The sequence below is a fragment of the Microcaecilia unicolor genome, chromosome 6, assembly GCF_901765095.1.
Source record: "Microcaecilia unicolor chromosome 6, aMicUni1.1, whole genome shotgun sequence".
NCBI classification, from domain to species: domain Eukaryota; kingdom Metazoa; phylum Chordata; class Amphibia; order Gymnophiona; family Siphonopidae; genus Microcaecilia; species Microcaecilia unicolor.
This window is the reverse complement of record NC_044036.1, coordinates 126619518-126763696: the sequence shown is the minus strand read 5'-3', so window position 1 is coordinate 126763696 and position 144179 is coordinate 126619518.

Here is a 144179-nt window from a genome sequence, read left to right as displayed (position 1 = left end):
TTTAAAACATCACGCTTTCTATTAACGCATTCCATTTTCTATAGAAGGCAATATAGGCGTAGTAATCTGCAATCATTTCCTAATCCACATTTAACAAAAGGTATTCTATTCCCTCAGGTAATTTACAATTTTTTTTCTGCTAACAAAACTCCTTCTTAAAAATACCCCTTCAAAATACAAGCTACCCCTCCTCCTTTCTTCCCTTCCCTTGCTAGATCTAAAATATTAAACTGAGGGGTGGGGGGGGGGGGGGCACAACAACCATCTTTGCTGGACCTTCCTTCTCTGTCAACCTTGTTTCAGTCAAAAACAGAACATCCTAAATTAAATCTTGATTCAAAAGCCATTTGTTACCCACTAAACTAACTTTAAGCAATGCACAGTTCCAAAGTTTCACAATCTTTTTGACTGAAAGGGGCAAAGCATCCCCTTTTATCTGTTGTATATATTGTATCTTTCTACATCTTTGTGATTTAAAAGCATGGTATCCCAAATTCTCATGTCTACCCATCCCTATTATTACTGTAATATGTTCACCAGTCTGATCATTCTCCAAATTCTACCCCAGTTAATGAACCACCACTAAAAACAAATCCTAGACTTACCTCTTAACTGTCACAAATGTACATCTCTAATTAGTATCTCTTTACAAAATGGAATCATTAACTCCTAAATCATTAAAACAATCAAATATTAAATCATTAAAAACAAACAAAAAAAGGCCTCCTCACACACATAGAAGGGCTCACAAAGGGACAGAACATGCCTCTTTACTATGTCCCTTTGTCATTGTGCTTGTGCCATGGTGCTTGCATCGGCATGCCACAAAGTGGCATACTGCTAGAAAGAACTGGGATGCCAGGCATCATCTGATGATGTCACGTTGCTGAATGGAGCAAGCTGCTACACCCCTAAAATTTCCCAATGTGAGTTTCATTGACTCACTCAGTGGTACATGACTGCTTTGAGAGTGGAGACATCACCGGCAGCTGGTTACTAGGTAAGACCTGCATCTGCCCACACACATATGCCTGCTGCTACCAGGCTTGAATGCAATGTGGCATCACACAGCTCACAACACTTATTCAGAAGCAACTGTGCACGTACCCTACAACACTTCCCTTAGCCCTCTCTTATTCCATGTCTATTCTTCCTCTTTTTCCATCCCAAACAGGTGATAGGGGCTAACTACAGAGGAGGTGTCTGATGTCCCTCATCATCACACTACACAATCAAGCTGAGAAGCAGTATAATAGCATTCATCACCTAACCAGGGTCATCATAGACCTGCTGAAGACTCGGTTCCACTGAATTGATAGATCAGGAGGTGAACTGCTATACAACCCTGAAAATATTGTCAAATCTTTATGGCCTGCTGTATTCTCCACACTTAATCACAGGGTTCTACTGCTAAAGGGCCTGGACCTGTAGGATGTGGAGACAGAGGAAGATATACCAACAGATGGAAGGCAGGAGGTGGAGGACACAAGTGAGGAAGAGGAGCAGAAAGAGACAGAAGAAGACGAGGAGGAAAAAGTATGGGAGAAGGCAAGCATTGCAACACCCCCAGACCTCTGACAACTTGAGCCAATGCCCCTGGAGGAAGGAGGAACAGCACAGCCTCTACCCCTTGAGGATGTTCTGCCCATGGAAAAATAGAAGGAAGGAAGAGTTTATGGATTTGTCATTGGTGGTGAAGGTAGAAGTGTTAAGTAACTGCATGGTACTGAATACACCCTCCCTACCCTAGAGGAGCCATCTGGCTTGGTGCCACATCACCCATTCCTGCTGCTATCTCCACAGCATGGGAATGTCCCCATGGCGGCACTCCATGTGGGTGAACATGAAGCCCAGCAAACAGCCATGCTCCATGATGTCCATCAGCAGTTTCAGACCCTCACATAGAATCTGATGCCATCCTTTATGAACATACAGCAGTGTACAGACCTCATATTCACACACTTGAAGGGCATTAGGGCAGATCTATGAGGCATCCTAGGATACGTAGCTCTGGTTTTCCAAAGGACCTGCAGTCATAAAGGGCACGTGAACAATGGTAAACAAATTAATGTACAACAATGTAACATAGTAACATAGTAACATAGTAGATGACGGCAGAAAAAGACCTACACGGTCCATCCAGTTTGCCCAAGATAAACTCATATGTGTATACCCTACCCTGATCTGCACCTGTCCCCCTCAGGGCACAGACCGCACAAGTCTGCCCAGCAGTACTCCCCGCCTCCCAACCACCAGTCCAGTCCCCCATCACCAGCTCTGACACAGACCGCACAAGTCCGCCCTCCACTATCCACACCTCCCAACCACCAACCCCTCTTCCTCCCACCTGCTCTGCCACCCAATTTTAGCTAAGGTTCTGAGGATCCATTCCTTCTGCACAGGATTCCTTTATGCATATCCCACGCATGTTTGAATTCCGCTACCGTTTTCATCTCCACCACCTCCCGCGGGAGGTGATAAATATATGTTATTATATACATGTATGCATATCTACATCTATATAAACATATCTATATTTATATGTACATATATCTATACTTGTTATGTAGCCACTAAGATTATGCCTTTCATTAATACTCTCAGGCTTAGCTGTTTAAACTTAGGTGACTAGCATTGACTATTTAAGGAAAACGTTTCAACATCTTCACTGTCTAAATATACCCCTGAATGTCTACTTTTAAAGGCACCTAGTGAAAATAGGGGGTCGTCATTTAGCTAATCTGTGGGAAGGAGAAAGATTTCCAGATTGATCTAGCCATCTGGATTCGTTTTAAAAACAGACACTTTCATATCCACTACCAGACCTAGAATGGTGAGCTAGATGTTTGCTTCTGTATAGCAGTTCTTATATATTTTTGTAAATTTAATGTATTAAGTATATCGTCTTGCAGAGTACAAAGCAACAGCATATATATCCAGTGGATCATATTGATCCCATTGTCCTAAAAAGCTTATCTTCCAAAATATTGACTCTTAAGTAGTTAGAAAATGGCAAAAAAACCAATACTTACATGTAAAAATCTTACTTCTTCAAATTGCAGAAAGCATTTTTGCCTTCCTTTCATAAAACCTAGCCTTGAATTTAATTGTAGATCATAATTGCACATCTTTCTATCTGAAATTGCTAAATTATTCCAGTAATTCCCTTTGTATTTCTCCTTCATTCTGAGTGAAAGCACTCATCGCAAACTCATTATTACTGATTCTGCAATTACAAGAGAATTTTGTTGTTGTTGCTTCTGCTTGTAAATTGCTAAATAGTCTGTGCTGTGTTTAGCTTTTTTCTTTGGTCTCTAAGACAGATAGAGATTGCTGTAAAAGATTTTTAATGATGGCAGCACCGAGTTTCTTCCATATGGAAAGTGCATTGTGATGATAATGTACCTTATGCAATAGCTGATGATTCAAGTGAAGGTTAATGGTTAGTAACACAGACATATAAGCGTATGGGCTATAATGACGAGGGCCTGATGGAAGCTCCTACTAACATATAAACAGAAAACATCTGCATGTTTACAGCAATGACTCTCTCTCTCTCTCTCTTCCATTTTAGAATTCTTAATAGTATGTTTATCATAGAATCTTAACTTCTCATTAAACCTCAAGCTATTTGGAAAAAATACGCTTCTGTTGCTGTTAAGTAAACAGAGGGCATTTGCTTTCTGATTGCCAGCTCATATGTTTCTAACCTGCAATCTGTTTCACAAACTGCAGTGATAAAGAAGAAAGAAAATTATACGTTCACTGTGGTCTGTTCTTTTTATGTTAAGTGGGCTGAGAGCCACTGAATGTATGAAGACTGGTTCTTAGAGTCAAATTCAACAACAAGAACAAATGCTCAAGATTAACATTGAAAGACAAAACTCACCTGCTTTCAAGAGGTTGATGTTCAGCAGCTTTAATAGTCCTGTTGAAAAATGGACATTTTGTGTAGGGTGTGCATTTACATTCCACCCATTCCCTTCTCTTCAGTGACTCAGAGACCATGAACTTCCTTATGGAAGGATTCATTCTGATGAATGTAACTAGACATTTCTGGTATTATATTATCTACCTATTCAGGAACTGATCTAATAACAACTGTGTCCTCCACTACAATCTCTTCAAGCTGATTAGATGTCCTCTGATTGCTCCCCCACTATGTCCTCCTCATTTTTTACTTCCTCCTCGGTTGATGGTGTTGCCTTGGGCCAGTTGTCCAATGATGTACCTTCTTTGCCCACTTCAGATTGATTGTCCTCTTTAGGCTCCGCTACAGGACCCTCCTGATTCCTCCTGACCAGGGACATCAAGTTGCACTTATATTCTTCATTAACCCCTGGTCTTTGGGACATTGAAAGGAGCAGCCTATTGTTCCCTGCTACCCTTCCCCTACTATATAATGACCCATCACAGCATGTCTAGGATGAACAATCAACTATTTAGCTGTGGAGTAAACAGAGAATTTGCTAAGGTATATGGATTCATGGATGCTTAAGAACAGGCAGGAGATGTGCACTATATGAGCTGGTAAATGACTCTTGTTTATCAGCTCATAGACTGTGTAAACTGGTAGAATAGACTTTAGCTATAGAATGTAAGACTCTGGACATACGACACCCTTGTCCCAAAGGAAGCTGGTGCAGAGGTCAGGAAATTGGAACCATGTATGTGGACATTAGGCATTTGTCTTGTATTTATGGTACACAGACAGTATTTGTGGCCATTTAGCTAATAATAATACCTTTGTCAGATAAAGTTAGGGGGAACAGGGAACATAGAGGGCTAGCAAGACAGAATCCCAGTGTGTAAAAAAGGTGACTCTACAGCATGTAATTGCAGATGTACAAAATGGTTTCTAATGAGATCTGTTTTTGTAGTAACAGGTATGTCTAAAGTATAGAAGAATCATAAATATTGAATGAAGTTCTAACATGTGTGCTCCCTTAATCCCAGTTGTCTTCATCTTTTAGAAAGATAATATTAAAACATTGGCATTAGCTTGAATTGTTGCAAGGTGTTTTTATTCTGACAAACCCATTTTTTTCTTTACAACATGGCAAGAATTGGGGGGAGTATGTTACTAATTAGAAAGGAATTGGAAATAGAATGGTTAGGGGAATGTATACCAACCCCTGGATTCTATAAAGGGTACGGATCCCAGATTGGCTCCTAAAATAATTAGTTGTTTAGTGGAGTTAACCAGCACTTAATTGACACTAATTATAATTTGGGTGCTGATATGACTGTGCACTATTCTGTAACAATAGGCTCTTAAATTGAATCACGTGCAACTCAAAAGGGAGCATGGCCTTGGGAGGAGAATGAGCGAGTCAGAGACATTCACAAAAGATGAATGCAGTGTTACAGAATAGTGGGAATGTGCACCCGACTTGTGCACCAGGATTCAGCTGGCATAAGTCCTTGTATCCAAAGCTGAGAACGGAATTTGTCATTCAACACTATTCTGTAATGAATGTCTTCTATAGAATAATGCTGAGCACCAATTTTAATCAGCGACTAATTTTTGGTGCCATTTATACAATTCCCTCCCCCCCAATGTGATCATTACCAATGGTGTAAGCAGTGGCATAGCTAGGGTAGTTGACACCCGGGGCTGGTCATTTTTTAACACCCCCTCCAAAATCCAGTACTAGGCATACCGAGAATACAAAACACTAAGGATCTCTAGAACAATTTTACCATACCATAAGCAGTAATTTCTACAAGTCACATAAGGAAAAGGAAAGCATCTTAAACACTACAGTGAGCACTAGAACATCAATTCACCTATTGTAAAATGTAACCAGACAGAATAGTACAGATCGTCGATCCTGCACAGTCAATGCCAACTGAAAGCCGTGTCTTTTTCACAAACACAGATAAACCCTAAACCACTATAGAATAAGTAATCAAACTTTCTATTTAGACAAAAATTAAACTGAACCCCCAAGAGGCCAGACTGAGCATATAATGCAACACAACAGAAACAGAAAATAAAATACCACCATTTTATTGGACTAATACATTTAGCTTTCAGAGACCAAAACCTCCTTCCTCAGATCAGATCAGTACAGTACAGTGATTTTACAATATCCTATCCTGGCCTGAGGAAGGTGGTTTTGTTCTCCGAAAGTTAGTCAAAATATATTAAAATTAGTCCAATAAAGATTACCTTATTTCCATGTTCTATTTATTAACACAGCTACAATACTACTTTATCCTAAAGCAAAAAAATAAAAATATATATTTTACTTGCAGTTTGTTGTCTCTGGTTTCTGCTTTCCTCATCTTCTTTTCACTGTCTTCCTTCCATCCAGCATCTGCCTTCTCTCTCTCTCCCTGCCATCCAGTGTCTGCCCTCTCTCTCCTGTCCCCTCCATCCAAAGTCTGCCCTCTCTCCCTGCCCCTTCCATCTAGGATCTGCCCTCTCTCCATGTGCATCTCCTTCCTTTGTCTTTCCTTCCCTCCATCCTTGTCCAACATTTCTCCTCTGTTCTCTCTTCCATCCATGTGCATTTCCTTCCTGACTTTCCTACCCTCCATCCATGTCCAACAACTCTCCATTCTCCCCCTGCACTCTTCTCCATCCATCCATCCATATCAAGCAAATTTCCTCTCTACCCTGCCCCCATTCATCCATCCATATCCAGCAATTCTCCATCTATGTCCAGGAACTCTCCATTCTCTCCTGCCATCTTCTCCATCCATCCATATGCAGCAAATTTCCTCTCTCTCCTGCCCCCTCCATCCATCCACCAGCAATTCTCCTCTCTCCCCTGCCCTCCCCTTCAGTGATCTTTTCTCTCCCCATGCCCTCCCCTCCCATCCATGTCCAGTGATTGTCCCTGCCCTCCCTCAGCTCCCCCACAGCCCTCCTCTCCGTTCCTTCCTGCCCTCCCCTCCATTCATCCACCCACGTCCAGCAATTCTCCTCCCCTGCCCTCCCCTCCAGCAATCTCTTCTCTCCCCCATGCCCTCCCCTCCAGCGACCTCTTCTCTCCCCCATGCCCTCCCCGTCTCTCCCCCCATGTCCAGCAATCTGTTCTCTCCCCCTGCTCTCACCTCCCATCCATGTCCAGCATTCTCCTCTCTCCCCTCCTCTCCGTTCCTTCCTTCTCGCTCACGGCAGCCCTCCTCCTCCTCCTCCTCTCTGCCTCCCCCATATCATAACCTTTTACTTCCCGTGGTGGCAGCGGCATCAGTTCCGTTATGAAGAAGGCATTGCAGGCACCCCTCCGGCTTCAGCTTCTCCCTTCGCTCTTCACACAGTGAGTGTCCCACCTTCGCGGAAACAGGAAATGCATCATCACGAAGGCAGGACACTCACTGTGTGAAGAGCGAAGGGAGAAGCTGAAGCCGGAGGGGAGACTGCAGTCTTCTTCATAAGTAACTGACGTCGCTGCCACTACGGGAAGTAAAAGGTTATGATACGGAGGGGGGGCGGGGAGGAGGAGGAGGGCTGCCGAGGGCGGGAAGGAAGGAGGAGGAGGGTTCTATAAGGCGCCCATGGGGGGGGGGGCGGATTTTGGGTGCGGGGGGTGCCTGGAAGCAGCGGGAGCGGCGGAGCGCCACCCCCCTTGTGCTGACACCCGGGGCGTACCGCCCCCTCCACCCCCCCCTTGCTACGCCACTGGGTGTAAGAATACTATGGAGGGCAATGAATGCTAATATTATACTCAGATAGATGCCTCATGTAATACAACATATGTGATATACTTAATAAAATGTCAATTTGATTTATATTATATGAGTCATATGAAGAGATCAGTTAAACTTCAGATACATGAACTTAATCAAGACTAATCAATGGTAATATGTCTGTCCCATTAATTCCCCTATTCTTCATATTTCCTCCTGCCTCACTTCTCTCTCTCATCCCTCTTCAAGCCACTTTGATTCTATATACTTTATATCCTCTATCTTATTGTATATTTTAGTTTCATGTTAGCCACATTGAAACAACACTGGTTGAAAATGTGGGATAGAAATGCTGTAAATAAATAAATAAATACATACATATATTGCTGAATTACAATGGCTTATTATAGATACAGTTTAACAAAGGTGGAGGAGGATGCTAATTATGATCAGTATTTGAATTATAAGGACCAGAGATGGATATATACCTTGAACACTGCAGTCCATCAAGGATTAAATGAAGAATTTGATTGGATGGAGAAACTCAAATCCTCACAAACATATGCAAAACCAACCACAGGGAGTGAGGATTTGCATGTAAAATGCTAACAGCTTGCTGACTGATGGTGCTGCATGGCACAGCTGAGTTTGATAGTAATAATATTGTTTGTCAAGGCTCCTGACGAAGGCACACCAGCCAATACATGGTCATGTTGAGTCCTTCGACAATATACTTGCAGTACTCTGGAAGCAATAAAGACTTATCTACACTATTGTTTCCAAGTCTGGTCCAGGAATACCCCTTGCCAGTCATGTTTTCAGGATATCCACAATGAATATGCAAGAACTTGATTTGCATACATTGCCTCCATTATATGCAAATCTCTTTCATGCATATCCATTGTGGATATCCTGAAAACATGACTGGCAAGGGGTACTCTAGGACTGGACTTGGGAAACACTGATGTACACCACCCTGCTTTGGCTGCCACATTTTCTGTTTCCTTGCTCCCTGTTGTTGAATTTGATTGGATGAGATTCGTTTGATAGAGACTAGAGGAAAGGGATTATCTGACCAGAAAAATTGATCGATCTCTGGTCAGATAATCCTTTTCCTCCAGTCTCAATCAAAATAGATAGATAGATAGATAGATAGATAGATAGATAGATAGATAGATAGATAGATAGATAGATAGATAGGTAGGTAAAAACACCACTGCCATTTTTTACAAAACATAGATGTGAACTGTACCAGAAGTTTGTCATCGATTTTTGAAGTTCCAAGTTATGAAGTATGTTGGATATCAACCAATGATTTTGTACTTATCAGGAACCTCACTGTGATTCAGCAGAGCACAACATGACATCATGTTGGGAGTGTAACAACTTGGACAAAGTAACATGAGTAAAGATACTGGGCCTGATACTCAGCCAGTGGCACTCAGCATTTTAACTTTATTGCTGGACCATCTGGACTTCAGCATTTAGGGGCCTTTTTACTGAGTGGTGGTAAGCCCAACGCAGGCTTACCACTCATGCCTCTGGGACTACCACCGGTCCAATGCAGCTGATGGCAGTAGTCCCACCCTGAGCATGTGCCATTTCCAGGAGGGAACCCCCAGAAATGGCTTGTATGGCAGTAACCTGTCAGCAATCAGGAATCACTGTGCGCTGCCTGGTTACTGCTGGGTTAGCGTGGGAGCTCTTATCGCCACCTCATTTGGTGGCTGTAAGGGTTTTCTGTTACATGGCCATGTGGTAAGAGTTCTTTTACCGCATGGCCATGTGTACCTAGGGTCTTTTTACCCACTGTAGTGAAAAGGGCCCTGGCACATGGGAAAAACAGCCCCTGCCAGTAGCATAGAGCCCTTTTTCCCACAGCTTGGTAAAAGGACCCTTGAGTTTCCAGGTTTGCAGAGCCAGCTAATGCACAATTGGTAAGTTGCAAAATTCAGCGCTTAACCAACTATGGGGCACCAAATAAAGATAGGACTGACCCTCATGCGGTCCTATTTCTGCAGTTTTCTTGACTGGTTAAGTGCTGAATATCAGCATTTAACTGGCCAAGTGCCACCTCCACCTCTGGAATGCTACTAAAACAACCGGTGTTGGCATAGGTACTAACTGGACATTTTCAATAGCATGAACCAGTTAAGTACGCTGAAAATTACTGTTTAACCCCAAACAGGTGATTTAACTGGCTAGAGCCATTTCTGACTGGTTAAATTGCTTTGAATATTGACCTGATTATATACAAGTGGGTTATGAACAAAGAATTTAAAACAAGGAAACAAGACTTTTAAAATAGAACATAAAAGGATCAATGAGGAAGCATTGTAATTTAGCTGTGCTTAAGGAATAATCCAGTTTTTTCTTCGGCTGATCTGACACAAAAGTATGTGAAAATTTTATATAACAGTTGGTTTGTTGAGTGACAATTTTGATAATATAACAACAGTAAAAAGACCAAATATAAGCATAAATTCAATCAGTGAGTTACCTTTTGAGATGGCAAATTGCATGCTAATAATAGGGATCAGTGTAGTGCATCACTAGCTACTAGGTCCCCAAAATATAATACAAAGAGGTGGGTTATTGTTGGATTATTTGTAGTAAATAATTAGCAGATTTTATACACACAGCTTCAGCTTTAGAAATGTTAATTTCTTTTCTTCATCTCTCTCACATACACCCCAGAATAATTCACTGCTGAGTCACTTTAAAGTTGAAGTAACAAAACATCTGTTTACTCACAGTTTGTAGTTAGATTATATTCAGACAGGCTTATATAAACATAATACTATTGTAACGGGGGGTTAGGAATTAAAAGGAAAAACTACTTATCTGAGCTTCGTTGTGAGGGCTCCGGGGTCTTGTTGGGGCCGGTGCGAGGTTTAGGTGGCTGGTGGGGGTCAGGGTGTCTGCGGGAGCGCTGCTGGAGGTGGCGATTTTGTTTTTTTCCCCGGGAAGTTTCGGGGCCAGAGCAGGGGCTGATTCGGGTGTGGGGCCTGGTTGGAGGACGCTGCGGGAGTTGGATTCGCCGGGGATGTTGGGGGGGGGCCGCGCTGGAGACGCTGCTGAGACAGCGTTGAAGTTTTTTTTACTCCCGGGCGATGGAGCGCGTCCCCGAGTGGGTGGACCGGAAGAGATGAGGTCGGGTTCGGTGGTGGGCGCAGAGGCGCCGAAGAAGCGGGCGAGGCCTGTTTTTAGGCCTGGAGTCGGGAGCGGAGAAGACGTCGAGGGAGCGGAACAGCGTGTGCATGAGGCGGCGCGCGCCTCATGCACGAATCGCGAACTAGCGTCTTCGCGAGTAGGCCGAAGCCGGGGCCTAAATTTTGGGCCGGCTTCGGAGCTTTTTTATTTTTGGCTACGATTTGGCCCCAGGACGTCCGGGACCGGAACCAGCGGGGGTCTTCGCGAAAGAGGAAATTCTTCTTTCAGGTAAGGGGTCGTTTGACCCGAAATTTTAATTTTTTGAATTTAAAATGTGGAAATAGTGTTTTTTATTTTTTAAAAATCGGGGTTTTGAGTTTTTTAAATTTGGTTTTCAGTTTTGGGGTCGGGGAATTTTTGGGGATTTTTGTGGCGGGTTAGATTTTGAATTTGCATATTTTAAGTGGGAGTTTTTGATAGGGTGCTGTTTAAAGGGGTTCTGAAAGGGTTAATTTTTTTTATTCGACGGGGTAGGTTTAGAGGGGGGAGTTTGAATTTTTGGGATATTTTTTGAATTTTTTGGGGATTTTTAAAAGGGGATTTGGGGGGAAAATAGTGAGGTATGGTTTAGAAAGGGTTAAATTTAAATTTTGAAATTACAGCTAGATAGGGAATAAAAGGGTTATTGGGGATGGGAATTTTGGGGTATATTGGAAGATGTTTAGTTGGGTTTTTATTTTAATTATTGATTTCCCCATTATTTTCTATGGGAAATCAGTAATTAAAATGGGGATTTAGCACTGCTGGCCAAAATTCCGCCGGTCAGCAGTGAAGCTTGGAATGTTGAGGGAGAGGGCTGATTGGTTGGGAAGGGCTTGGAATGTCACCGAAAGCTCCGTATCCTTGGATACGGAGTCGTTGGCGGTTGGCAGAAGGAGTTGGGATCTGGTGAGGAGAGGGTGTGTTTTGGAGTGGCTGGTGGAGATAGGTGATTTGAGGGTGAGTGGTGTTGATTTGAGTTGGAAGAAGGGAGTGAGTGGTCAGGAGGAAAGTGAATAAAGAAGGATTGGGTGTTAAAGGGTGAATTAATGCTGGTGGGCTGATTTGTATATATTGGGAGTTGAATGTGAATGTTAGGGTTACTGGGGGGGGGAAAGAGTGATTGTGGGGTGTTGTGTTGGGTTCCGGTTGATCACCTGATCGCTCCTTTATTAGTTTAGGGTCCATAATAAAATAAGGTTAGGTTTTTTTAGACTAGGGAATTATAATTATATTTGTTTAAAAGTTAAATAGAACCCAAGTTTTGATAGTGTAATAAAGTAGTGTCATTAAGTGGGGTTATCTGCAAGGGAGAGAGAGGGTCTTGCCTCCTTTTTGGTTTTTAAGGGTGAGGTTAGGGCGAAGACGCGCCGGAGGAGTGAAGCTGAGAACGGGCCCCCACGCAAGAAAGACTAGCGACCAGCTAAAAGGAGCGTAAGGAAAAGACTGCATTGCTGCATCCGTTTAGGAAGACGGGACTTTTGGAAAGGGAAAAACAAGGGGGAATAGGATATAATATAAAGAGTAATACTTACCTGGGGAAGGTTGGTCCGGTAATCCTGTAAAAGAGAAAAATCACACAAAGGATCAAAATCCTTATATAATAAAACAATTCTGGAAAAGAAATTGAATAATTTTCATGGATATTGTAAAGTATAGGAATAGAGGTTAAAGATAAGGATACTTATCTGAGGCTGGGTGGTGTGGAGAGAAAACCTATGAAAGGAATAGAGAAATAAAATTACATACTTGATTGACAATATAAATTTTATTAAATGTTATGCAAAATGTTACATCTGTTCAAAATAAATTCATAATCGTTACAATTTTATATGGTGAGTTGGTGATTTGTACTCTCAAGGTGGGAAAATCTTGAAATTAGTTTCCATTCCTCCCTTGCTTCAGAAGCAAGGGACGAGGTTAGTGACTGTTGTCTGCTCCTCACTCCTGGGATCTGGTTCCTGAAGAGCCGTCACGACTACTTCCATCAGGCTTACCAGGGTCCAGTTTATTTACACCATCCCGGGCGTGAGGGCCGACTAACATTTGGCGTAGTCGGCAGGATTTTCCCGTTGTTGAGGGTAACAAACGGGGACATTGGTAACCTCAGAAGTGTATATTGTGCTCTGAGAAATTTGGGGAAAATTGTATTAACAAATCTTCTCTTCAGGGTTTCCAGGGATACGGGAGAGCTGTGCTAATAATGATATTGAAAAAAAAAAAAGTGGTTTGGGTTTTTGTCTCCCGGGATCTCTGTCTCGAAAGCAGGCCCAGTCTCCTGGAAGAAGAGAGAAGATGGAAGGAGAAGCCGCAATGGGAAGCCGAGTTCCACAAATTGTGACCCACACGGTGGTGATTCCACAAGACCGAACTGTGCCGGATTTCCATGGGTTCCCGAAAGGGCCGGACGACCTTCAAGTTGAAGAGTGGATAGATAAAATGAAATCCAGATTGAGGATTCTGAGAGTTCCGGTGGAGGACCAGGTGGAGGTGGTACGGGATCACCTGAGAGGGATAGCACTCGACACCATCAAATACTCCCTACCTAGAGATTGCTCTGTGGATGCCATTTTTGATGTACTTCGACAGGTATATGGAGACAAAGTGGCCCTTGGACTTCGAATTCAGGGTGAACGTGAATTTATCCGAGTGTTCGCCTATAAGTTACAAGAAAAGATGGAAATCATCATGAAGCGTGACAGAAGGAGGATGGGCAACGCCGAAGAGTCATTGAAAGAGCAATTTATCATTGGGTTAAGAGATGAAGCGTTGAAAAGGGAAATTTCGAAGCGGAGTGAGGACAACCCGAACATGCCTTTCTCCGATCTGATGCAGGCTGCCATCCGGTGGGCAGGAGAGGAAAGAGGGTTGATGTCATGGGAGCAGACGCCGAAGAGAATTTTACAGCGGAACAGAGAGGAGGCCGGAGATTTTTGTCGTGCTGGGGAATCAGCCACGGTTGCCATGATGCAGCAAATGACATCTATGTTTACAAAAATGTGCGAGCGGCAGGAGCAGGAGTGGGATCGCCAAAGAAAGGAAAGGAACGAATGGAGGTATGCAAATCCCCCAAGAGAGCGTGCGGGCCCTAGCCAGAGCTGGGGGCAGTCTAGAACACAGACTGGGGAGATCATTTGTTTTAGGTGTCGGGAGCCAGGTCATATGGCCAGGAATTGTCAGAGTGAACGGCTCAGTAGACCCTACTCTGGGCCCAACCGGGAAGATCCAGCAGTACCAAGTACGAGCGGGAGTGCACCCAGAACCAGTGGTGTCCGTGGTGAAACTTCAGAATCACCAAAAGGGAGTGATCCTCGGGCGGCTGTCAGAATGCAGAGGAACTTGAGCACGGAGGCTAAAGAGGACAAATTGTTTGGAGAGAGAGCTATTGGAGCGAGCCCGGTGCTGAAAGTGAAAATCAATGGAGTGGAAACAGTGTGCACAGTAGACACCGGGTTGAGTGTTTCCACCATTCTCGCAAGTTTTTTTTATAAAAATTTTAAGAATACGGAGAATCTTCAGGATGCGAGTGAGCTGACACTGGTAGCGGTAAACGGGACTGATCTACCAGTGTTAGGGTACATCGATGCGGATGTGCAGTGTTTGGGGCAGTTGGTACCCGAGAGGTGCATCTTTATTGTAAAGGACAATTTTCAGAATGGGCAAGTGGACAACACCTCCACTCAGGGTATTGTGGGAATGAACGTTCTTCAACACCTGGAAGGGTTATTTAAGGACCTATCCTGCTTTACCCTGGAACCGGTAAAGATAGCAAGAATACTATCAAAAATCTCCCAGAAAAAGTCCAATTCCAGAGAGAATGAAGGTTGGGTGAAGTTGCAGGGGAGTTCGGGTGAAGTAATCCCAGCTATGTCAGAGAAGATCATCATGGGAAAATGTCAACAGGTCCGGAAGACCTCTGGAGTTCTGATGGTGTCAGCATCAAGGAGAGTGAATTTACCGGATAAGATTATGGTGGCCAACACCCTGGTAAAGCAGTGTAGAGGGAATGTTCCGGTCCGGATGATAAATATTGGAAGCAGAGATATCAGGATACCGGGAAGAGCTCAAATCGCTGAGGTGAATTCAGCTGAGTTGGTCACACCTGAGCCAGAGCTGGATTCAGCTGAGGCGGTGATGGAAGATTGGGAAGAGTTACTCCCTAATGTCAAGGTGGAGTGGGAAAAGCTGACTACAGAGCAAGCGCAAATGTTGAAGGAGCTTTTATGGGAACACAGAGGTGTGTTTTCTGTAAATGACACTGATATTGGGTATACTGACGTGATTACTCATAAAATAAATACGGGGAACGTACATCCGATCAAGCAACCCTTCCGGAGAGTATCTCCTCACCTGTTCGACCAATTCAAGACACACGTTCAGGATTTGGTGCAACAGGGTATTCTGCAAAGAAGTTTTAGTCCGTGGGCATCACCCGCGGTTGTAATAAGAAAGAAGGATGGAAGTCTTCGCTTTTGTTGCGATTACCGCAAACTTAATGCAGTAACAGTACGAGATGCGTACCCTCTACCGCGCATCGATGAATCATTGGACGCCTTGGGGGCTTCTCGCTGGTTCTCTTCATTGGATATGACCTCTGGCTATTTTCAGCTGGGAATGTCTCGGGATGACATAGAGAAAACTGCCGTTACCACTCCCTTCGGTTTGTTCGAGTGGACTAGGATGCCTTTCGGCTTGTGCAACGCGCCAGCGAGTTTTCAGCGTCTTATGGAAACAGTCTTGAGTGATTACGTGTTTCAAATCCTTCTGCTGTATTTGGACGACATTCTGGTTTACGCTTCTAGCTTTGAAGAACATCTGAGAAGGCTGAATATGGTTTTCCAGCGAATGAAAGAAGTGGGCTTAAAGCTGAAGCCTTCCAAATGCAAAATTGTTTGCCAGGAGGTTCGGTTCTTGGGGTATGTGGTATCTAGTCAAGGAGTGTCAGCTGATCTTGACAAAGTGAAGGCCCTGAAGGAGTGGAAAATTCCCACAACGAAGACAGAAGTGCGTAGTTTCATGGGGTTTGCCAGTTTTTATAGGCGGTTTGTCCAAAATTTCGCTCAAGTGGCAGCCCCATTGCATGCTTTAACTGGGAAATCAGCACCTGAAGGGGCAGTGATTGTGTGGAATGAAGAGTGTCAGTCAGCATTCGAGACACTTAAGGAGAAACTTTCAACCGCTCCTATACTGGCGTATCCAATCTTCACGGAACCATTTATTTTAACGACGGATGCGAGCTGTAAAGGCTTGGGGGCGATTTTGAGCCAAGTTCAAGAAGGTTGCGAGAAGGTTATCGCTTTTGCCAGCAGGGGGTTGAGAAAATCTGAGAGAAACTCCAGCAACTACTCTGCGTTTAAACTGGAGCTCCTTGCGCTGAAGTGGGCAGCTACAGAAAAATTTAGAGAATATCTGTTGTACCGAAGGTTCATAGTAAGAACGGATCACAATCCTCTCAAATACCTGGAGACAGCTAAAATTCAGGCAGTGGAACAACGTTGGCTTGCGCAGCTGGCCGAACTGGATTTTATAGTCGAGTATAAGCCTGGAAGAAATAATTTAGCGGCGGATGTATTGTCCCGACTGCCGGAGAGAGAGGAGGCGGAACTAAGTGAAGAGGAGTCTGGGAAAGATTTTTTGAAGATGACATGCTCGGCAATTACAGTGAAGGCGAAGAGGAGAAAAGCTCCAAAAAGAAAATGTGATGGAATTTTGACTGAGGCTCAGGAGACAGAAATTGAGAAATTGCAAAAAGAAGATGAAACACTATCTAAGGTCATGTTTTGGCTGGAATCTAAACATGTTCCCGTATCAGAGGAGTTGACTTCTTCGGAAGTGAAGGCACTGTGGAAAATGAGATCCAGATTATGTGTGAGAAAAGGAATTTTGTATAGAATATTTGAAGATTGTCGACATGGAGGAGAGGTATACCAAGTGGTGGCTCCGGAGGCAGTGCGAAAGGAACTTCTGGAGATGTTTCACGATCGGAGAGGACATTTCGCGGCAGAGACTACCTTCAAGAATCTAAGGAGGAGTTACTTTTGGTTGAATATGAAGGCCGATGTGGAGAGATGGATACAAAGTTGCAGGAGATGCTGCTATTCCAAGGAGTTGTTTCCAAAGGAAAGAGCCAGAATGTCGTGCTTTAATGTGACAAAGCCTCATGAAGTGTTGGCTGTGGATTTCACAGTTCTGGAAAAAGACAGCAGGGGATTTGAACATGTGATTGTGATGACGGATATGTTTTCTAGATTTACAATTGCTGTGCCGACAAGGAACCAGACCGCTAGAACGGTCGCAAGGGAGTTGGTGAATAGGTGGTTTTCTGTATATGGAATCCCGGAGAGATTACATTCCGACCAGGGGTCTAATTTTGAATCTTCCATCATCAAAGAATTGTGCAACTGGTACGGCATTAAGAAAACCAGGACAACACCGTACCATCCCCAAGGCAATGGAAGATGTGAAAGGTTCAATCGAACTTTTCACCAGATTATGCGCACCTTTCCTGAAGATAAAAAGAAAAGCTGGTCCAAATATCTCCCGGAAGTGAATCAGATCTATAATAGTTCTTTACATCATGCCACCGGCTATACACCGGCATCCCTGTTCTTGGGAAAGGAGAGTTTGATGCCACAACGAAAGTTCGTGGAGGAGTGGGAGGAAGAGGTAACTGGAAGGAATTTGGATGAGTGGGTGCAGAATCACAAGGAGAGATTGGAATGGGCTCAACAATTAGCCCGGGAAGCGGATGAACAGCAAAATGAAAAAATGAGAAAATATCATGACCGGAAATATGATGTAAAACCTCTTCAAACAGGAGATTGGGTTTTGTTGAAGAGGCAGAGATTTCCGGGACGGCATAAAATTCAAGATATTTGGGAACATCAACCGTATCAGGTCATGGAAATTCTTGGGAATACTGACAATGTATTGAAAATTAAGAATGACCTATGTGGGGAGAAAGTAATCCATAGGGATTTGGTGAAAAAATATGTCTTTGATGATATTATGTCTGGGGATGGGCAAATACAAAATGTTGCTGTAGAACTCAGAAAAGATATGGGTACAGTTCCTTTATTGAAATCAAAAAAATGTGGTTGGTACACTATTTGTACGGAGGTAATGATCACTCCTGCTGAGTCAGATTGTGGAAAACTGGGAAATGTAAGAAGTTCAAGTAGGCCTAACAAGGGAATATGTTCTTCATACTTAAGTGAGCATTTTGTGTTAAAATAAAGGAGCAATCCGGGAATGAATGGGGTTATGGAGGCGTTGACTGATGATGAGAGTTTGAATGTGTGGGAGGAGAGAAAGTTATGATAATGGTAAGAATGTTTGGGTTGTGAGTTTGTGGAAGGAATATTGGGGACAATATTTATTTTAAGGCCGGCCGAATGTAACGGGGGGTTAGGAATTAAAAGGAAAAACTACTTATCTGAGCTTCGTTGTGAGGGCTCCGGGGTCTTGTTGGGGCCGGTGCGAGGTTTAGGTGGCTGGTGGGGGTCAGGGTGTCTGCGGGAGCGCTGCTGGAGGTGGCGATTTTGTTTTTTTCCCCGGGAAGTTTCGGGGCCAGAGCAGGGGCTGATTCGGGTGTGGGGCCTGGTTGGAGGACGCTGCGGGAGTTGGATTCGCCGGGGATGTTGGGGGGGGGGCCGCGCTGGAGACGCTGCTGAGACAGCGTTGAAGTTTTTTTTACTCCCGGGCGATGGAGCGCGTCCCCGAGTGGGTGGACCGGAAGAGATGAGGTCGGGTTCGGTGGTGGGCGCAGAGGCGCCGAAGAAGCGGGCGAGGCCTGTTTTTAGGCCTGGAGTCGGGAGCGGAGAAGACGTCGAGGGAGCGGAACAGCGTGTGCATGAGGCGGCACGCGCCTCATGCACGAATCGCGAACGAGCGTCTTCGCGAGTAGGCCGAAGCCAGGGCCTAAATTTTGGGCCGGCTTCGGAGCTTTTTTATTTTTGGCTCCGATTTGGCCCCAGGACGTCCGGGACCGGAACCAGCGGGGATCTTCGCGAAAGAGGAAATTCTTCTTTCAGGTAAGGGGTCGTTTGACCCGAAATTTTAATTTTTTGAATTTTAAAATGTGGAAATAGCGTTTTTTATTTTTAAAAAATCGGGGTTTTGAGTTTTTTAAATTTGGTTTTCAGTTTTGGGGTCGGGGAATTTTTGGGGATTTTTGTGGCGGGTTAGATTTTGAATTTGCATATTTTAAGTGGGAGTTTTTGATAGGGTGCTGTTTAAAGGGGTTCTGAAAGGGTTAATTTTTTTTATTCGACGGGGTAGGTTTAGAGGGGGGAGTTTGAATTTTTGGGATATTTTTTGAATTTTTTGGGGATTTTTAAAAGGGGATTTGGGGGGAAAATAGTGAGGTATGGTTTAGAAAGGGTTAAATTTAAATTTTGAAATTACAGCTAGATAGGGAATAAAAGGGTTATTGGGGATGGGAATTTTGGGGTATATTGGAAGATGTTTAGTTGGGTTTTTATTTTAATTATTGATTTCCCCATTATTTTCTATGGGAAATCAGTAATTAAAATGGGGATTTAGCACTGCTGGCCAAAATTCCGCCGGTCAGCAGTGAAGCTTGGAATGTTGAGGGAGAGGGCTGATTGGTTGGGAAGGGCTTGGAATGTCACCGAAAGCTCCGTATCCTTGGATACGGAGTCGTTGGCGGTTGGCAGAAGGAGTTGGGATCTGGTGAGGAGAGGGTGTGTTTTGGAGTGGCTGGTGGAGATAGGTGATTTGAGGGTGAGTGGTGTTGATTTGAGTTGGAAGAAGGGAGTGAGTGGTCAGGAGGAAAGTGAATAAAGAAGGATTGGGTGTTAAAGGGTGAATTAATGCTGGTGGGCTGATTTGTATTTATTGGGAGTTGAATGTGAATGTTAGGGTTACTGGGGGGGGGGGGGAAAGAGTGATTGTGGGGTGTTGTGTTGGGTTCCGGTTGATCACCTGATCGCTCCTTTATTAGTTTAGGGTCCATAATAAAATAAGGTTAGGTTTTTTTAGACTAGGGAATTATAATTATATTTGTTTAAAAGTTAAATAGAACCCAAGTTTTGATAGTGTAATAAAGTAGTGTCATTAAGTGGGGTTATCTGCAAGGGAGAGAGAGGGTCTTGCCTCCTTTTTGGTTTTTAAGGGTGAGGTTAGGGCGAAGACGCGCCGGAGGAGTGAAGCTGAGAACGGGCCCCCACGCAAGAAAGACTAGCGACCAGCTAAAAGGAGCGTAAGGAAAAGACTGCATTGCTGCATCCGTTTAGGAAGACGGGACTTTTGGAAAGGGAAAAACAAGGGGGAATAGGATATAATATAAAGAGTAATACTTACCTGGGGAAGGTTGGTCCGGTAATCCTGTAAAAGAGAAAAATCACACAAAGGATCAAAATCCTTATATAATAAAACAATTCTGGAAAAGAAATTGAATAATTTTCATGGATATTGTAAAGTATAGGAATAGAGGTTAAAGATAAGGATACTTATCTGAGGCTGGGTGGTGTGGAGAGAAAACCTATGAAAGGAATAGAGAAATAAAATTACATACTTGATTGACAATATAAATTTTATTAAATGTTATGCAAAATGTTACATCTGTTCAAAATAAATTCATAATCGTTACAATTTTATATGGTGAGTTGGTGATTTGTACTCTCAAGGTGGGAAAATCTTGAAATTAGTTTCCATTCCTCCCTTGCTTCAGAAGCAAGGGACGAGGTTAGTGACTGTTGTCTGCTCCTCACTCCTGGGATCTGGTTCCTGAAGAGCCGTCACGACTACTTCCATCAGGCTTACCAGGGTCCAGTTTATTTACACCATCCCGGGCGTGAGGGCCGACTAACACTATACATTTGGATTATCAGCTCTTTCCATGTGCTTAGATGGTAATGGATGCTCACACCATAGATCCTCAGCTTAGGAGAGACCATGAGCTCCATGTGCTAACCCCCACAGGAAGTTGCATGGGTGTGACCTCTCAGAACAATTCACATCAGAGGTCACAGAGTAATCACAGTGATGAAGAATTGCTGACAGGCAATGCATGTAAAATACAATACATTATTCCAACAGTTATAAGGTTAACTTTTAATTTCTTAAGGAATGGTCCTGCTTGTAATGAGAGAAGGAGAGTACTTCAGAGCTGAGGGGAAGAGCAATAAAAAGCACAATGGTACATGTAATCAATCCTCACCTTTGAAAAGCTAGAATAGAGCTAATATTTATATAGTGAATGCAGGGAGTGTGCTGGCATATAAGGGGTAATTAATGATGATAAATATGAAGATACCCCCATGTGCAGTACCTTATATACCAAGGATAGGATCTTTGAATTTGGAACCTGATGGGAATCCAATGGCAAAATAATAAAGGTGTAATGTGGTCAAATTTGTTAGTGTGACTGATAGCAGCATTTTGGCCTGTCTAGTGATGTTTGAGGAGATAAATATTGATACTTGCATAGAGTATATTGCAATAATCTAACCCGGAAGCATAGAGCAGAGTCAATTAGGACAGTTCGTTGAAATATGGGTGCTTTGCACAGAGCCCTGTCGTAGTGCCCAGAACCCTTCTGTATTGCCCAGAACTCTATCTTTACCAATGCAAAGACTTGGTGTTCAAAGGAACGCATCACTTTTAAGGTATGCACACTAGTCCACAAGATCATTCACGGCGAAGCCCCAGCCTACATGTCCGAGTTGATTGACTTACCACCCAGAAATGCTAGAAGATCTTCCCAAACATTCCTCAACCTCCATTTCCCTACTTGCAAGAGCGTGAAATACAAGACGCTACACGCGTCAACCTTTTCTCACACGAGCACGCAGCTTTGGAACACACTTCCGCGCAACCTAAGAGCGATCCACGAACAAGCATCCTTCCGCAGATTACTGAAGACCCATCTATTTGAATCAATTTACGGAAAGAACCAAAACACATAGAGTCCACACTCACTGTTCATCAATGCATCATACATCCATCTATGATCTCCCATCCCCCATAATTCCACATTACTCATACATTTACTCACAGAAATATGTACACCATATGCCTTTGTGTCTTAACACTGCCCTTAAGCTTCCCATTGTCTCCTCCCAATGTCTCAATGTTGATGTCCCATTGTGATTTTCCTAATGATAATTCGATTATCTTGCATAACTTGTACAATATAATCCATAACCAAGTTGCAACAAATGTATTTTCATTATTCTTATCTTATTGTAAGCCACACTGAGCCCGCAAAGAGGTGGGAAAATGTGGGATACAAATGCAAACAATAAATAAATAAGAATTGTTGATCTAAAAGCATCCCTAGATATCTGATGTGATCAACGAAGACAATGGAATTGCCACATAGAACAGGGGAATCCTGGACTTGTATAGACCATCTAGTAAGCAAGAATGCTACAGATACAAAGGACTGAGAATAAGATGGTGATCATGCAACCAAACTGAAATAGCATCCAGATAAAATGGGAAGCAAGTTGCCTGTTTTGTTAGGATCAGTGTAATAGAGTAACATTGGCATAATAAAATGCACTTATACCAAAGTCTTGTATAATCATGGCCAGTGGGTTGAGGCAAATGTTGAACAAAAATGGAGCCAGAATTTAACCCTGAGGGACTGCCTGGAAAAAATGAAATGGTAAGGCAGTAGACCCAGAGAGTGCAACAAAAATCTCACAGGCAGTAAGGAAGGATGAAAACTAATAGAGAATTATAACACAGATTTCAGTGTCAACCAGTCATGTTAGAAGTACATTTTGATCGGTCAGATTCAATGCCACTGACAAATCAAAGAGAGATGGCCAATGCAACCTTTCCACCATCAAAAGCGCAATGCAGCTCACTCACAAATACTGCTGGGATGGTCTCTGTGCTGTGACCTGGCTGAAATCAGATTAATGTGGATGTACAATGTTGGATTGCTCCACAGGTTGAGAAAGCTGTTGCAAAACTGTCATCTCAGCTTAGATATAAAGCTCTTTGGAAATTGGGCAATAGCTAGATGGTTCAGATGTGTTCAGGATGGACTTCTTCAGAACAGATAGAATGATAGCCCACTTCCAAATGGAAGGATCTTGACACAAGATAATCTACTGCAAATGTTTAGAAGGGGGATTTGTTCTAACAAAACTGAACTCCCAAAACACATGCATTTTTAAGGAGTGAAAATTAAGTTGTTTTAACAATGATTTATTATACAAGACTTTGCTATATAGAAAAGGAGCATTGTAGTGTATTGTGGGAACTTTGAGACATTTTTCTCTAAATTTCCAAAAGCTATTGACTACCTGAATAAAACTAGATAACAATTTTCTATAATTTCCAAAGACCTGCTTGGTATTTATATTAAGCTTTTCTAGAAATGCTTTGCAGACATTGTTTTTAGACTTGCAAAAATCTAATGGGAGAGGATATCTCCTACTGTGTCAAGGAACTCAGCATGCTAAGGCTTATTTTACATGACCACTTATCTTTTTATCTTTTATGCAGAGGTTGATTTAAATATTTATGTTGATATTTTAGGAATGCAGCTGTGATTTGTTTTCTGTGAGCATTTTTGTGTTAGGTGTGGGTTACTCTGCCTACTTAACTGATTAATACGTGGGAACAAGTAGAAAATTACATCAATATAGGTAAAACCAACTTAGAGTAGGCAAAGCATTTTTGAGTTATTTGGAACAAATAACACATTATGCTGCTAATAGACTGACATTTAAATTGTTTCTTAAAAGTTGGAGTCCTGCTGTTTGACTCAGTGCTACAGAAATAGGCTAAACACTGTTGAATTATTAAATATGTTCCCTATTTAAAATGTTACAAACGCTCTCTCTGAATATATATATATATATATATATATATATATATATATATTAGTTCATGCTCATACCCTTGGTTACATGAGACTGAGACAAGTTTGAATCTGTTTGTCTGCGTGCGTCTGACGTCCTGTGTGCAGGACGTCAGACACACGCAGAAAAACAGATTGCAACTTGATCAGATCATTCATCCATGCCACACGGCCGAGAAGAGGACTTCGGCTGGCGGGGGTTGGGGTCCCCCACCAGCACAGGTACGCGACGGCGGCGGGGGAGGGTTGGCAGCGGGAAGGGGGGCTCGAGAGGGTCACGGCAGGGGGATCCAGGGGTCAGGAACTCGGAGGAGGGGTCTGGAAATCGGAGGGAGGGAGGCAGGAAGGTGGGGTCTGAAACTCGGGGGGGGAGGGAGGGAGGGAGAGAGGGATGGAGGAGCCTGGAACTCAGGGGAGAGAGGGAGGGGGTGTCTGGAACTTGGTGGAGGAGAGGGGTTTGGAACTCGGGGGAGGGGACAAGATGGGAGAAGGGGGGAATGCACCACCTGTACAAAAACTAGAAAAAAAAAGCGGGGGATGACCCTGGAACTCGGAGGGAGGGAGGGGTGACGACGACCCTGGAACAAGGAGGAAGGGGTGACACTGGGACTGGGAGGGGGAGGCCCCTGGCACACACACACTCTCTCTCTCACAGACACACTCGCACCCAGTCTCAATCTCTCTCTGTCACACACACACTCGCACATTCACTCTCTCTCTCACACAGTCACACTCACACACACTCTCTCAAACATACACACTCCGAGGAAAACCTTGCTAGCGCCCGTTACCTTTGTGTCAGAAATGGGCCTTTTTTTCCTAGTAATAACATAAAGTTAACGTAGAAACCATCATAAATGCAATGCAAAAATTAAGAATTTAAAGTACAGTTTCCCACTTCCCCTCATCTTATATATCCTAACCCTTAAAATAGCTCTCAGAAACAAATAGCATGAGATTAGTGCACACATTACCACAAACTGCCAGATTCTATATAGCACTCCTAGATATCCGTGCCGAAATCCAGGCATATTCTATAACAATGTGTGTAACTTAATTGACTTAACTAGCCAATCTGTGTATTTAACAGCACTTAACAAGTATAATAGGATAAGACCCTGGGAACTCCCCTTGAAGCCAATGGAGCCAGAACTACCATACCCAGAATCCAGTAGGGGAGGGGGTGGAAATTAAACCCCGGGTTGGATTCCCCTTCCAGGAGCCGGCAAAGATTGTAAGCTCCTTGAGCAGGGACTGTCCTTCTTTGTTAAACTGTACAGTGCTGCGTAACCCTAGTAGCGCTCTAGAAATGTTAAGTAGTAGTAGTAGTAGTAGTAGTAGTAGTAGCAGCAGTGAGGGGAATGGAGAGGCAGTAGTTACCAGAAGGGGGCGCATGAACCAGGGAAATCAGTTCCCCTGGTTTAAGAATCAATACATAATTCCTGCCACCTGTGAGAAAGAGATGGCGGCTTTTCTGGAGTCTTTGAAGAGAAGGGAGAGAGAGGAGAGGAAGGACATGGAATGGGAAGTGAGTGAGACAGATCTACCTGCTGTTACACACAGTGGGGAGCAGTGGCGTTCCTGGGGGGGCTGGCACCCGGGGCGGATCGCTGATGCGCCCTGCCCCCCAGGGGCAGCGCCCCCCCCGATGCAGCGTGGACCCCCCCCCGGCGAAAGGACACTCCCGCGAAGGAAACCCCCCCCCCCCCGCCGGGTGCATGCCGCTGGGGGGGTGCTGCGCGCGCCTGTCCTCCGTTGTTCCATGCTTCTTCTCTGCCCCGGAACAGAAAGTAACCTGTTCCGGGGCAGAGAAGAAGCATGGAACAACGGAGGACAGATGCGCGCGGCACCCCCCCAGCGGCGTGCACCCGGGGCGGACCGCACCCACCGCCCCCCCTAGGAACGCCACTGGTGGGGAGGAACGTATGGAAGTGGAGGAGTTCAGATAAGTGACTTTTGGCATAAAGAAAAGGGCAGTGTGTGGGAGGCCACAGGGTTGTTTGTTGCTGTGCAGAGGGAGGAACACTGCTCTGGCAGGGAACCTCAAGGACTAAGGTTCCTGGCTGAGCTGCTATTGCAGAGGACTAAAGACTGATATAACTGGATGTAAAAGTGTTTATTTTGGAAGAAAGAGGAGAAGCCTATCCATTCCTTACGGGTGGGCAGAGGACTCTTAAAGTACTGGGACTGCTTTCCCAGGTTTTGAGACTGTGGGTGGGGGTGTACCTAAACTTGCTCATGAACTGTGAATGTGGACTGCAATAAAAGGGATTTTTTTTCCCCTCAACTGGCCTTGTGGAGGTGTTTACTTGCTGTGGCTGAGAGTGGAGTGTTGAGCCTGGGAAGGTGACCAGGCCCTGCTGAGGAAGGAGGCAGTTTATACAAGCAACAATGAGCAATAATTGGCAATAGTTAGAATTTATGCACATAACACGCTAAGCAGATTTTGTAAATAACTGTTCCTAAATTCTAAAGCTTGCACTTCCAAAGATGAATGGCTATGGGCGGGAAAATGGGTGTTTTTTCAGGTGTTCTTAAAATTTACACATATTGTTATAGAATATGGCCCAGTGTGAGTAAAACTATATGCAGAGATTTATGCCATATTTTCATTGGTGTAAAACACATGACCCCCCTTTAATTCTCCAGTGGTCACTGATGCTATCCCACCACCCCACCCCCAAAGGAGTGACAGTAGATACCAGGCTCTATGACAGCTCCAGATTTATGGCATTCCTAAGAAAGCAGCAAGCAAGTGGATGGAGTAGTCTAATAGTCAGTGCAGTGGACAGTGAACAATGCTACCCAAGTTCAATTCCCACTTTAACTCTTTCATTTCAGTACAAATATGTGAGCCCTCCTGGAACATAGAAATACCTCCTATACCTAAATATATAAATAACCTGCAAGCCTGGGGGCTATTGTAGTGATTTACCTTTAGGTACTGTACGTTTTCTCTGTTCCTAGAGGGCTCACAATACAATATGAAGGGATTTAGATGGGATTTATACCTGGGTCCCTTTATGTGAAGTCTACTGCACTGACCACTATGCTGTCCTTCTGTACTTCTGGAGTGTCTGTGTGGCCAGTTTCTAGGAATGTTGCCAGACAGATATCCCTATGACTTATGTGGTGAAATATGGCTGAAGGAATTATTTGACCACACACAAAAAAAGCTCTTGGCATAAAGCTGTCTTGAGCTTATTGGCAACAGCCAGACAAAGGGAATGATAAAATAGCACAAAATCATATTGAAAACAATACTGTTTTCACCATTGTGAAATGTAATTAAAAAATTTCTGTAGCTACAGTATAATTTTAATGTAGAATACCTCACAGTCCATGAGCAACAATGTTTTGAAATATGGTAATCAATTTATATAAAGTGCCTGATGGATGAAGCAGAAAGTCCTTTAATGGTGTCTAATTTAAAAGTGAATAGCAGCAACAGGAAATGAATTAGCCTGAAAATTACTGTGCAAAAGTTGATGTTATTTTCAAGCCTGATGGGTTAGGCTGGTAGTGTGTGAAGTAAATATGCAGGTACAGCCCAGAGCAAAGAATCTATGGGAGCCTGGTTCATCAGCCATATCCACTACTCAACATGGGTATAAATTATAAAACATTTTCTACGTGTAAAGCATGTTTTGAGTGTGGAAAGGGCTCTTATTTATGTGCATTTGGCTACAGAGTTTTATAAATATGTGGCAGCACGATGACATGTACTGATACACATGCTACATGTAGCTGTTTCTTGGGAAATGTTCAAATATATTTTATAAAATATATTACGGGCAGACTGGATGGATCATGGTGGTGTTTATCTGCCATAATTTACTATATTACTATGGTACTGTACATGAGTGCACGCATAAGACCAAATTCTATAAATACCACTGAAAAATTGTTACTGAAAAAATAAAATGCTAAGTGTGATTCTTTAAACTGCGCTGAAAGCTGGGTGGTCCATCCAGTCTGCCCAACAAGACAACTCATGTGTGCTACTTTTTGTATATACCCTACTTTGATTTGTACCTGTGCTCTTCAGGGCACTTTTATAGAATTTATAAATTATTAAAAAAAAAAAAAGAATTTATAAAAAAGCACATTTATAGAATATGCTTCGCGCAGGGATTGGCACCTAGCCTTAGACGCAAGAATTTACACCAAGTAAGCCTTGGTGTTAATTCCTGTCTCTAAATTAGGCATGGATTCCCCTTATTCTATATCAGTGTATATAAATTGTAGGCCCCTCCCTTGGCTGCACCCCCTTTTTGGAGCCGCTTGCAAAATTTAAGCATAGATCTCCATGACTAAAAATGTGCATGCAAATTTCAATTAATGCCAATTAGTGCTAATAATTGATTATTAGCTCATAATTATTGTCGCAAATTGACTCATTCAATTGATTCATGCACAAATAGGGTGTGCTCCAAAATTTGTGAATGCAGTTTTAAGCACCATTTATAGAACATTCCACCTTCTGCAGAACAGATGCAAATCTGTGTGAGAGCATTTGCATAATATCTGGGATAGTACTGGGAATCTATTTTGAAACAGCACATAGGTGCCTATCCTGCTTATTTTCGAAGGAGAAGGGTGCCCATCTTCAAACACAAATCAGGAGATGGGCGTCCTTCTCCTAAGGTCGCCCAAATTGGCATAATCAAAAGCCATTTTTGGGCGTCCTCAACTGCTTTCCGTCGCAGGGATGATCAAAGTTCAAGGGGGCGTGTTGGCAGTGTACAGAAGGTAGGACGGGGGTGTGGTTAATAGATGGGCGTCCTCAGCCGATAATGGAAAAAAGAAGGGCGTCCCTGATGAGCATTTGGCTGACTTTACTTGGTCCATTTTTTTTCATGAGCAAGCATCAAAAAGGTGCCCGAACTGACCAGATGACCACTGGAGGGAATCAGGGATGACCTCCCCTGACTTCCCCAGTGGTCACTAACCACCTCCCACTCCCCAAAAAAAGCAACTTCAAAAACTTTTGTCTTTTTTTTTTTAGAGTATGTCCTTTGCTATGCCTCCAATAGCAGTTGAGGATGCCCAAAATGTGGCTATTTCTGTGAGGACATCCATGCCTTTGCTATGCCTCTGGCACCCTTTTTATTTATGTATTTGGATTTTGGATCACAAGTAGCAGCAGTGGGATTTGAACTGGTCACCTCTGGATTGCAACACCAGTGCTCTAACCTTTAGGCCACTTTAAAACTCCCCCATGCCACGCCACTCCCTTGAAATTTGTCCATCCCTGTGGGGGGAGGGGGTAGTATGCAGGTCCGGGGGGGGGGGGGGTATGCGTGTGTCAGCGGAGGCATAATGAAGGCGTGGACATCCTTCTTTCAAACATTTTGGACGTCCTCAACTGCCCCTCACAGGAATGGCCAAATTTCAAGAGAGTGGAGGAGTGGCAGAGTGGCCTAGTGGTTGGAGCACTGGTCTTGCAATCTAGAGATGGCCAGTTCAAATCCCACTGCTGCTACTTGTAATCCAAAGTCAAAATAAATAAATAAATGAAGAGGGAGTTGGAGGCATAGCAAAGGCATGGATGTCCTTCTCACAGAAACATCCACATTTTGGACATCCTCAACTGCCGTCACTTCCCCTCCTTAGGAAGGAAATCGTGTGCAAATGTGCTAACAGCAAGCAGCTCATCTGCATGCAATTTCCTTCATGAATGCTCATTCCTTTCCGGATCGGGAAGGGCTTTTTCCATTCAGTTAGTGGGACCAGTGCACTACGAATGCTGGCTCCTCCCACAACCAAACAGGGGCGTATCTGGACTCTGGCGGTAGGGGGGGCAGAGGGAGGGGGCACATTTTAGCCCCCCCCCCCCGCCATTTCTGGACCCCCCCGCCACTGCCAGACCCCCCTCGCCACGCCACCAATGACACTCTCCACCCCCTCCCGCCGCCGCCAACCCTCCCCCACTGCTGTCCCTTACCTTTGCTGGCGGGGGACCCCAACCCCCCGCCAGCCGAGGTCCTCTCTTCCATGCAGGCTGCAAGTTGCAATGCTTCCTGTTCTTCTGAGTCTGACGTCCTGCACGTACAACGCGCAGGACGTCAGACTGAGTTCCAAATTCTGAGTCTGACGTCCTGCACGTTGTACGTGCAGGACGTCAGACTCAGAAGAACAGGAAGCCTTGCAACTTGCATCCTGCACGGAAGAGAGGACTTCGGCTGGCGGGGGCTTGGGGTCCCCCGCCAGCAAAGATCGGCGATGGGTTGGTGGCGGGCGTGCAGGAGGGAGGGAGGGAGGGGGAGGTGGAGAGGGTCGATGGTAGGGGGGTCCAGGGTGAAATCTGCAGGGGCCCAGGCCCCTGTGGCCCCAAGCAGATATGCCCCTGCAACCAAATAGCTTGGATTTGGTCATTTCTGAGATGGGCAGCCTCGCTTTCCATTACCGCCGAAAACTGGGGATGACCATCTCTAAGGTCGACCTAAATTTCATGATGTGGGCGTCCTCGACCGTATTATCGAAATGAAAGATGGACGTCCATCTTGTTTCGATAATATGGGCTTCCCCACCCCTTTACAGGGCCGTCCTTAGAGATGGGCGTCCTTAGAGATGGGCACCCCCGTTTGATTATCCCCCCTTATATTGCCTTTATAAAACAATCATACAAGAGTAATCTTTTAGGGCATGTCACATGGGCATCGTACTATAAAACTGCCTCCCACATGAGCAATCTTGGAAGTCAGTCACACTAACATTATATATACTTTTTAATAGCATTTGAATTTCTGGAAGTGCTGATAATGCTATCAATTATTATCTTGTTAGTAAAATTAAAGGTTTTGTTGATAAATTAAACTGTAAGCACATGCAGCTATCCCTCAGGCATAGAGTAAGAAGAAAGCAATGAAAGGGCTAAATGGCATTAACCCTAATTACTGTTTAAGCAAATATGGTTTCAGAATTGTGAAAGGGTTTGAAGGACACAGATTCTCCATTTAGCTGAAAAGGGCGGGGGGGGGGGGGGTATACTTATATCTTCAGCAATCAAAAACTGAAGTCTAATCAGTAGTTCATTTACCATGATATATTATTGATATCTTCCATTCCAGATTTCTATTTCTAAATTAATACTATATAATAAAATCCTTCAATATATTTATGTACACTGTGTGATAAAGGGAAACAATTTGATAAGCCTCAAATACTCTGGGGTCCTTTTACTAAGCTGCCATAAAAGTGAACCCCCAGTGCTGTCGGTGTGTGTGTTTGCTATGCACCAAGGCTCCCTTTTACTGCAACTGTTAAAAGATTTTTTTTTTTTCAAATGAGAAGTAAATGGATGTGTGCTAAGTCAGCACGTTGGTTTGTGGCCATTTATTCCTGGCTCCCCTGGCGCTAGAAAAAAAAGTGTTCCTAGTATTGGAAATGGCACGCAGTGTGCAAGCCCGGCGGTAGGGCCAATTTGCCGTGCACCAATTTCATGGTAATCCTACCACATTTTGATAAAAGGGCCCCTCTATGCGATAAATGTTATGTCATCTTAACTCATAAAACACTGATTTGTGTGCATAAATAAGCTCTTATAAAATTAGATTACACTAAACACATGAGGTATAAGTCAGCATGTTCTGCACAGTAGGCATTCTCTGGGGTTGAGTTTCAGCAGAGTGTGGGTGAAGTGACGATTGACAAGTGCATTTTATAAAATGTGATTGCTCATTTTGGGCCAAATTCTATAAATGGTGCCTGAAAAATCAACGCTGAAAAACCATGCTCACAGCATGATACTATAAACTAGGCCTAAAGTTAGGAATACTTTATAGAATATGCGCATGTGCCATTCTTGCACTAAAATTTAGGCACAATCATTTAGGCCACCTAAAACCAGGCCTAAATACCTGCTCCTAACTTAGGCACAGACCGGGTGTATTCCATAATAGTGCACCTAGTTTTTTTTGAAATGCCCACAACCTGCCCATTCCACAATCATGGCCATGACACCTTTTGGCTATGTGCATTAGAATTTATGCGCACCTCGTTATAGAATACGCCTAGAAGTTGTGCAATATGAGCCAAGACTTTTAATAAGCAATTATTGGCACTAATTAGATTTAATTGGGACTAATATGTATAAATTTAGGCATAAGATCCACAACTAAAATGTATCTGTGGCCTGAAAAAGCGGGTGTGGAATTGGGAGGGTCATGAGTGTTTCAGGGTGTGGCTTTGAGTTAGATGTATAATTATAGCATATGGGTGCTATGTGTATAAATTTAAGCACAGGAATTTACACCACATTTTCGTTGGTGCAAATGGTGATGCCTAAATTTATACATGACCTCTCTGCTTACGCATTATGCTATAAACTGTGCCAAATTTTAAGTGTGGCTTATAGAATACTTCTTAAACATTTTTTTCAGCATTGATTTTTTTAGGCACCATTTATAGAATCTAGCCCTATACTGGCAGTTTCACACATGACTGCTGCATTGATGCATGAGTAGTTATACCTGCCATAGAGCAGGTATAAGTGGTCATGCCTATGCCTAGGTAGCAATCTATAACTGCTTTGGATATAATTTGGTTTTCATAGAATACTGACTCACTCTGCATTCGGTGATAAGATTAGATTGTTACTGTTTTTTTTTTAACTTGTATGCTTTTGTTTTAGTTGTAGTTTTGGTGGTATTGGGTAGTGCCGCTGTAGCGTGTGCGCCTAGTGGTAATTATGAAGTTGATGTATGCTGGTTCCCATGGTAATTGGCAGTGTGCCCACATTGGCATGTGCTGCATGATTAATGCACGAGTATGAGTGAGCCCATACTGCTAGGTCAATGGTTGGCGGTAAGGACTCAGGCAGTAAATAGTCACTTGTTACCTTTCATTTTAGTTCAAGGCCATTTACTTCCCTATTGAAAAATTTATTTTTTCTTAGTTGTGGTAAAAAATGGTCCAGTGTGCACCAAAACCACACATCCACACTACCGCAGGCCAGTTTTTACCACAGTTTTGTAAAAGGACCGCATACTGTACTATCTATCTAGTGCTTTCAGGCCTTCCAGCAAATCCAGGTGTTGTATTGATCTTTCTTTGGTGTTTTCAACCTATCTTGCTGCTGTGTTCATCCTCTTTGCCTGTTTGGCGGCCTTACAGTTTATCTTTCTGCTGTGTTAGCACTCCTCTGGTATTTTAGGGTCTTCCAGACTATCTAGGTGCTGTGCTGTCCTTCTTTATGTTTTTAAGGTCTTTTAGCCTATCTAAGCATTTTGTTAATCCTCTTTGAGAATCAATTTCTGACCGTCTAGCCTATCTTACTGTTGCATTAGTCCCCTTCGTGTATTTAGCTTATCCTTTTCCCAATACCTTAGTCTCCCTGCCACTGCTTTACCTTCTTCCATTGCTTTGGTGTGTTCCAGTGTTGGTGGTGCTTTGACCTCTTCCAGTATCTTGGTGTCTTCATTCTACTGTTTGTGTTGTTTTGTCTTTTTGATGATAGCTTGGATATGTAAAGTCTGCTGAAAGTACAGATTTATAGACAACATTTTTATAGTTCAGAATGCGGAGTCTAAAGTAGTCACTAGCTCCAATCTGGGGCCAAGCCATGTAAAATTTGAAAGATGAAAGCACAGAGCTTGACTGAAACCCTGGCTTTGATGGGGAGCCAGTGCAGTTTAGTTAATAAAGGTGAAGTTTGTACAAAGCGCAAGACTTTGTCGATAAATCAGGTTGCTGTATTTTAAGCAGTTTGAAGTCTTTACAGAATCCGTTCCATGCAACCTGCATAGACAGCATTTCAATAATCCATTGGTGCTGAGGACTCTATGTGCTGCTCATAAAGGGTAATTCCATTACAGTATGCCTATACTTAAGAACACACGGAGGGGCATAATCGAAAGGGGTGCCCAAGTTTTCCTGAAGACGTCCTTGCAGGATGTCCCATCGAAGGGGCAGGGAAACCCGTATTATCAAAACAAGATGGGTGTCCACCTTTCGTTTCAATAATACAGTCAGGGATGCCCAAATCGTGAAATTTAGGTCGACCTTAGAGATGGTCGTCCTTAGAAATGGTCGTTCCCGATTTTCGGCGATAATGGAAACTGAGGACGCCCATCTCAGAAAGGACCAAATCCAAGCCATTTGGTCATGGGAGGAGCCAGCATTCGTAGTGCACTGGTCCACCTGACATGCCAAGACACCAACCGGGCACCCTAGGGGGCACTGCAGTGGACTTCATAAATTGTTAAAATCCAAAATATAGAACAGGAAAAGTTCTCTACGATGACGAATCACAGAAGGCAAAAGTAGAGGGCAGTGACATAAGAGACGGGAGGAGCCTGCAGAGCCAGCAGCCAATGCTTCGAGGCTGCCTGCGGTGCCGCATTTTTTTTTAAACATTTTTTCTCGTTGAGTGAGTCATAGTTTGCGTTGGCGCTCAGCTCAGTCAGCTGAGCGCTTCTTCTTTTTGTAGCGCCGGCCCTGCTGCTCATCAGGAAAAGCAGCAGTGGCCGGCAATGGGAGCTGGGGCTGGTGGGCCTGAATCGGGAGAGGGAAAATGGATGGCAGGATGGGGAGAAAGAGGGAAAATGGAAGGATGGGGAGAGAAAGAGGGAAAACAGATGGGAGGATGGCAGAGAAAGAGGGAAAATGGAGGATGGGGAGAGAAGAGGGGAAAAACAGATGGGAGGATGGCAGAGAAAGAGGGAAAATGGAAGGATGGGCAGAGAAAGAGGGAAAATGGAAGGATGGGGAGAGAAAGAGGGAAAACAGATGGGAGGATGGCAGAGAAAGAGGGAAAACGGAGGATGGGGAGAGAAAGAGGGAAAACAGATGGGAGGATGGCAGAGAAAGAGGGAAAATGGAAGGATGGGCAGAGAAAGAGGGAAAATGGAAGGATGGGGAGAGAAAGAGGGAAACAGATGGGAGGATGGCAGAGAAAGAGGGGAAAATGGAAGGATGGGGAGAGAAAGAGGGAAAACAGATGGGAGGATGGCAGAGAAAGAGGGGAGATGGATGGAAGGATGCAGAGAAAAAGGGGAGAGACTGGAAGGATGTGGAGAGGAAGGGACACTGAACAGAAAAGGGTAGAGAGATAGACACTGGTTAGAAGGAGGGAGAGAGACATTAGATGGAAGGATCAGGAGAGAGGGTAGATGGGTGGAAGGATGGGGAGAGAAAGAGGGAAGACACTGGATGGAAGGGTAGGGAGAAAGAGGTGACACGATGGAAGGATGCAGAAAGAAAGAGGGGAGACTATTGGAAGGATGGGGAGACAGAGGGGAGAGACTGGAAGGATGGGGAGAGAAAGAGGAGAGCTGCTGCATGGAAAAGGGGAGTAGTGAAAGATTGGAGAATAAGAGGAAGGGGCATGGGGAGAACAAGGGTGAAAAAAAGATGAAAAGCCATGAGTAGATGAAGGAAATTAAAGAATGGGTAGTAAGAATGAATTAAATCTGGACACAGAGAGAGGCAGAAAAATATTGAAGAAAGCAAAGAAAAAGGAGAGAAAAATTACAAATGGCCAGGAAACCCTGGCAGAAGAGTTAAGCGAAAATGAAGGAAAGCAGAATCTAGAGACTGGGAGCAACACAATGAGAAAAAATAAATGGCCATACAACAAAGGTAAAGAAAATAATTTTATTTTTAATTTAGGATAAAGTAATATGGTGTTAATAAAGTTTCAGAGACCAATACTTCCTTCCTTAGGTCAGGAGAGGATACCGTAACAGCATTATACTGACCTGAGGCAGGAGGTTTTGGCCTCTGAAAGCTCACTGAAAAGGATTAGGCTATAAAAATAAATTGTCTGAAATCTGATGCACTGAAAAGCAGCACTTTACCCTGTGTGACAAATGCATCTGAGAATGACTAATTTTTGCTGGGGGGGGGGGGGGGGGGGGGGGGGGGGTAGAGAGAAACTTTTGTGCCCACCCACTTTGGGTTCAGGCCCACCCAAAATTGGCAGTCTGGCTACGCCACTGGTCTGTATTGCCTTCCAAATAGAATCCAAAGTTACCACCTCGAGAACTTTTAGTTCAACTTTGTTTAATTCTCCCAGAAGGCTGTTAAATCGTGCATTGTTTTTAAGGCCTTTGGTAATGCATTCCACAGTTGCGTGCTGATGTAGGAGAAGCTAGATGCATATATTGATTTTTTTTTAAGTCCTTTGCAACTGGGGTAGTGGAGGTTCAAGAATGTGAGTGCTGATCTTTTTGTGTTCCTGGTTGGTAAGCCTATGAGGTCTGACATATATATCGGGGCCTCACCATGAATGATTTTATGAACCAAGATACAGATTTTGAATGCAATTCGTTCTTTCAGTGGGAGCCAGTCTAAGTTTTCTCTTAGGGGTTTGGCGCTTTCGTATTTCGCTTTTCCAAATATGAGTCTGGCTGCAGTGTTTTGGACAGTTTGGAGTTTCTTAATGAGTTGTTCTTTGCATCTGGCGTAGATGGCATTACAGTAATCCAAGTGGCTTAACACCATTGATTGTACCAGGCTGCGGAAAATTTCCCTTGGGAAGAAAGGTTTAACTCTTTTGAGTTTCCACATTTCATGGAACATTTTCTTTGTTATATTTTTCACGTGGCTTTCTAGTGGCCAATTGTAACTCCCAAAAGTTTCAGGCTGTCCGAGACAAGAAGGGTATAGTCTGGGGTGTTTATAGTGATTTGTTTGACCGTGTTATATTGTAATGAGAGGATAAGACATATACACAACTGCACTTTGGTTCAAGCACTTATACTAGTCATAGATCTTGTATAAATGTGTTTGCACCTATGTACTAGTGATATATGTGTAACTTATACTATTCTATAACTTATGTGCATAAATGTGAACCCTGCCCATGCTCCACCCAAAGTCTACTGAAGTGCATGTCTGATTCTGGCCTCATAAAGCATGCACATGCATTATTTATCCAGACAGTTAAACCAGCAGCCCTGACATTCAAAGAAGATTCTGTTTTCCAAATTTCAACTGTTTATTGCAAGAAAAATGTATGTATAGTATGTAGAAACTGAAACTAGATGTCTTATTGCCCCAGGGCAACATTTTTTTAAACTGACTGTTCACTGTTACTGACCGGTGGGTATTGAGATTCTAAAGAATGAGTTGATTTTTTTTGCATAGATGAAGATATTCAGTAGATACTAAAAGGAATGAAAGTCAGGCTAAAAGGAAGTTTGCTGAGTTTTAAGGAAAGCTTATTGTGGAAGCTTGGAGCTGCAAAGGTGAAAGGAGAGGTCACTTTCAGAATGAGGAGAGGGAAGGCAACTGCATGATTAGCAACATGATAGAGAACTACAGCATTGTAAAAAACAAAGGGTACAAAGAAGCACGCTCAATAGGCTTGAAAACAAGGAAGGAGATCAATAGGGTTAGTGCCTGAGATAAGAGCACAGAGAATGTCACTAAAGATCACTGAGGGCAGCAGTTGATTGGAGAGAGAGGGTCACATGGAGGCTGACCAATCACAGCATAGATTGTAAGAGCAATCATGAAGTGATAGTGGAGTGATGAAAGATCCAACACTTTGCTGAGAGAGAACAGGAGGTCACATGCAAAGGAATGACAACTATACTAGGAGTAAAATTGCACTGTAAGCTGAACTATAATACACACAATGCACTGTAAATATTAGCACCTACTTTATAGAATTAGCCCTGTGAATGTCTTGCTTCTATTACAGATACTTGCCAGCAAGTTTCAAGATTTCATTCCATGTGGATAGAAAGTGCCTTTTTACAAGATTGCTTGCTCTGAAGACCTCAATGAGGACAAAGGAGACAAATGCACAAATGATTTTGTGCACAATTATAAACCACGTAAGTTCTGAAACCAAATATGAATTGAACTGATTATTTTTGCCATGTACATCCTGATAAAATATGGACCTAAACATGCATGTTCTGACCTAGATGACTTGCATAAAATTGGGCTTCATATAATAACGTGTTTACAAGTAACTGCATTTCTGGACTGCTGGGGTTTAGTATAAATAGGTGGACATCCCACTTCTAGAGACAGTTTCTTTTGTTTGTTGTTTGTTACAGAAACCTTAGTTATTAACATTTGCAAAGAAATTTATGGCATGCTTCCAAGCTCTGCTAATCCCAGCAAAACTAGGGCACTGTAAATGAACAGATTAATCTGGTAATTAGCAGCTTACAAACAGAATGCAAAGTATATAATCGCTGCAGATTTTTATTGTGCTCCTTCAAACACTGATGCAATTTTCTGTTAATATTTGTATTTCAAGGCTCCAGTCATTTGCACAGAGTGGCCATAACATATTCCCATGATAAAAATAATGAAACCTTAAATTACTCCATTTAAACATTCACTGATAGCTTCATTGCAGTCAGGATCAATTTAGTGTCACTTATTTCCAGAACTGAATGTTTTTCAAAAAATATTTTCTTTTCTTTTGTATTTGGTATTTCTCTTTCAACTGAGTTTGCATAGCTATAATGGGATTTTATTTCTAATGAAGACCTGGGCCAAAGAATGTAGTACCTGTAGTTATCACTGATTAAAGCAAGATTATGGGATAGCCACTAATGAAAACATGAATACCTTAATAACTGATGCTGACATAACATACTGAGGATGGGTCTACTGAGTGATCCAAAGATTTAGAAAAAATATAAAGTAAGTATTTACAAGGAAAATAGTGATTTCTTTCCCCTCAGAATACAAAATATATTTTTCTTAGCATGCAGAGCTCTTCACTGTTGTATGCCATTTGTTACATGATTTTAAGTAGTGGATCAATATGATGCAACTTCAGAACAAGATTTTGCTGATAACTTTCAAGCACAGATTCATGTACTGCCAGCTTCTGATAGTGATGACTTAGGATAGTAATGAACGTCCCAGCAGACTTTCTAGTTTGATGGGAATATTTTGTTCTGGCTGACCCTGAAACCATGAGGACTCCTTACTAAAGTGAGATGAAGTTTTGCAGTTAACATGTGTTAGTAGAAATAATTGGTACAAAGTAACTTCAAAACTTGTACAGTAACTATTATGGGCATGGCCAGCCTGTACCCTGGAATTAGGTTCCATGACACATGCTTATCATAAGGTAGATGTGTCAGAGGACAGCACAGTACATAGATCCACTCTGTCAATGTAATTAACATAGCCTTGCATTAAAAAAAATCACTCACAATCATCATCCGGAACTCTTCCTATACCCCAACGTGGCTCTAGATCCCATCCAATGTTCCCAATGTGGATCCAGATACTTCCCCCCCCCCCCCCCCCCCCCCCATCAAAGAGGACATTACCAGACGTTTTCCTGTTGGGTTAGTGGCAGGACAGAAGCAATTCACAATCTTGCCCCATTGCTGCCCTGAGTTCAAAAGTGTGACTCTGACCTCTGGTGGTAGTCTTGCAAAACTTTTGCTAGGCATCAAGCTGACAAATAAGGATGCAATAATTTAATATTTGTAGATGTGAAAATGTGATTTCTATGGTTAACAGTGCCTTGTGGTGTTTGGTAGATTGAAGTTGGATACTGTTATGATTAAGGTGGACATCTCTCTAGTTATCATTTATATGACAGTACTGTATATCATCATAATTTAGGCATTTGCATGTCCCTCCCCTTAGTCCACCTCTAAAAATCCAGAGAAAAATAAATATAAATTTACATATGACAGAATCTAGCTGCAGCTTTATAGCGATATTTGAACATAACACTTCAGCATCTTTGATTTTAGCAAACTATCTCCCATTTGTTTTGAACTTCAAGAATATAATCATCTTATTCATATCAAACATCACTCAATTGACCATACATGGCTAGTCAGTAATGAACAAGCTTAAGTCTCTTCAATAGACTTTTTGTACATAATCCTTAAGACAAGGGTACTGAAAGAACTCAAACATGAAATTGCTGATCTGCTGTTAATAATCTATAACCTGTTGTTAAAATTATCTGAAGACTGGAGGGTGGCAAATGTAACACCAATTTTTTAAAAGGGTTTCAGGTGTGATGCGGGAAATTACAGACCAATAAACCTGATGTTAGTGCCAAGTAAAGTAGTGGAAACTATTATAAAGAATAAAATTATGGAACACATAGACAAGCATGGTTTAATGAGACAAAGTCAGTATGGGTTCACCAACGGAAGTCTTGCCTTGCCAATTTGCTTCATTTTTTGAAGGCGTGAATAAAAATGTGGATAAAGGTGAGTCGGTTGATGTAGGTATCTAGATTTTCAGAAAGCTTTTGACAAAGTTCTATATGAGATACTCTTGAGAAAACTTTTTTTAAAAAAATCATGGGATAGGAGGCAATGTTGTGTTGTGGATTAGGAATTGGATATTGGACAGAAAACAGAAGGTAGGGTTAAATGGCTATTTCTCTCAATGGAGGAGTGTGAACAGTGGAGTGCTACAGGGAGCTGTACTGGGAGTGGTGCTATTTAACATATTTATAAATGATCTAGAAATTGGAATGACAAGTGAAGTGATTATATTTGCAGATGACACAAAACTATTCAAGGTTGTTAAAACATATACGTACTGTGAAAAATTGCAGAAAGACATTAGGAGATTGGAAAACTGGGAATCAAAACTGTAGATAAAATTTAATGTGGACAAATGCAAAGTGATGTACATTGGGAAGAACAATCCAAATCATAGTTACCCGATGCTAGGGTCCACCCTGGGGGTCAACACCTAAAAAAAAAAGATCTAGATTTTGTTGTAGATAATACTCTCAAATCTTCTGCCCCAGTGTGCGGCGGAGGCCAAAAAAGTAAACAGGATGCTAGGAATAATTAGGAAAGGGATACAATAATGCCTCTGCATGGTGTGACCTCACCTAGAGTATCACAGAAAACAACAAGGCAGACAATCTGCAAACTCAAACGTGGAAATAAAAAGAGCAAATCAATGGTAGGTACACACAAACATTATTCATTGAGTAACAAACACTGTGTGTTGCTCAATGAATAAAGTCTTTGTGTACCTATCATTGATCTTCTCTTTTTATTCTCACCTGGAGTATTACATTTAGTTCTGGTCACCATATTTAAAAAAAAGATATAAGGGAAAAAGAAAAGGTTCAAAGAAGAGAGACCAAAAAATTAAAGGGGATGGAACTCCTCTCATGAAGAAAGGATAAAGAGGTTAGGGTTCTTCAGCTTAGAAAAGAGAAGGCAGAAGAGGGATATGATAGAGGTCTACAAAAACCTAAGGGGGGAGGAGGGAGGGCTTGATTTATTGAAAAGATATTTCGATATAGCTTATGTTTCTATTGATACAATGAAATAAAGTTCTTTCAATCTGATCCCTACTCTGGGGCTGGAATATTTGGTAACAGCACTGTCTGCATATACTGTTTTGGTTCCTTGTGCCTTTATTTGGCAGCTTGACTTCTAGTGGTAGTATTTTGAAATTACCAGTAGGGATCAGAGGCACCATTTTAATCCATGGTGGTGGCTATTGCGAAGTGGCTATTCTTTGCTATACACCAGGGACATCCAGTAAGAGCTGGCAAGGGTGTGAAAGTTGAGAGCGTCCAGGTGGTAGGGGCACTTTCCCCCCTTTGTAATAGTAACCTCACTGGTAGCTTGAATTTTCCAGCTCATCACCTTCAAGGTGCTCTCTCTGAATTCCAACAATTGTTGATGGAAAACTTCTGGGTCACCCTGGCTTTCCCCAAATACAGTTAAACCCCCTTTTTCTGGAGTATTTGAGAGTCCCCTTTAAAGTCCCTGCCCCTACCAGTACTGCCTCTGTGTTATCAGCTGACTCTACAAAAGTAAAACTTTTTTCCTCCCAACATAGAAAAACCTCCCTGTCAGTTCTCTTTTTCCTATCCTTCTCCCTGCTCACTCCAAGCCAGGTAACCAGAATCAGATGACATCATCTGTCCCTTCTGAGCCAATCAAACTCTCCAGCACTTAAGTTACAGTTTGTGCTGAGAACATGGAATCTGAATTTTCCTGGTGTCAGCTCCATTTTAAAACCACAAGTCCCATAGACTTTAATGGGAAAATCACATTTTCTAAATATTTTGACATCCACTCATGTCACACCCCTCCCGCTCGCTGAGCAGGTGTAGCACATCTTTCCCAGTACCCTGATAATTTTAGAATTTAAAAATACATATTCCACCGACCGCACCGCGTTTTCCCCCCAAAAAACCAATAAAATAATTCATAAAATTCTCTGATCACCGTCTAATAATTTCCCTTACATCCCCCTCCATCCTATATAACCATTGGAATTTCAAAACGCACCCCCAAAGATGTGCAGCCCCCTAAAACTGTGTATCTCCCTAATGACAACTTAAAAACAATATTCATTTTGGTCAGATTCCCCTTTTGCTCCCAACTAGGACCCCAAATGCCCTTACTAATTAATTAATCCTAGCCAAAGCCCTGTTCAGGCCCTGATTTCAGGCCGACTTAAAACCTTAGAGTCTCACTGAGCTTGTGCAGAACTTGCCATTACCCAGTAATGCTCTCTGTCTCTACTTCACTTAAAGCCAGCAGCAGGACTGGTCACAAACATCTCCTACCCCTAAAAATGTCCCAAAATGAGCCTGAAACCCCATGGACTTCCAGAAGGAGCTCCCAATTAGACAAAGACCCAAAAGGATCTGAACTGGTCTCTGCTCTCCTCCAGAATACATCTCAGAATGAGTCATTAACCTTTGCAGCCCTGAGGACTCTCCCACACTCCCATAGAAAAAGGTAAAACTTTTGTATTCTTTTTTTTTTTTAACCATATTACACTAGCATACACTAACTGTGTTTTATTAGAAAGGCCCCAAAGTTTTAAATGCTGCCTGTGAATCAGTGTAAGATACATGAGAGGAGCAGAGATGGCAGAATGTGTTCCAGGTCAAGTGGGCTAGAGAGGCTGCAAAGTGTGTCCATATGGGCAGGCATTTGAAAAACTAAGCTTGACTGCCTGGAAGCTGGGAGATAGAACTTGATTGAAACACTTGGGTCAATTTTCAATGGGACTTATACATTAATTTGCTGATGCTAAACATGCAAATTCTCTATCCTTAGTTTTTACTCTCAGTTCTCAAGGGCCATTAACAGGTAAAATTTTCAGGATAACCTTAATGAATACACATGAAAAAGATTTGCAAACAGTGGATGTAGTGGGCGTGCAAATCTGTTCATACATATTCATTAGGGATTTCCTGAAAACCTGACCTACTTGTAGCCCCTGAGGACTAGAAGTGAGCACCACTAAATTACATAAATATTGCTGCCCAAATTCCCTCTCAGTGCCCTCACTTTCTGATGGTACCAGGTGGAGCCAATTCATTCTGCCTAGCTGAATGTAGAACAGTAATATTCGGTCACTATCCATACAACTAAGCAGTTTAATTTAGGCCTGGAAAAAAAAGCAGTCCTAACAAACTACTTAACTACATATGTATAACTGCTGAATTTCTCTGTTATATGTATAGCTTCTAAGGGTGATCATATATCACTGTATATATATATTCAGTGCATCTACCTAACCAGATTGTGGCACTGAGGAGCCCTTTTACTAAAGGGTTGCCAAGTGACAACAGGCCTGCCGCTCAGCAACCCGGGACTATCGCCAGCTCAAAACAGGTGCCAGTGGTAGTTCCACCCCCAGCACATGCCATTTCTGGCGCTACAGAAAATCAGGACTGATTATCTAGCGCAGGGGTTACCCGACAGTAATCGGGCAGTGCCACACGCTGCCTGGTTACCACCGGGTTAGTGTGGGAGCCTCAATGGGTGGCAGTATTTGCTCCCTCCCAAATGGCCACACAGCAAGTGTGACCTTACCACATGGCCATTTCTTTCTTTCTTTTTTTTTAAATCTTTTCACCCGCTGCAGTAAAAGGGGACCTGGCATGCAGCAAAAACAGCTGCTAGCGCAGAGTCCCTTTTATCGCTGCTTAGTAAAAGGGACCCTAAATTTATTCATTTATTTTTAAAAGCTGTAACCTGAGTTAAAACATACATATTCACAAAGCTGGGTCACTAGATTGACCCGCTTGTGTGTTAGGATCCTTCCCTTGAAATAGAAGGTACTGTTTTGGTTCGTTTGTATTGCCTTTCAAACTTTGCAGCTTCAAATTGTGTAAAGCCACCTCTCCACAGCAAAGTTTCAGCAGACTGTGGCTGATAAATACTAACAAAAAAAGAGGTGTGGTAGCCCTGTTAGTCCACTTTTAAAGGTAATCAATAGAAATAAAATAAAACATGGAAAAGAAAATAAGATGATACCTTTTTTATTGGACATAACTTTACATTTCTTGATTAGCTTTCGAAGGTTGCCCTTCTTCGTCAGATCAGAAATAAGCAAATGTTGGTAGGTGACAGAATATATAAGTGAAACATCAAAGCATTTCAGTGAGAGTCTAACAGGATGAGGGTGGATAGGTGAGAGATAGGAAGAGTTGGGTGGATGAGGGACAGGGAGATAAAACAATACAGGAACGTAAGATCTTTGAAGTCAGAATGATTAAATATTTTGACACCCACCAGACAGGACTTAACAAAGATCTTGGTTTTCTAGCCCATTATAAACCATAAAATTGTACTGCTTTGTCACCCTCCCATCTCCATGCATATCTCCCTGTCCCTCATCCACCCGACTCTTCATATTTCTCACCTATCCATCCTCATCCTGTTAGACTGTCACTGAAATGCTTTGATGTTTCACTTATATATACTATCACCTACCAACATTTGCTTATTTCCGATCTGACGAAGAAGGGCAACCTTCAAAAGCTAATCAAGAAATGTATTAAGTTATGTGCAATAAAAAAGGTCATCTTATTTTCTTTTCCATGTTTTATTTTGTTTTATTTATATTGATTACCTAACAAAAAAAAAAAGAGAATTTATGGTCTATTTGGCATATGCCAGAGAGACTGTGAGAGCGGGAAAGTCTCATGAACTGTTTTTTCTCAGAGACATGAAATCTAAAGTTAAAGACTTGTGACCTGAATTTGGTTCCCCTAGGACAGATTTAAGAGAGAAACATGTGCAATGCAAAGACTGTGCTTATTTTAATGTGTTCTCTGAAAGAAAGAAACTTTTGTCTTTGAAAAGCTACCTTGCTATCCAAAGAATTTACAGCATCCCAGCTTTATGTCAACTTCCCAGCTGTCAGACTTAACAATCTACAGCTCTATTTCAGAACAGTTTCTTTTTATTTTTTAAAAGACAATGATGAAATGAGACTTCAGCATGACACTTGTCTGTTCAAAAACAGCTTTGTTAAACCCTATCTAAAACATAAGCATCTCCATAAACTATCCACTCATTTACATGGTAATAGGATGCTGTGACTGGGGACAAGAGAGTGGTGGAGAGCTGGCAGCTTATGAGCATATACAGTGCTCTCCTCAGTGCATATGTCTTTCTCACAAGTTCCATCAGAGTTATACATTGTCTGCACCTGTCCATGAATATCTATTCACTAATAATTCATGCACATATATCACTGAGACTAGGAAAATAAAACAGGAAAGATAACAAAGGTCATCCATGAAAACAAAATGTTGAGGCCTCAATATTCAGCGGGTATTATCTGGAAAGTGTTCATGGGGACCTACCTACCTTGGAAATATTCAGGTAGTGCCAGGGAGGTCATTATTGGAATAATGTCACTAAAACTGAACTGTTCTCTGACTGCCTCAGAATTATCCGGATAGTGCCAGGGAGGCCCAGGGGAGAAGTCAAGATGGAACAGGAAATTATCCAGGTATCACCAATATTCAGCATGGTACTAAGATAATTATCTGGGTAAGTTAGGACAGCAAAATAGTTGTCCTAATTTACCCTGACAGTTATTTGAGTACCTGTGTTGAATATCAGCAATACCCAGATAACTTCTGTAGGTCAGTCTACACACAGATAGTCAGTAGCAATATCTGGGTATGGGAGAGTGCAATATATTCAGTTTTATTTATTTATTTATTTATTTTTTTGCATTTGTATCCCATATTTTCCCACCTTTTTGCGGGCTCAGTGTGGCTTACAATACATTATGAATGATGGAAATACATTTTGTTACAATTCAGTTATGGATTACATTGTGAAGAGTTATACTTGACAAAATCAAAGTATCGTTAAGGAATATATCAATGGAAAAGAACGTTGAAACATTGGAAGGAAACAACGAGAAGCTAAAGGGCAATATATCATAACAAAAAACATATGGTATACATTTTTTTTTTCTGTGAGTAAAGGTATGAGTGTGGTGAGATTTCAGGATTGAGAATTCATAAGTGGATGTGTTGATGTATTAATGAAACAGTGCGTGTGGATTTTATGTGTTTTGGTTCTTTCCGTAAATTTTCTCAAAAAGATGTGTTTTCAATAATTTGCGGAAGTTGGTTTGTTCGCAACATTGGAAATGATGACAAATAATGATCTTATACCAAATCCAGTCCCGTAGATATCCTAAGTGCAAGCCCTAGGTTTTTCCTAAATTCAGTAGTCTTCGTCTTCACCACCTCCACCAGGAGACCAATCCACATATCCACCACCCTTTCCATAAAATGTCCTTAGATTACTCCTGAGTCTATCTTCTTTCATCTTCATCCTATGCTCCCTCTTCCTTTCTGTTGAAAGACGACTTGCCTCCTGTTCATTTACATCAAATTATCTCTGCTGAATATTGCCACTTAGCACCTAGCGTAGAACCAGCTATATTGCATGCCTTATCCAATTAGGCCTCTTTGTTTACTGCCTAACTGGATAAGTTTAGCAGTCAAATAGGACTGCATAAATAGCTTTCCTATCTTTAACCACTAAAAAGGTAACTGGTTGGGAGCCATTTATAGAATAGCAGCTAGCACAAAGATCTATGTGTAACTTTTAGGTGTGAGGATGTACACCAACTAAAACCTGGTGTAAATACCCATGTCTAAATCAGGCACAGATTTAGTGTATTCTATAACAGTGCATGCAATTTCTTGGAACTCACATGACCTGCCCATGCCCCATCCCATGGCTGCACCCCCTTTTTAGATATATGCACTAGAATTGAACCAAAATAGTACCTTTCAAGGGAAGGATCCTAACCATAATTTCTTTGCAATCTAATGGAAGATGGTAAAGTCATTCCAGACCATTGGTATGGAAGATGATAATAATGTCTTATATTTAATTTTACAAACTGTTACATATAGTAAATGCAGCTGTTCACATAGACAGATAATTGTATGGTGCTTGCCATATAGAATTTTAAATATTAACATGCATAGTTTGAAAATTACCCTAGCCTCAGTTGGTAACCAGTGAAGTTTAAGGAAAAGTAAGGTAACTCTCAAACATTTGCACTGAGAAAATAAATCTATTAGAGGCAGTGATATGACTAAATAAAATCAGAATATTTCATAATTGCTCTGAATTTTCTCAATAACATGAATGAAGATTTCACTATATTGTTAATTTGCAAGTCCATCACCAACTGATTTATCTACTTGTACTCCTAAAATCTGGGCAGATGTGTCAAATTTAAATAATGTATTGTCAATGCAATATTTTCTGAGACACCTAATAATAAAAATGTAGTTTTCTCTCTATTTAGTTTTAATCTGTGCATTGTCATCCAACTGTTTAACAGATTCAAACACATTTTTATCCTGTGCAAGACAGCATCCCTGTCTTCTGTCTTGTGTTATAGCAAACACTAGTAAAAAAGGCCCATTTCTGACACAAATGAAACGGGTGCTAGCAAGGTTTTCCTCGGAGTGTGTATGTTTGAGAGAGTGTGTGTGAGTGACTGTGTGAGAGAGAGTGAATGTGCGAGTGTGTGTGTGGGTGTGTGTGACAGAGAGAGAGTGAGACTGGGTGCGAGTGTGTCTGTGAGAGAGAGAGAGTGTGTGTGTGTGAGCATGAGAGTTTGTGCCATGCCCCCCCCCCCCCGTCCCAGTTCAAGGGTCCCCCCTCCCTCCCTCCCTCCAAGTTCCAGGGTTGTCCCCCCTCCCTTCGAGTTCCAGGGTCGTCCCCCCTCCCTCCCTGCCTCTGAGTTCCAGGGTCATCTCCTCCCTGTCTCTGAGTTCCAAGGTCGTCCCCTTCCTGCCTCCCTCCGAGTTTCAGGGTCCCCTCCCTCCCCTACATTATGCTTTCTCCCCTGCATTCATCCATATGCAGGCAATGTCCTCTGTGCCCTGCCCCCTCCATCCATCCATGTGCATCATCTCTCCCCTGCCCCCTCCACCTCCCTCCGAGTTCCAGGCCCCCTTCCCTCCCTCTCTCTCCTCTCCGAGTTCCAGTGTCCCCCTCCCTCCCTCCCATTTCCAGGGTCCCCCTCCCTCTGTCCCTCCCTCCCAGTTCCAGGATCCCATGGAGAACGTTGGAGGAGTGACGTCAGCAGGTGGTTCAAATCCCAGTGACACACATTGGAAAGTTGGAGGAGTGATGTCAGCAGGTGATTACGATCTCAGTGACACACATTAGAATGTTGGAGGAGCAAATTATTATATTAGATAACTGTGATGTCATCAGTATAAACAAATGAAGGAGCATGCAATCTAGCTGTGCACCCAAGGATTATATCTTCATGTTGAATAAAATAAGGGAAAGTGGGAATCCCTGTGGAACCCCACTTTGAGTCTGCCAAGCCTCGGACAGAACTCTTTACATCTTCACCTTATGTGATCTTCTTGATAACAATCTCTGAAACCAACTCAGAACATTGACTATTATTCCAAATTCACTAAGGGCCCTGTTTGCTAAGGTGCGCTAGCATTTTTAGCATGCACTAAAACTTAGCATGCTCTAATGCTAGAGACACCCATTTAATCCTATGGGTGACTCTAATGTTAGTGCGCATTAATTTTTAGCACATACTAAACATGCTAGTGCACCTATAGCGTGGCTTAGTAAACAGAGCCCTAAGAGATCATGATCGACAAGATCAAATGCACTAGATAGATAGATCAAATTGCATTATTAGTGTTTTTCCCTTGCTCAATAAAGATTTATCTCGATAAATGAGTATGTAAGTGCTGTTTCTGTACTGAATTCTTTCTCAAATCCCAATTCACAGGGATGCAAAGTATATATCTCTAATTGTTTGACTACCTAACCCTCCATGATTTTAGCAAAAAGAAGGCTGGAAGCCACTGGCCTATAATTTGACACTTTCTTCATCTCACTCTTAATATTAGGTATAGGAGCAAATATTATATGACTACAGGAATTAAGAAAATTTCCTGATTGAAATTCACAATTTAGCCTACATTTCAATGCAGTTACAAAAGATGGACTCATATTTTTCATCAAGTAAGAGGGCAGGAGTCTAAACTATAAGTAGATTTTGAATATTTTCCTAATAAGGGCTCAACAGACAAGGGAGTAATGGTGAGATGTGAACCTGGGAGCATTTATTTGAAGTTCACTGCAGTGCTCTCTAGGGTGCCCCATTGCTCTCCTGGGATGTCTGTGTGGCCAGTCTACTAAGAATGTTGGTTTTTCCTACATCCCAATGGCTTGAATTTGTGTGGGGTTTTCACTTGGAAGGTTTTTTTTTAATGGACCAAAAATATAAATGCACAGAGCCCAAAAACATCTAGGAAATAGCCATTTTTGGGGAAAAAAAAGAAATATGTTTTTCTGTTTTGAAAATGGCTATATTTCCCACTTGATTTTTTGACATTTTTAGCAAAATGTTCAAAGTTGGCTTAATGTCATATCGAAAATGCCCATCTTTTTCTAATAAATATTTATCAGAGCAGGACTTCTTGCCAAGTCTTGGACCCAAACATTTTTATGCTATGACTGGAGAAAGCTATCAAGTCTAAAATGTGTCCTTTTTCATTGGTTCTTTGAATACTAAAGCAAAAGAGACTAAGAGGAGAATTCATCAAGGACTGTTATGGCCTTAATGCACCTTAACCCATTTAAAGGAAATTAGCACATGCTAAATACTAAAACTACTACTATTACTACTATTTAACATTTCTAGAGCGCTACAAAGTGTACGCAGCGCTGTACAAACACAGAAGAAAGACAGTCCCTGCTCAAAGAGCTTACAATCTAATAGACAAAAAGTAAAGCATTTAAATTTAAAATATTTAAGCAGTCAAGCACAAGAGAACAGTCACAGAAGGACAGAAGATGTTGAAGGGTGGTCAGTGTGATTAGGTGTAACTCTGGTTGGAGTAGTGGGAGAAGGTGATAGGAGATATACTATAGGATGTCATTCTGAGGCCAGGCTAAGTCTAAAGCAGGAGAAGGTATTCTCTGCAGCCTATCTGTGAGATGGAAAATGCTCTCTGAAGCTGCTGCTATAAGTTGTTAGTTTTCTCTCCCTGAAAGAGATCCAAGCCACACCCACGAAGTTCAAACTGTCAGTGGGGAGGGTGAGGGGAGGAAATGGCAGTGCTTGATGAAAAAGAGAGCTCAGTTTGATAGGAGATATACTATAGGATGTCATTCTGAGGCCAGGCTAAGTCTAAAGCAGGAGAAGGTATTCTCTGCAGCCTATCTGTGAGATGGAAAATGCTCTCTGAAGCTGCTGCTATAAGTTGTTAGTTTTCTCTCCCATAAGTATAGAATGGGCTTTGGCATTTTGCACATTAAAGGCCATAATGCCCCTTGATGAATCCCCCCCCCCCCCTTAGTGAAGTAAAAAATCCCAGAAAATCATTTGTCTTTGAGTCAGAGTTGATTTCTAGGAAGTGTCAAACTAGCTGTGTGAAGTTCCTAGCACTCAAGGTCCACAGTGACACAAAGCCCAGAAAAACCAATATCACTTCAAATTCCTTTTTCAAAATATTTAACCCCACTTGACTCCATCTCACCCCCCCCCCCCCCCCCTCCCGGCCGTACCTTGCTAAGGATATAAAAAAAATAAAGCAGTGCAAAGAAAAGCTACGAGAATGGTATGGAATTTGCGTTCCAAGACGTATGAGGAGAGACTTGCTGACCTGAACATGTATACCCTGGAGGAAAGGAGGAACAGGGGTGATATGATACAGATGTTCAAATATTTGAAAGGTATTAATCCGCAAACGAATCTTTTCCGGAGATGGGAAGGTGGTAGGACGAGAGATCATGAAATGAGATTGAAGGGGGGCAGGCTCAAAAAAGATGTCAGGAAGTGGTGGATGCTTGGAATGCCCTCCCGCGGGGAGGTGGTGGAGAAGAAAACGGTAACGGAATTCAAACATGTGTGGGATATACATAAAGGAATCCTGTGCAGAAGGAATGCATCCTCAGAAGCTTAGCCAAAATTTGGTGGTGGAGCCGGTGGGGGGAAGAGGGGTTGGTGGTTAGGAGGTGAAGATAGTGGTGGGCAGACTTATACGGTCTGCGACAGATCCGGTGGTGGGAGGTGAGACTGGTGGTTGGGAGGCGGGGAATAGTGCTTGGAAGACTTATACGGTCTGTGCCAGAGCCGGTGGTGGGAGGCGGGGCTGGTGGTTGGGAGGAGGGGATAGTGCTGGGCAGACTTATACGGTCTGTGCCCTGAAAAAGACAGGTACAAATCAAGGTAAGGTACATGAGTTTATCCTGTTGGGCAGACTGGATGGACCATGCAGGTCTTTTTCTGCCGTCATCTACTATGTTACTATGTTACTGCCTCAAGTGGTGACAGCTCACTGCATGTCACCGCTCCCCCCCCCCCAAAAAAAAAAAACCCTGCAGCTCTGGTGCCACTACAAAAATCTTGCAACAAGTCTTGAAAGATACTGAGAAAGATATCTAAGCCAATGTTAGATAAATGCACCCCATCCGATCTATAATGGCAAGGACAATTTGCAGCCAAAAGTTCATGCAGAATCACCATGCCCTGCAAAGCTAGGACAAACTTAGTCATTTCACCATTAACTCTAAGATGTAAGCACTCAATAGTTTGGGGGCTCTTAGTTTCTCTCCAGACCAAACGGGAAATCACACAGGACTACATTAATCTAGCATAAGGGAAGTAACATGCTGCTGAGAACAAATCGCATTTCATTGATCTATTTAGATCCACACCTTTCACCAGGCAAATCGTTACCCCCCCCCCCCAAATAAATAATAATAATATGAGGTGAAGAAAAACGTTTTAATTGAAGAAGGGTTGATAGTAGCTAGTCCCACAACTGGTAGCCAGCTACACTGGCTACCAGCATCTTATAGGGCTAAATTTAAAACTTTATGTTTGATTTTCAAGGTCCTTAGATAAAATGGGCCAGAGTACTTAAAGAATAAATTAGCCCTTTATACACCTTTGAGACCTTCAAGGTCCTCCCAATGATCATCACTATTTGTACCCTTGTCAAAAGAAATTGTACGATGTGAAACGCGCCAGCGAGCCTTCTCAGGACTAGTCCCCATGCTCTGAAATTTACTCCAAGACATATAACTCGAGACTACCTCTACTTCAGGAAGCAGGTGAAAGCCTGGCTCTTCTCTCAAGGGTGACTGACTATACACTCATTCTGCACCTGGACTAGCTTGCTACTCACACTGTAACTTAGATCAGTTCCTTATCTCTTGCTTAACTATACAAAGAACTTGCCTTGAGTTTAGCTAACCATCAAATTATCCGAGGTGACTCTGTACCACACATCTTGTTCCCATCATATATTTACACTTGATCCCCTCAGCTATATGGTAAGCCGTATTTTAGAAAATCTTTAGCATCATATCTATGCTAGTTGACTGTTCTAATGTGTGCTTATTAGGTGTATCATTAGTACTATGCTAACATTCTATTATATATCTGGTATTTGAATTCCAGTTCTGTTAAATGTGTATATTAGGTTTCAATTTACTGTTTTCAAGTTTACCTCATTTATTGTATTTAGTTTATTCTTGATTATTTTACTATTGTTATGCTGTTAACAAAATTGTAAGTTTTATGTTAAGCTGTACCTGCTGTATACCAACCTTGTGTGAATCTGTTCATAAAGATGGTTAATAAATCCCAAATAAATAAATAAATAAATAACACAAAGATTCACCAGAAAGATCTCATCAGCTGGATGGGCAAAAGCCCCAGTGCTGCTGAAGCCTGCTCAGGTGCCACTCTCACTCTCCTCTTGGAGCTAGAAGGGGCCTTTGTGTCAGCCACAGCTTGCCACTGCACTGGCTCAGCACTTTTCACCTCTCCTTCTTTGTGCACCAGCACTTCCCACTAACACATTTTTCCTTTGTTGTTTACTATATTTCCCACTCTTAGCCCCCTTTTTTCCCATTATCAGATGCCTTCTTCGGGTCATAACAACAAGATGACTCCAATAAAATTAAAACCAACGTGAAAGAAAACTTTACCTCAGTATCAGAATTCAATAAGCGATCAAGCCCCAGCCCACATCTCCCACCTGCCCCCCATTTTCAGCCACCAGTTTCAGCCCCACTATCCCATCAGTCCCCAGTTTCAGCTCCAGCCCTTTTCTCCCACCAGTGCCAAGCTTCAGCCCCTGCCCCTTTTCAACCTCCAGTTCCAGTCCCTTTCATCCACGTGCCTTGCATTAGGGCTCCCCATTCTCCCACCTGCCCCAGGCATGGCCCCATTCTCCCTCCTGCCCCCTTCTCAGACCCCAGTTCCAGTCCCCTTCTCCCATCTGAGCCCCCTCCCTGACCCATTCCCCACCTGCCTACCAGCTCCGTGGACAGACAACCCTCTTCTCCTGCAACCCGGCACCTGACCCAGCCTTTTAAAAAAATCTGTGAAGCGGCGGTGCAGCGCCTTGCATCTGTCTGCTTTGCGTGTAAAGGAAGCAAATCGTCTCGTCGGCCGGCCTTCCCTTACTTTGTCCCGCCCTCTGATATAACTTCCTATTTCCGCGAGGGCGGGACACAGTGAGGGAAGGCCGTCCGACGAGGCGATTTGCTTCCTTTACACGCTGCGCTGCGTTGCACTGCCGCTGCATAGATTTTTTTTAAAGGCTGGGTCAGGTGCCAGGTGGCAGGAGAAGAAGGTCATCTGTCCACAGAGCTGGTAGGCAGGTGGGGACTGGGGCGTAGGAGGACCGCCCCCACCACCCCGCCCTTGGTACGCCACTGACTTGCAGATTACAAAAAAAATCAATATATAATAGCAACCAGCAATCACAAAAATCAGTAACAGAAGATTATTGTAGTAGGTATTTATATAATCAAAAGACCACTTACCCTGCCGTTTACTAAGCTGTGCTAGCGGCTGCAGTGCGCTAATGTCGATACAGTCCATTCACTTTGAATGGGCTGTGTTGGCATTGCCACAAGGCTTAGTAAACGGGGGGGGGGGGGGGGGGGGGGTTAATAAATCATGCCAAATCTTAATGGCCTGCTAAGATATTGATATCTCCAATATTTTCTTATATTGCACACCAGAGAAGGAAGGGAAAAAGTCAATGGAGGATGAAATTGACATACTGCTTTTCTGTGGTTACAATCAAAGCAGTTTACATATTATATGCAGGAACTTATTTTGCACATAATGCAATGGAGGGTTAAGTGACTTGTCCAAAGTCACAAGGAGCTGCAGTGTAAAATAAACCCAGTTTCTCTGGTTCTCAAGCCACAGTACTTGTGGGGACTAATCACAATTACCTGGCCCCAGGTAGAGAGTAGGAAATAATCAAAGGTAAAAAGACGACAGAAAGTAGAAATTTAACTTTCTGGAATGGATGGGTCAGAACCTCCCTCTTACAGATCCGAATTCTTAGCCAAGGATAACACTGAACGAATAGGACACAAGGCTCAGATATTATAAGAAAACTAGAAAAGCTTTTTTTTTTATTAGAAACTAGTGGAACCAAGCCCGTTTGCAATGGGCTCTAGGAAGGCTCTCGTGTAAGCGATGGATTTTTCCTCTCTCCCCTCCATGTCCAGCGATTCTTTCCTCCCCTCCCATCCCCTCCGTGTCCTGTGTGTGTGTGTGAGAGAGAGAGAGAGAGAGAGGTGCTAGGAGTCCCTGTGACAGTGGAGGGTCAGTCGCTCCTTATAGCCAGTTGTTAAGAGAGAGAGAGAGTGAGAGAGTCTGTGTGTGTGTGTGCTGGATTCTTTCCTCCCCTCCCATCCCCTTCCTGTGTCCCTTGTTTGTGTGTATATCTGTGTGAGAGAGAGAGAGGTGCTAGGAGTTCCTGTGACAGTGGAGGTTCAGTCGCTCCTTATAGCCAGTTGTTAAGAGAGAGAGCTGCTAGGGTCAGTCAGTGGTTATAGCCAGTTGTTTGAGGCAGCAAAGCAGGGCTCGTTTTTGAGTTGTGTGTGTGCTGAGAGAGACAGAGAGTTGCTAGGAGTCCCTGTGACAGTGGAGGGTCAGTCGCTCCTTATAGCCGGTGTTAAGAGAGTGACAGAGAGTGAGTGTGTGTGTATGTGTGTGTGAGTGAGAGAGAGAGAGACAGAGAGCTGCTAGGAGTCCCTGTGATAGTGCAGGGTCAGTCGCTCCTTATAGCCAGTTGTACGTTCTTTCTTTAAACAGAATTTGAACCTTATTATTGTCTGACTTATTTATTGTTATTGTCTGACTTATTCGATTTCCCATGTCCCTTATTGTTGTAATATTTTGTGTGTGTGTGTGTGTGTGAGAGAGAGAGAGAGAGCAAGTGTGTGTGTGTGCGTCTGTCTGAAAGAGAGAGAGAGAGTGTGTGAGAGTGAGTGAGTGAGTGTGTGTGTGTGTGTGTGTGTGTGTGTGTGTGTATGTGTGAGGGAGAGAGAGAGAGAGAGAGCACGAACTGCTAGGAACCTTCTCCTGACCTGCGCTCGTACTTTGCTTGCTGTGGAATCTGCATGCGGGGGCCGATCTGTGACATGCCGCACATGCGCAGCACATCGGTCACTCTTCATTTATATAGTAGGATAATGGCAGCAGTAAGCATATTATCTTGTAGCAGTAAAACAGTGTCAGTCAGAGACAAGGTACTTATGCAGAACTTCCAAAAGTGATGGTAAAGTACTGAATTTTAAGTACCTGTAAAGGTGGAGTAAAGACAACCCTCACTTGCATCTAGCCCTGAATTATTAGGACTCCCAACACCCTAGGCACTAGAAAACAAAAGAGAGAAGTGCAACCCGGCACAGGCAGCTCCTTGTGACTATGGGCAAGTCACTTAACCCTCCATTGCCCGCCGCATTGAGCCTGCCATGAGTGGGAAAGCACGGGGTACAAATGTAACAAAAATAAAAATAAAATCTGACCAATGGAAAAGACTCCCCCATACTCACAAACTTTGGAACTGAAGCCAGTCAAGGAGCTGATGAAGGAAGCAGGCAGCAAAGCTGGGATGACAGACACATTCTTTGTCTGGATGGTCAGTCCGCAGCAGGTGGTCCCAGTCAGTCAGCAGGTAAGCTCTCCCCAGCCAGGCAAGAGCATGCAAGCAGGTGATGCCACAGATTAACGAGCCTTCATGTTGTGGCTGGCTTGGGCCATCTGATAGCAGCTTTCAAGTGAACTGCCCAAGATAACAGCCAGCTAGCTATTATGCTTATGAGAGAGGTTCTTATACCTTTTTCCTTTGGTTTGGTGCCATGCTGACTAGAATAACAAAGTCTGATATTTTCCAGTGTTGTGTCTTTGGGGGACCAAACAACCGATTTCTTCTGATCATGAAATCTTCCAGCTCTGTAAACAGGGTTGTTATTGAAAGTTACTTTGCTTTGCTCAGGCCTTGATGTGACAACAATGTGCCTGAGGTCTGTGAACAAACCTCTGCATAGGAACTGACACTGGCCTAAGCCTGTTATAAGAAAGTCAGATTCATAATGCCATATGTAGTGCCTGTTTGTCCCTACATACTAAACACTAGGCTATTCCTCCACTGTAATCTAGACATCCCTGCTTGAGATGAGTTGGAATGTAAAGGAAAATGAGAAGAAACTAAATAGATATTCTGGGCACAAACCATAAAATAGTCTAAATATAAACATGCGGGCTTAAAATCAATGCCAACCTGTTTAGGAAGCTAATGTAACAATCAATGATGGCATCGCCATATCAGATTTCTTGAGATGAAAAATCATTTTGGATTCAGCATTTTGAAGCATCTGAAGTTCAGAGAGCAACTGGGAAGAAAGAGAACAGTATAATCAATTACAATAATCTAAGTATGACATTTATTTTATTTATTTATTGGGATTTATTAACTGTCTTTATGAAGAGATTCACCCAAGGTGGTGTAATCAGTGCTTCAGCCAAAACATAATCAGTGCTTGAGCCACAACAGCAAAATATTTCTTTAAAAAAAAAACAACAACATAGGGGTCCTTTTACAAAGCTGCGGTAAAAAGTGGCCTACGGTAGTGTGGCCGTGTCTTTTAGGCATGGGCTAGGCCATTTTTTACCGTGGCTGGAAAAAAGGCAGTTTTTTAATGGGCTGGGAAATGGGCCTGTGCTCATATTAGAACTTGTCATGCCTATATATATATATATATATATATATATATATATATATATGGCCTGAGCCCCTACTGCCACCTATTGACCTAGCGGTATGGGCTCATGTACTACCTATGCGGTAGCCATGCAGCACACTCCAATGTGGATGTGCTGCCGGTTAGTGCCAGGAACACCCCCCGCAGTAGAAAATAGAAAATTATTTTCTACCATGGGATTTAGCACACACCAACATCAGAATTACTGCCAGGCGCACATGCTACCCTTGTGGTAGTATAGATTGGGTGCATGCTACCCACATGTTAGCCCACCCACACCTTTGTAAAAAGGCCCCATATATTACAAAGTTGTTTAATTTTGAAAAAAAAAGCAGTCCACACTACAGCATCAACCTGAGGTTCCAAAGACAAAGTTGCATTGACATAAACTCCTAGAACTTTTGAGATATGCACCATTTTTTATAGAAAAGTTCACAAAGATAGAGCCTCTGGAAAAGAATCTTCATGTTGATGTAATCAGAATAGCTTGGTTTTATCTTTATTGAGCTTAAAACCATGAGTAACACTATTGTTTCTGATCTTAGAAAACATTAATGTATAATCACTGGCAAAAGGACAGGACAGACTATCTCCAACAGGAATCAATAAAAACATATAATCTGCAAAAGATTAAATTTGATCCTAAGGTAGAGAAGACACAGCAAAAAGACATCATATAGACATTAAACAATAATGGAGAAAGTAAATAGCCTTAAGGAACACTGCAGGGTGGTTTCCAAGTCTCAATATGGGGCCCATTTTCAAAAAAAGAAAAACATCCAAAAATCGGCATAAAGCGGCAGTTGGCCTTTTTGTTTGCCAAAACATCTAAATCGCTATTTTCAAAACCCATTTTAAAGATGGTTTTCTATGCAGTTTATATGCACTGTCTGCATCCAAATCACAAGGGGGCATGCTGGGGTGGGATTTGGACATTCCCAAAACTTAAATGTTTCTCTGCCATAATGGAACAAATAAAAAATGCCCGGGGCTAAATGTTAGATGGTTTGGTTTAGACTTGTTTCAATCACGACTAAGTCACAAAAAGGTGCTCTAAATGACCAAATGACTAATGGGGGGATTAAGGCATGACCCCTTTACTCCCCCAGTGGTCACTGACCCCCCTCCCACCTACCCCCACAGTTGTGAAAGAAACAGTACATACTAGACTCTATGATATTCAGATATTATGACCAATCCTATTAGAGCAGCAAGCAGGCCCCTGGACTAGCCTAGTGGTCAGTGCAGTGCACTGTAGAGAAGAGGACCCAGGCCCATATCCAGCTGTAACTGTTACACTTGTGGTGGAAAGTGTAAGCCATCCAAAACCCACAAAAAACCTACTGTACCCACATATAGGTGATACCTACAGACATAAGGGCTATTGTAGTGGTGTACAGTTGGGTACAGTAGGTTTTTGGTGAATTTTGAAGGGTTCACCATACAATATAAGGGAGTAATGGTGAGATGTGTACTGGGACCTTTTATGTGAAGTCCACTGGAAGTCGTTGTTTATTAGATTTGGCTTTTGAAACTACAGGGGCTAAAAGCATCTGTCATAGATGATAATAAATGATGCTAATTGTCCAAAGACTTCAAAGGATTTGCAATTGTAATCCAATAAAGAAACAATGGAGTTCCAAAAAAACATAAGGAGCTATCCTTTTTCTGTATTAATTGAACAGAAGAAGAATATTAAAAACTAATTTTAGAAAGATGAATTCTGATTACATAAAAGTAAATTAAGGCATTCATAATAAGAGTCCGAAGAAAAAATATTATCCAGAAAAATAAGGTCCAATATTGATCCCCAATATGATTTTGACCTTCATATTGAGACCAGCCTAAAAATTTTAGAATGCTAACAAAATTAATTGCAACATCATCATAAGAAACATTGTCAACCTGTAGATTAACTGATAGTATTACCAACAAGTAAATTAAAATCCACTAATAGTTAAATAAACAGAGAATAATCCAACTTCAAAATACCAGGAGCACAATAACACAGCAAAACATTAATTGCAGAAGATGTAAGTAATAATAAATCAAGACCATCGATCTCTTGCAAAGATTTTTTTTTTTTACAAAAGTAAATTTGTCTTTAAACAACACAAGAATCCTACCACCAACTTTGCCTAACCTGGAATGAGAGACAACTAAATATGAAGGACAGCATTGTTGATTCAATACAACCACATCTTGCATCAGCCAGGTTTCAGTAACAGAAACAATATCTGGGGAAGCATCTACCAGCAAATCATAAATTAATGCAACTTTGTTTCTCACAGGCCAAGCATTAATTAAAATCGTATTTTATTTATGACATTTATATCCCACATTTTCCCACCTATTTATAGGCTCAATGTGGCTTACATAGTACCAGAGAGGCATTACAGACTCTGGTGTAAACAAATACAAAGTGATATTGTGGTAAGATAAAGTTCGTGTGGCACAGTCACACTAGGGAATCGTACAACGGAAGAGTTGTGTTATGTTCAACTCTTTGTAGCGGTGATCCTTGAGGTACTCCACAGTCTGCTTTCCATGGTGATGATATGTTTGAGTTTGATTTTACTTGATATGTTCTTATGGTTAGGAAACCCTTGATCCAGAGCTAAGTATGTTTCCACCAATCCCGAACTCCTCTAGTAATCTTATTAATATACTAGTAAAAAAGGCCCATTTCTGACACAAATGAAACGGGCGCTAGCAAGGTTTTCCTTGGAGTGTGTATGTTTGAGAGAGTATATGTGAGAGTGACTGTGTGTGAGAGAGAGAGTGAATGTGTGAGTGTGTGTGTGTGTGTGTGAGAGAAAGAGAGTGAGTCTGGGTGCGAGTGTGTCTGTGAGAGAGTGTGTGCAAGTGCGTATGTGAGACACAGTGTGAGAGAGAGTGTGTGTTTCACACAGATACAGTGTGTGTGAGAGAGAGAGTGTGTGAGAGACACAGACTCTCTGTGAGACTGAGTGTATGAGACCGAAAGAGTGTGTGAGTGACTGTGTGACACATAGAGAGTGAATGTGATACAGTGTGAGACATAGAGTGTGTGAGAGTGAGAAAGAGAAAGACATTGACTGAGAGAGAGAGAGTGTGCGTGTGACAGAGACACCTCCCCCCCCCCCCTGGTGTCAGGACCCCCCTCCCTTCCTCTCTCTGGTGTCAGGCCCCCCTTCTCTCTCTCTGGTGTCTGAGCATTACTGTGCAGGATGCTGAGCTCTGGCTGTGCTTCAAGGAACTGACCAATCCTATTTAATAGAATGCACCTCCAACATTCTGAAGCCGAGAAACCTCGTGTGGTTGGTCACTTCTGCTTGTGAAGAACCCGGATGTACATGATGTCAATTCAGGAGATGGATACAGAGAGCAGGAATGCCTCAGCCATGCAGTCAGCTTCAGAATGTTGGAGGTGCATTTTATTATATAGGATTATGGTTTACCATGTCGAATGCACTGGACATGTCGAATTGGAGGAGGAGGATGTTTTTGCCTATTGCTATTTCCTGCTTGAATTTGGCTAGGAGAGTGAGTAGTACTGTTTCTGTGCTGTGGAGGGGACGAAAGCCTGACTGTGATTTGTGTAATATTGAGAATTTGTTTATATAATCTGTAAGTTGTTTGGCTACCATGCTTTCCATCAGTTTTACTGACAATGGAATGGATGCTACTGGACGGTAGTTAGTGATTTCATTTGGTTTTCTCTTTGTGTCTTTTGGTATCGGAGTGAGTAGGATATTGCCATTTTCTTTAGGAAAGAGACCTTGCTGAAGCATGTAGTTTAGGTGGGATGTGAGGTCTGCTCAAAGGGGAACTATTCAATCTTACAATATTAGGCTGTAACAGGATTTCCTTTACAAACCTAGGATAATGATGGCTCCTTTTTGTAGGCACCAGGAACTGAGCTAAAACATATGCCTGGGGATTCTAAATAGCGTGCCTAGAGATCTGCGCCAAAATCCAAGAAGATTCTATAACAATGCAGGTAATTTAACAAGCTGATGAATGCTGATAATAGCATTTCACAAGCAATAATGCAATGAAGTTCGCCGGTCTTCTAACGTGTGCAGGCAAAAAGGTGCATGGTTATGGGTGGGGAAATGGGAGTTTCATGAGCATACTGAAATTTACATGCACATTCCAAAATGTAGGTGCCTAGTTATAGAATATGGTCCAGTGCACCTAAATCTACGTGCCAAGATTTGTGCCACATTTTCGTTGGTGTAAATGGATGTGTATTGTTTTAGGTGCTGAAATATCAACTAAGCATATTCTATAATTGGTGCCTAAATCTAGGCACCGATTATAAAATACACTTAGTTCAGTGCCAATTTTTTAGGTGCCATATATAGAATCTCCTCCATGATAACTACTAAAGTAATACCCAGCCACTCACAACCACTATAAGTCCACTCTAAGCAGCACTTGAAGGAGCTCCTTAGTCATGCTCCTTCATTGGAGCAACAGAGGAGGTGCTCGCTCTCTGGCACATCATGCCTCTTGTGCTTGCCTGCCTTCTTCAGCTCGTGCCCTCAAGTAAAGTCATCTGGCATCAGGTGAGGCTTGAAACAGGCACTGGAGGGGTCCAGACAGCTGATAATGGATGCCAGCACAGCAGATGGAAATCAGCACTGGAACATAGAAATTCCCTCCGGGTGCTTGCCTGCCCTTCTTCAGTTTGTGCCCTTAAGTGATGTCACCCAAGGGGCAGAGACAGTGATAGTTCAGGGTCAAGTAAAGCTGGAAACAGACACCAGAGGGGTCCAGATTATAATGGAATAGAACACAGAAGTTCCCTCTGGGCGCTTGCCTGCCCTTCTTCAGCGTATGCCCTCAAGTGATATCACCAGGTGGAGGCAGTGATAGTACATGGTCAGGTAAGGTTGGAAACAGGCACCAGAGGGATCTAGATAGATGATAATGGATGTCAACACAACAAATGAAAAGCAGCAGTGGAACACTAATTCAATTAAAACATGCTAATGGAATTAGTGCATGCTAAATCTCAAAGAAAAATAAACCCTGCTTGATGAGAACAACCTATTTCTGTTCAGTCTGAAAAACTCTGAAACCACCTTGACTCTCAGGTTTGGGATGTCCTTTAAGCCATGTTACAAAGCCTTTGGTTTTCAAGTCTCTAATTTGGTCTAGTGCAGAGGCTAAGGCTACTTTTGTTTTAGTGCAATGGGACTGAGAATGAAGGGGGATCAATCCTGCCCTGATACTATACCACCAACGATAGCCCCAGTAAGTGCCAGGAGGAAGGAATGACTGCCCCTTTGGGAAAGGATTCATTGCCTAACACTGGTGTCGGGGGAAGGGGATTGGAGGGGGATCATATGTGAGTTGGGTGAGGTCATTGGGGATTCAGGTTGTTATTGGGGAGTTTTTTGTTTGGGCAAGAGCTGCAGCTACCTGTTAATTAGCATAATTGCCCTGAAACCAAAATGTATTAAAAAAATCATGAAATTTATAAAATCAAAGTGAAAAAAAAAAAGAAAACAAAAAAAACTTGCAACTGACTCAGGAAACTAAGGGCTCCTTTTACAAAGCCACGGTACTGATTCACGGTGTGGTAAAAACGACGAAGTCCATTCAGTTCCTATGGGCTTCATCATATTTTCTGCACAGGAATCAGTACTGCGGCTTTGCAAAAGGAGCCCTAAACTAAATTTTTTCTACTGCACATCTCTAATGTTTTTATGATAGATGAGCAAAGAAATGCAGTCAAACCTGGGGAATAGGACTTCTTCTTATAGTTTCTTAACTTATTTGATGGGATTTATTTTCAAATGTCCTGTAATCTATCTTGAGTATGCCTGAAAATGTCAAGTGAATTTTTTTTGCATTTCAATAGACTAAATATTTATAGTTGTGTTTTTTTTTAATCTAATTCTTTCTACCATGTGACAATCCATTTACACTTATTGAAATTTTGTTTTCATTATTTTCCATGAAAACTATCTCCCACTTTTTCATTACATATGAGATTTATTTTATAAACCATGCACTAGTACTATTGCACAATTTTTATTTGAAATATATTAAAAAATAAGTTCAATGACATTGTACAGTAATCTATGTGAGTATAGTTGAATTTTCATTAGTTTATAGATCCCTGAGGCAATAAGAAAGTTCTCAAATCCAGTGATGGAATTTTGAACAGGTTTTTGGTTATCTCATTAATGTCACATTTAATTTATGTTTATGTGCTTTAATTAAAACTTTTTGTTCATTTTCCATCAATCATATCATATTTTACACAGCCTCCATGAAACAGATTGTGAAGATGGAAGGTTGCTTTAAACCTAAATCCTAAAGCACTCTCTTGAGTGATCATTGGAAACAATATCATTCTTATATTTTTATGGTGTGGCTATTTTGTTATATTCTCCACAAGTCAGATTGCTTCAGGCCCTTAATATAATCTACCACAACTATATTATAATATTGTAAGGTCATTTCATCTCCAGTGAAAATAAAATATATATTTGCTTTATCTCCACCATTCCTGCAGTACAGTACTAAATCAAAAACTTTCTTTTCAATTAAAAAATCATCAACTGTAGTCATACGTTCTATATTTTCTATTATCTTCAGACAACCATGCATCTACTGCTCCAGTAGGACTATTTTGTTCACTAAAAATATCACACAGGACTTTTCAAAACATGAAAACTCATTTGTTAGGTTGTACAGAGCTATAAATTTATACAGGCAATATACAATCATGTCATAACCATATCCTAAATGGGCAACAAATCACATGGGTGGAAAGTAGGGGGTCTAATTTACTGCCCTGAAGCAGTTCTATCATTGTTAATGAAGCCATCACAAGACACGCCACATACAATCGTAACTAAATCTGCTGTGACAGTCAAAGGCCTCAATGTGATATTTGTGTAGAGATGAGCTCCATCTGTTTGTTAAAGTATGTGCCTAGTAATCCGAATCCTATGGCTGACTCAAATATTAATTTTGACTGATTGACTTAAGAAAAATCTGCTGTTATTCACTATCCAAATAACATTGCAATTCTCAAAGCATTCTGTGACGTGTTCTCTTAGATATTAAAATGTGATATCAAAGAAAATAGAAAGCTCCTTACAGCCACTTAGGGAGTAATTCTGTAATTGTGTGCTATGTTTAGGCACCCAGTGAGCACCTACTGTATATGGCACCTTTTATTTATAGGAAAATAGGTAACTATTTTACTTTATAGAATACTAGGGCAACCAAGTTTATACAAGTATAAGGGGTCCCTTTACTGAGGTGCCCCAGAAAGTAGCCGGTACTTTGGTTAGTGCATGGGTTTGCCGTACACTCCAGCCACTTTCCAGTGTGGCAGAAAAATGGTTGTGGTCAGATTTTTTTTACAGTGATGTTCTAATTTCCCCATTAGTGTGTGGCCATTACCGCCAGGAGCCCTTACTGCCACCTATTTAGGAAGTAGTAAGGGTTCCCACGCTACTCCTGTGCTGATCAGGTAGCGTGTGTTAATGTTCCTGTGGTACCCGATTAGTGCAGGCATGCCTGCTCTCTGCCATCTGACACACCTCCCATGGTATTTCTTACCACAGGAGTGGTGTGCGTTACTGCCCAAACTACCACAGACGCCAAGGCGTGTCCCATGGTAGTGCCCTTTTACCATGCAGTAGGCCCACATTAGGCCTACCATGCCTTAGAAAAAGGGCCCTTGTGTATAAGAATGAGCACTTAGTCCAGCCATAGACCTAACGTAAGTATGTGAACATAAATGCCAGAGATATGCGCATAACATAGCATTTTATAAACTATTCAGTTATGTGTAAATCCTGGCAGACTGTATCCATGTGTATGTCTACCTGTAAAATACATCTTGTATAAGCTACACATGCATTGGCAGAATAACTCTTGCATAGGTTTTTTGGCATTTAAGGGAGGGGTAAAAGGTAAAGGGAAGTGGATTTGATATACCGCCTTTCTGTGGTACAATCAAAGTGGTTTACATTTTTTATGAGTGCATTATCTTAATCATTAACCTGTGTAATAGGTACATAAATGTTAGAACCTATATTATAAAATTACATCCTGTGTGTATATGCACAAAGTATTGTGTATGTGCTAGTATTCTGGTCATTTTCATGCCTATAGGTGCCCACTTTATAAAACTCACTTCTTGGGGGTAATTCTATAATGACCCACTTAGCTTTAGTCAGCAGGAGGGTGTGTAAGTGATAGTGTTCCAATCATTAGCCCCCAGATTCTATGAAGGTCACCCAAATTTGGGCACAATCCCAAGATGTACACACAACGTAATTAGCTAATGAACCAATTATGGTCAATAAGTGGAAGCTAACAATCCATTATTGATATTAATTGGCATAAGAATAAGTGATGCCATACTGGGACAGACAGAAGGTCCTGTTTCTAACAGTGGCCAATACAGGTCACAAGTTTCTGCCAGATGTATGTAGTTGAGTCTATAGTAGCAAAACAATTGATGGAATATTAAGAAAATCATTATATTCTACTAGACTCCCAGTCAGGGTTTAGATTTTTTTTTAGCACTGAAACCATTCTCAAAGAGAAATAAGTAGAAGTAACAGAATGTTGATAATGCAATTTGATATGTCCGCTGCTTTTGATTTAATGGATCATGACATTTTCTTATCATTGTTGGATTTAAATGGAATAGGTGCTTAGATGGATGGAAGGGTTTCTTAAATTTTGATTCTATCAGATAAAGAAAATGGATGATTTTTCTCCCTATTGGATTACAGATTGTGGAGCTCCCATTCTTTTTAATGTGTTGCTGTCCTTTTTGATAAAAAGGGTTTTAACATGCATATATGGTTTATGGTTTATTAAAGGGGTCCTTTTACTAATGTGTGCTGAAAATGGCCTGCGGTAGTGTAGGCGAGTGTTTTGGGCCCACTCATATCCATTTTTCAGTGCACCTGTAAAACATGCCTTTACAATTTTTGCTGAAAATGGACGTGCAACAAAATCAAAATTGGCACGTGTCCATTCTGGGTCTGAGACCTTACCGCCAACCATTGACCTAGCAGTAAAATCTCTCACGATAACCAGGCGGTAATGACCTGTGCACATCAAATGCCACTTGGCGCGCATCCAATAGGCGCGTCTGAAAATAAGGTTTTGACTACATATCGGATGCACGCCAAAAATGAAATTACCGCATAAGCCATGCAGTAGCTGGACGGTAACTCCATTTTGGCATGCTTTGGACGTGCATAGACGCTTACGCGGCATAGTAATAAGGCCCCAAAATTTGCTATAATAACAAAACTAACTCACATGTCTCAGCAGTTTACAATAAAATAATTAAAAGTTTAAAATAGAAAGGAACTACAATTTGGATAGGAAAGATAACACATCTTAGCAAGAGGCAATATATATGCAGATGATGTTACAGAAGTGATTCCATTTTCAATATTAGAAATCAATAATAGGATTGAGTATAGTTTTTAGAATTTTAAGTGAGGTACCTCTATGTTCTATTTAAAACTAAATAATGAAAAAACTAAATTTATAGTTGTGGGAACTCAATATAAACCTTTTGGAGAATCAACTCATTGATAATAATACTACATTTCAGTTGGAAAAACAAATAAATATTTTGGGTTAATTTTTGATGAATATTTATCATTTGAACCCCATGTGAATCAAATTCTACATTGAGGCAGCTCCTGGAAGCTTAGTATCCCTTTTGAACATAGAAATCCATAGTGAGTTTTACCTGTTGGCTGTTGACTGTGGACTGCAACAATTGATTGTTAGCTTCTGCCAATACTGTCTGCTGATGTTGGTTTGTGAATACTTCATTATCAGACATTGACAATTCTCTTTGGAAAAGAATTAAGTCATAGACTCATTCTATATGAATAGATTCCTAATCCAGATTAATTCTATTTACAAGTGTTCCAATTGTTTATTCATTTGTCATCAATTCTATTAAACATGAATTTGGATGAAGGATTTGGAGTCTCCCTAATTTGGTATAAAGCACTTTCATAACAGCCACAGGTTAACACATCAAGATATACTTTGGGAAAAAGAACTTGTAGAGGCCTGAAGTAAAAGATATGGATATTCAATGCCATTGTCCACATTAGGCCCAGCATTGAATACCTAAATCAGATTCAGCATGTGTCAGTCAACACTTTTAAATTTGCTGATCGCCACAGGCTGAATATCAAGAGGAAAAGGTCTCTCTGTGAATTGTTTAGATCTCATAGGCTTTCTTACAAGCTTCCAACTCATGGTAAAACCTATAGTGAATTTTGTCCTTGAATCAGATTTTGAGTCTTTATTTCAGCTGTAAAAATATTGAGTCAATATTCTAAGAAACTATTACAAATGAAGGTCCATTTTACATAGAATGTTTAGATCAGAATTTGAGGCATACAACATTATAAGGACCAAATTCTATAAACAGCACTGATAAAAAAAAAAACACTAAGCACTATTCTATAAATGGCGCTGAAAGTTAGAAGCCGTTTATAACAGATGCTTAGTGCTGGGATCAGCGCCTAACTTTAGACGTGAGGATTTACACCAAGTAAACCATGTGTAAATACTCACATCTAAATTAGGCATGGATCTACCTTATTTTGTAACAGCTTACATACATTGTAGGAATGCTCCTGATCTGCCCATGACCCTCCCATGGCTGTGCCCCCTTTTTGGAGCCACACGTAAAATTTATGCATGGATCCCCACAACTACAAATATGTGCATAACTTTCAATTAATGCCAATAATTGATATTATCTCCCAATTATTGGCACTAATTGGCTCATTATGCAATTAAATTACACATTCAAATTGGGTTTGCACCCAAATTTGCTTCTGCATCATTTATAGAATTTCAGGGAAAATTTATGGCAGTGCCTGAGTTGGGCATTGGCTTTATACCAGGTTTCAGCAAGCGTAAATCCAGTGCCCAAGAGGTTACAGAAGCCATTTTTACTTGGCAGCTGCAAGGGGCAGGAGCGAGGGGGCTTATCCCCTGCCCCCAATGACTTCCAAGGACCACCAGGGTAGACCTGGGGGGGTAAATCTATCTGAGGGGAGGAGGGTCTTGACCTGAGCAGGCTGGGTGAAGGGGGTGGAAGGAGAGGGGCTGTTTCAGGAGGTCTGGAAAGAACTGAGGACTCTATAAAAAAAGAGTTATCTGGGTCTTAGCCAATATTTAGCCAGTGTCTGCATAACTGTCTTGTACGGGCCCTGGCTGAATATTGGCCAGGACCATCACAAGCTCCATTGGCCAGCCCAGCTGAAATTAGCTCCTGATATTCAGTGCTGGTTCCCAGACATGGCACTGTATATCAGGGACTAATTTAGCTGGCGATGATCAGGTTTTTTTTTTTTTTTTAATGTTGACCACTGCTGGCTGAATATTGGCCAGTTTATATTGATTCAGTTCAACCACTTCTACATCTCCAATCAAAAGCACCCCTGTTTTATTCACATTCAGAACTATTCTGTTTTCCCATAGCAAATCAGCAGTTACTTCAAAGACAACCCTCAGCTTTTGAATGGCAGAATCCATCCTAATATCAAAACCAAATAAAAAGTGAACATCATTTGCATTTAACCCAATAATGTACATTCAGTTTTGAATTTCTGACAGAATGGACTTAAACAATTCAGGCAATAGAGCTGAGCCCTGTGACAATATTCAGCCACTACCTGTATAGCTAAATGATTTAATTTAGGAGAGATAAAAGCTCTCCTGAGTTAACCTGCTTAGGTATTCATATAGCTACAGAATATTGTCCTTAGATCAGTGCCGTAGATTCAGGTGAGCGTGGGTAGGTTGGGCCCATCCAGCAGTGGTGTATCTTTGCTATGGCTGGCGGGGAACCTCAGGCCCCTCCAGCTGAAGACTTCCTCCTCCAGGGGTGAAAACTAGCAGTCAAGAGTGATGTCCCTGGGCCACTGCTGCTGCAACTGGACACTGCACATAATCAGTTTTCACATAGAGTTTGCCCTAAAGATCTGAAACATCTATTATCCCATTATTGAAAAGGTGTAGTGCTAGAGTAATCTAAATTTGGAGACTACCAATAGCAAACTTACCTTTTTTGGCTGAGTTGCTGGAGACAGTGATAATTACCCAATTGACTACTCACTTGAAGACTTTAAACACAAGCCCAGTCAGGTTTTGGAAAGGCCTTTAGGACATAGAATATTCTGGTAGCTCTGGAAGAGATTTAGTTAGCACTGGATGAAGAGAAGAAAGGGTTTATAATAAAACTGGATTTATTAGCAGCATTTTAATTTATAGATCACTCTTTGCCGCTTGATCAATCAGCTGTTTTCAAATTTGGAGAAAATGTGTTTACTTGGTTGACAACATTTAAGGATAAACAGATCAGTTCCTGGAAGGTCCTGGAAGAAAAGTCCATAGTCTGTTATTGAATTGGACATGGGGGGAGGCCACTCCTTGCCCTGAGACTGGTTGCATAGAATGGTGCTACTAATTGAGTTTCTGCCAGGTACTTGTGGCCTGGACTAGCCACTGCTGAAAACAGGATACTGGGCTAGATGGACCTTTGGTCTGACCCAGTATGGCAGTTCTTATGTTCTTAGTTTATCAGGATGGGATATATGACATCATAAATGTGGGTCTTGGACTGTGGGGTTGTTCAAGGCTCTCCTTTTTCCCCTCACTTTAATCAATATAGATAGATAGATATTAAAATCTGTAGAGCATATCATTAGGAAGCACTGCTTAAGGTTTAATAATTATGGCGATGATATCCAAATTTTTATTCCTTGTCAACAGGAAAATCTTACAATTCCTAAATTACTTAATAACAGAAAAAGCATTCTTTTATGTTTCAACAATTTTTATTGATGACAAAGCAAGATAAACATATACCACAATCTGAGGGTACAGAAACTCGGATATGAAAACATATTCTAGAAATTCAGACTGTTACAGTCCGTCATCAACGTTTTAACCTTTTACCCCCCCCCCACCCCTCTTTGGTGTTTTATGGACTTTCACTGGTTCAAACACATTTAGTATCCAATATTACCGATATTCTAAGAAGTGAGGGGTATTTGGGAAGGGGACTTTCCGCTAAAGTGGGCGATAGGGAAGTTTCGCTATTTAGGCATACAGATAGCAATGGATACCTCACAGTTATATCAGTTCAATGTGTTTAAAAAGCATTCTTTTAAGCAAGCTCCTATTAGGGGTGAGCATCCCAAATATTTTCATTTTGAATAGTTTCCCTTGTTTATGGGAATTTTCATCTGGTTTTCTTTGTTTATTAATTCTTTTGTTTTTTGTTTGTTTGTTTTGGGCAATATTGTAAATAGTACAATCCCGTTATAAACAATGGGCATTCTTGGAGTGTGCACCATTGGAACAAAATCCTCTAGATTCTATAAGGGTCACACAAATTTGAGCATGGATCTATATCCACATGCAAACTAATTACTTAGGGGTCCTTTTACAAAGGTGCACTAATAGATTTAGTGTGTGTTAATGATTAGCGTGCACTAAATGATAAGATGCCTATTATATTCCTAATCATTAGCATACACTATGAGGCTTATTTTCAAAGCACTTAGCCTCCCAAAATTCCATAGAAACCTATGGAACTTAGCCTCCCAAAGTGCTTTGAAAATATGCCTCTAAATCTGTTAGTGCACCTTAGTAAAAGGACCCCTTAATGAGGTGTTAATCAATTATTGACATTAATTGGCACTAATTAGGACTTATGTGTGGATCTCCCTATGTGCTATTCTTTAACACTGGGGGTGCCTAAATTTTACAGCACACAGCTCAAAAGGGTCATGGCCATAGGAGAGCCATTAGTGGGTCAAGGGTAGTCTCAGAAACTAGGTGCAATATTATAGAATACTTGGATTTCCACGCCAAACTACAATCAGTTGGGTGCCAGCATTTGCACCAGCTTTTGTCAGGCGTTAGTTCTCACTCCCAAGGTTGAATGTGGGAATCGTTACTTGAGGCCTTGTTCACTAAGATGCACTGTAGGCTTGCAAACTTTTTAGCGCACACTAAAAATTAGCATGTGCTAATGCTACAGACACCCATAGGAATACAATGGGTGCCTCTATCATGAGCGTGTGCTAAAATGTTAGCAAGACTAAAGCACAGCTTAGTAAACAGGGCCCTAAGTTACTTAGTGCTAAATGATCTTTATGGAATTGATGCTTAACATAGGGTCCCTTTTACCAAGCTGGTAAAAGAGAAGTCTCGCCTTCCTGCAGGAAATAGCCACACGGCAAGTAAAGTACTTGCCACACAGCCATTTTTTGGGGGGGGAGCCCTTACCGCCACCCATTGAGGTGGCGGTAAGGGCTCCCGCATTAACCTGGCAGTAACCAGGCAGCGTGCAGTACTGTCTGATTTCCGTTTGGTACACTCTTGCATGTTCAGTTTTGGAGGCCGTATCTTGCTAAAGATGTAAAAAGACTGGATGCGGTGCAAAGAAAAGCTACAAAAATGGTATGGGATTTGCATTGAAAACTGTACGAGGAGAGACTTGCCGACCTGAACATGTATACCTTGGAGGAAAGGAGAAACAGGGGTCACGTGATACAGACGTTCAAATATTTCAAAGGTATTAATCCGCAACAAACCTTTTCCCAGAGACAAGAAGGCTGTAGAACTAGAGAGCATGAATTGAGGTTGAAAGGGGGCAGACTCAGGAGTAATGTCAGGAAGTATTTTATCACGGAGAGGGTGGTGGATACATGGAATGCCCTCACGTGGGAAGTGGTGGAGATGAAAACAGTAATTGAATTCAAACATGCATGGGATAAACACAAAGGAATCCTATTTAGAAGGAATGGATCCACAGAATCTTAGCGGAGATCGGGTGGCACTGGCAATACCTGTACTTGGAAAGCAAAACCAGTGCTGGGCAGACTTTTACGGTCTGCGCCCTGATCATGGCTGAATAGATATGGATGGACTGGAGTGTAAATTTTAAGGGGCTTTAGCATTAGCTTCAGAACTTTTAGTACAACAACAGCGATGGGCAGACTTCTACGGTCTGTGCCCTGAGAATGGCAAGGACAAATCAAACTCGGGTATACATATAAAGTACCACATACCATGTAAAATGAGTTTATCTTGTTGGGCAGACTGGATGGAACGTACAGGTCTTTATCTGCTGTCATTTACTATGTTCCTATCAGGCTCATTTTCAAAAGATATGGACCTCCATCTTCCGACATAAATCGGAACATAGACGTCCATCTCCCAGAGACATCCAAATCGGTATAATCGAAACCCGATTTTGGACATCTCTAACTCAAGTCCATCCCAAGGATATCCAAATTTCAAGGGGGCATTTCGGAGGTGTGGTGAAGGAGGGACTTGGGAGTGCCTAAAACTTGGACATCTTTGAGCCATAATCGAAAAAAGCAGGGACGTCCTAAAGTAAAACTTGGATGTTTTCACCCAGATGTGTTTTTTTTTTTACAAATAAGGCACAAAAAGGTGCCCAAAATGACCAGATGATCACCTGAGGGAATTGGGAATGACCTCCCGTTACTCCCCCAGTGGTCACTAACCCCCTCCCACCCTCAAAAAATATCTTTAAAAATATTTCGTGACAGCCTCTATGCCAGCCTCAGATGTCATACTCAGGTCTACGTCAGCGCATGCAGGTCCCTGGAGCAGTATTAGTGGGTGCAGTGCACTTCAGACAGGTGGACCCAGGCCCATACCCCTACCTATTACGTTTGTGGAGGAAACAGTGAGCCCTCCAAAACCCACCACTGTACCTACATCTAGGTACCACCCTTCATGCATAAGTGCTATGGTAGTGGTGTACAGTTGGGGGTACTGGGTTTTGGGGGGGGGGGTTGGGGGGCTCAGCACACACGGTAAGGGAGCTATGTACCTGGGAGCAATTTATGAAGTCCACTGCAGTGCTCCCTAGGGTGCCTGGTTGGTGTCCTGGCATGCCAGGGGGACGAGTACACTACAAATGTTGGTTCCTCCCCCGTCCAAATGCAAGCCATTTGGACGTTATAGACATGGACGTCTTTGGTTTTGAAAATCACTGAAAGTCAAAGATGTCCATGTCTAAGGACGTCCACATCCAAGGACGTCTTTGGTATTTTTGAAATGAAAGATCGACGTCCATCTTTTTTAAAAAATACGGTTTTCTTCGCCCCCGGATTTGGACGTTTTATAAAGATGTCCAAATCCCAACTTGGACGTTTCTTTCGAAAATGCCCCTCCACATTACTATGTTACAAAAATAAATACATTTTTGTAATGCTGGAAATGATGGCGTGCAAGGGGTAGGAAGTACTGCTGGGCTACTTTGGTAGCCCGACTGTATTTCCGGTATAGCGAGCGGTAAGCCCGCATTGGGCTTATCGCTTCTTAGTAATAGGAGCCCATAGACTTTAATGTCACCTAACTTTAGACATTATTTACTGAACGTGTGCTCTTTCTGAAGAGCATGCACTGAAAAAAAAATCATTTTTATTTGCCTGTCATTTTGAGGTAAAAACAATATGAAGCAACATGAGAAATATTCCCATGACATTTCAAATGAATGAACATTCATAGTTTCTATCTCCCCACTGAATTCTATCTCTGGATTCCCTTCTGAACTCTCTTGCTTTTCTGCACCTTCCTGCTTCTTTGAAAATATCTGGGATTTTGTCCCCTTCTTCAGCACACACTGCTAATTGGTTCTACTGCTATGTTGCTTTCAATTGTGTTATGAACCCCTTCTAATTTCTCACTACTTCTCCCAGACTATTTCTCTCTGATATGAACTCACTATTAGTTCATGACTTCCACATATTACATTTCTGAGTATTCCCTTGTTCTCATTTCCTTTCAGAGCATTCCAATATACTCTGGAATTCCCATAGTATCAAACTAATATATAACCAGAAATGTGCTATCCAGTGTGTCATACCATATAAATCATTATGGGGCTCATTTTCAAAGCACATAGATGTCTCAAAATGGCAAAAAATATATCAATCTGCCAAAATGGTCCAAACTGTAATTTTGGAATGGCAGAATTTGGACATCCTATATTGCAGTTTGCCCAAATAGCAAGGGGGTGTGCTGTGGGCATTTTGTGGGCAGGAATTAGGAGATCCCAAATTTAGGATGTCCAACAGCGATAATAGAAAAGGAAAAAATGTACACGTCTAAAAAGCAGGGTGGGTGTTTTTATTTAGACCTGATTCAATCACATGCAGTGTACAAAATGGTCCTCTGATTAAGCAGCACTTGAGAAATTAAGGCATGACCCTTCATCAATCCTCCATTGGTTGTTGTCCTCCTCCCTCTCCTCTGAAAGTGAATCTGGAAATGAATAACTGGATCTATGACAGCATCAGGTATCATGGGCATTCTGAACAAAGGAGAAAGTGGGTCTGAGGAGTAGCTTAGTGGTCAGTGCAGTGGACTGTAAACCAGGGCATGCAAGTTCAATTCCCATTTCAACACTTGTTTTTTTTTCCTTTAAATTGTGAGCCCACAGAAACAGATATATGCTACTGTACCTAAATGGTTCTGACACCAGAAAGCCTGAAGGCTATTGAGGTGGTGTACAGTCAGGTACAGTAGATATTTCCCTGTTCCTGGAGGGCTTAATATTAAAAAAAAAGAAAAAATGAGTTATAGGGAGGATTTGAACCTAGGTGCTTTGGTTTCCAGTTCCACTACTGGCCTTCTGCTCTGCAAGGGAATCTACGTGGCCATTTCTGTTAAAATCTTACCCAGGGGCGTAGCCAGACCTTGGCGGGAGCGGGGTCCAGAGCCCAAGTTGGTGGGCACATTTTGGCCCGCCTCCCCCAGCCTCCGACCTCCCTGCCACTTTTGACCCCCCCACCGCTGACCCCCCGACTCTGCCGCCTTCCCTCCCCTGCCACTTTCGACCCCCCCATCCGCTGCCGCCGCAAGGTACCTTTGCTGGTGGGGGTCCCCAACTCCCCCTAGCCTTAGTCTTCTTCAGCACATGTCTCTGGCGCGTTTGCTCAGTTCGCTGATCTGGTGGAGGGGGCAGGACTAAATCTGTGGGAACCCATACCCTCGTGGTCCCACCTAGCTATGCCCGTGATCCTTCCAGACTGACATACTTGTCTGTGGATTTTTGGCATTCATAATTTGGGCATTTCAGAGCCCCTTTTACCAAGCTGCAGCAATAGGGGGCCGCAGCTGGAAAAAGGGAAGTCTCATCTTTCTGCAGGAAATAGCATGCGGCAAGTTAAGCAGTTGCTGCACAACCATTTCAGGGGGAGCCCTTACCTCTACCCATTGAAGTGGCGGTAAAGGTTCCCATGTTAACCCGGCAGTAACTGGCAGTGCACGGCACTACTCAATTACTACCAGGTACACTCCAGCACTACAAAACATTTTGTAGCGCCAGAAATTATGGCACGCTAAGGGTGGGAAGTACCACCGGGCTGCTGTGGTAGCCTGGCGGTACTTCCTGTATAGAGAGTGGTAAGCCCACGTTGGGCTTAGTGCCGCTTAGTAAAAGGAGCCCTCGGTTTGTAAAATGGCTGTTCATTTTAGATGTTCTCACATGTTTTCTAACAGAAAACTCCAACATATTTCCTGTTCAAAATTAGCTGTGAGATGGTTGGATTTTTGGACATTATGACTAGGATATCCTAATTTGGATGTCTTTTTGAAAATGTCCCTCCATGGTTTCATTTACTAATAGTTGGCACACTAATGTTGTTAGTATGCACTACCTGCCACAGAGTCCATTGGAATTAAATTAACCATTAGTAAATAGTAACGTGAACATAGTAGATGATGGCAGAAAAAGACCTGCACGGTCCATCCAGTCTGCTGAGGTGGAAGGAGGTGTTTCAGAGAGCTCTGCAGACTTCCAGTGGGAGGAGAGTGAGGCCTAACTCCCTCCCCAAGGATGTGGAGGGCCTCTGGGGAGCGTTCCCCAGGACAGGCCCAGGCCATGGGGCCTCTTGGGCTCAGGGACCAGAGGGTCAGGAAAAGCGGTCTCCTCCCTTGCAGTGCCGCAGGGAGGAGGGAAAGGAGCCCTGTGGATAGAAGAGGGCCAGACTCCAAGGGAGGAAGCCGGACTGGTACCCCCCTCGCGGCCGCACGACGTCCAGCAGGTGAGGGGGAGAGAGAGCTGGCGGAGACCCTAGAGAAGAGCTGGTCTGAGAAGGAAAGAGTGGTAATGGAGATCTGTCAAGAGGCCCTGCCGGAGGTGGAGGAGGAAAGCAGTGAGGATAGTGACGATCTAGAGGAGGAAGAGCTTGTGGACTACTGCCAGGATCCAGAGGACCCGGCCAGTGGCATAATTAAAGTGGTGAAGAGAATTAAAAGTACGGAGAAGGAGGTGGTGGACCTGGGGAAGCGAGTCAAAATGGCAAAAGCCCTGAGCAAGCTGGCCCCAGCAGAGCATCGCAAAATCTATATGAAAGAGGAAACCAGGCTGCTTAGGCTTCTCCAGAGAAAAGAACAGCTGCTGAGGGCCCTGAGGAAAGGCCCTGGAAATCCTCTGAGAGAACTCTATATCAACAGAGACAGGATGGCCTCGGGGGGACAGGCCCCGTCAGCCTCGGTACAGTGGAAGCAACAAACAGAGCAGGAAGGAATCAGCCCAGGCTTTGGACCCCAGAACATTGAAGCATCAGGGGAGCTGCCAGGAACTAGCACCCAAAATACATTGAAATTCATGCAATACCTTGCTAGTCAGTCAGGGCCTCTGCAGGCAGCTTCTGGAGTAAGCAGGACTGAAGGTGGGGCTGTGGAAGCCTCATTGAGAGCACCTGAGTGTGGGAGAACAGAACAGGAAAAAAACTTAAACACTAAGACTTTTCACATTGTTGAAACAGAGGCTGCAATTTCAGGAGAGAGACCTTTTTCCACAGAAGTGGTGGTGGAAGTTGAAACAGAGAACTTACCTGGAGAAGAGGAGGTTGTCCTGTTCCCATTGCCTGTAGTAAAAGCAGACGGCAAGGAAAAAAATGCCTGGGAGGCCTCACCCACAAAGCTCTGAGGAGCAGGATGTTCCAGCCAATCAGCCTGCAGCAGGGCTAAGGACTGAAAGTGGAGATGTTCCTGCAGGGAGCTGCCTCTTAAAGGAGAATGCAGGAAGAAAAGCAGGTGAAGACAAGGAGTGGTTTTCCATAGAGAAAGCACAGGAGGCCACACAGTGTTCCCCACATAAAGGTTCAGAATGGCAAGGAACTGCGCTGCCGGGTGGCGGGATGCCATGCCCGCCCAGCACATTGGAGCAGGAGGCGCCAGCCAATCGGGCTGGAGGAGCAGGGATGGCCGCAGAGGAGAATGCTACAGCGCAGGAGGATTCCCCATGTTTGGGAGAGCGAGTGGTGCTGGAGTGCGGGAAGCCACTCTTACTTTGCAAAACGGCAGAGCAGGAAGTCCCAACGAAGCAGGACGCCAGAGGGGAGACCAGTTCCCAGGAAAACAGCGGGCCCGCACAGGGAAAGCTGGAGCAGCACGTTGCAAGGAGGGACCCAGCACAGAGAGCAGGTTCCGGGGGGGAAGGAGGGGGGGAGGAGCGGGAGGTGTTTGCCTTGCAGTGTGCGCCAGAAGGAAACTTGACTGGTACCTTTGACTTTGCAGTTGGCCAGGCTGCAGGGGTGCGAGCCAGGGGGGAGTGTTCGGGCCGGGAGGGGAGGGTTGGCTCGGTGGGCGGGGGAGGGGGTCAGGGGCATTGGGAGGGGAACAAGTATTTAGGGGAACCTGCTCTCACTGTCTCTAGCGAACGTTTTGAAGGGGACAATGGCAGGTTTTTTGCTGCAGGGGAAATGGTACAGAAGCACACTGTGAAGGCAGGGGATGTGCAAAGTCTGCTGACAGAAGGGAGAGAAGGGAGGGAGGCTGAGAGGGGAGGCAAGAGAGAGAGGGGGGGTACGGCGCAGCAGGAGCAGGGGGGTCTCAGTGCAGGAGATGGAGGAGGGGGACGGTGGGGGGGTGCTCCATCCTTTGCGGCGGTAGTAGGTGGGAGGGGCGGGCGCAGGGGGAATGGGGGGGCAGGAAGCATTGGGGAAGGATGGGGGGGAGGGTGGGGGGGCCAGGTTCCCAAAAGGAGGAATGTGATTCAGTTAAGGTGGGTGGGGGAGGGGGGATGCCAAGTAGGGATGAGGCCCTGAAGTTGGTCTTGGGTTTAGGATTTCTCCCAGAGGACCTCTATGCCTGTATCCACCCGGTGAATATCCCAGAGTATGATGTTAGTTTTCTGACCCAGCGAGGCATGGAGGTCTTCTGGGAGAAATACGAGGGGGTAAGGGGGAAAGGGGATTGGAGAAACTTTAGGGCCGTACCGATCAGCAGACCTGACCTGGTGCAGGTAACCCTGCTGGTCCGAAATGAATCCATTTCAGGGGCGGACCTGGCCTTCTGGCTACAGCGGTACGCAGAATTGCGTACCCCCTTGTCCAAACTCCCTGACCCCAGTAGGGTGTGGGCGGGAGGATGGTGTGCGCAGGTTAGGCTGAAGCAGGCAGGACACGTGACCCAGCACATTCCCTCCGCGGCGTTCATTGGCAGGGATCGGATCCTCTGCTTTTACAAGGGGCAGCCGCGGCAATGTCACAAGTGCGGGTCATTCAGACATTTTAGTATGTCGTGCCCAGTACGGCAGTGTGGGAAGTGCGGGTCTAAGGAGCATCCTACGGAGTCTTGTGCATCTATCCGGTGTAATTTGTGTGGGGGTCTGGGGCATGCATTCAGAGCTTGCCCTTGGGCCTCCCATAACGGGGGAGAGGAGGACATGGGAGGGGGCGGTCCAGTTCAGAGGGAGAGGGGGGGAGTGAATGTAGGGCGAGATCAGGTTCCCGGGGTGGGGGGGAAAGGAGCTGCGGAGGGACAGGGAGTGGGAGGTGGGGAAGGGTTGGGGGAAGGGCGGAAGCGGCAGGACGGGGCAGATGAGGGTTGGACGCGGGTGTCAAAAAAACAACGGAAGGTGACGGGGGTACGGGAGGAAGGGGGAGGGGAGGCAGGAATGGGGATAGAAGTAGAGAACAGATTTAGGGGATTGGAAGATGAGGAAGGGGGTGACGAACTGGCAGGAGAGGAAGGAGAGGATGGGATGAGCCGGCAGGATGGATTGGAAAGCATGGCAGACGCTGGAAAGGGAACAGCGGGTAAAAGGAAGAAGAAGAAGAGGGAGAAGGTTTTGAGGGACGAAGAGGAGGAAATGGTAGTGGAGGAGGTCGGGGAGGTGGGGGGCAGATTGGGGGGGGCTGAAGGGAGGGTGGGGGAGAAAAGGAGGGTAGGACAGGAGGCAGGGATGAAGGCAAGAGAGGAGAGGGAGGATGGGCTGGAGGCAGGATTGATGGAGGGGGTCGAAGAAGGGGCAGAAGGGGCGGGAGAGGAGGCAGGGGGGGGAGGGTCAGTGGACGACTCCCAAGAAGGGAGGGAGGTGGGCGAAGAAAAGAGGAAGAAGGGGAGGAAGAAAGTAAGGAAAGGGGGGGGGGGGGGGCTTTTTGAGCTAGGGGTCCGGGACTGGGCGGACGAGGAAGGGGAGGGTGAAGGGGAAGGGATCCCTGGAGGTAGTATGGAGCAGAGGGAAGGTAGCCAGGAGGGCGGGGGGTATGGAACGGCACAATGATGGCTGGACTGCTGTTAACATTCGCCACACTTAATGTGGCTAGTGTCGCCTCCCAGAGGGCGAGATGCTTGGCGTTCGATGGCCTCTCTGCCGTGGCGGTGGACTGTTTTCTTCTGCAGGAGACCAGGCTGCGAACGCTGGAGGAGGTTCGGCAGGCAAAGCAGGCCTGGAGATGGGGGCCCTCTATTTGGGGTCTGGCAGGGGAACGGTATGGGGGGATAGGCATCCTCTTCAAAACATTTAAAGTAGAGATCCAGAGGGTGGTGGAGCTGGGAATTGGGAGGTGTCTGGTGTTAGATGTGAGATTGCGGGGGGTGGCTTTGCGGGTGATTAACATCTACGGGCCGCAAAGCAAACGGGGAAGGGCAGCACTGTTTGGGAAAATTCGGCCGTACCTTTACACCTCACGGCAGCTAGTTTGGGGGGGGGGATTTTAACACAGTCCTGAGGAAGGAGGATAGGGGGAGGAGGGCGGCGCAAGTAGGTTACGATGGGGTACGGCTAGCAGGGATCATGAAGGGAGCGGGATTGGTGGACGCGCACATAGAGTTTGGTGGTGGGACGCAGGGTTTCACTTTTGCCCGGGGCACTTGTAGAAGTAGAATCGACCGGTTTTTAGTTCGGGGAGGGGCGTGTGGGAAGGCACCAAGGGTGGTAGAGGTTGATTTCTCAGACCACAAGATGGTGCTGGTCGAGCTGGGGGGAGGGGGGATTCACGGATTGGGGAAAGGATTGTGGCGTTTAAATCAGAAATGGTTGAGGGAGGGGGTGTTGTACCAGGAGTATTTGGAGTTTCTGGCAGACCAGGTATCCATTCAGGGTGTCTTCCCTTCCCTAGGGGACTGGTGGGAAGTTTTGAAACACCGCACCAGGGGGTTCTTTCTCCGTCAGGCGAGGAGGCAGGGGAGGGAGGTCACCCGGCTAGGAACTGCTCTGAGGAAGCGAAGGGACAATTTGATTTCCAGGGGAGGGAAGAGGGAGGACATTGAGGCCTTGCAGCAGGAGGTGGAACGGGTACAATACAATCGGTACTCTTCCCTCGTCTATGAGCGGGACTTCGGGAAGCTGCTCAGCCCGAACCCTTATGACTGCTGTAAGGAAAGAAGGGAGAGGAGGGTGGTAGAGGGGTTAAGGGATGAGGGGGGGGACGCTCCAGCAGTCTAGGGAAGGTATCTTGCAGGTGGTGGGGACCCACTTTGGGCGGGCCTTTTTGGACCAACGGTTGGGGGAGGAGGCCATGGCGAGGTACATTGAGGAAACCCCAGGGGTGGGTAAGGGGGGGCCTCATCTTCGGGCCTTGCTGCGGCCGTGGACGCTGCGGGAGGTACAGGAGGCCATTGGGGCCTTGCGGCGCAGGACGGCGCCGGGGCCAGACGGACTCCCGGCAGAGTTCTACCAGCAGTTTAGGGATCAGTTGGCGCCAGTCTTGTTGGCAATCTGGGAGGCGGCACGAACAGGGGGATCCTTGCCTGAGTCGATGGGGGCATCAGCTTTGGTCCTTCTTAGCAAAGGCAAGGACCCCCAGGATGTGGCAAATTGGCGGCCGATTGCACTTCTGAACACCGACCGGAAGATCTTCGCTCACATGCTCCTTGCCCGCATGAGGAAGATCTCCGGGGAAGTGCTGGCAGCCCCGCAGGGGTGTGGGGTCCCGGGAAGGGGGGTGCTAGAGGCAGTGGCCTGGGTGAGGGAGGGCCTGGAACGTAGTCGGGTGGGAGAGGGCAGGCTGGTCGTGGCCTTGGACCAGGACAAGGCTTTCGACCGAGTGCAGTGGGGTTTTTTATGGAAGGTCCTAGACCACTATGGATTCCCGGGGGAATGGATCGCGCAACTTCAGTTATTGTATGCGGGGGCGCGATTCTTTCCCCTGGTGAATGGATGGAGGGGGGGCGGAGGTGGGGATCTCGGCGGGGGTGCGGCAGGGGTGCCCGTTGAGCCCCCTGCTGTACGCTTTCGCCATTGATCCCCTGGTGAGGAGGCTGGAAGGGGGGGGGGAGGACGGGCTCAGAGGAGTGGAAGTAGGCAAAGGGAATGTGTTGCAAGTCATCGCCTATGCGGACGATATCACCGTCTGGGTGGCGGATCGCAGGGAGGGGAGGAGGCTGCAGGAGACCCTTGCAGCATACTCCCAGGCTTCGGGGTCTCGGGTAAACCTGGGCAAGAGCACCAGCTTGTGGGTGGGGCCAGAGGGACGGCGGTTTAATTTAGGTGGAGGGTTCCCGGATGGGATAGAGAAAATGAGGGTTTTGGGAGTGTATTTTGGGGGAGGGGATTACGGGCGGGAAAATTGGGAACAAAGGATAGCGGAGGCGAGGGAGAAGGTGGACCGCTGGAAGGGGTGGCGGATGCCCATGGAGGACCGGGTCCGGTTGCTGAAGAGCCAGGTGGTCCCCATGTTCCTGTTCCTGAGCTACATCTGTCTCCTGCCGGAACGCTGTTTCACGGCAATTTACAGCGTGTTCTTTCAACTCCTGTGGGGGAACAGGATGAACCCAGTTCGACGTAATTTCACTTACCGGTCGCGGGAGGAAGGGGGGGTGGGAATGGTAAACCCAGTCTTGCTATTCTCCTCCCTCTTCATCCAGTTTAACCTGGGGCGGGCGGGGGGTCTGAATGCCCCAGGATGGGTACACAGTGTTGTCCAGTGGTGGGAGGGATTTTGGGGTCCTTGGTTGGGGGGAGGTAGGGTGGGACGGTTGCGGAAAGGGTTCCCGGAGGGGGTAGGCTACTATAAATCTTTGGTAAAGCTGGTTCGGCTGTGGGACATTACATGGGAGGAAGTTAGGGCAGGACAGAGGGAGATCTGGGTGGAGCGGGTTCGCTCCCAACGCTTCTCCTCTCCCCTGGCTCTTAGGGATGCTCCGGAGCCCGTGCTGAGGCAGGGCCTGCGGTTTATTTCATCCAAACGCATCCCACACAAGTACAGGGACATTGCTTGGCTGTCCCTACATGGCAGGTTGTATGTTAGGGCAAACCTTCGGTGTAGGAACCAGCAGGACCGAGACTGCCCGAGGGGGGAGTGTGCTGGCCGGCTGGAGACCATGGACCACTTCCTGAAGGAGTGTCCATTCTCCATAGCGGTTGCCGGAGAGTGGCTGCCTTGCTGGCCATCCCCAGCTTCACGTCCTACACCTATGCGGACTGGGTGTATGGGAGGCAGGGGGAGACGGGGCGGCTAGAGCCAGGTACCGCCTTTCTAATCTCAGTTATCATCAGATACTGCCTATGGATGGCTCGCTGCGGGGTGTCCCTGGGCCAGGAGTGCAGGTCTGCTGAGCAGGTCTCCTGGGACGTTGTCCGAGCTGTCCAGGAAGTGGCCCGATGGGAACGGGTGGAGGTGGGGGTAAAGACCTTTGGGGTTTGGTGGAAGCATGTACGCTTGAAGTTGAGTTGAATGTTTGGGGGGGGGGGGGGTTGGGGGGGATGGTTTTTTTGTGTAAAATTTGCATTTTTGTATAAAAGTATAGAGGGGCTGGCTTTATAACTGCACAGTGTAATGTATTGAAATTTGATTTTCCGCTTTCATTTAATAAAGGAATTCTCCAGTCTGCCCAACAAGATAAACTCATATGTGCTACTTTTTGTGTATACCTTACCTTGATTTGTATCCGCCATTAAAGATAGCCGGTTATATCGTACAGCTATCTCCAACGGTCTGACTATCAGGGCCTTAGTGTGTGCTAAATGTACTCACTCTGCTGCTCCCCAGTATTTCTCCACACTTGTCCTTCCCTACACCCCTTCCTGTGCACTTCGCTCCATGGATAAATCCTTCTTATCTGTTCCCTTCTCCACTACTGCCAACTCCAGACTTTGCGCCTTCTGTCTCGCTGCACCCTATGCCTGGAATAAACTTCCTGAGCCCCTACGTCTTGCCCCATCCTTGGCCACCTTTAAATCTAGACTGAAAGCCCACCTCTTTAACATTGCTTTTGACTCATAACCACTCGCCTCCACCTACCCTCCTCTCCTCCTTCCTGTACACATTAATTGATTTGATTTGCTTACTTTATTTTTTGTCTATTAGATTGTAAGCTCTTTGAGCAGGTACTGTCTTTCTTCTATGTTTGTGCAGCGCTGCGTAAGCCTTGTAGCGCTACAAAAATGCTAAATAGTAGTAATAGTAGTAGTAGTAAAGTAGATGCACTAAGGAGGGATTCAACAAGGTGCGGTAAAGGTTTGTCCTTTACCACACCTTAATCCCCCGCAGGATTCAGCAACCTGTGGGATCCCCATACCGCAGGTTGCTGAATCCTGGCCTAGGGAATAACACTGCCTGTGAGCCACCTCACAAGCAGCATTATTCCCAATAACCAGGAGCATCAGGCTGCCAAACCACAGCCCAATGCTCCCAGGCTGCAGTTCTGGGTCCCTCCACCTCTGATGTCACCCCTGATGTCTGGCTCCCCCAGGCCCACCCACCCCTTTCTACCTACTGCAGTGGTTTAGAGGAGGGTCCGGGGGAGTCTGATGGGGCCTGTAGATGTCCAGGTGTTGGAAGTGTCCAGAGGGTGTCCAGGGAAGTTTAGGGAGTCATCCAAGGGGTCAGTTGATCTAGGGGTCTTCAGGCAGGCATGATGCCCAATCTCTCCTGCCCAGTCTCGGTGCCATGCTCCAAATGTGCTCCTAATGGCATCGCACCTGCATGAAGACCCCCCCAGACCAGCAGATCCCCTCCAGTTGACCCTCCCCAAGGACTTCCCTGGACCCACCCTGGACATCCCCAGTCACCTCCTGATCTTCCCTAGACCCCCTCTGGGCCATCAATTAGATGATTGCGGTAGGCATAAGGGGATTAGCATGCCTGGGGGGAGTCAGAAATTGGGGAGGACCCAGAGCTTCATCCCTGAAGCATCGGATCATGACTTGGTGGCCCAATGCTTCCAGGCGGTAAAATTAACCCCAGCTTTTACCTGAGGTTATTTTACCATGCGACTTGTGGTGTGGTAATTTTTTTTAGTGTTCACATGCTAATGGCATTAGTGCATGGCCATTAATACAAAATAATAGAAAATCAGCCATTTTACAGTTGTATCAAAAATAGCCTTAGTGCATAGGGAAAACCCACATAAGGGCATGTTAAGACCACTTTTTACCCCAGCCACCATTTCTGGCACTTAGTTTTGTTTTTTTTGTTTTTTTTTTTTGGGGGGGGGGGGGGGGGGAGTTGGCAGCACATGCTGTTCACCTGCTCCTTCCTTATGTGTTTATACTTCTTCCTTCTGCAATATCTCTCTTCAACCCTTCCTTCTTTCCTCACCTTCTTTTCCTCCATTCTTTATCCCCTCACTATCCTTTTCTTCCCTCCCTCTATTTTTCTCCTTCCTCACCTTCTTCTCCTCCATTCTTCATCTCGTCACTATCCTTTTCTTCCCTCCCTCCATTTTCTCCTTTCTTTCCTTTCCTCTATCTTTATATCTTCCCTTCTTTATTTTAATTTGCCCTCTTCTCTACTTTTGTCAGCATTATTATTAATTTTTATCACTTTACAATTTGTCTCCTCTTTTTGTCCACAGTATTTCATGTCCTCTTTTTTCTTCTTTGCACTCCTTCCAACTTAACCCTTTCTCATTCTCCCTTTCTGTTTTAAGCATTGTTTTATTTTGAATTTACTGTCACCGAGAAACCAGATTATCAACATTTATTTTGTCAAGTTTATTCATAGTTTTTTTTATTTTCTTTTATTAGATATTTAGAAATCTTACACCAAGTAAATAAACTTGTGCAGAAAATAGGATCAAAGTGCATAAAAAAATGAATTAAAAGTTATATCTTCATATAGTTGTCAACATGTTTCATCAGAAAGTTTTACAGAGAGAATCAAAAACAGGATATATAATTAACAAAAAGATAATATTAATATTTTTAAATTAAATTTTACAGTTAAATATGATTGTCATAATTTAAATTGATAGATTACATATTTAGCATCAATTAAGTATATGCTGAGCATAGAACCATGGTCTGCAAATGTATAAAAAATATGAGCCTTTGACTTAACCAAGATTGCACTGCTTATAGTTATCAAAGCTTAACTCCTCCAAATTAATTTGTATTCAGTTGAAAACTGTATTTTTCTGATAACAGTCTTTGTAGTAAGGAGAATTCCTCAGAAAGTATTTCTCTTCAAGCATAAATTCTCAGGGCTGGACCATGTAGAAGGAAGAAAAGAGGAAGCTTTCTATCACAGATTAACAGAAACATGGGAGGCTCCCAGTTGGAGCTACTTCAAGGTCTCACAAGTCAGTAAGATGACAAGCAGAGATAAAGTAGCTGCAGTAGGAATCATAGGGCAGCAATCCCTTTGTTTGATAGAACCTAAAGCAGGATAAAAACAAGTGTGTGTGTGTGTCTTTTTAAAATACAGATGTATATTCATAATGAATGGATAAATTAATATATAGTTAGTATAATCCTACAAACATGATTGATTCTCTTACCAAAAGAGTTTTTATAGTTCAAATGACACATACATTTTTCCAAGCGTGAAAATAACAAAGATTGTCTTTCATTGATAAGATTATATTTAGAAGGTGTAAAATGAAGACAATCTGGATAAGGGTAACACCACCACCACCACCACCACCACCACAACAACAACAACAACAACAATTCTCCTACAGGAAAAACAATGCAAAAATAAGTAAAGGTAACCTAAAAGAATGTAAGCCAAGAGGAGGTCTGGTGCTGAAAATATTTTAAAAGGCTTCTCCATAGATAAGAATAGCCATACTGGGTCAGACTAATGGTCCATCTAGCCCAGTATCCTGCTTCCAACCGTGGCCAATCCAGGTCACAAGTACCTGGCAGAAATCCAAATAGTAGCAACATTCCATGCTATCACTCCCAGGGCAAGCAGTGGCTTCTCACATGTGTATCTCAATAGCAGGTTATGGACTTTTCCTTCTTGAACTTGTCCAAATCTTTTTTAATCCCAGAAACACTAACTTAAAGAATAGTTCCACAGTTTAACTGATTCCATTGTATTTGCGATGTCTTTCTTATCTTGTCCCAGATCCCTCTGCTCTTACTGCCAGAAGCACAAGTGTGAAGATGGCACCTCTGACTGCCATAGTCCTTGCACTCTTTGGTATGTTAATGTGTCAGTATCTGAGCAAAGAAACTCAGAGCTTCCAGTTAAGATTTTGTTTCATTACACTAGTTAAACTCATCTCTTCATTGCTTTAAATTTTTAAAATAAATTTTGTATTCTTTGAGGGGATTTGTAAAAGTTGGTGGCGGGGGTAGGTTTTTTTTTCTGCAGTGTGAAAATGGATTCCAGCATTCAAGATGTGTTCTTTTTATTTTGTTGATAGCTAACATTATGAGGATAAATTTTATCCTGAGCTTCATCATGTGGAGTCACTGTGCAGAGGTCGAGTGCTTAGTATACAGGGGCAGTTTTTAATCCAGAACTGAATAGTTTAGAGAGCGGCGTTACAGAGCAGGCATACCTAGGTCTCTTATAACCCGATCTCTTTCATTACTGGAGAGAGGCTTTAAGTGCCCCTTTTACTAAGCTGTGGTAAGAGGGGACCTGTGCTAGTGTCAGTGAATGTTTTTTGATGCATGCTGAGGCCCCCTTTTAGCACAGCAGGTAAAAAGCTGTCTTTTTTTTTAAAAGAGATGGCTGTGCCATAAGTGAACCACTTACTGTGCGGCCATTTCAGGGGGGAGCACTTACTGCCACCCAATTACCACTGGGCAAACTACCGGTGCCAGAAATGGCATGCACTGGAGGTGGGAACTACCGCTGGGCCGCTGTGGTAGCCCGACGGTAGTTCCAGAGTAGCGAGCAGTAATCTCGCGTTGGTCTTAGCGCTAATTAGTAAATGACCTCCTAAGGTTTTTGCCCATCTACTGTGGTGTCACAGGGAATCTAAGCAGTTACTTCTGTAAACTATTGAAAACTTATTTATTTAAGAAAGCATACAATAACAATTCATCCTAAATGCAATTAACAAAACATGTATTCTCTATATCTCTATCTTAACTGTTTATTGCTAAATTTATTTTGATTTGTAGTTTAATTGTCCAAGTTAAGTTTAACCTACTATCTTTAGCTCTTATCATAAGATGAACTTTCCTCCTATAACCTAACCCACTAGGTCCCTCTACCTCAATTATGTATTTCTCTTTCCGGAACTGGTAATCACTATTTGCGGAACTATGTAAGCCACATTGAGCCTGCAAAAAGGTGGGAAAATATGGGATACAAATGTTATAAATAAATAAACTATTCTTTAAAGTGAATAAATAGTTCCTCCTATTTGTTTTAAATGTATTTCTGTGTAATTTCATTGAGTGTCCCCTGGTCTTTACACTTTTTGAAAGAGTGAAAAATAGATTCACTTTTACATGTTCACCACTGAGGATTTTGTATACCTGAATCATATCTCCACTTTGCCATCTCTTTTCCAAGATGAAGAGCCCTAACCTCTTTATCCTTTCCTCATTTGGGAGGAGTCCAATTTCCTTTATCATTTTGGTTGCTCTTCTTTGAACCTAATCTAATTCCGCTATATCTTTTTTGAGATACGGCTACCAGAATTGAATACAATTCTCAAAATGAAATCGCAACATGGAGAGATTCAGAGGCATCATAATATTCTTGGTCTTATTTTGCAACCCTTTCCTTATAGTTCCTAGCATCCTGTTTGGTTTTGGCAGAAGATTGCAGTGTATTGACTACAATGACACCTAGACCTTTTTCTTGAGTGCTGACTCCTAAGGTGGCCCTCAGCATCAAGTAACTATGATTCAGATTATTCTTTTTAATGTGTATCACTTTGTGTTTGTCCACATTGAATTTCTTCTGTTATTTGGATGCCTAGTCTTCCAATTTCCTAAGGTCTTCCTGCAAATTTTCACAATCCGCATGTGTTTTGACAACTTTGAATAGTTTTGTGTCATTGGCAAATTTTATCACCACACTCACTGTTCCGATTTACATATCATTTATAAATATGTTAAATAGAACCAGCCCCAGTACAGATCCCTGCAGTACTCCTCTGCTCACCCTCCTCCATTGAGAAAAATGGCCATTTAACCCCTAAGATTTCTGCCTAATAACCAATTACTAATCCATGGAAGGACATTGTTTCCTATCCTATGATGCTTTAATTTTTTCAGGAGTCTCTCATGAGGAACTTTGTCAAACGTTGCCTGAAAATCTAGATGCACTACATCAACCGGCTCACCTTTATCAACAGCTTCAAAGAAAGAAAGCAAATTAGTGAGGCAAGGCTTCCCTTGGCTGAACCCATGCTATGTCCCATTAAATGATGTTTGTCTACGTGTTCCATAATTTTATTCTTTATAATAGTGTCTACTATGTTGTCCCACACTGAAGTCAGGCTTACCGGTCTGTAATTTCCTGGATCACCCCTGGAACCCTTTTTAAAAATTGGCATCACATTGACCACCCTCCAATCTTCAGGTAATATGGACAGTTTTAATGATAGGTTACATATTACTAACAGCAGATCAGCAATTTCATGTTTAAGGGGGTCTTTTACTAAAGATTAGCTTGAGTTATCTGTAGTAGGGCCCATTTTATTCCTGTGGGCCCTGATGCAGCTAACTCGAGCTAATCTTTAGTAAAAGACCCCCCTTAATTTCTTTGAGTACCCTTGGATGTATGTCATCCAGTCCAGGTGATTTACTATTCTTTACTTTGTCAGTTTGGCTTAGTATATCTTCCAGGTTCACTGAGATTTCTTTCAGTTCCTCAGCTTCATCACCCTTGAAAACCATTTCTGGTATAGGTAGATCTCTTACATCTTCTTCCGTAAAGACTAAAGCAAATAATTCATTCAATTTCTCTGCTGTGGCCTTGTCCTCCCTGAGTGCCCCTTTTGCTCCTTCATGATTTAGGGGTCCAACGGATTCCCTCACAGGTTTTCAGCTTCTGATGTACCTGAAAAAGGTGTTTTAGTTTTTATCTCTGCTGTAAGTTTTTCTTTATATTCTCTTTTATCTGTGTTTTGTACCTAGCTTGATAATGCTTATGTTGCTTCTTATTTTCTTCAATCATATCCTTTTTCCTTTCTTTTAAGGATGTTCTTTGGGCTGTAATAGCCTCTTTCACTTCACTTCACATTTTAACCTTGCTGGCTGTCATTTGCACCACTTTCCACATTTGTTAATTTATGAAATACATCTGGTTTTGGCTTCCAAAATGGTATTTTTAAATAATTTATATGCCTTATTTAAGTCCTGACCTTTGCAGCTGATCATTTAGCTTCATTTTAAACAGTTTCTTCATTTTGTCATAGTCGGCCTTTTGAAAATTAAATGCTGCTACAGTAGTGACTTCACTTCAGCTATCTCAGATTTGATCATATTATGATCACTGTTTCTCAGCAGATCCAATGCCAACATTCCCTGCATTCCACTAAGGACTATGCCTAAAATAATAACCTTGTACTGAATAAACACCATAAGCATATATGTGTATTATGTGAAACAATAATCGAGTTAAGCCATACGCACTGATAAGAAAAAGGACAAGAGCAACCATTGTGAGCAATCAAAAAATTGATGTCCAAAAAAACCCTACCTATAAAGCAGCAATATGCTTATATGCAGGTATGCAAGATATGCCACCATAAGCACAGATATAATTTCAAACAGATGTACAGTGTACTTTAGAGGTGAAACCATTACAAAAATAATGAACAAATGGGACATGAACATCTATTAGAATGTGGTAATTATTAAGAAACTGTGTGAAGGACACTGTTAACATTGTAATACACACTTGGAGACACTTAAATAATATGAAGGACAACATTGTTAAAAACCTGAATATGCAGACCAAAGTAAAATCTATTTTGGTTCAAATGTAACTTCTCAAACTCTACTACATACAGATGTGGCGTGTCAGGGGCCATAGAGGTTCCCATAGCCCTGCCTTTAATGTGCTGATAAAACTTGCCATCAAAATAAAAGTAATTCTTGGTCAAGGCAAAGGTGTCTAAAGTTAGTATCAATCTAGTTGGTATACATTGATCAGTTTTTCTATTGGTCAATGTTCTTTCAATCAACATGTGTGCCTCAAGTTGAGGAATATTAGTATACAATGGGGCTCATTTTCAAAAGAGAAAAATGCCCAAAAAGTGTCATAAATCACCGGTTGGATGGATTTCTTCTAAATATGTCCAAATTTGTATTTTCAAAGCCTGATTCGCAGATGTCTATCTATGCATTTCATCTGCAGTGCATCCAATTCAAAAAGGGGTGTGTTGGGGTATTTTGAAGGCAGGATTAGGGCGGGCTTAGGGCATGCCTAACACTTGGATGTTTTACAGCCATAATGGAACAAATGTTTTACAGTATAGCAAAGCGAGGGAGCAAAGGACAAACCAAGGTCCAAAAAACAAAATAAAAAGTACCAGGGGCCTTAAAAAAAAGGGGTAACACCATTAATCATATATTTTGTTGAAAACAATTCTTGAATGTGTTACGATTGTGGCCGTGACCTCTCCCAGACTTACCTTATTCTGGTGGTCAGCTTCTGTGCTGGCTTCTGTTTCTTCTTTCTGTGTTGCTAGAGCTGGCTCTGTGTCTGAGGGGTGGCTGCTCACAGCGTGAGTCTAATTGCTTTACTATACTGCAGCTGTGTGTGTTACCTGAGCTAGCTGCCCCTGTGTGCTGGTTGCTTCCAGCGTGGCTCTAATTGCTCTGCTATACTGCAGCTGTGGGAGTTAGCCTGAGTTAGCTCTAGATCTGTTTCAGTATGCTACCTGCCTGTGTCTGGTAGTGGTGACATCATCAGGCAGGGCTTTGATAAGGAAGTGGTGTTCTTCCCTTCCGGGCCTTTGCAACGGTTACGTTTGCTTAGTCGTTTGCTTTAGGTCCAGGTTAGTGGTAGTGCAGTGTGCACTTTTGATCTATGTTAGCTTCCCTGCTCTTTCCCTGTGGCTCCCCTGCTTCCCCTAGTAGTGATTAGGAGCACTCCTGTTAGTATAGGGCTTTGGAAGTCCTTCTGTTTGTGTAGTGCTTAGTAGCACTGCTGTTAGTGTAGTGCTTAGTAGCGCTCCTGTTAGATTAGTGCTTAGGTCTGTTAGTTTACTGTTAGGAACACTTAGTTTAGGATTTAGGAGCACTTCTGTTGCAAGCTTATTCGAGTATCCTGGTCCCTGTGTTATCCGGTATCTGGTAAGTCCTGCCGGCCACTCGAACCCAAGGGCTCAACCCTTGGGTGGCAGTGGCTAAGTGCAGGTGAAGCTGTACGGACCAGTCCAGGGTGCTCCAGTCCGGTGTGTTCCAGTCCAGTGTTCCAGTCCTGTGTCCAACAGTCCGGGGGATTCCAGTCTGTGTGTTCCGGCTCAATGGGCATTGCCTGCAGTCCCTGCCGATGCCGATGTGCTTGCCCAGTGTTGGTTGGTGGGTTTTGCCTGCTGCTGTCGCTCCTCATCAGCAGCCCAAGGGCTCATGTTTGCTCCAGATCCCGGCCCCGCGGGCTCTGAACCTGAGAACCTGACAGAATGGACCCGACATGGACCGTGTTTCGGCATACAGCGCCTGCATCAGGGGTCTACATTAAACATAAAAGTAATAATTTAAAAATGATATTTATAAGTACACATATATTTGACTTTAAAACAGTAGGAACCATAAATATTGGCGCATAAACATAACATATATGTCACATATAAAGCCATGGAAATTGTATTGAAAATTAAAGAAATATTATGCCATAAAAATCGGTATGTACAACCATAATTAAATAATACAGAATTTTATAACATCATAAACGTAATTCAAAATGAGTAAAAATGTCAAAAACTGAGAAATAATATCAATACATATTTCTTAAAAATTAATAATTAGAAATGTATAATAGAAAATATAAAACAGAAAAAGGAAATAGTAAAGAATTAAAAAATATATATTTAAAAAAAAAAAAAAAAATATATATATATATATATATATATATATATATATATATATATATATATATATACTAAAAATGGTGATAGTTGTCAATAAACAAAATGGTGTCTATATCACATTATTGAGGCATTAAATATTCAGTTTGGCAAGCATGTTTGGTGTATATTCAATAAGTCATATCAAAAATTAAGAATAAATTAAAGAAAAAATAAGGAAAACATAATAAAAAAAATATGAGGAAAAGAGCTCACCACAAAGCAGGTATTTGAACAAAAATTTGCTTCCAACAACTAATAGTCATTCTATGGGTGATGCACACTATGACAGCATACTGAGATCCACAAAATGTCTGATAGTGCATTATGTCATTATTTACATGGACATTCAACAGTAATGAATCGAAAATGGCGGGAAAAACTGTTTATGTTGGCATCTGCAATGACAGACCACATTTTGTTTAAATGAGGTGCTTGTGGATACAATCGGACTAGCTAAATGAAATGTTAAAGTGCAATTAATATATACGGAAATAGATATTACCTTCATGCTGAATTGAGCAGAGAAATGCTCTTATAAACAAGTATGCTCCTTTGGTAACGGAGTCAGTATAGTGGAAAGATTGGATTTCAACGTATGCTTTTATTTACATAAAAGATAGCATTCTATCTAAATAAAGTACTTGCAACTACAACCGAGTTAACTAAATAAGATTGGTTCTTTAAGTTGAGGTGCAAGGGATATATACAGAAAGGGAATTACCTACACACACGATTAAACAGAGAGAAACTCTCATAAACGAACTCCTTGAGTTGCGAGATCAGTGAAGTAAACTGAGTGAGTGTTACCAGACCGGTATGTATGCCCAGTTGACGTCAATGATAACGTTAGTTTGAAATGAAGAAAATTGCAACGGTCTCTTCATTATTTTATAAAGATCACCCAATTTATATGATCATGATATGATATATCACTTATCATCAACTCATAAAAAATGGATAAATAAAAAATTAAAGAGGTATAATGAAAAATATTGGGATATTGTAAATAAATGAACAATCTTTACAACTTATTTATACTTTAACTTTCAATTTAATTTTAATCTCAATGACGAATGCTTTAAAACAGCACAATTTAGTACTTATCTTACTCTGATTTTCAGTCATCTTCCAACATGGTGGCTACTTTCAGTCATTTTGAAGATAGAAGATGATTGAAATTCTGAGTCAGAGGAGCATACTGTGATGAAGCCTCTTATTTAGCAAAACATGAATCATGTTGGTTGCGGGTATAGTGTTTTGAGACTGTATTAGCACTGGGTGTATTGATTAATAGAGAAGATTCTATGTACGAGTTCTGCCAGCTGGTACCGAACATTCCCAGGGTCTTTACTAGAGCCATGACTCATGCCAATGTCTGTATCAATCTGTGTCATACTTCTGGAAAGAAGTATGGGGAATCTTAGGGGTATGTTTACTAAGGTGCATTAGTGTTTTTAACCTGCCTGTAAATTTAAGGTGCATTAAACACTAACATGCCTATACATTTCTGTGGGCGTGTTAGCATTTAACGTGTGTAAACCATTTACGTGCATTAAAAACGCTAACGCGCCCTTAGCGCTGCTTAGTAAACATAGGTCTTAAAGAATAGATCTCTGCATAATAATATGCTGCTTTCATTGTAATTTTTGATTTTCAATCACCCAATTTAGATCAGCTCATCTCTAGTCTTTCCCACTGGGGAATTAATAAAACACATTTTAAAGGCTTTTGAAAATCTATTAGACCTTGTTACATTTCGTACATTAGAAAGGATACCCTGGCATGGGAACCATACCGCCTACCAACAAATGACCCAAATAGTTTAAATGACAGAAACTTCTGTAGGATTTAATTTTGTTTTCTTTTTAGATAATTGCTAATTAAATATACGATACTCTGTCAATCTTGGCACTTGCTTTACAAGTGAAGCTGTCTTTGTGCCAAAGCTTATTTTTGTAGTAAAAAGAGAGTTTTCCTAAACTAAAAACTGTATAAGCAAATGATGCTGTCCCTAGGCACACAATTAACAGGTTGAGAAATTTCTTTAATACTTATAGGATTCCTTTTACAGTGTCTTTTAGTTTACAGCAAAACAATTTTTTTGCAATATTTTAATTAGTTTCAATTAATTTATAGCTTAAATGCTATCAAATTATTTTAACAAGTGTGGTCCATACAAAAACAAGAAGCAAATGGGCACCTATCTGTCAATTCTAATTAATAATCAAAAAGGATAAAATACAGGCTAGAGACAAAACAGTTTAAAACCAATTATAAAATCATATACATAGAAAGCATCAACGTTAAACAGCATCTAATTCTAACATTTGTATTGTCTACCCATAGATTATATGTCAAACAGGTTTCAGCAGCTGCCTACCGCAAGGGAATAATTTCATATAGATATCGAAAGCAAAGTTGCCTATAGAAGGGATGTAAAGAAAGGGGAGGGGAACAAAAATAAAATACATTAAAATGTCTCTATAAAAAAAACATATAAAAAGAGGATAATACAATTTGAACCATCTTTTACCCTTACAAATGGATGGGGTCTCCTCCAAAGAAAAGCCACACAGGAGCAGAGGGCAACAAACTGACTTCCAGCCTGGAACAGAATGTTCAAAGTTTTTTTTTATTTAAAGGCACTAGAGAAATGACCCAACATGGGTCGTGTTTTGGCGGACACAACCGCCTATTTCAGGGGTCATAAGAAACACATTGTCTATGTAAACAGAATTTGAACCTGGTACAATAGATGAATGTAGATTTCAAGATAAAACACTGCACTGGATATACAGTGTGCAGTCTCTCAAAACAGCTCTCAATGCACAGCCGCAATGAAGGGTAAACAGGACCTTTGAACATTCTCTCCCAGACTGGAAGTCAGTTTGTCACCCTCTGCTCCTGTGTGGCTTTTCTTTGGTGTTCCATAGAGGGTTTGTCCTGTTTCTCCTTTTTGGCATTACAGTCTTCTCCAAGTCATGAAAGTACAGCACCACCCTAAGAAGGAAAGTCTACTGTATGATAAAATGACCATGTGTCAAAAGGTGCTATCAAAATATACAACTGGGCTCAAGATGGATGCCAGCAGTTAGGCTGTGTGTCATTCAGAGTGGAGCTGAAATTACTCTTCCAGGGCTTTTCCTTGACAAACTATGCCACATACTAGAAGGAGGGAAGCTAAGCAAGCTGTTCCGCCATGGTGATATTGTCCCCAAACCAGCAGAATCTCACCGGAGTGCAGCTAAACCCTTGCCATTGAGCATTAGAGAGAATCCCACTTTGTGGATGGGTGAGGGAGTACCTAACCCCATAGGGCATAAGGACACAGTGTTGTCCCCTCCAGAGATGGTTAACACTCCTCTGAGACCGACGGCTGACCGGGTTGAGGTTGCGGGAATTCAGCATGCCAAAGCTGCAGAAGTTGAAGCTCATGGCTGCAGGACCTGTAGTAGATCAGGAGGGGCATAATCGAACGCGATTATGCCCCTCCATGGGCGTCTATGTCCGAAAACGGTATGTGAAGAGGAGGGACAGACCGTATTATCGAAAAAGATGGGCGTCCATCTTTCGTTTCGAAAATATGGTTTGGACGGACCAAATGCCATGGATTTGGTCCCTTATGAGATGGGCGTTGTTTTTTTTTTTTTTTTTTTTTGCGATAATTGAAACTAAAAACGCCCAGCTCAGAAATGTCCCAATCCAAGCCATTTGGTCGTGGGAGGGACAAATGTACAACACTACCATAGCTCTTAGGGGTGAAAGGGGCAACTACATGTGGGTACAGTAGGTTTTAGAAGCCTCTCATTTACCACCACAAGTGTTATGGGTGGGAGGGATGGGCCTGGGTCTGCCTGCCTGAAGTACACTGCAGTACCCACTAAAAGTGCTCCAGGGACAGGACTTGTTGCTGGTTTATAACCTTGGCACAGCAGTTGACACCTGAAGACTAATCTCACTGAAAACGTCCTTTATTTGAATAAGCACCTTTACTCACAGTTAACTGCAGATCAGAGGTTGTGCCCCACTGGCAAAGAGTCTCCCTGGTACTGAGATTAGCAGTAGGTCCGAGCTGGCAGAATGGTGTGCAATGCCCTCTTTCAGCAACATTCAAGGTAAGAACTAAGTGCTGTAACATGGCTAACACATGAAAAGGATCTAAAAGTGTCTTACACAAATGGCCAATACCTCATGGACTACTGGAAACAAAACAGGGCACACTCTGACCCAGTAAGCAGAGGGGAAAGCACCATGGGAGTAGAGCCTACCAACTACCAACATCGTGAGCATTTAACACAAGCTAGTGGAATCACGGAGCCCAATACCCTACACCCACCACAATGCATTGCTGATGTGACTCTGCAGTGCCCTTAACAGAAAAGGTGTCACACTCAACCGAGACCCACATCAGAACCAGGGAAAGGCTGTCAGAGGATAGAACACATTCTGCTGTCATGGAGGTGGGTACGGCATTTGAGGCTGGCATACAGGCTTGGAAAAAAAGTTTGTAAATTGGATTTTTGTTGTTGGGAGGGGGTTAGTGACCACTGGGGGAGTCAGGGGAGGTCATCTTCGATTCCCTCCGGTGGTCATTTGGTCAGTTGGGGCACTTTTTTGGGACTTGGACCTGAAAAAAAGGTTCCAAATAAAGCAGACCAAATTCTCTTCAAAAACGCCCTTCTTCTTTCGATTATCAGCTAAAGACACTCATCTCTCCTCGGCCGATAACCACGCCCCAGTCCCGCCTTTGCCACACCTCCGACACGCCCCAGTGATCTTTGTTCGTCTCCATGATGGACTGCAGTTGAGGACGCCAAAATTCGGGTTTCGATTATACCGATTTGGGCACCCACGGGAAACGGATGCCCATCTCTCGATTTGGGTCGAAATATGGGCGTTTTTCTCTTTTGAAAATAAGCTGGCAGGTGTCCTTAAATAAAAACAAAAATCAGACAAAAGATTGCAAATTATTACTGTCAAGCACTAAGCATGATGTAAATAGGAACAACAAACATAGTTTGAAATGTCTATATGTGAATGCCAGGAGCCTAAATAATAAGATTGGAGAGTTAGAATATATTGCACTAAATGAAAAATTAGATATAATAGGCATCTCTGAGACCTGGTGGAAGGAGGATAACCAGTGGGACACTGTCATACCGGGGTACAAATTATATCGTAGTGATAGGGTGGATCGAATTGGTGGAGGGGTAGCATTGTATATTAATGAGAGCCTTGAATCAAATAGATTGAAAATTCTGCAGGAAACAAAACACTTCTTGGAATAACTGTGGATTGAAATTCCATGTGTAAAGGGGAAAAGGATAGTGATAGGAGTGTACTACCATCCACCTGGCCAGGATGAACAGATGGATGCAGAAATGTTAAAGGAAATTAGGGACGCAAACAAACTGGGCAACATAATAATAATGGGTGATTTCAATTACCCCAATTTTGACTGGGTAAACGTAACATCAGGGCACGCTAGGGAAGTAAAATTCCTTGACGAAATCAAGGACTGCTTTATGGTGCAACTGGTACAGGAGCCGGCGAGAGAAGGAAAAATTCTAGACCTAGTCCTTAGTGGAGCGCATGATCTGGGGCGGGAGGTAATGGTGCTGGGGCTGCTTGATAACAGTGATCATAATATGATCGGATTTGATATTAGCTTTGAAGTAAGTATACATGGAGGGGCATAATTGAATGGGGCACCCAAGTTTTCCTGAGGGCGTCCTCACAGGACGTCACCCGCGAAGGGGCGGGGAAACCCGTATTATCGAAACAAGATGGGCGTCCATCTTTCGTTTTGATAATACGGTCGGGGACACCCAAATCTCAACATTTAGGTTGACCATAGAGATGGTCGTCCCTAGAGATGGTCATCCCCAGTTTTCGGTGATAATGGAAACCGAGGACGCCCATCTCAAAAATGACCAAATCCAAGTCATTTTGTTGTGAGAGGAGCCAGCATTTGTAGTGCACTGGTCCCCCTGACATTCCAGGACGTCCTTCGCTATGCCTCCGTCCCTGTGACGGCAGTTGAGGACGTCCTTCGCTATTTATTTATTTAGCTTTTGCTCACACTTTTTTCAGTAGTAGCTCAAGGTGAGTAACATTCAGGTCCACTGGATATTTCTATGCCTCTGTCCTTCCAATGGGGTCCTTCGCTATGCCTCTGTCCCTGTGATGACAGTTGAGGATGTCCAAAATGTGGATGTTTGTGAGAAGGAGGTCCATGCCTGGATGTTTCTGTGACAGGGAAGTCAATGCCTGCTATGCGTCTGACACCCCATTTATTTATTTGGATTTTGGATCACAAGTAGCAGCAGTGGGATTTGAACCAACCACCTCTGGATTGCAAGACCACTGCTCTAACCACTAGGCCACTCCACTCTACTCCCTTGAAATTTGGCCGTCCCCGTGGGGGTGGTGGGCAGTTGAGGACGTCCAAAATGTTTGAAAGAAGGATGTCCACGCCTTCATTATGCCTCCGCTGACACACACACATACCTCCACCCCAGGGACCTGCACAGGGATGCCAACTTTCAAGGGAGTGGAGGAGTGGCCTAGTGGCTAGAGCACTGGTCTTGCAATCCAAAGGTGGTCAGTTCAAATCCCACTGCTGTTACTTGTGATCCAAAATCCAAATAAATAAAGGGGGTGTCAGAGGCATAGCAGGCATGGACATCCTTCTCACAGAAACATCCAGGCATGGACATCCTTCTCACAAACATCCACATTTTGGACATCCTCAACTGCCATCAAAGGGACAGAGGCATAGCGAAGGACGTCCTTCACCCATACTCTAAAAAAAAAAGACAAAAGTTTTTAAAGTTGTTTTTTTTTCGGGGTGGGAGGTGGTTAGTGACCACTGGGGGAGTCAGAGGAGGTCATCCCCGATTCCCTCTGCTGGTTATCTGGTCATTTAGGGCACATTTTTGTGGCTTGGTCATAAAAAAAGGACCAAGTAAAGTTGGCCAAGTGTTCGTCAGAGACGCCTTTCTTTTTTCCATTATCGCTTGAGGACGCCCATCTGTTAGGTACGCCGCAGTCCCGCCTTCACTACACCTCCAACACACCCGCGGGAACTTTGGTCGTCCCTGCGATGGGAAGCAGTGGGGGACACACAAAATCAGCTTTCGATTATTCCGATTTGGGTGACCCTGAGAGAAGGATGCCTATCTCCCGATTTGTGTCGAAAGATGGGCGCCCTTCTATTTCGAAAATAAGCCTATTAGGAAATCAAATATGTTAGCGTTTAACTTTAAAAAAGGAGACTATGATAAAATCAGAAGAATGGTGAAAAAATACTTAGAGGAGTGGCTGTGAGGACAAAAAATTTACATCAGGCGTGGATGCTGTTCAAAAACACCATCCTGCAAGCCCAGGCTAAATATATTCTGCATATTAAAAAAGGAGGAAGGAAGACCAAATGAGGTTAAAAAGTGAGGTGAAGGAAGCTATTAGAGCTAAAAGAAAATCCTTCAGAAAATGGAAGAAGAAACCGACTGAAAATAATAAGAAACAGCATAAGGAATGTCAAGTCAAATGCAAAGCGCTGATAAGGAAGGCTAAGAGGGACTTCGAAAAAAAAGATTGCATTGGAGGCAAAAACACATAATAAAATTTTTTTAGGTATATAAAAAGCAAGAACCCGGCAAAAGAATCGGACCGCTAGATGACCGAGGAGTAAAAGGGGCGATGAGGGAAGACAAAGTCGTAGCAAAGATATTAAATGAATTCTTTGCTTCGGTCTTCACCGAGGAAGATTTGGGTGGGATACTGGTGCAAGAAATGGTATTCGAAGCTGACGAGTCGGAGAAACTTAATGAATTCTCTGTAAACCTGGAGGATGTAATGGGGCAGTTCTACAAACTGAAGAGTAGCAAATCTCCTGGACTGGATGTTATTCATCCCAGAGTACTGCTAGAACTGAAAAATGAGCTTGCGGAGCTATTGTTAATAATATGTAATTTATCCTTAAAATCGAGCTTGGTACCGGAAGATTGGAGGGTGGCCAATGTAATGCCAATTTTTTTAAAAGGTTCAAGAGGAGATCAAGGAAATTATAGACCGGTGAGTCTAAGGTTGGTGCCGGGCAATATGGTAGGGACTATTATTAAGAATAAAATTACAGGTCATATTCAAAAGCATGGATTAATGCGACAAAGAGGGGCATAATCGAACGGTGCCGGTCATCTATATGGCCGGCGCCGCAAAGAGCCATCCCGAACCATATTATTAAAAAAGATGGCAGGCCATCTTTCGTTTCGATAATACGGTTGGGGCCGGCCAAATGTCAGAGATGGCCGGGTTTGAGATGGCCGGCATCGGTTTTCGCCCATAATGGAAACTAATGCCGGCGATCTCAAACCCGGCCAAATCCAAGGCATTTGGTCATGGGAGGAGCCAGCATTTGTAGTGCACTGGTCCCCCTGACATGCCAGGACACCAACTGGGCACCCTAGGGGGCACTGCAGTGGACTTCAAAATTAGCTCCCAGGTGCATAGCTCCCCTCAAAGCCCACTCCCCACAACTGTACACCACTACCATAGCCCTTAAGGATGAAGGGGGTACCTACATGTGGGTACAGTGGGTTTAGAGGGCTTAACATTTACCACCACAAGTGTAACATGTAGAGGGGGATGGGCCTGGGTGCACCTGCCTGAAGTGCACTGCACCCACTAAATACTGCTCCAGGGACCTGCATACTGCTGTCAGGGAGCTGGTTATGAATTTTGAGGCTGGCAAATTTTTTTTTTTTTGGGTGGGAGGGGGTTGGTGACCACTGGGGGAGTAAAGGGAGGTCATCTCCAATTCCCTCTGGTGGTCATTTGGTCAGTTGGGGCACCTATTTGAAGCTTGGTCCTGAAAAAAAAGGGACCAAGTGAAGCCAGAGAAATGCTCGTCAGGGCCGGCTTTCTTTTTTCCATTTTCGGGCGAAGCTGGTCATCTCGTGACCACGCCCCCGTCCCACCCCGTCCCGTCTCACCTTCGCTACCCTACCAAGAAGTCTCTTTGAAGTTTGGCCAGCTCTGCGATGGAAAACAGTAGGCGCCGGCCAAAATCGGCTTTCGATTATACCGATTTGGCCGGATTCATGAGATTGCAAAAACATGGATTTATTGAAGGAAAATCTTGCCTCACCAATCTACTACATTTCTTTGAAGGGGTGAACAAACATGTGGATAAGGTTGAGCCAGTTGATATTGTATATCTTCAGAAGGCCTTTGACAAAGTACCTCATGAAACACTTCAGAGGAAATTGGAGAGTCATGGGATAGGTAGTGTTCTATTGTGGATTAAAAACTGGATAAAAGATAGAAAACAGAGAGTAGGGTTAAATGGTCAGTATTCTCAATGGAGAAGGGTAGTTAGTGGGGTTCCCAGGGGTTTGTGCTGGGACTGCTACTTTTTAACATATTTATAAATGACCTAGAGATGGGAGTAACTAGTGAGGTAATTAAATTTGCTGATGACACAAATTTATTCAAAGTTGTTAAATCGCGGGAGGATTGTGAAAAATTACAAAAGGACCTTACAAGACTGGGAAACTGGGCGTCTAAATGGCAGATAACGTTTAATGTGAGCAAGTGCAAAGTGATGCATGTGGGAAAGAGGAACCCGAATTATATGTCATGCAAGGTTCCACGTTAACAGTCACCGACCAAGAAAGGGATCTAGGTGTCGTTGTCGAAGATACGTTGAAACCTTCTGCTCAGTGTGCTGCTGCGGCTAAGAAAGCAAATAGAATGTTAGGTATTATTAGGAAAGGAATGGAAAACAAAAATGAGGATGTTATAATGCCTTTGTATCGCTCCATGGTGCGACCGCACGTTGAATATTGTGTTCAATTCTGGTTGCCACATCTCAAAAAAGATGTGGAGGGGCATAATCGAAATGGGCACCCAAGTTTTCCTGAGGACATCCTCAGAGGACGTCCTGGTGAAGGGGCAGAGAAACCTGTATTATCAAAACAAGATGGGCGTCCATCTTTCGTTTCACTAATATGGTCGGGGACGCCCAAATCTTGACATTTAGGTTGTCCCTAGAGATGGTCGTCCTTAGACTTGGTCGTTACTGATTTTCAGCGATAATGGAAACTAAGGACAGCCATCTCAGAAATGACCAAATGCAAGTCCTTTGGTCCTGGGAGGAGCCAGCATTCATAGTGCACTGGTCCCCCTGACATGTCGGGACACCAACTGGGCACCCTAGGGGGCACTGCAGTGGACCACAAATTTGGAGAAAATAGCAAGCCCTCCATAACCCACCACAAACCCACTGTACCCACATCTAGGTGCCCCCCTTCACCCCTTAGGGCTATGGTAGTGGTGTACAGTGTTGGGTAGTGGGTTTTGGGGGGGGTTTGGGGGCTCAGCACACAAGGTAAGGGAGCTATGTACCTGGGAGCAATTTATGAAGTCCACTGCAGTGCCCCCTAGGTTGCCCGGTTGGTGTCCTGGCATGTCAGGGGGACCAGTGAAATACAAATTCTTGCTCCTCCCATGACCAAAGGGCTTGCAATTGGTCATTTCTGAGATGGACGTCCTTGATTTCCATTATCGCCGAAAATCAGAAACGACCAATTCTAGGGACGGCCATCTCTAAGAATGACCTAAATTTCAAGATATGGGTATCCCCGACCATATTATCAAAACAAAAGATGGACGTCCATCTTGCTTCGATAATACGGTTTTCCACGCCCCTCCACCAGGACATTTTGCGAGGACGTCCTCAGCAAAACTTGGGCGTCCCTTTCGATTATGCCCCTCCACGGGAGTCACTAATCTGCAGTAACTCAGCATGATAGGTTAGTCATTGCAATAGTATATGAGTAACACAATGTGTGATGTGTATGTTTATTAAAGTTTTTATTAAAATTTGATATACTGCCTAGCTTATGTAGGTCATAGCAGTGTACAGTAACTAGATGTAAAAACAAAATAACTCCAAAAACACAACTGGGAAGCAAAGCAGCAGCTCAGTCAATAATAATCCAAATTTCTAGGGAGACTGCAAGAAGCCATTTCATTCTTACATAGTCTGTTCATCAAATATGATTATAAAAAAATGAGCCTATAATAATATCTTCGATTTTGTTAAATTACCCTCTACATGGATAGAAATGAAGTGCTTATTCCATAGGGAAGGCACTAACTAAAAGAAGGCACAATCCTGTATCATCATCCATTATGTACTAGATGGCCAAGGTATCACCATCCTATAATCAGAAAATGATCTTAAGGTTCTATTAGGAGCATAACATAATGCTAATGAGGCCAAATGTATAGGCAAGAACTAGCAACTTAAAATGAATCCTATATTTAACAAAAAAAACAAACAAACAATGAAAACACATAGATAAGAGAGTTACGTGGTCTCATTGTTGTGCATTTCCCAGTAGACATCTTGCTATTTTTTGTAATGTATTAAGAAGTGCAATGCACTTTCATACAAAAAAATAAATGTAATATAATAGAAAATATTCTTATATTTCACAATAATCATAAGTTCACTGTGGATAACAATAAACAAGTCTGGACAAGACCCAGAGAACTACAAAATTAAAAATAAAATCAACCTAATAAAAGTTTCCTGAATAAAAAGGCTTTCAAAGACTTCCTGTACAAGTAATAGTTATTGTTTAAACTTGTACCTAAAGTATTCCAACTATATGCTGTTAAAAAAGGGAAATTAGAGGAAAATAGCTTTTTAGAATGAGCACCCTTTGGACATGGATATTGAAATAACAATACATTTTCTAACACTTTAACTCTTCATATTAGGGGAATCCATAATTCCAGCATGTGAAATTGAGCATTCCTATATAAAATATTAAAAATCTGCACACACAACTTAAACTGAATATGAACCTCCATAGGCAACCAAAGCAACGCATATGGATATCGCAAAAGGCTGAAATGGACATCCACGTACTTGAAACACCCAGATCCTGATTTTGCAAAGGAGAATAGGCTAGTCCAACACTGATGTTTCCATTGTCTGTGTGCATGCTGCTGTTAGCATTGACCCCTGATGCAGGCAATATTGTTGAAATTTGGCTGTCAGGTCTTTCTTCAATAAAGTTTGATTTGATGTACATCTTACCAACCCCTCCCGTGTTCTGGTATTATTATGTGAATTCTGGAATCAGATGATTGTAGTCGGCCTTGATTTCAGAAACTCACTGCAGAACACCGGAGATGTTGTAGAAAAACACTAAACTCGTCTTCCGTCCTCTAAGAACGGAAGAGGAAAAGGAAACTAATTTTGGATTAGTAATGATGATATCCCCCGAATTCAATGGCATCAGACACTATTGGTAAAATTGTTCACGGAAATTGTATTTATCAAAAATCCTTCATTTCAAAGTAGAGTTAATAAGTAACAATGTATTCAGAACAAAATTTTATTCATTAACTATTAAAATCAAGTTTTACTATTTAACTATTCAAAAACCTCAATACTACTAATTCTATTTTCTTTCTTTCAGAAATTTATTTTTTGTTACATTTGTACCCCACGCTTTTTCCCACTCATGGCAGGCTCAATGCGGCAGGCAATGGAGGGTTAAGTGACTTGCCCAGAGTCACAAGGAGCTGCCTGTGCCGGGAATTGAACTCAGTTCCTCATTAACCCATTAGCACATCAAACCCAAATATATCAGATAAGTATTATTTTTACTTCTTCCTTAAATCTCTATTTTTTTATCACTAATGTTTTCTATACAAACAATTTACTTCCTTTTATTTCTATAAACAAGAATTTGATTCTTTCTGTGTTGTTGTTATGTATTTTCTTTAGGATTCACCTTCGTCAAGGAACCCAGGATCACAGGTAAGTATGTAAATTTTAATTAATTTGTGTTTCAAGTCACTTAGCTGTTCTTTTAATGCTGCTTTCCCCTGTAGTGCAGGAGTCTTTCTTGCGTTGGGGCCCAGTTGTTCACTCTGCTCGCTGTCCAGGCGCCTGGCTCTTCATCCTAAACCTAACTTTAATAACTTAAAATGGAAGAAAATCGTATCTCCCTGCTAGAATTTTTTTATTTAAAAAACTTTAGGTGTCAATTTGGAAATACTTGGGCCATATATATATATATATTCAAAAATAAAATAAATTAAAAATCCCTACTCCTCCGGACCTATTCTTTTTTTCTTTTCCCTGCACTAGAGGAGCACTAATGCCTTCCACTCATACACCACTTTTCTCTTCAGCCCAGTCACTTTAATCCCTATTAACCTTCAAACCAACCCTCTTTATAATTTTACTCTATTTCATATGACTTTACACACATTCCCTCTCTCTCATTCCCAACATCCAAATAACCTTTATTTCTTATTCTCTGTCACACCATTCAGTCACTCTAAACACCTATATTCTCTATCCACCTCAGACACTCAGCCAAATGCATCCACTCACTTCGGTGTCTTCAGCTCCTCTCCCCAACTGTCCACAGCCCCGTTGCCTTAGTAACGGAACTGCGGCCAGAGTTCCGCAGACCCCTCAACCAATCAGTTGTACTCCTCAAGATTCCGCTTTACTCTGCTGACCAGCGGAATCTTGAGCAGCACAACTGAATCTCCATTTTATTTTTACCTTTTCCATAGAAAATAATAGGAAAATATTCTAATCCAATTTAAAAAATCCCAATCCACCCAATTTTCCCCCAAATCACACCCACATATTAAACCTTACCTCCTCTATTAAACCCTGTTTTTAAAATTTAAATCTACCATTTTTTTCACGTCTGCCCTAATTTTTCCCCCAAAACACCCCCTTAAAAATCCCAAAATTATTTTAAACCTACCTTAAAAATTTCCTTACCTTCCCCTTAAACTACCACGTCAAAATTAAAAATTTATTACACATTTAACCCCTTCAAAACCACCACCCTCAAAATCACCCCTAAAAAATATTAAAATTGTAAAACTAAATCACCAGAAAAATCATAAAAAATTCCCCGATCAAGAATCTGAAAACCAAATTTAAAAAACTTAAACCCCTGATTTTTAAAAAATCAAAAACCGTATTTACTTAATTTAAAAATAAACAAAATAAAATTTCAGGTCAAAAGACCCCTTACCTGAACCGGGATTTTCCCCTCACATGTAGACTTCCCCTGGTTCCGGTCCTCGACGTCCTGGGGCCGAAACAGAGCTAAAATTAAAAAAACAACCAGAACCGGCCCAAAATTTAGGCCCCGGCTTCGGCCTAAACGCGAAGACGCGCGCTCCCGTTATGTGCATGAGGCGCACCGCCTCATGCACACTCGCGTCGATGTCTTCTCCGGCCCTCTTCTCACCGGAATCACTCTTCACTCCCGGGGCCTCGCTCCTTCGCCCCGGGAGCAAAAAAAAAACCTTCAACGCTGCCCCATGCAGCGTCCTCACTCCCGCACCGGCTCCCAGATCCCGGGGACGCTCAATCGTCCCCGGAAACAGAAAAACCTGGCGCCACCATCCCTCTGGCCCCGCTTCGGGCCCGAATGCTCCTCACTCCCGGAGACGTGCTCAATCGTCTCCGGGAGCCCCCCCAAAAAACCAGCGCTGCATCTGGCAGCGCCCGGAGTGCTCCAAACAGCACCAACCTGACCCCAACGTGTCCCCAGAACCCCCGGAGCCCAGGTAAGTATTTATTTTTTTCTTTAACCCCAGGTTACATACACTTGACTGTCCCTCCTTCCTTGGACCACCTTTGCTGTTTCTGTTGCTTCCTTTAAAAAGAAGGACATCTTTATTTAGACCTGTTTCAGGAATGTCCAGGTTACAGAAAGGTGCTCTGATTGAACAGCTATTCACTGGAGGGATTAAGGCATTACACCCCCTTAATCCCCAGTGGTTGCTGTCTTGTTCCTTCTCCTCTGAAAGTGAAGCTAGAAGGTGATAATCGGGCTCTTGACAGCTTCAGGTATTATAGTCATTCTTAACAGAGCAGGAAGCAGGTGTGAGGAGTGGCCTAGTGATTAGTGCAGTGGACTGTAAACCAAGGAATCTAGTTCAAATTCCAGTTCAACACTTTTTAAAATAATTGTGAGCCCTCTAGAAACAGAAAAATGCCTGCTGTATCTAACTATGAGGTCCTTTTACAAAGGCACACTAACATTTTTAGCATGCACTAATGATTAGCGTGTGCTAAACACAAGAGACACCCATAGGAATATATTGGTGTCTCTAGCATTTAGTGCACACTTATTATTAGCATGCCTTTATAAACGGACCCCTATATAAGCCAACTTCAAGTCTGAAGGATATTGAAATGGTGTACATTCAGGTACAGTAGGTATTTTTCTGTTCCTGTTAAATTTTAACAACCGGCTTTCAAAATTTGGGCTTGGGTCCCTTCTCAACATCATTGTCCTCCTCCTCCTCCCCTGAGGCTTGTTCTAGTGGCACAGTTACAGGGGGCCTCAGGGACCCAGGCCGCCCCATTTCTATCTCAGGCTCCCCCAACAATAGTGGCCAGCCAAACAGTTTTTTGCTTCCTCAGGCTCCCTGCTCCCTATCCCCGCAAATGGGCATCTGTGTTCTCCCTCCCTCCCTTCCTTCAGATCTGGCCAGCTATCTCTCCTCCCTGATTCCAGCAGTGAACCATAGCACGGGCAGCGCTGAAGACAGCTGCTTCCGGCTGTCCCATTCTCGTTGCTGCTTCATCCTGCCAGGGGCGCAGCCAGAAAACAGATTTTGGGTGGGCCCAGGCAAGAAGTGGATGGGCATCAAGTGTTCTCCCCTCCCCCCCCAACAAAAGATTATCTCAGCTGGCAGGAAAACTCTTCTTTCCACCTTGGCAGTCTGCAGCATACGTGCGCTGAAAACTGAGCATGTGCAGGTGCTGGTATTGTAGAAAGTAGCATTTTTTGTTACCATCAGGGGGAAGTCGTCAGCTGGCAGAGCTTGGGATTCCCACCAGCTACCACTAAATGTGTGCTACTGTTGGGTGGGCCTGAGTCCTAAGTGGGTGGGCCCCGGCCCACCCAAGCCCACCTGTGGCTACGCCACTGATCCTGCCTATTCAACTTCAACTTTCAACTTCATTTGCTGCACTAAGAAATGGCAGTGCGGCTTTGTAAAAGAGGCCCTAAGTAATTACAAACCTGTGACATCAATTCCTGTATTCACTCAGGGGCCCTTTTACTAAGCTGCAGTAAAAGGGGCCCTGTGCTAGCAGCAGTGGCCATTTTTGCCACTTGCTGAGGCCCTTTTTACCATAGTGGGTAAAAATCCTGAAAAAAGAAATGGCCATGTGGTAGGTTTGCACTTACCATGCAGCTATTTTGGGTGGAGCACTTACCACCAACTATTGAGGTGGTGGTATGGGCTCCCACACTAAACCAGAAGTAACCGGGCAATTACTGTCAGGTAATCCCCTGCAGTAATATTTTTCTGGAATTTCCAGTAGCACTGGAAATGCAGTGCGCTGGGGCGGAACTTCTGCTTCCTCAGGCTCTCCGCTAGAGACACCCATAGGAATATAATGGATGTCTCTATTGTTAGTGTGTGCTAATTTTTAGCTTCTGTTAAAAAGTTAGTGTAGCTACAGCATGGCTTAGTAAACAGGGAAGTGTATTTTACTTTACACATATTTAATTATACATACATATTTTTTGAGTCATGGCACTTGAAAATTTACCCTAATATTTACCTGTTTCAAATGATCTTTCAGGATACTTTGTTCTCATATTATGCACTTCAATGATCAACAACATTTGTATCCTAATGGTAAAATCATGTATCTGCACTTAGGTCTGTACTTAGATCTACCTGCTTTGAGTGATCATTTGATCTGGCTATAAATTCTTTAGTTTTTTTTAAACTAAAATTTGGATTAGTTTTCTCTTATAGATGCCAACTTGTATCTTTGTGTTTAAATGGTTTTGTTCATTTTGCACAGTCACGTTCCATCTTAACCACTTTGAATCATAATCAGTACTGAGCCAGAAATCGTACTCTCAATAAATTCTTTAGTTTTTCCACATCAAAAATACTATTAGTTTTCTCACGTAGATGCCTACTTCGATCTTTGTGTCTTGATGATTTCATTTATTTTGCACAGTCACATTTCTTTTAAGCCACTCTGAAGCATATTTAGTACTAAGAACTTTACAGGGCACTTCTTAATGTTTTAATGTTACAGCACTGATTGAGAATGCATAAGTTTTGCTGTACAATACCTTTTTGAGTACCATTAACACAGAGTTTATTTCATTGATACAGATGTTTTTTATGCACTACTCCTGCCAGTAAGCGATATCTGTGTCAAGAAGGTATTGAGACACATAAAGATGCTGAAGTATTTTGTCTCTTTTGTCTGAGCAATTTCTTTAATTTTGAAATATAGCATCAGCTGGAAAGGTTTCCTTGTATGTCTGATTTTATTATGAACAGTTATATGTATGATGTTCCACTTTCAGATTCCACATAAGTACTGGGTTTTTTTTTTGTCCCCTAGATCTTGTGACATTTATTTGGGATGGATTTCAACACTGCCCCACATAGACTGAAGATATTTTACACTATTTTTTTTTATATTTATCTAATAGGAGCAATTCTATGTATACTTTGTTTTACTATTATGCTGTTTTTTTTCTGTCTATAGTTCTTTTGGACATATATAATCACATGTTTTTTCATTTATTTATGTGCGAGATTATAGATATGAATGTATATATTTATTGATTTTTGATATTTTTATTGTAGACCCCTGACACAGGCAATTTGCTGAAACACAGCCCATGAGGATCTTTTAAATAAAATCTGCTCTTTGAGGCCCATCATATTTTTTCTTTGTAGTAAGATGGAATTTTCCCAGCCCCAAAGGACAAATGATGAAATTCTCCCAAGAAGGATTGGAAAATAGTCCCCTGCTGTAACTCCTTTTGCAACTTCTCAAGCAAAATTTCCATGTCAGTAATAGCAAGTGTTGGAGTACTTACGCCACAATAGGGGACCCAAAAATAGAATAACAAACCACATAAAAATCCTTAACACAAAAATTAAAATACTTCAACATCAGGATAATACTGCAATCATCTCTACAATGTTTCCAAATTAATGGGAGATAGAGCCTTGTAGGAACATTCTAATGGAGATTGCCAAGCTAGAACCCAAACTTGGAGCTCTTTCAATACCAGGAAAACAGCAGGTTAGATACTTACAGTGCCCGACATTGAAATGAAAACAGACATTTGATAGTGCAGCATTCTGTACCTCATCGTTACCCATATTCATTCCTGCCAGAGCGATGGGTGGAACCAACAAACTCTGAACTCCCCCCTTTAAAAACCTGTAGGGCCCAATGTATTGTCCCAGAAATTGCCACCCTGAAGAAAACACCCCTTTTGTAATCCAAGGCAAAGCTGGTATGATTTCTGCTAAACATACATCTATATCCTGACTTATTTTTAGTCAAACCTTTATGAAACTGCTGAAAATAATTAATCCAGATCCATCCCCCCACCCGCTCCATATTTTATATACTCTCAAAATCAAATCTGAATATTGCAAGAGGCCTGGATACAATGCTGGCTTTGTATCACTTAAAATACCAGCATAATTTTTTAATTACATTTTCATATTTATCTTAGGCCTCTTAGATTTCTTCTTCTTAACATCTTCATTCTCATTTACTTTCTTCTGATCTCCACTATAGTTCATAGTTCACTTTTATTTATTATATTATAAATTATATTAAAATATCTAAGCAGTTTACATTAAGTAACATAAAAAGAATTTTGGGGGAAATGAAAAGGAAAGTACAAACTGATTACATTAGTAATCAAAAATAAAAGGGATAGCGGTAAGGAAGTATTATGCTAAAGTTGGTCAAGCTAAAATTAAAATATTAACAATGTAAAATTGAATTGGATTAAATTAAAAAAGGTACAAAAGGATGGGAAGGAAGTGCCAAAGACCATACTGGTGATGCCAAAATGAGATGGAGAAGCCTGTATATGCAACATATCAAAATCCCTAGCTAATAAAGAAAACAAGCCCATATTCTTATCCTGCAAAATCCAATGCCTCAACTTCTGAAGCACCTAAGTATTCAAAGGTGTGATAGTACAAAAGTATGTCCATGCTATGAAATGTGAGCCTCCGCTGCTTATAATACACTCACCAAAATCCCACTTGTTGAACCCACTACCCCACCAACAATTTTTTTTGAGATACGGTGACCAGAACTGAATGCAATACTCAAGGTCTGGTCGCACCATGGAGTGATACAGAGGCATTATAGAATTTTTGGTCTTATTCACTATCCCTTTCTTAATAATTCCTAGTATCCTGTTTGTTTTTTTGGCCACCGCTATACACTGAGCAGAAGATTCAACGTAATTTCTACGACACCTAAATCTTTTTCTTGAGTGCTGACCCCCAAGGTGGATCCTAATTAACTATGATTCGGATTATTCTTTCCAATGTGCGTCACCTTGTATTTGTTCACATTAAATTTCGTTTGCCATATGGGTGCCTAGTCTTCCAATTTCCTAAGGTCTTCCTGCAATATTTCACAGTCTGCACATATTTTAACAACTTTGAATAGTTCTGTGTCATCTGCAAATGTAATCACGTTGCTCCTTGTTCCGATTTCCATATCATAGTAACATAGTAGATGACGGCAGAAAAAAGACCTGCACGGTCCATCCAGAATGCCCAACAAGATAAACTCACATATGCTACTTTTTGTGTATACCTTACCTTGATTTGTACCTGTCCTTTTCAGGGCACAGACCGTATAAGTCTGCCCAGCACTATCCCCGCCTCCCAACCACCAGCCCCGCCTCCCACCACCGGTTCTGGCACAGACCGTATAAGTCTGCCCAGCACTATCCCCGCCTCCAAACCACTGGCTCTGGCACAGACCGTATAAGTCTGTCCAGCACCATCTCCGTCTCCCGCCACAGACTTTGCCACCCAATCTCGTCTAAGCTCTTTAGGATCCATTCCTTCTGAGCAGAAATGTAAGATGTTCCATATTAAAAATGAATCAGAATTTTTTTTTTTTTAAATTTATAAATATGTTAAATAGCACCAGTCCCAGTATAGATTCCTGTGGCACTCCACTGTTCACCCTCCTCCACTGACAGAAATGACCATTAAACCCTACCCTCTGTTTTCTGTCCAATAACCAATTCCTAATCCAAGTCTTTGCTCACTTTCCATATTTAGTGTTATTATCATGGTTTTGCTGATGCTCTGATTACCTAATTTTTTGCTGTTGCTTCTATTTTCACTGATTCCATATATTATGGCTTATATTTCTCAACTTTTGTATTTTATTTTTACATTTTGTTTTTGCCTTTGTTCTTTATTTTTCCATATTTTTAGCTGCACTAATTGACATTCATTAGGCCATTATAGACCTTTACCATGCTTTTACTGCCATTTATGCATTTTTTATATTAGAAGCTAATATATTCAAAGTGCTAATTAATTGGAAGTGTGTGCATCAACAAACATTTTCTATCAGCTGTTATTGGTATGTGTACTAGTTGTTTCTATTTAATGTCATTAGATCAAATAGAAAAAAGCCATGTTAGCTGCTGCCGGTGCAATAATGCTGACACAACCCATTCAAAGTGAATGGGCTCTGTTGGCATTACCATGCAGCAGCAGCTAGCATGGCTTTGTAAATGGGGGGGGGGGGTTATTGTTTTAGCTAATTTACCCCCTGTTTATTATGCTAGGGACTGCTATGCACTAATGTCGACAGTCTATTGACTTGGACTATGTCAGCATTGCCACACAGCAGCCACTAGCATGGCAAACAGGGGAGTTATTTATCTATTCACAGGATTTTTTTAAAAATCATTTTGGAGATCCAGTATCATTATTTACACTATGGGTCTTGTTTACTAAGTCGTACTAGAGGTACGTTAGTGCTTCTAGTGTGCACTAACTGTGTAGGTGCCTACAATATTCCTATGGACAACTACACAGTTAGCGTGTGCTAATTTTGTGCACACCCTAAAAACTGTAACGTGCCTTAGTAAACAGAGCCCTATATTTTAAACATTATGTATTTATTGATTAATTAATTCATATATCTAATTTTAATTGTTATAGAACCATGTATGTATGTATGTATGTATGTGTGTATATATATATATATATATATATATATATATATATATATATATAATGTCAGCAAGCACCCCTCCGTGCTGTCTGCTCTTGCTGCGACACCTCTCTGTGTGGTCTACGCACCTCTGAGCACCTCTCCGAGCTGTCCTTCTTCGCCCACACAATTGGGGCTAATCCATCTCCTCAACCGAACTGTTCCGGCTCACTTGCAAAAAGCAATTCACAGTACTGTTTATTCTGCAGAGCACTTTATTTCAGAGCCCCACCAGCGGGCACATAGAGTGTGCGCTGTATTCCAGCTGCTGGTCTCTGTACGACTTACTTCCCTTCTTCTTCCCCTCTCCCAACAAGTCTCAACAGTTCCCACAAGTTCAGTCTTGCAACTCCAAACCCACTTGAAATAGACCTTTGAGTCAGTCAATTCCTCTATTCACTTTCTCCTACTGCCTAGGAGATAGAGGCATTTTCTCCTCCCTCGCTTGTCAGACACCAACACTCTGACAACCTCCCACAGAAAATGTCCAGACTGACCTTCTTCATGTAATTACCCTCTGTCCTGAGCAGAAGAACTCCATTTGCTCTTGTTCAGCTTCTTTCATGGCATTTTCACAGTCCTCCTCTAGCTCAACCTCCTCCCACTCCATGGAGTCTTCCCCCACCCTCTCTCCCAGGTGCTGCTCCTCCACTTGATTGTCCTCCATCTCCCAATCACCTGCTGACCTTTCTGCCTGCTGGGAGTGGGAGTGCTGTCCCTCATGTTCCCTCCTCCCTTGCAAGTGCTGCTGGGTTCTGTAGTTCACTTCCTTTCTTGCAAGTCTCCTACCCCCTTTCCCCGGCAGAGAGTGATCTTCCTTTCTAGACCTACTGCCCCTGTCAGCTCTTCTCTGCCTTCCCTCTACCTCCTCCTTACAATATATATATATATATATATATATATATATATATATATATATATATATATATATATATATATTTACACACACACATGGTTCTTTAACAATTAAAATATAAATACATATACATACACATTTCAATTTCATTTCAGTATTTATATACCACTTAGACCTACGCAGTTTACAGTCACATTTTACAGGTACTGGGTCTGTCCCTAGTGGGCTTATAATCTAAGTAGTACATTGTACTACTACTACTGTTGTACCTGGGGCAACAGAGGGTTAAGGGGCCCTTTTATAAAGCAGTGGTAAGCCCCAATGTGGGCTTACAACTCACTAAAAAGGAGTTACTACCAGGCTACCGCAGTAACCCGGCAGTAGTTCACACCCCCAGCGTGCCATCATATCAGGCGCTACACAAATTACATTATTTTTGTAGCACTGGTATATACTCGGTGGTAATCGGGCAGTGCCAAGCGCTGCCTGGTTGCTGCTCGGTTAGCACAGGAGCCCTTATTGCCACCTCAATAGGTGACAGTAAGGGCTCCCCCTGAAATGGCAGCACACCAAATGCTTCACTTGCCGCATGGCCATTTCCTGAAAAAAAAAAAGACCTACCTTTTACCCACTGTGGTAAAAGGGGGCTTGGTGCGCATCAAACACATGCTCAGATGCCAGCGCAGGCCCCCTTTAGCTGCAGATCGGTAAAAGGGGCCCTAAGTAACTTTCCGTGGTCACATGGAGCTGCAGAAGGAATTGAACCTGGTTCCCCGGGATCTCAACCCACTGCTGACCATCAGGCAGCTCAGGGAATCGAACCCAGTTATCCAGGTATGTTTTTTTATTGAGTCATTACTCATACATCTGTTTGGTGTATTGTCATGTCACTGAAAATACTGCTTGAATTCTAAGGCAGGCGCATGTGGTGCCGAAATGCATTGTCATTCTTACAGTTGATTTTTATTAATGAAAGACAGGAGTTGGAACCACAGTGGTCTACCCCCTTCTTTTTGTTTGTGTGACTTTGATTTGTTGCTAGGAGAGACGCATTTGCTTTTTTTTTTTTTGGACTGGTTTCAATGTGCCAGAAATTCAAAAGCACTAATTCAAATGTTAGACCCTGCTATATGAATAAGTCCTTATCCATGAATTGTCAGTTGCACTATTTATGGAAAGTGCTTCTGAAATTTCTTGCAGATCACTCTGGCACTATTTGGATTGTATCAATTATAATATAAAGGAAAAACTCAATTAGTAGTAAGCAAAACCCCAAAAAAGGGGGGTAGTAGATTCTAGAAAGGAGGAAAAAGCCTCAAGAAGTTCCACTGTGTATACAACATATGCTTTAGGAGCTGGACTTCATCACATGTAATGTAGTATTTAGTTCAATCCTATACTATTTGGATTGTGCCAGAGCTGAGTGAGGGCAAAGCAAGTGCATTATACCTAACTCTACAGGCAGTTGGCAATATTCAGCTGCTCTCCATATAGCTATGAGGTTAAGTTAAATCATCCAAGTGGTTCACCTAAATTAACCACATAGCTTTATGGAGAGTGGCTAAGATCTTGGTTTTTATTTAGACACCACTAATTCTTTTGATGTTCAAGTTAATCATTTGGTACGTTCTACTTTCTTTAAGCTTCATCAGCTTTAATATTTTAGATCTCTGTTTTTGGAAAACATTTTTTCATATTAGTTCAGGCTTTTTTAAAATCTTCATTGCCGGGGGAAACTAAGATGGCTGCCGCACCAGTCGGTGTTTGAGATGCTCAGCGGATATGAGCCAAAAACTTTTCTTCTAATTTACAATGCCTCATACAAAACGAAAGGCAGTGCTGAGAGTAGTGCCTCCACCTACCTCAACCTCCTCTCCGGTTCAAATGCCGATTGAGCGCTTCTTCCCGGGTGTCTCCAGATCTATTCGGGGAGTGGATCCCGCTGCAGGAGTCTCCGGGGAAGCGGAAACCCTGCTGGGAGAGGAAATCTCCCTGTCTCCACCATCGATATCGCTGATTCCTCCTAGCCCGGCATCGCGAGTGACCCTGGAGAGAAACCCCGTCGATCAGGAAGTGACTTCGACGAGGGCGTCTGGTGAGGACCCAGGCAAACAACCGATAATCCGGGGCGTTGCGGGAAGCGTTCCCATTGCAGTGCAGACCTCGGAGGTGTCCCTGGAAACCCTAAAGGCGATGTTAGACCAGATCACAGACACACTTCAGAAGACGTCAGGTGATGTAAAAAACCTTAACACCAAATTTGAAGAAATGAAAAATACTGTAGACTCAGTTAAAAATGATCTAACAATACAAGTTCACTCTATAAAAAAAGAAGTAGATACCTTGAAAGAATTTAAATGTGTGGTTTCTAAAGACTCCTTAGACATCCGACGAAAGATTGAACAAATTGAAAACTTTAACCGGCGTCTCAACCTCCGTCTTTTGAATTTTCCTATAATAGCAGGGGAAACGCTAACGGATACCTTTCATAAATATTTAATGGAAATTCTCCATATTCCTCAGGCGGCAATACCCCCTATAAATAAAATATATTTTATTCCTCAATCTAAAGATGGACAGCAAGACCTCGGAAAAGATACCGCAAATTTACAAAATATTTCAGAAATATTGGAACAATCCTCTGATATAATTATACACAGAGCCACAGTGATTGTTGCAATGGTATTTGAACAAGATTACAATAATATTTTAAGATTATACTTCAAAAATATCAAAGCTCAATTCCATGGTATTAAGGTTTGGATCTATCCTGACGTGACAAAAATGACTCAACAAAAAAGAAAACAATTTCTTGCTTTGAAACAAAAAACTATAGAGATTGGAGCTACTTTTTTTCTAGCATACCCATGCAAGTGTGTAGTGAAATTGGGTCAAACAAAATATAATTTCTTTTCGCCGGAACAACTTAAAGTGTTTCTAGAAGTTAAAACAGTGAAATAAGTTAATTCTGGAATTTACAGCCTGTATTTCATTTAAACATGAGTGCCTATTTAGGTCTAGTTTAATTTGCTCAATGCCTATATAACTTCTCTTACTCTTTTTCCCCCCAAGTAATGATTGGGGTCTAAGAAAGGTTAAATTTACTTGTATCTGTGTTTGTAATTATACTCATTATAATTTTCTTATCTTTTTTTTTTTATTAATGACAGAAATGTAAATTTCTACTTTGAATGAGAATGTTACAAATTCTTAAAATTATATATTTCTTTACCTGTATTGCTTTAACAAGGTTATCCTTGTGAATTATAATTAAAATCATAAATAAAAAAAATAAAAAAAAATCTTCATTGCCTGTACAGCTCTCTCATGATGAAATCAGTATCCAAACATCATACTCTTCAGAATACAGCTGTAAGGTTGATTTATTGTGCAAACATATTTGATAGAGTGATCACCTCATTGACTGAACTTCATTGGATGCCTTTATATGCCTGTATTATTTATAGTCTTTCAGGCTTGTTATTTAAAATATTTGATGGTTTCACGTCAGAGTATCTATCTAATCTACTGTCATTCCCTCTTTGTCACAGAAGTTCTAGAGCAAATGTTTCTCGTTTGCTCTATATTCTCTCCCCTTTGGGAATTATATATAGGAGGGTACCAGAGGGTTCCTTTCCTTATAACACAGGATATGGCAGTCTCTCCCTACTGATCTGAAACTTTCATCTTCCTACTATTCCTTTAGAAGAAATTTAAAGACGTATCTCTTTATAAAGTTTTTATTGTGATTTTCTGTGAGTCATTCACATTATTTTGTGATCCGCTTTGAACCTTTATTTGGGAGTCAGCGAAATACAAGTACTATATCTATCTATCTATCTATCTATCTATCTATCTATCTATCTATTGCTGACTATCCTTAGAGATGTAGTTGGTCCGTAGTCAATACATACATTCAACACTACTGACTACCTGGATAGGGACATGGAATCTATTTGTTTTTTCCAAGTGCCACAGGAAGAGTTTTACAAACGGTTTGCCATACAAGCTGAATATTGATCCAAATCTGACTGTTTACAAAAGATCAGAGTGGCAGAGAAGACCTCAGACTGGGCTGCTGTTTCATCTGGGGTCTCCAAGGGTTCAATGGTTTCGCTGACTCATTTTATGTCTAACCATTGAAGGAGGTCTTGATGTCTCTTGGTGTGATTGATGACGATGCTGACGAGATTCCGTTCATTTTTACAGTAGATTGCAATCAGGAACATACAGCCACACTGTTAAAATGTTTGATATCTGTAATGGGGTAATACATAATACTTAGCTCTCACTAAATGTTAAAGAAGATATAGCTTTTGAGCATTTGTCAGTAATGAATCCTTACATCCCTTTATGACTGGGCAGATTTCAGGATAAGGTAAAATCTAATGTTTATAACTTGCTGAGTGTTAGTTTCATCTTACATTTCTTTAAAAACACATATAGGACAAGATCCTATAAATGGCCACATCCTTTATAGACAATCAGTTGGACTCAGCCACAATATTTGATATGAATGTTACTTAAATTCTAAAGAATGGCTGTGAATGGTGTGGCTACAACTATCATATATTAGTGGAGGAAAAAGCCTCTGAATTCCCAATCCAGAAAACGTTATATTCTGATTTTACGGGATGGAATCTTCATCGGCTGAAAAATCTCATTGTTATGCAAACTGAGATATAACTTTTAATTTGCTGTATGTATGTCCATATCAGAAAGTGTCTGGCACTTATCTTAGTGTTGTAGTATTGCAGTATGGTTCCACTCCGTTCTACTCTAACGGGTCCCATTTCGCCGTCTTTGGCTTTTTCAAGGAAAAATGACCTCGTACTGCATCTGTTGTTGTCTGTAAGTCAAAACGTAAATCAGCAACTAAAAAATAATAAAATGCCAACCTACGATTTTCACTTATTGAAACTCTATTGTTGCCTAGTACTGCAATTTAGATCTGCATAAACTTACTCTTCATTCAGCATGGTTTCACTTTGTTACGCGGGTTATTACAAAATGGTGCCCACTATATAATGACACTCATTCCTTCCCCTGTCTTGCTATTGGTTAAAGATTTAAAGGGATCTTACTGAAGACGTTCTTTAAAAAGACCTCGTTACAAAAAAGTTGCCCATTGAATCGTAGTATTCAAACCATTAGGTTCTAGTGATTTTAGTCTAAAAATCCATCACTGTTCTGCTTGGAGGAGGTATCTTGCTCTGTTGCCTCCTGTAATGTGAATGTAAATAATGAAACTCATAAATAAATAAAATAAATTTAAAAAAAGGGCATCATTGCGCAGCAAAACAGGCTCCACTAGCTCAATGATAGTATGAGGCATATGAGTGCATCTGTGTGTGGGAAGGTATGGGTCTGTGGGTATGTGTGCGTATCCATCTAAGTGTGTGTATATGTGTGTGTCTTTCCTTATATGGATAAGTGTGTGTATATGTATCCTTATGCCTATGTGTACAGACAGAAAGACAGACAGACAAGTCAATTATCATACGCACTTCAAAACCCTCCTGCTTCATTTCATTCAGGTGTTCAATTATATTTATTATACTTACTCTGACTTCTTCACATGTAACAGCTCACAATAAAGGGGCCGACTAGCTTTAGTTTCATCCTTTTCACACTGTCTGGAGGGTGCAATACGATCTTGTTTTTCATACTTAGGACCCCATTACTGAAACCTTCTCCTAACCCAGGTTAAGGAGAGAATTAAATCATGATAATTTTAAAGCTACACTAAATACTTTATTTAATATGGCATTTGGATCATCAACTTTGCATTGATATTTCAGCTGGGCATGGTTTGCCAGAGGAGCATGTTTTTTTTTTTCTTTTTCTGTCATATATTTTTTAATTTGGTTGATACATTTCTTTCCTTACTTTTATATTGTAGTTGTTAATTGTGAACCATGTTGTTGAGCCAAATGGTCTGAAGGGTGGTATATCGAGAAATAAACTTCAGTTAAACTAACTTGAATAGGTAGATGTATGGTACCTCATCAATAGGTGCTATGGGCCAGATTCTATTTATGGCACCTAGAAAATCCATGCGTAAAACATTTCCACCTAAGAGTATTCTATAAGCAGCGCCTATATTTAGGTGCAGTAAATAGAAGACACTTAGTTGATATCTAGCACCTAAAGTTATGTGCCTCCATTTACACCAATGAAAACATGGCATAAATCCCAGCTCATAGATTTAGGCGCAAAGGGTCATATTCTATAACAGCGTGTATAAATTTTGAAATGCCCATGAAACACCCATTTCCCTGCTCATAAAAACACCCCTTTTTGCACATTAAACCTTACTGCATTACAGAATACACTTAGGGAGTTGTGAGTGTAAATTTCTAATTATTGCCAATTAGTGCTCATTATTGCTTGTTACTACTACTACTACTACTTAACATTTACAAAGTGCTACCAGGGTTACGCAGCGCTGTACAATTTAACACAGAGGACAGTCCCTGCTCGAAGGAGCTTACAATCTAAAGGACAAAAAAAGTGCAGTCAATCAAATTGGGGCAGTCTAGATTTCCTGAATAGATGAATAATGGTTAGGTGCAGAAAGCGACGTTGAAGAGGTGGGCTTGAGCAAGGATTTGAAGATGGGCAGGGAGGGGGCTTGCCATATGGGCTCAGGGAATTTATTCCAAGCATAGGGTGAGGCGAGACAGAAAGGGCGAAACCTGGAGTTGGCGATGGTGGAGAAGGGTACTGAGAGGAGGGATTTGTCCTGTGAGCGGAGGTTACGGGTAGGAGCGTAAGGGGAGATGAGAGGTAATGAGGGGCTGCAGATTGAGTGCATTTGTAGGTTAATAAGAGAAGCTTGAATTGTATGCGGTACCTGATCGGAAGCCAGTGAAAGTGACTTGAGGAGAGGGGTGATATGAGCATATCGGTCTAGGCGGAAGATAAGACGCGCAACAGAGTTCTGAACGGATTGAAGGGGGGATAGATGGTTAAGTGGGAGGCCAGTGAGGAGTAGGTTGCAGTAGTCAAGGCGAGAGGTAATGAGAGAGTGGATGAGAGTACAGGTGGTGTGCTCAGAGAGGAAAGGGCAAATTTTGCTGATGTTATAGAGTAGTAGTACATTTCTAATTATTGCCAATTAGTGCTAATTATTGCTTGTTAAGTCTGATTGCCTTGTTAAGCAAATTAAGTTACACGCATTGTTACAGAATACGCTTGGATTTCAGCACAGAATGTTAGGCGGGCTATATAGAATCCAAGGATATATCTTGAGCAAAGTACTTCTTGTATGAATGTTTTTTTTATAAGTAGAAATTACAGCCTTGAACATTCAGAGACAATGTTAAAGCTTTTATGGAAATTTTGAAAATATGTTTAATGTTCTTTAACAGTGCTTTATATTTTAAACCACCATGGTGTAGATGTGAAGTGCTTCTGCTAGCCTACCAACTTTCCTAGTTTAAAACAGTTCTTGTAAGAGAATAGACAATTATCTCACTGTAATAATACATTAGCATGTCCCAGAGATTTGAATTTTTCCAGTTCTCTGTTGTACTTTTGATTATTGGCAAAAGAGGGAGAAAATGAGAAAAAATATTCTGGAAATTTGCCAGTCTCATGCCTATTTAATCAAAAGTGTATCTTGGTATATAGCCTATTACTAAGTCATATTTTCATAGCATAATAATTAACTTGCAGTTAAGGAGATCTTTACTGTTGCAATGTCCTTGAACTTTTATTAGATTTTAATAAGGGCTGTTATCCACTAGTAAGGCATTTCTGTAACTTAGAACTCAGAAAGGATAAACTTGAATTAACTAATGAACTTGAAGATTAATTTTAAGCCTTATGTGAAAACAGTACCTATTCATTAATGTTTCTAGGTGTGCTCTCTTCTTATTTTTTTTGGGTTGGTTGGTTTTTAAGCTATAATGGCATTGATCTGGAAACATGTTTTTAATTTGTTCTGATTTAATTGGTTGAAAATACTGAAATAAAACTCTATCCAAGAATGTCAGAATAAAGAGCAGGTCAGAAGAAAAAAAAGGTTTAGTTTATAATAAAACAGAGACAAATGTGATTGGTAATGAGTGTGATCTGAAATATTATATAGCAAGGTTACATCTAGGCTTATGCATATGCCTAAAATTGTACCAGATCAGATTATTTCATTCATCTCACACCATAAATTAAATGCAAAATTGAAATGTGTCCAAGTACAAAAAACTTGCATAATTAAGATTTCTCTTTTTTTCATGTTTCTTCCAATTGAATAATAATGATACAGACAAGATCACACTGGAAAACGATCATTCTGAAGTCAGTTACCACAATCATGACTCCACTTCCAACATTGACCATGTTACTTGTTGTGGTGTCAGGAAAACCAGGAAGACTTTGAAACATAAGAAATGTAAACTTCAAAAAAGATCATCCATTAACTAATCACATCAGGTTTTCTTTTTTTTTTTTAATTTTTTTATTTTAGCATTTTCTTTTACAAGTTGCACTTATAAACCAGAAACATAGCAGGTAATACATTGCATATTAATTAAACAAAAGAAAAAACAGTAATAACTTTCATATGCCTTCTTAGACCACAATCAAATAGTGGGGGACAAGAGATTCATACGAGGAGTATCTTGAGGAAACATAAAGAGAAAAAATAAACAGCAAATTGCCTGGCCTTAACCTGACATTTTAATTCACCGTCATTAATATACAGTCTATTTGGTAATCTTCTTAGCTTCTATAAATGTCCGTAAGTGACTTGGATCATAAAACACATATTTATTACCCTGATATTTCACACAACATTTGCATGGGTAAGCTAGTAGAAATGAGGCCTAACTTCCTCCCTGAAAACCAAAAACTCTGCGTTGTTCTTGAGTAGTCTTTGTAACGTCTGGAAATATCCAAATCTTTTGACCGCAAAAAGTTTTTAAGGAATTCTTAAAATATAATTTCATCAAGGAATTTAGATCTTGTTCAAAGACAAAAGAAACATGTAGAGTTTGACGTTCCTTAACCTCTGATAAAGAATCTTCAAGCAATTCTGAAATATTCAATGTGTCCATATCTTGGTTCTGGTTTTGAGGAATTCTGTCTTCAGTGGTGTTTGGTAAAGGAAGATAATATATTTTATTGACCAGAGGGATTGCAGCTTGCGGGTATTGAATAATTTCAAGTAGGTATTTTTTAAATAAATCAAGTGCTGATATCCCTCTGGCCAGCGGAAAATTCAACAATCTCACATTCAGACGCCTATTGAAATTTTCAATCTGTTCTATTTTACGAGAAATCGTGATTTTATCCTTGATCAATGTCTCCGTAGTAATTTTCAATGCTTGATGGTCAGCCTGAATTTGAGTTACTCGGGTCAACATATCTTGCTTAACTTCTTCGAGGGCTAGGGTCAGACAGTCTACTTTGTTAACCAGTATTATTGTTTCTTGTGCAGCTTTATGTAGTAGTAAATGTTAAATTTTGTAATACTACCCAAATAGACTGCAAAGTTACCTCCCTGGGAGCTTCTGCTTCCATGTTCATCACTTCTGCATCCTGAGGTGAGGAGCTGCTGCTCAAGGCTAAACAGCTACCGACTTCCGGCGCTAATAGCCATTGTAACTCATCTCTAACAGCCGCAGGACAGGGTGGTAAGACGGAATCCGTTGGAGATAATGATGTTTTTTTCCTAGGTGAGGCTGTCGCTCCTCCGACAGCCGACACAGTGGGACTCAACAGTCTGGTATTTGTCTGAGAGTTAGAGACATAGCGAAGGAGCGTCTGTTGGGCTGGAGAAGAGGTTCTCGCCGGCGGCAGCACGGCTTTCACCACTCCCTTCCTCTTGGTATGTGGCATTAAGCTTTCTTGAAGAAAAACTCAATTTTGCAAACAAAGGCTCCAGTCCTCACTACCCACTCGCACGCACTCCTACTCAGGTCGCCATCTTAACTCCGCCCCCCCCCCCCATCACATCAGGTTTTCATTGGGTATTCCCAGTTTTACCTACTGTCATTATCACCTTCATATCTAAGCATCTACAACTTCAGTAAAGAGCTACTTTCTCTGAATCTCCCTCTGTCCAAATCATATCTTAACTCATTGTCCTTGAACAACGTATTTAATTTAAAATCCTAACCTTTTATACGTTGTTGAAGTCTTCTACCTTTTGGATAATTTCTACCCCATCTTCCTTTCCCTTTCTAGATTCCTAGGAATGCAATTTGAATTCATCAACAAATCTTTGTGTAGCATGTATTTCATGCACTACAGTGGTTATTTTAGAAGTTCTATTCTTGATTAGAACGTCTGAAAACTGGAAATTAGACATTCATATTGCATGGATGTCCAAATCCCAATTTTACAAAGGCAGGATATGGACATCTAACACTGCAGCAAAACCATATGTCAAGGGGGCATGGTGTGAGGGAGGGCCAAAAATATGGACATCAAACAATCGAAAAAGAGGAAGGGACATCCAAGTCTAAAAGATGTTGTTATTTAGACTTGGTACTTGTCAAGTCCAGGTTACAGAAGGTGCTCTGATTGAGTAGCTTTCTATTTGAGGGATTATATATGTATTTATTTATTTCTGCATTTGTACCCCACATTTTCTAATCAGGTTGTCAATTCAATGTGGCTTACAATTTCCTTTAATTATGCATGTTACATAGCTATTTAGAAGTTAGCGCTTGCCTTGATCATTTTCCATTAGTGGTCAATATTGTAGTGTGTTGGTTGGTGGTCAGTTTTGCTATGTGGGATCATCGAAGAATTATTTTCTGAAGAAGAGGCTTTCAGGTGTTTTCAGAATGTTACATAGTTGTTTATGCATTTGAGGGCTTTAGGTATTGTGCTCCATATCTTGGGGCAGATGTACGTGAAGTTAGTTGAGCTTGAAGATTTGTAGATCAAGACTTGACATTTGGGAAAGCGTATGGTGAGAAAGGTTCTGGCACCCCTGACTGCGTTGCTTATCAGTAGTTCTATTAGGTTTGTCATGTATTTCGGTGCCAGTTCAAAGATTATTCTGTAGGCAAGAGAGCATATCTTGAAGAATATACGTGCTTTAATGGGTAGCCAGTGTAGGTTTTAGAGTAGTGGTCTTGTGCTTTCAAATCGTTTTTTTTTCTGAAGATAAGTCTTACTGTTGTGTTTTGTACTGTTTGCACGCTCTTTAGTGATTGTTCCCTGCACCGGCATAAATTCCGTTGCAGCAGTCAGCGTGGATGAGGACTATGGATTGGAGTAGTGAGCGGAATACATCTCTTGGGAAGCTGTTGTTTATGCATTTCAGTTTCCACATTGTTTGGAACATTTTCTTTGTGGTATTTGAGATTTGTTTGTTGAAATTCAGATTAAGGTCCATGGTGACTCCTAGGATTTTTAGATTGTCACCTATTAGGAGGGATATGACCATGGTGGTGATATCTGGGAAGTGATCAGTATTGTGTGGTGATGTAATTATCAGTAATTGTGTTTTGTCTTTGTTTAGTTTAAATTTGAAAGTTGATATCCAGGATTCCATTATGTTTATACCATCTGTAATCCTGGTCATGATTTTGTGCAGATTCTTTTTAAAAGGGATATAGATTGACACGTTGCCAGTGTATATATGGGGGTTGAATCTTTGTTTGGATAGTGTTAGGGGAAGGGGGGCCATCATTAAGTTGAATAGTATTGGTGAGAGTGGCAAACCCTGTGGGACCCCACATTCAGCTTTCCATGGAGGAGAGAAAGTGGAATTCATCTTCACTTGGTAGGATCTGGTAATTAGGAAAATTCTTTTGAGAATTTGATGGTCGACAATGTCAAATGTGCTTGACATGCCAAATTGAAGTAGAAGAATGTTTTTTTCCAGATGTGATTTCCTTTTTTGAGTTAGCCAGTAGTGTAATCAGCACTGTTTCAGTGCTGTAATGAGGTCTGAAGCCTGATTGAGATTTGTGTAATATGGAGAATGTGTTGATGTAGTCTTTTAGCTCATTGGCCACCATGCCTTCCATTATTTTGGTCATTGGAGGTAAGGATGTCACTGGCCTGTAATTCAAGGTACACTTTATATTTTTCTTGGCACCTTTTGAGATTGAAGGGAGCAGAATGTTGCCTTTTTTCAGTGGGAATTGGTCTTTCTGGAACATGTAGTTCAGATGGGAGGTGAGGTGGTCTATGATTTAGTCAGGGTCAACATTTAGTATGTGATTGGGGCATGTATCTAATGTAATCAGCCTTGCTCACACTCAGTTAACAGTGTTAGGCTGGAAGTCTGATGGTATTAGTCGTGGCCAACTCCCAGCTTTCACCACACTGAGCGTCAGAAAGTTGCACAGGTCACTAACCCCGCCCTTTACTTCCTAGAATTAAAGGGGGGAAAAAACTAAAAATTGGATTACTCCTGATTCTGAGGAAAACCAGACTAGTTTGTAAGATGTAATAATTTGATATTTATTCAATAACATCAACAGTTTCAGTGCATGAAAATGGTAAACAGTTTTGTAATAATTGAACTATAATTTCTATTATTAGTTTCCTTAGTTGAATCAATACATTTACACAACATTAACCTTTTAACTTTTCCTTTCCTTACAGGTTTCTCAACTTTACCATTGCAGACAAGAACAAATCAGATAAGTACTATAACATTCACCCTACCCCTTTTTAGACAAGAAAATGTATATGTTTAAGAAAAACCCCTATAATCAGTGACCCACCCCTTTTTAGAATTTGATTCTTTGTTATTCTTTTCTTTACAGGTGTCAAGGATCTTCACTCCCGGGAGACTTAAGGTAAGTAATAACTTTTGTCTATTTCTGTTATCTGTATTCTTTAACTCTCTGTGTTATTCAATTGTACTTAGCTGTCGCCAAACTTGTACACAGGATCTTTCTTGCGGTGGGGCCCAACTTCGGATATCCACTCTTTCCTTTGTGACGTCTGTGTGCTACACCTCTCTCTTAATAAATAAAATGGGAGCAAAACCCTACCTTCTTATTTTAAATCTTTTAGAATATTCTATTTCTGGGAATTTATAATAGTAAACTGGGCACACTAGCTAAAATTAAACAAAAATTAACTTAAACACCCTTCTATGTCAATTCTAGGCTTTCTTTTATATATGCCCTAGGCTACACAGAGTGTCTGATCACTTGCAGCAGAGCAGTGCAGCTCAACATTCCATGCCAGCCTTACTTCCCAACATTCCGCTCCTTCACCTTCCCTGCACTCATACAGCCTTTCAAGATTCTTTCCTTTACCCTCTCCTAAAACCCCAAAACCCAACCTAACAAATACTTAACTCAACCACTTAACCTCTCCCCCTCACCTTATCTAACCTAACTTTCACTCTCAATCACCTTTTACTCACCCAGGACATTCAAACTCAAAATAACCTTAATAGAACACTTAACACTCTAAATTTTAATCACACATACATACTTCCTAACTACCCTTAATAATTCTGTTACCCTAAAATTATTTGTTCTCCTCTTTTCACTCAAAATCACTTTTCCACACTCACAACACCACAGCGCTTCTTCACTCTCTGAAGGTCAAAACCACTCTGACCAACTGTCCACCAAGCCGTTTCCTAGGAAACGGACACTTCAGCTTGGGGTTCCAAACCCTAGTAGCCAATCCTACGTCCTGCTCAACATTCCGCAGCTGCCTGCTGACAAACGGAATGCTGAGCAGCACAACTAAATCTCCATTTTAAATAAGAAATCCCCATAGAAATCTATGGGAAATTCCTAAATTATTTAAAAATGACAATAAATTGATGTTAAATCACCCCAAATTTACTATGCCCACTAAACTTCCCTTTCCCTACTAAACTGTATTTTTAGAATTTAAATATACCACAATTTAACGTCCGCCCGTCATTATTTCACCTAAACCCCTTCCAAAAATTCCAAACTCAATAAAAACCATTCCAAAAATTCAATAAATACTTCCTTAACCTGCCCTATCGAATTTATCAATTTAACCCTTTCCTAACCCTGTTAAACCCACGCTCGCCCAAAACCCCTATTTAAAAATTAAAAACTGAAAAACTAAATCACCACAAAAATCCTAAAAAATTCCCAGAACCCAAATCTGAAAACTAAATTTAAATAACTTGAAACCCCGAATTTTTAAAAATAAAAAACGCTATTTATGCAAATTTAAAATCAACCGATTAACATTTTTGGTCAAGTGACCCCTTACCTGATCCGGGATTTTCTCCTCACTCGATGGCTTCCCTTGGTTCTGGTCCCGGACGTCCCTACGCGAAAACGGAGCCAAAACAAAAAAAACTCCGAAGCCGACCCAAAATTTAGGCCCCGGCTTCAGCCTAATCGCTAAAACGCGCGCCGCCGATTCGTGCATGAGGCGCGCTGCCTCATGCACATCAGCACAGCTCCTCCCCGACGTCCTCCTTCCCCCGGCAGCCCTCTTCTCTATGCTTCCTCGCACTGCACGGGCCCGCAAAAGACCTTCACTCCCGGGGACGCTCTCCCCTGGACCCCGGAAGTCAAAAAAAATTTCAACCCTGCTTTCCTGGCCACACCGGAGCGCTCGTCCAGCGCTCCGACTCCATTCTGCAGGCCCGGGGACGCTCCCGACCATCCCCGGACCCCGAAACGTGCTGAGCCTCATCCCCAAAACTGGGCCTGCATTCACAGGCCCCAAAATCTCTCGGGAGCGCTACGTATTTTGGCGTAGTCGGGCAGGATTCGGTCTGATTTGGGAGTACCAAATTTTGGAAACGTGAAAGTTAAGGGAGTAATTGTTGGGGAAAAAAAAAAAAATTTTTGTTAGTGCTGCTAACATTTTCCTTTACAGAATCTCTTCACTGGTGGTGGAGCAGTGTTAATAAAATACTGAAAAGAGTGTGTCTTGAGTCTTTTGGGTTTTCCGGGGGTCTCGGTCTCTTGAGCAGAACCCACTCCTGAAGGAAGAGTTGCAAAGATGGAAGTGGAAGGAAGTCGCACAGTTCCCCCTATCGTGGCACATACTGTGGTCATTCCCCAGGATTGGTCAATCCCTGATTTTCATGGATTTCCCAGGGGACCAGAAGACTTAAACATCGAGGATTGGATTGACAAGGTTAAATCCAGATTGAGAGTACTCCGGGTACCGGCTGAGGACCAGGTGGAGGTGGTTAGAGACCACTTGAAGAGCATTGCATTGGACACAGTAAAGTACTCTCTGCCCAGAGCCTGCACAGTAGAGGCCATATATGACCTTTTGCGTCAGGTTTATGGAGACAAGGTGTCGCTCGGATTGAGAATCCAGGAATTTTATAACCAAAGACAGAGTGAAAGAGAGACCATTCGAACATTCGCCTATAGATTACAAGAGAAACTGGAAACGATCATGAAGAGGGACAGAAGAAGAGTAGGGAACCCTGAAGAAACGCTGAAGGAGCAATTCATCATAGGCTTGAGGGATGAAAGCCTTAAAAGGGAGAAATCCAAAAGGAATGAGGACGCCCCGATGATGCCTTTCTCCGAACTGATGCAATCAGCTATAAAATGGGCTGGAGAAGAGAAAGGTCTGGCCTCTTGGGAGCATCAGCCGAGAAGGATCTTACAACGGGGTAGGGAAGAGTCAGGAGATCATGGTCCTGTTGGTGAATCCGCCACTGTTGCAATGATGCAACAGCTCACGCACATGTTTTCCCGAATGTGTGAGCGACAAGAGCGAGAGTGGGATCGCCAGAGGAGAGAGAGAGATGAGCTGAGATACTCCAACCTGAGAGGAGAACAACCTGGTCCAAGTCGAAGTTGGAGGCCGGCAAGAACCAGCTCTGGCGAAATCATTTGCTATCGCTGCCAGGAGCCGGGGCATATTGCACGGAATTGCCAGAGCGAAAGGGTAGCCCGCTCTGGTCCTGGGCTGAGGAGAGAGGAGGAGGCGGTTCCGAGCTGTAGTGGGACCTGCAAGAAGGGTGGCAGCGTTGGGGTTGAAGGCCCCGAAGTGAAGAAAGGGAGTGATCCCAGACCTCCTGTCCGGATGCAGAAGAGTATTCGGGAGGGAGAAGAGCAGGAGGATAAATTGTTTGGAGAGCGGGCAATTGGTGCAAGTCCTACTTTAAAAGTGAAGATAAATGGGATTGAAATGCTGTGTACAGTAGACACGGGCTCTAGTGTCTCCACTCTTCTTGCCAGCTTTTTCTATCGAAACTTTGATCATACAGAACATCTGCAAGATGCTAGCCAGTTAACCCTAGTGGCGGTCAATGGAACTGATCTCCCGGTGTTAGGATACATCGACGCTGATGTTCAGTGTCTCGGGCAGTTAATTCCAGAGAGATGTATTTTCATTGTTAAGGACAACTTCCAGGGAGGTAAAGTGGAAAGTAATCCAGTACCGGGTATAATAGGGATGAACGTCCTACAACATCTGGAAGGATTGTTCAGGGACTTGTCTTGCTTTACCCTGGAGCCAGTGAAGATGGCTAGGATCCTTTCTAAAGTCTCCCAGAAGCAGTCCAAGCTGCGAGAAAACGACGGCTGGGTGAAGCTGAGGGGAAACGTGGGGCAAGTGGTTCCCGCTATGTCAGAGAAGATCCTGATAGGCAAGTGCCAGTGTGTGCGAAAAGTTTCAGCGGAATTGTTGGTGTCAGCATCCCGGAGAATCAATTTACCCGATAAAATCCTGGTTGCGAATACTCTAGTGAAGCAACATCGGGGAAATGTAGTTGTGAGGATGATCAATGTTGGAGTCCGGGACGTTACTATCAGGGGAAGAACGCAAATTGCAGAAATACATGAAGCCAAAGTGTTGCCTCCTGATGAAGACTTGGAAGTGTCAGAGCCTTTGGTGGATGGCTGGGAGGAAATGCTGCCAAATTTAAAGGTTGAGTGGGACAAGTTGACAAGTGAACAGACACTAAGTTTGAAGAGACTGCTGTGGAGGCACCGTAGAGTCTTTTCAGTGAACGATACGGATATTGGTTACTCTGACATCATCACCCATCGAATAGATACAGGAAGTGCCTGTCCGATAAAACAACCATTCAGACGGGTGTCGCCGCACCTCTTTGATCAGTTCAAGACTCATGTCCATGATCTAGTGCATCAGGGGATTTTACAAAAGAGCCACAGTCCCTGGGCTTCCCCAGCAGTGATCATCAAGAAGAAAGACGGCTCTTTAAGATTTTGTGTGGATTATAGAAAGTTGAATGCAGTGACGGTCCGGGGCGCATTCCCTTTACCCCGCATAGACGAATCCCTGGATGCGTTAGGAACATCTAGGTGGTTTTCGTCCCTGGACATGACCTCGGGGTATTTTCAGCTTGGGATGGATTCACAGGATATGCAGAAAACCGCGGTTACCACTCCCTTTGGCTTGTTTGAATGGACGCGTATGCCATTCGGGCTATGTAACGCGCCGGCTAGTTTCCAACGGCTTATGGAGACAGTCTTGTCAGAGTATGTGTTCCAAATTCTATTGCTATACCTTGATGATATTTTAGTATACGCACCGACTTTTGAGGAACATCTGCGACGTTTGGAGCTGATTTTCCAAAGACTGAAGAGTGTGGGTCTGAAGCTGAAGCCTACAAAATGTAAGCTAATGTATGAAGAGGTGAGGTTTTTGGGTTACATTGTCTCTAATCAGGGAGTTTCAACAGATTCGGAGAAAATCCGAGCGCTGCAGGACTGGAGAACCCCTAGATCCAAAACTGAAGTCAGAAGTTTTCTGGGGTTTGCGAGTTTCTATAGAAGGTTCGTAGAGAACTTTGCACAGATCACGGCACCCTTACACGCTGTCACAGGGAAAATGGTCCCGGAAGAGTCAAAATTCATCTGGAGTGAGGAGTGTCAAACAGCTTTTGAAGTTTTAAAGAGAAAATTGATAGCAGCTTCAGTCCTAGCGTACCCTATATTTTCAGAGCCATTCATTTTAACCACCGACGCTAGTAACAAAGGGCTCGGAGCGATATTGAGTCAAATGCAAGACGGTGAAGAACGAGTGATCGCTTTTGCGAGTAGAGGGCTTCGGAAATCGGAGAGAAATTCGAGCAACTACTCGGCCTTCAAACTAGAGCTGTTAGCCCTTAAGTGGGCAGCAACTGATAAATTTCGGGAGTACTTATTGTACAGAAGATTTCTCGTCCGTACTGATCATAATCCTCTGAAGTATCTTGAGACTGCCAAAGTACAAGCCGTAGAGCAAAGATGGCTTGCTCAGCTAGCGGAGCTTGATTTCGTGGTTGAATACAAGCCAGGCAGGAGCAATGGAGCTGCGGATGTACTTTCCCGATTACCAGAATCAGAAGAACCGGAACCACAGAAAGGATTTCTTGACATTGACTTGTGGTTTAATCACAGTTCAACCAAAGTCAGGAAGAAAGAGAGTCAAGAAAAGTTGTGGAAACTTGGGACCACATGAATCTGAGATTTGGAAGCTACAACACGAGGATGAGACGTTGAAGAAAGTCATCGGTTGGTTGGAAAATAATTATTTACCGGAGTCAGAGGAATTGGATTCTGCTGAGAAGCGGGCATTGTGGAAGCACCGAGCAAGATTACGTGTGCATAAAGGGATTCTTTATCGTGCGTTTGAGGATGGACGTCGGGGAGAGGATGTCCTACAAATAGTGGTTCCTGATGTCCTAAGGGAGGAATTGTTGAAAATGTACCACGATCAACGAGGACATTTTGCGTTGGACACAACATTTAAGAATTTGAGGAAGATGTATTTTTGGTCCCAGATGAGAAAGGACATAGAGAATTGGATACAAAACTGTGAGAGATGTTGCTACTCCAGAGACTTGTTTCCTAAAGAAAGAGCAAAGCTAACCTGTTTCAATGTCATTAGACCACACGAGGTCTTGGCAATAGACTATATGATGCTGGAGAGGGATAGCAGGGGTTTTGAACAGATACTAGTGCTGACAGACTTATTCTCCAGGTTCACCATCGCCGTGCCCACTAGGAACCAGTCCGCAAAAACAACAGCCAGGGAGTTGGTAACCCGGTGGTTTTCTGTGTATGGCCTGCCAGAAAAGTTGCATTCGGATCAGGGAGCAAATTTTGAGTCAAGACTGATCAAGGAGGTGTGCGAATTATATGGGATAAAGAAAACTAGGACCACCCCGTACCATCCACAGGGGAATGGTCGTTGCGAGAGATTCAATCGCACATTCTTGCAGATAGTCAGAGCCTTCCCGGAAGAGAAGAAAAGGTGTTGGTCAAAATATGTCCCGGAAATCAACCAGATTTACAACAGCTCAATACATCAAGCTACTGGATACACGCCAGCCTATTTATTCCTGGGAAGGGAGGATTTGTTGCCTCAGCACATGCTAGTTAGGAGAGAAGAATGGCCGAATGATATGAAGTTTGGAGGAAGTTTAGAAGATTGGTTACGGCAACATCAAGAAAAATTGCAGTTTGCACGAGAGATTGCTAGCAGAACCGCCGAGCGACAGAATAAAAAAATGAGAGAACAATATAATAAACATGCTAGAGCAGAGCCTCTCAATGAAGGGGATTGGGTTCTGCTCAGGAGACGGGGATTTCAGGGACGACATAAGATTCAGGATGTGTGGGAAGCTCAGCCATACCAGATTGTAGAGATTTTTGGGGAAAACTCCAATGTATTAAAGCTTTATAATGAGACAAAAGGTGAACAAATAGTTCATAGGAATCTAGTAAAGAGTTGTCTGTTAAAAAATGTGGGGAATGTGATACCTGAATCCTCATTTGAGGAGAAGGAGGTGAGGTCTGTAACCCCTAAAACAAAGAAGAAATGTGGTTATGTCATTTACACTGAATATAGTGTGGAGCATACTATGGTGCGAGGTGAACCTGAACAGGGAAGTGAGGAAGGTACAAGAAAGTCACACAGGCAGAACAAGGGAACATGTCCCTCTTTTCTAAGAGAAAATTTTATTTTAAATTAAAGATAGATGAAAAGAACTCTATACAAATCATTTTTGAAAGGCTGTGTTCAGAACTAGATTTTTAGTTTTGAGTTAGGATTGGGAGGGACATGGATAAAAATTAGGGTTAGTGATGGAAGAAGGAATGAATGGGAATGTGGTTTGAAATTTGGAAATGGATAGGATAGGTTGTTTGAAGTGTGTGATGGTGAAAGGGGTGGTTTTTGGAAGTGGTCTGAGTTAGAATGTTGGTAGGTGTGAATGGAATATTGAGGACAATATTCGATTTCAAAGCCTGGGTGAATGTAATAGGGGGTTAAAAAATAGGAAAAAAAAAATATATATATATATCTATTTTTTTTTTATTTCACTCACCTCGGGCTCCGGGATTTGCGGGGGCTGCTCGGGGGCCGATAGTGAGGAGGTGCGCTGCAGGGAGCAGTGTTGAGGTTTTTTTTTAAAAAACCCGGGGACAATTCAGAACGTCCCCGGGTGGAGGAGCGCTGCTGGGGCTGGTTGGGGCCGAAGGAAGAAGTGCAGCGCTTTAGGAGCGCTGCAGGGATGGCGCCGTCAATTTTTTTAGCTCCCGGGGACGTTTGGGCACGTCCCCGGGTCAGATGGGGTCAGCGGGCTTTTCTTTTCCCGGGGGCGCCGCTGTTCTTCATGGCCGGGAGCGCCGAAGGACGAGGGAGGCCTGTTCCAAGGCCGAAGATGAAAAGAAGATGGCGCGCGTGTGCATGAGGCGGCGAGCCTCATGCACAGATCGGGAACGCACGCCACACCGGAGCTCCGTTTAGGCCCAAGCCGGGGCCCTAAATTTCAGATGGAGCTCCGAGGGTTTTTCGTTTTTTCATTTTTTGGCTCCGTTTTTGGACTGGGACCAGCGGGACCGGAACCGATGGCAGGCGTTTGGTGAGGGAAAAATCCTGAAAAAGGTAAGGGGTCTTTTGACCCGAAATTTTAATTTATTTAATTTTAAAATGTGTAAATTGCGTTTTTTATTTTTAAAAATTCGGGGTTTGAGTTTTTTTTATTTGGTTTTCAGTTTTGGGGTCGGGGAATTTTGGGGATTTTTGTGGCGGGTTAGATTTTGAATTTGAATATTTTTAGTGGGGGTTTTGGTAGGGTGCTGTTTAAAGGGGTTCTGAAAGAGTTAATTTTTTTTATTCGACGGGGTAGGTTTATAGGGGGGAGTTTGAATTTTGGGGATATTTTTTTGAATTTTTTAGGATTTTTAAAAGGGGTTTTGGGGGAAAATAGTGAGGTATGGGTTAAAAAGGGTTAAATTTAAATTTGAAATTACAGCTAGATAGGGAATGAAAGGGTTAGTGAATATGGGAATTTTGGGGTAGGATTGGAAAATGTTTAATTGGGTTTTTATTTTAATTATTGATTTCCCATTATTTTCTATGGGAAATCAGTAATTAAAATGGAGATTTAGCACTGCTGGCCAAGATTCCGCCGGTCAGCAGTGAAGCTCGGAATGTTGAGGGAGATGGCTGATTGGTTGGGAAAGGCTTGGAATGTCACTGAAAGCTCCGTATCCCTGGTGACGGAGTCATTGGCGGTTGGCAGAAGGAGTTGGGACAGCGAAGAGAGCAGATGTGTGTGGTGGATGTGGATTTTGTGTGAGGTAGAGGAAAGATAGTTAGAGTAAATTGGATTTGGGAAGGGTGGTGATTAGTAAAAAGGGAGGTTCAGTGGAATATATATTAAGTAAAGGAGTGATTGTGTTATCATTTAATAGTTTAGGGGGAATTTTAGGAAAGTTAGGATTTAAGTTAGAATTGGAAATATAATTGTTGGGGTGGGGATTATGGGAATTAATTGAATGTGTGATTTAAAGTGTTGGAATTATATTTGAATGTTTTGAATGATATGATATAGGTTATGTGTTATCTGATAAGTTTATTAATTAAGAAGTGATTGACTGCATTGAGGTGTGATTGGAAAAAGAATCTATGTTCCTGAAATCTTGCGTCACTCCTTCAGTAGTATAGGACATAAAGAAAAACATAGCATAGGGGATCTAGCATAGGAAAATTAATTATTTTGATTTTAAAGCTAGTTGGCCCAGTCTTTCTAAATAAAGAGATCCTTTTAGTAAGGAAAAGAAATCCTAAAATATATGTAAGGAGGTAGGGTTTTTCCCTTTTTAAGTTATTTAAGATAGGTTTAGGAGGAAGATACAGAGGACGCTGCATCATCTAAAGAAAAAAACAACGGGCCCCCCACGCAAGAAAGACCTTTGGTGTGAAGCAAGAAGTGAGACTGAGCGACGCACTGAAAGGAAAGTGACTTTCAAAAAGGAAAGAAAGAGGGTAGAGAAAAAAAAAGGGATACTTACCTGGATCTGACGGGAGGGTGAAGGTGATTCTGAAAAACAAAAGGAAGTCAACACAAAGTATCAATTCTTTAAAGCTTAGGGAATTTGAGAAAACATTATTTCACATTTTTTTAGAAAGTAATAGTTGTTCTGAAAATACTTATCTGATATCTTGTAGCTGGGAGGTGAAAGGTTAACCTGTTGACAACAAAAGCACAAGTTAAAATAAACCTGACATTGATGTAGCATAATAGTTGAATATTGTAGCATAAATAAGAGGTCTTAATTTAGGGTTTGAAAGAGTTATATTTCATTGTTTTATTTAACTTTTAACTTGAATAAAACCAATTTATTGTAAACACCGAGGCTTGCTTCTTTCAAATCTGACCGAGCCTAACAAATTAGTTTTTTTCCTCCCATCTCTAGCATAGACTTGGGACGAGGATAGTGAACTGTGTCCTGTCCCTTTGCTCCAGGGTGGGTGACATTCTCCTGGCTCGACTACAGGAACAAGGGGAACTCTGTCACCTGAAAGCTAAAGATCAAGCTTCCCGGAGCCGGGGGTCCGGATTACACTAACATGCAGTAGGCGGAGGATACTTTTCTTGTGTTACTGTCTCATTTGTGTGTAGTGTGAAGGCAGTCCATGTCCTGTCCACTAGGGCTTCTTCTGGAGGGTGGTTGAGATCATCTTTGAGGATTTCAAAGTTTGTGTCATCTTGTGTTAAACTGTTTCTTAGGTTGAGGATCTTTTCTGTGAAGAATCTGGCAAGTTTGTTAGCTGATAGGGATCCTCCTTCATTGTTATCAAAGGCTTCGTGTTATTAGATTTTCATAGTTTTGTATAATTTTTTCATGTCTTTATAGTCTGAACCTATACGTTCTTTGTAGTATTTCTGTTTAGCCTGTCTCATTTTGATCTTGTACCTGTTTTCACTTCCCTCCACACTGTTTTAGTTGTTTCATTTTTGTTTTTCATCCATTCTCATCTGCAGCGGGATTTTAGCTCTTTCAATTCTTTGTCGTACCATGGGGCCGCTTTGTGCCTCCGTCCATGTTTTGTTTTCGCTGTTATGGTCCAATATGTTAATGTTTCTTTTCTCCCTTTCCAGTAGGAATTCTTCCATGTTGGTCAATTGGTGACCATTGATCTTCATATATGGTTGTCCAAAATCTGGTTGCATCGTTCTTTCCTTGTGTTTTGTATGGTGTCAGTGTTTGTGTTGATGGGGTCTTGTATTCCCTCCAATAGAGGGTCAGGTTTAGTTTGAAGTGGTCAGACCATGGAGTTTCTGTCCTTCTCAGATTCTGTATTTTGAAGTTGTTTTCCTGTGAGAATCTATAAAGCAAGTAGGTCTATGGCATGGCCTTTGACGTGGGTAGTTGTCATTGATGGTGCTGGAAGTCCCACAGTTTGAGAATTCATCACAATCTTTAGAAGCTTTCGTGTTTTCTGGTCACTTAAGTGAAGGTTAATATCTTCTATTAACATGGTAATGGGGTGAGCTACACATATGTTGATATGAACTCCATGAAGTCTGTTTGCATCACTATCCAGTATCCTGAGGGTCTGTAGAGTAAGATGCAACACAATTGATTGAGTAGAGTTTAATTATTGATTTTAATTGCAGTGAATTCCATGTCCGGTGTTATACATTCCTCTATGGCTTCCACCATTAGAAAGGATCTGTAAATCAGTGCAGTTTCCCCACTATTTTTTCCCATTTCTGGTCTAGTGTAAGATTTTATAGCATGGCGGGCATAGATCCAGACTAATATGGTCTCTTTGTCATGGATCCATGTTTGTTTATGAAGGCCAGGCTGAGGTCTTCATCGATTACCCAGTCTTTTATTTTGTTTGTTTACTACTGATCTGGCATTGATGTAACTTACTGGTATTGGTTAGGTAATCATCTTCTGGTAGTGTGACTGTGATTATTTTGATAGTTGATGTTATTTGGGTTTCTGTGTTTCTTGGTATCCTTTCTGGCCCTCTGTTGTGTTTGGGTATTGGTTGAATGGTTGTAATTTTTTGGAGTACCCCATCCCACTGTTTGGGTTCCGCTGGGAAGAGGGCAGCTCTTATGCTGGGTGGCGCAGGTTGCATAGTATTTGTATCTTAGGGCATTCATAAGTGTCATTAGCTTTAGGGTTGTTAACCCTATTAGGATTCTTGTGATGTACATTTTGTGAGGGAGGTTGGTGTGCTCCTTGGTCTCATTTTTTTTTTTCTGTATGAGTTTTAGGTAGACTTTAGTGTGTGTGTGTGTGGGGTGGGGGGAGGTTTTGGGGTTAGACCCTTGCTTTCTTTTTTCATTATCTGGGATGGTGGTTCCTGAACCAAGGTTTTTTTCCCAGATGCAGGATTCGTTCCAGCCAGCTCTAGTGGTTCTTTCATGTTATCGGTGGTGAAAAGTATCCCTGGTACGGTTTGTCTTGGCTCAGGGTCACGGTGAACAGCACAAAGGGTAGAACATGCAGGCTTTTGAAGAGCTTTGGTCATGTCGGTAGCGATTGTGGAGTCAGATTGCTGTTCCTCAGGAGTTCAGGCCAATGGTTTGCTCAGGTGCCATTTCTCGTTGGTGCCACATGATAGGCTGCTGCAGTGGCAGTGTTGGAGGGCTCTTTGGGGTTGTTAATTTGCTCCTTGCCATTCCAAAGATAGGAGGCTCTGGAGCTGCTTTCAGATCTGGTGCTCATCCTCTGTGTTACCTGCTGGAGGCACAGAGTTTGCTCTGCCTTAGTACCAGTCATGGAGAGGGAAATTTTTGCTGGAGGCAGAGGCAGTTTGTGTGTGTGTGTATGTGTGTGTGTGTGTGTGAGTGAGTTTTAGGTAGGCTGTAATGCATTGTGTGGGGGAGGTGCTAGAGGCAATGGTGGTCAGGTAGAGGAGGTTGGCACCACAATTGCCACAATAGTTTATACCAGCTATTCTCAACCCAGTCCTTGGGCTACACATAGTCCCATCAAGTTTTCAGGATATCTGCAATGAATATGCATGAGATAAGTTTGCATGCACTGCCTCAATTGCATGCAAATCTAACTCTTTACTATTCATTGTGGATATCCTGAAAAACCCCAATTGGAACTAGATGTGCCCTAAGGACTGGGTTGGGAATGGCTGGCTTATATGGAACACTTTTGAGGACCATCCACCACACTTCCGTTGGCGGTATCAGGCTTGTTCCGCCACATGGTTCCAATCGTGAATGGGAATTCTAGCTGAAAGTGGTGGTGGTGAGGCTAAAGAGGTTGGCGCCTCAGTTGCATGAGTGGGAGCACTTCTTGGAGCTGTAGGCCGATTCATTTCCAACCCTGGTGATAGGAGGTGGCAAAGTTACCTGTTGATCCAGTTTTTGTCCTCCATGCTCCTTCTGATGGCACCGGGCACATTCTGCCATGCAGTGCCAGTCACAAGGTGGTAATCCTACAAGAAGTGGTAGGGGGGAGAGAGGTCAATGTCTCCATTGCTGGTGCGATTCAGCATGGCTCTTACTCTACAGGACTCCGAGCGCTTGGCAGCTATCCATAGTTTTGTCCCTTCTGGTTCTCAGAGGTCAATAGGGCAGCGATTAGTGATGCTCCAAGGCAGGGCTGTTTCTACCTCCCTGTGGATCCAGAAAGGCATGACACCTCCTTATTCCCCCAGGGGTTGTTGTCCCTCTCCCTCTCTCTGAATGTGAAAATAGCAAGGGACACCAGACAATGACAGCTTCAAGTATTAAGGACATTCTTAACAGAGTAGCATGTAGATCTGAGGAGCAGCCTAACAGATTACAATGGACTGAAAACTAAGGGACCCAGGTTCAAATCCTATTATGCCTGAATATAACCCGCAAGCCTGAAGCATATTGAAGTGGTGTACATTCAGTACAGTAGGTATTTTTCTGTTCCTATTTTATTTGATATTATTTTAAATTTGTAATGAATAAAATTAAACAGACAACTAATAATCATAAAGTTGTAACAAAGGATCAAAAAAATGGACTGAAACAGAAATATTTCTATCTCGTAAAGTGAACATGGTACCCATTAGGGATATGCATTCATTAGCACACATTCAGTTTGTTTCTATGCGTCAATACATTTTAGTCATACAAAATCAATTAACATACATCAAAATACAAATTAATATATGTAAAATGATTACATGTGTTAACAATTGTAAACTACATAAAATATTTTTTATTACAAAACTGTTTGAAATAAGCTGAAAAAACATCGTGAAAGTCAGCAAAAAGGTTCAAACATACTCCACCTCAGTGGCTTAGCCACAGGTGGGCCTGGGTGGGCCAGGGCCCACCCACTTAGGGCTCAGGCCCACCCAACAGTAGCACACGTTTGGTGGTAGCTGTTGGGGGTCCCAAGCTCAGCCAGCTGAAGACTTCCCCTTGATGGTAACGAAAACAGTACTCTCCACAATACCGGCACCTGCTCATGTTCAGTTTTCTGCAGATGCCTGCTGCAGACTGAAAAGGTAGAAATTAGCGTTTTCTCACCTGCTGAGATATTTTTTTTCGTGGTGGGGGTGGGTGGGGGGGGGGGGGGAGAGAGCACTTGGTGCCCACCCACTTCTTGCCTAGGCCCACCCAAATCTGTAGTCTGGCTACGCCCCTGCTCCACCTGACATTCAACGTGATTTAACCAGCCAGGAATGGCTCCTTTCTTGTTAAATAGCCTTAAGCTGGCTAAGTACTAATATTCAGCGCAAGATAGCTAGCTATCTCTCGGCTGAATATTAGTACTTACCCCAGATTCTATGTAGCACGCCTAAAGATACACGCTGAAATTTCTGAAACTTTGAAGACTCTTTGTTTCAACAGTACTAAGGTTGATTGCATTGATGATGTAGCCACTATATCATTACAATCTTATATAGTGCACTTTCAATTTATACAGTTTTAGTATGATTATGATGTATGCTGTATATTCACTTTTTTGTTGTAAACTGCTCTGATACTTTAGTATGAGCAGTATTAAATCATAAATTCAATCCAATCAATTCCCTTAGCTAAGGTTCACATAGAATTTTTCATACATTGCCACAGCCTCATGAGCTTCATGTGTTTAGGGCTTTAACAACACATGAAAAACATAATCAAAAAGGCCCCTTTGCACAGCAGGGTCATTAGGTTAAAGGCTCTCTGGCTCAAATTAAAGGCCTCTTAGACCCCATCCTCTGGGGAGACCTTCAATTCCCAGTGTCCCATGTGCCTGTTGCCCTCTTCCGAAGTCCCAGCCCTGACATGGAATGTTTGGAAAGTTCTCCCCCTTTATACCCTGCCCATGCCATAAATGATAGCAGCCCCCCATTCCCTTTCTTCAAACCATTGACCTGAATTAACCCCAAGGGGGTCTGTGAGTGATGGGAACAGAACATCCTTACTCATTTCTGTCCTGGCAGATGTATATTTTTGGGTCAGTAAAAAGGCTCTGGGCAGGGGAAGCAATAGAATTTCTACCACCCTGAAAAGAATTGCATGTTCCGTGTACTGACTTAATTACTGTGGCCCCATATCTGCTCCGACTGTCTTACACAGGCTGAGAACTAACAAGCTCCATATCAGTAAGATGCCCAGAATTCAGTGGATATAAGAAATAGTTTATTAGCATCAGTATCTTACCCAAAGGCAGTACAGTCAATTAGCCATTCATATCGGAACACAGTAGAGCAGCGCTTCGTGACATACAACAGGTGCAGTCTGTCCTCACTCTTCAGCCTTCTGCCGTCTCTCTGCCCATAACTCAGATAGTGCCCTTTTTATACACTTATGGCACAATTCATTCCTATGGAACCTCACTTTCTCACCACTTGCTCTGCATATTATCAGTTGATAATTATATTTCCACTTTCTAATATAACATCCCCACTAACAATGCGTTCACATGTCTATAACTTCAACATCTGTGACAATAATGAGCTCACACGTTAATAGCTTCTGGGCATCAACATCCTTTGATTGCACTGAGTTCCCATGTCCCAAGTCTCCCTTCAGCCCACCCCCCCCCCCCCCCCCTGGATGTTCCAGTTTTAGTCAGTCTGACCCATTATGGTCTGCCTAAGCCAAAACATCTTTGGTCCCAACTTTTTATTACCATCCTGTTAATTTCCTTGTGCACCTGCAGTTTTGAGAACAGATTCAGCTTAATTCAGCTGCAGTGACCTAATTCATGTCAGATGTTTTTTTTTTTTTTTTTTTAGAGGTCTAGCTCTTAGCTGTGCCTGAGCCCTTGGCCTGTACTTCACTGAAAGCAAGTGACAGCATATTTCTACACAGATCAAAATGGTGCACTTCTAAATAAAGTGTTTTAAAAATGGTGCAGCTTGACTCCTAGCAGTAGTCTCATTGGAATAATGTTAGTGCTAAGACTGCCAAATCATGGATTGAAGGTCCCTCAGGGAGAAGATCAGGATTACTTCCAATTTGAGTCAGGGGCCCTTTTACTAAGCCGCGTAAGCGCCTATGCGTGCCCAACGCATGACAATTTGGAACTACTGCCCGGCTACCGCGTGGCCCGGGTGGTAACTTAATTTTTTATGAGTGATGGAAAATATATTTTATTTTCCGGCAAGCGGCACTAACTGGGCGGTAATCGGCATTGTCTGCACACTGACAATTACCACCAGGCTGACGCATGACACCTTACCGCTAAGTGAATGGGCCCAAAATGGACACGTACCAATTTTCATTTTGCCACATGCCCATTTTCAGCCAAAAAAAAAAGGCCTTTTTTTGCAGGCACACTGAAAAATGGACCTGCATGCATCCAATATACGCATCTACAACAGCACAGACCATTTTTCGGTGCACCTTAGTAAAAGGACCCCTCAGTGCTTTCTTTAATTTTTCTGTATCACAGCATGAAAGCACTTCTTTTTGGCAATTTCTAGAAAACTGCTACATCTCTTGAACTATAGTTACTTTTTTGCAGCAAACATGGCCTATGAAGGCTTTTGCAGGCAGTTGTTTACACATTGCTATGTAATAATTAGCTGATTTGCATGATTTTGTATTGTAGGAGCTCATTAATGCCAAATTTATATATATTTTAATGCAAAATGGATATCACATAAAAGTTTATTCTGGCTACAGTACTTTACAAAATGACTTTGGAAAAGTTCACTATTCAAACATTTTGTGATACTTTTCATGCAAAGTGTACTTTCTATCTTAATCCTCACTAGTTAGTTTTCTCACTTTTGTTCATACATATAATAATGAAGAAAACATGTTGCTTAAATGCTGCTCAAGGCACTAGTCTTCTATCTGTAAATTATAAGAAAAAAATTACCTGTGGGGATTTTGATTGCTCAGAGGGGGTGTGCAGTGGCCAGGATGAGCATCAAGACAGAAAGGAAGGCAGAGGTGTTAGAGGCAGCAGGGCTAGTGGCAGGAAAGATCATGTGATACAGCCTGTTGAGTTCTGATATAAATGCATTACCATGAGGTAGCAAAGCTATGAGTGAGATTGCTATTGCCAAAAAGAGCATCACTGAAACTGCAGGTGAAGGCAATGTCCAGGAGCT